Below are 144,179 nucleotides of genomic sequence, written 5' to 3'. Positions count from 1 at the left end.
GAATGATTTCATTTATTTTACTATACTTTTTATCATGGATTTGAGGATGATGTATCTTTATTTTTACATATGTATATTCTTTTAAGCCTTTCATACCCTATGACATGTATAGTGGATGATTAAGCATTCTGAATTAATTTTCCAAGAGGCATTCGGAACAAATGTATATTATGGACATTGGACTTTCTTAATATTCTTTCATGAGGATGTGGTAGTTGTTAGACTTAGAATTAGTTAAATTTAAATGTGACTCAACGTCTTGGGATCCTTAAGGGATGTAACTTGTTATGTATGTTTGTTGATGATTACATGTTATTGCTTCCGCTACTATGTGTTTGATGTGTATGATCTATCTTTCTTGTTTAAAAAAAAAATGTTTAGCAAACTTAGTAAAACTTTAGGTTAATTCTTTTGAATCCCTTAGCGAGGTGTTACATTTAATATAATTCCTCATCTTTTTCCCTTAGGGTTTTTTCTAGGGATGATTTGTCCAAAAATATTGTCTTCTTTGTGTTGCTTATTTATTTTCATATTTTATTGGTGAATTTGTAGTTGTGTTATTTTTTATATTAGCTGTGAATTAATTTTTGATAGTTAAATAATCATTTAAGATAGGAGATTAATAATAAGTGACTATAATAGTAATTTTAAAAGGTAACAACCTATTTAGAATTTCTTTGGGTATCACAAGAGGGATAAGTTTATTTCCTTGAAGAATGTAGAGATGCATCATCCATTGCGATGTCAAGCTAGAAAATATACTTTTAGATGTGGATTTTTCTGCAAACATTTTGGAAAAAATGAGAGGATCTAGTGGGTATTTGGCTCCACAATGGTTGTTTTCCTTTCTAATAACTATGAAGGAATATGTATATAGCTTCAATATGAGCATGCTAGAAATTATCTTAGGTTGGCGAAATAATGACATTTAGTGTGCAAGAATCTCAATACTACTTTTTGACATGGGAAATAACACAAATTAACATTGGAAACATTATTGGTATTTTTTATAAATGAGATGTAGAGATAGCGGTGTTAATTATGTGAGAAGAGAAACTGTGGTAAGCATTTTGTGCATTCAAAGGATGAGAATGAGAGGTTAAGCATATGCCAAGTTGTTCAAATATTATAAGGACAATCAGAGGATGACATGGAAGCAAAGTCCCTACAAGAACTCACTAATGATTATTGAGTATAATGAAATTCAACAAGGTGAGGATATTGAATTATTGAACTTACAACTATTTTAGTTATTGTTATTAGTAGCTAAAAATTGTTTAGCAAAATATTTCAAGTTGTTATTTGTAGATCTATGTTTGTAAGAGATGTGATATTTTTATAAGAAGTTGAATATTAATAGTAGTTTTAATTGTTAAATTATTAGTCCCTATCGTAAGGCAGAGACTATAGTTTTTTATGGCTTTTCCAGCATTAGTTGGCTCTTGGAAAATGTGTAGTATGCAAAAATCTTTCTCTAAATCTATAGTTTTATGGGAACTTGAAATTTTATTGACATCATTAAATTTTTTTAAAATTGTCAATTGGTTGAGGCTATTTTCCTAATGTTCTTTTCCTATTTTTAATTGGGAATTTCATAATAAAAATGTTTAAGTTGCAATTGGCATTTTTTACCACAACAACGTGGGTGGAATGCATGGTATTGGGAATTTCATTTTGTATATTCATAGACAAATGTCAATGTAATGACTAAAGAGGAAGATAACTGGTTTAGTAAGGTTTATATGCATGTATCTATGTGTAAGTAGATTGAAGAGTTTTTGCATCAATTCATGTGCCAATACTTTTTCAAATAGGGAAACATTTTCAATTATTCCCATTAAAGTATGTGTTGTTGTAGAAGCTTAGTAGTCTTTCTATTAAAAAATGGATATTTTTGTGTAAGTTTGAAATAAAAATAAATTTTTGTTTTTTCCTTTTTTCTTTTAATTTAATTTTGATTTTATCATTGGCTATTTTCTATTTTGCTAGTAGTTTTCTCCTTTTTCCTTCTGAAATTTTGATAAAAACTAACAGTGTACATGGATGTTATGGAAATTTTCCAAATGGCATACTCTTGACCAATAAAAATGTTATTTGCATAGCTACAATGGTTTTTGTTGGCATGCAACAAGACATGTAGATGTCTATCCTAATTAACATTTTTTTAACATGTAACAGATCTTTAAGAATACTTTTGCCCTTTTATTTTCATCTACAAAAACTTGAGGTAAGGAAATCCTCATTTTTATCTTATGCAACAGTGAATTCAAGAAATGCTCCAAAATTTGTCCAAACAAAGTCATGTCTAACATTTGGATGTAATGTTATGTAGAAGATCTCAAGCCAGGGTTTTTGTTGCAAGCTAATCCATCCAACTTTAAGAGCGTTAGTTGTGTACTTTGAAATCTTTTTAACAATTATGGCATGGGAACTTTGTTTAGAGGATGGTTGCACACATTGGTGTGATACCTATTTAGGGTGCGATTAAATTTGAATTGTGTAAATTATTCAAGATATTCTATGTTTACATAGTTGAATCAAAATATAATAGTTTGATATACATGGCAGGATTTGATATCCATAGAGTTTATCGCTGACATAAATTTGTACTCGTTGGAGAGTTTGAAATTTATCATAAATTGTTCATTTACATAACAAAAGTAGTATTAAGGTTTAGTATTGAGTAGGATGGATCCCTGGATATAGTATTGGGGTTTAAATTCTTTTATGATAGATCTTTGAATATTTGTTCGAAATTACAACTTAGCATTGTTTAGGCTGGACTTTTGAATATTTGTTTTCTGGCTCAAGAATTTAGTTGTAGTTGTATTGGTTGCCACTCTTTCTTTTGAACCAATGTGTCTTTTAAAATAGTCTATTTATTGTAAAGGTTTTATGATTCTTCAAAAATAAAATTTATATTAATCTATTTACAAAATGTTAAAATATATTGACAAAATTATTTAGATTGGTGCTTTTGATTTTATAGATACACTAGTGAAATTTGCTTTCTTTGAGAAAATATTTGATGATATTTACAAATATATACAATATCAAAGGAGAAGTTCTCCAAGGCAGTAAAGTTGGGTTTAAGCTTTGCAGTAGGTTGCATTACAGTCGTCTCTAGCATTGCTATTTCCCAACCACCAGAAAATTTGGTTTCATTCCTTAGTTCTAGTGGTGGTGCATGTATTCTTTGCTTCTCTTGACCTTTCCATTTAATTTATACAAAACATCATCCAATGCTCCATTTTACTTTCTTTGAGGCTTGCAATGTCGATGGGATAAGAAATTGTGTATTATTTTTTCAAGTACAACAACTGAAATTTAGATTTTAGACGACTTCTTAGGTGAATTTCGTAAACAGTTTCATCACTGCAAGTAAAACCAATTTTTTAGTTTATTATAAAGAATTTTTGAAATAATGTCGCTTTCTAGTTTGTGAATTGAAGTGTTGCATAAAATGGCCACGGATAAACAAAGTGGCAAAGAACCTGAACTGAGAGACAAAGAGGGCACTCAAGCTGTAGAATTATTATCGTTTCAAACAAATGAATATTAGTACACATGGTAAGTGCAATATCAAATCTGATGTCATGTGTTTGGTTTTGGGCAAAAGTATGTCACTTATAATTACTTTCTTGAATTACTAGGTGGTAGCTTTAGTAGTCCAGCAATTACGAGCTATGTAATTAGGATCTCAGACTTATTTTTCAATGTAGTCTTTAATAAGCCAATGGCCTATTAGGTAGCCTAAGTGCCAGCACAAATTACTATTAGTCTTTGTGTTTGGATCAATTCTATTTAGTGAGAGTTGTTCCTCTAGGATTTTATCCAATGCTTCACTTTCCAATATTTTTAAATTGTACTTTACCGTAGCCAATATATTGTAGCTTGAAACTGATTCGAACATGACTATCATGTCAAATTTTGAACACTATCCACCAATAGTCCTTTGTTAGTGGAATAACTTGTTTGGAGTATGTGTACATTATTTCTAAATTTGAATTAACGACCTAGTTCATTATTGAAATTACTTGATGCTTCTCCAAGAGAGATTATTTTATTTTCCAATATGTTGTGAACATTTCCTTCTATTTTCCTCAAATTTGAATGATCTTTTCATCTTCAATAATTTTGAAAGATAAAGTTTTTCTTTCCTCAAATTCCAATGAACCTTCGATCTTCCTCAAATTCTAACGATCCTTTCATCTTAGTTAAAAATTGTTCATTTCCATTCTAAGTGAGAAATAACTTGTCCTTCTATAGCAATTCCTTCTTTACTTTTGTTCTTGCTCCACTTTTATTTTTGGAGTATCTATTGAACTATCTATGAATCATTCATTCTATATCTATTTATTGGACTATTTATGAATCTCACATACTATATACATTATCCAAAGATTTCATCATTTGATTATCTTTAACTATGAAAATTTTCCATCCACTATTTTCATTTTGACTATAAGACTAATCATAAAGGCTTTGACTAAATCATATTCCAATACTGACTATCTATGAAACTCTCATATTACATATATTCTCCCTCTGGCTAAGCAGGGACTCCAGCTGCACCCCTGTGTAGCCCTTGTTATCTTATGATGTCTAAGAACTTGAATGGATTTTTTTCTCTATACTATATGTTAGTGTATTTAGAGAACTACTTGAATGGATTTTTTTTCTCTCTATATTATATGTTAGTGTATTTAGAGAACTACATCATTTTATAGCATGGGACAATTTTTTTAGTTTATCAAATTTAATTTAAATAGGGATAGAAAAAAAAATTAAATCATTTATATTTCTTATTATTATTTTCATCATAATGAATCATGTTCATAAATATTTTGTAATTCAATATTTTGTTTGGTGATAATATTCAATGAAAACTACGATAATATTAGTATTAGCGTTTTTCATCTAAAAATAGTCATTCCAAATGAAATGGTAGTGACAGTGCTCGTAGGATAATTATGATTACTTTGTTAATAATGTTTTTCTTCCTTCTATAATTTATTTCATTTTCAATAATCCCCCAAGAGCTTGTCTAATAGAAAACCCATCATTTTCCCTCACACATATTAGTTTAGAACACATCATGTCATTGTAAAGGTAAATAGGGTTATCTAAAGGATATGTTTTGTCGGCATAACTAATACATAAATTGTTGAGAGTGTTTGGGTACAAGTTTTTTGACAAGAAGATTAGTTATTTTGTTGTCATTGATGTCAACTTAGTGTTGTGCTAATCGATAGTGTTCCATACATGATTTGATAAGTGTTTAAGTAGTTGATTATAGTGTTGTGGAAGGAATTGGAGTGTGTGATTCTTATGGGATCCTCAAATATGTCTCTAGATATTATACTTTGGTTTGCAGAGGTTTTCAACATGCATGGAGAGAGATATGATTGATTGAAGGTTGATAGAAAAATTAGAAGAACAAACAATGGCAGAAGATAAATTATTTGATTAGTCCACCAAAGAAGTGTAGCTTCATGTGTTGCAGTTCAATCCAAATTATCTTGACTCAACCATGATATTTTTGTTGTAATAATTAGATGATTACATACTAGAATGAATAGTTAGAAAGAGCAAAACATCATTTTGTACAAGTTGGTGAAGTATATTGAATTCTTGGTGTTTGATCCTCAACCAGTAATGATGTGGTTGGTTAAGGTAAATATATTTATGTTCTAGGTGTCATGATGATGTAGAAGATTTATTGTGTAATGATTATTTGGCTTTACATCAATCAAGGTGATTACTATTGTAATACAATTGTGGCACACTTGGTTGAAGAGTGAATATTAAAAAAATGAAATTAGAATGTAATTTGTTTGTAAAAGTGTAAGTGGCCAACCTAGTTAGGAAAATGTATTTATATCCAATTTTCATAGATTGTGAAGAAGTAGTTCATGAATGCTAGGGTTCAATCAAGAGAATGGAGTGGAGATCCTACAAGAGAACCAAATATTGAGCCTAATTGGATATGTACTAGCAAAGGGGAAGTGTTGTTCACATATCTCTATTGTACACGTAGAATCCTAACAGGTTCGTCAAGAGAATTCCCTAAACTAGGTAGATACAAACATGTCTAAAGTTGAAATCCTCTAACTAGGTGGGTACTAGAGTCTAAAATCCCTTAACTAGGTTAATCCTAATAGGGCTAAAGATAAATCCCTTAATTGAGTGACTCCTAATAGGTTCTTTCTCCTAACAAAGCATTGTAAAGCTCGTAACAAGGCTAAGCCTTTATCAAGGTGTACTTTAAAAGAGTGTAAATTATTGTGGGTACTAGTTTCCAACATGGTTTTTTCCTTTGACCAAGAATTTTCATGATAAAAATAGGTGAGTTACATATTTGGATGACCTTTTATTTGTTTCATTTTTTATTGTTGCAAAAGTTATAAGTCAATGAATGTTGTTAAATGGTTGATGAAAACTTTGGATTTGGTAGATTACTGATTCATTCTCCCCCTCTTAGTAATATTGGACCTTATTGTACTAACAATTAATACCATAGCATTGGTCCTATTTCTGGTAATATTTAAAATGTGGGGAAAAGATCAAATGATCAAGAAAGAAGTACTAGGGTGAAAGCAAGAAGTTGGGTCTCAATTTCGCGGATTGAGATCGTGCTCTTTTAGAAATGGGCACCCATTTTTTTAAAAATGGGTTCTCGTATTAGGCTCAGCTGCTTGATCCAAAATTCAAAAAATGGGGACCCATTTTTTTAAAAATTTGGTGCCTGGTTTTCATTTTCAAAAAAAGGGTACCCATTTTTGAAAAAAATAAAAAAATTTGAATGTTTTAGAAATAGGTACCCGTTTCTAAAAGATTCAATTTTTTTTATTTTTTTGGGGGATTTTAAATGTGTTTTAAATGTCAATTTTACTTTTTCAAAATGGGCACCCATTTTTATAATTTTAAATAATAGGTACCTATTTCTTACAACATGGGGTGAGATTTTTTTCTCCTGCCTCAGATTTTGATTCGGGATAGGCTTGGTGTGACCAAGTATATGCCTTGACCTCTCAAGATTTGGCTAAGGCATTGAACTAAAAAATTCACACCTTGTCATAATTTTTAGAGGGTCTTCCCAATTAAATTTTTTTAATGAAACAAAAACCCATTAGAGTTCTCATTGTCCTAATTTCATAAATATAAAGTTTAAAGTGTGATGATGTTATTTACTATTTTTGCATTATTTTTAAATCAAAGGTGGTACCTAAATGTAAAATAGAGAGGTTCACTAAAACTTTAATGACTTTTTTATTTTATGATTTTTCATAAATTAATTTATATGTCATCAATCTACATACAATTCTTTTAAAGTTTTAAAATAAAATAAAAATTGAAAAAAGTGAAATTTTGATCAAATTATGGTGTTCCTACACGAGAGGCTTTTAAATTTATCTTTATAGCTAATTAATAATTAATGATAAATAAAATCACTCAATAAAAAATTAAGGAAAAATATTATCATCAATCTTAGGTGTATTAGATAACTCCCTTTAAAATGATTTACAAAATTATTTATTTGTGTCAAATTACGGTGTTCATACACAAGTGTAGTATGGTCTTGAAATAGACATTTTTAAAAAGTAGTTCTTAAGGATCCATACCAAAAAATATATATCATATGGGTACACAAATAAATTACATATTCGAAAAGTAGATTCTGAACAATACAATTTTTATTTCTGAAGTTTTTTTATATTTAATATCTAAATGCCTCAAATTTTGACATCAATTAACAAGAAATTTTTAAAATAGGAAAAACACTTCCACTTTTTGCCCAAAAGTGAGACCCAACTTCTTGCACTTACCCATGCCTATAATGAATTCCTTAAAATGAGACTTCTTTAATTATTTGGGTGGTTGGGACTTACCACCCATTTTGGATTTGAGCTAGATTTTTGCAATGCTATTAAGATAAAATTCCTTGTACATCTTGAAATAATTTTGACTAGCCTCCTTAAAAATCCTCTCCATCACACTAGCACTAGGAATGCCTAAAGTTTGAGCAATACTTTCAGTGATGATTTTTTGCTATTACCTTTTCATTGGTGGTTCAAACTTCCTACTCTCTAGGATCATAAAACTTCCCACATGCCACTATCAATTTAGGACATTGCATGGTAGAAGGAAATGCTCCCGCAGTATTAAATTGCTCTGGAGAAGTTGCTTCTCCCAAGGACTTAAGTTCTTTCCTTGATAATGCTCTAGGAAATTGTAAAAATCTTTGTACCCCATCTCAATATCCTTCACTGCCTATAAATGGCTTTTAATTATAGATTGCATGTTGGAAATGAAACTCACACAAGTAGCATATTGAATATATTAAAGAATAATGATTCACATCCACAACCCAAGTGATATATTGATTTTGACAACATGTGCATAATTTGACACACCATTATTCTCCTTGGGAAACATGTACATCTCATAGCAACCTACATATAGAAAGAATAAAGGACAAACGTAGTAAGAGAGGGCACCTATGTATGGAGTTACACTACACCTTGGGACCCCACCAATTGCTTAGTATCTCACATAAGTAAACTCAAAACTAGCATTTAGGGCTTGCAAACTTCCTAAAACTTCCAACCCAAGTGATTGTGAGCACTCACACATATTAGGAACTTTCAAAACAATGTAACTCCATCATGAACTTACAAAAAATGAAGCGAGCCTAACAGTCAAGGAAAGACAAGGAGACACAATATTTGACAAGGTTAAAGGAAATATTAAAAGAAGAAGAAGAAAGTGTAACTAACACTTCGTAAAATAGATAAAGTGGCCACAAGAAGGATATAATTATTTCTAACTAGTGCTCATTGAGAATGAGGAAAAATAGCCCCCTTTAAGTTTAATCCACGTAATAAAATAGTGTGGCATGAATTTACTTCTCCATTTTTATTTTTATTTATTAGAGGGGTAAACGCTTTGACCTGGAGCTATAACCAATAAGGCCACAAATGGGGGACCTCATCCCCATTAGATTTGAAACTTGATGGCAATGATAACAACTCAACAACTTAACCATCACAACATGCCACTATTGGCTTTGTTAAATACTTTTTACCTAGAGCTATGAACCAATGAGGCCACAAATGGGGGACCTCATCCCCATTAGATTTGAACCTTGATGGCAAGGATAACAACTCAACAACTTAACCATCACAAAATGCCACTATTGCATGAGTTTACTTCTCCATTAACGTCAAAGGAATCTCCAATTTTCCTATGAAGAAAACACTTGGACATATTAAGCGAACATTTTGTATCTATTCTACTATTGTGCAAGTAATCTTTAAGAATAAATTTACCTTCTACAAATTTCATATTTTCCTTTCGAAACCCATGCAAAATTCTTAGATATATATATATATATATATATATATATATATATATATATGAAGAAAACACTTGGACATATTAAGTGAACATTTTGTATCTATTCTACTATTGTGCAAGTAATCTTTAGGAATAAATTTACCTTCTACAAATTTCATATTTTTCTTTCGAAACCCATGCAAAATTCTTATATATATATATATATATATATATGCTTGAAAAGAAAAAATCATCAAAAAGCATAACAAAATAATGTCTTTTTCTAAGTAGATCATCATAACTAAGAATCATTATATCCTAGTATAAAATTACAAATAAATTATTCTATTTACATCCCACCATTTAGTTTGGGAATGTCTTGGATGAAATACCAAAGAACAAACTTAATCTATAAAAATACCAATTAAATCAATGTTGTTAAGCTTTGATAGAGAAAACACGATGGTATATAAAACTGATTTGAAAATAGAGGGCATAATTAATTATCATCCAACAATGAAAAGAAGTGTTTGCTTCAACTATCAACACTCCTATTTTATAGGCATGATGACAGTGAAGGATATTCCTTCCCACCATTGTATTAGAATGAACCCCCTTTCTGAAATATAACATAATGATAGAAAAAACAGTAATCAAGAAAGGGCATAAATCAAAATAATATTCTAGGATTGCCATATTTGAACCCAAATTAAAATCAAACAATTTCACCATATAATTAATTTAATTATTAAAGTATTGAGTTTAATGTTAATATTTAACATTAAGCTTAAAAATTTAATTGCCTAAAATCGAGAATTACAATTTATCAAACTCTATATCAAATCCATAGAAGTTGCAAATCTATATAATTAAAATAATAACTCTCGCAACATTATAGAATTATAGATTTCAAATAAAACATACTCCTTAATATATATATAGTTTCATTAACGATCTTAAAAGAAAGATCTTTTATGAGGTGTAGTGAGCATTGTTTCAGATGCAATCTTGGCCTTTTTCTATTTTTTCCATTATTATCATTTTAGAACTCTTTTATGCATGTTCATTCCTTCTTCTTTTCTGTTTATTTAACTTGCTTGGTTGAAAGAAGGAAAATCAACTATGAATATAATATTTTCTTAAATCTTGTACAACATTATATTATTTCCTAAAAACCATGCTTATACAAATTCAATTTATATTCCTCTGAGTAGTTCAACTATGCATCATATGGCAAAATGGATCTCTCAACTCTTTCTTGTCAAGAAAATCTATAGAAGAAGAAGAGGACAAGGTCTTAGACCGGAAAACCAGATTTGGAATCGCTTTGGGCATTACAAGAGGATTTCTTTATCTCCATGAAGAATGCAGAGATTGCATCGTCCATTGGGATATCAAGCCTGAAAATATTCTTCTCGATGTTGATTTCTCCCCCAAAGTGGCTGATTTTGGACTAGCAAAGCTTATTGGCAAAGATTTCAGCAAAGTGCATGACAACAAGAGGAATGATAGGATATTTGGCTCTTGAGTGGCTGACTGGTGTGCCAATAACAGTGAAGGTGGATGTCTGCATGACTCTACTTGAAATAATCTTAGGTCGACGAAACAATGATTTGAATGTGCAGAAATCTTGGCGCTACTTTCCAACGTGGGCAACAACTCAAATTGTCAATGAAAATACCATTGTTGTTGTGGATGAAAGGATTGTCGACACGGCAGATGTTGAAGAAGTGAGGAGAGCAATTGTGGTGAGCATTTTGTGCATTCAACAGGATGAGAATGTAAGGCCAAGCATGGCTCAAAGTTGTGAGGATATTGGAAGGAAAATTAGACGGTAAGATGAACAATATGAGAGGTGCTTGCAAGCGCTCATCAATGATCATTGTGCTGACTAGACATTTTGATATATACATCTACATATACTTGTGGGGAGTAGCTTCCTTTCATGTGGTTTCTTTTTTCAGATTCTTAAAGATTCTATTTTTGTTATATTGTAATTTGGTATCTAATATAGTCTAGCAGTTGTGATTCATATTGTATGATAATAATCTTTCTAAATTATATTTAAGATGTTATTATATGAAACCTAGTCTCTAGGTATTAAATTACCATTTACAAAATGATACATCATTTTGACTATTCTATTATAAATGTGTTTGTAGTGTTTACGAGACTTTTTCAACTACTATAATAAATTTTAATCATGTCCTAAGGCGTCCCCTATGGGGGACATTAGGGAAGGAAGGAATCCATATACATAATGATTAGTTAAAATTTTCAAAATACATGCAGATAGAAGACAAAGTACTTGAATAATCATGAATACATAGCAGTCAAGTATATAAACACACAACAGTGAAATCACAAATGACTCATTGAATTTCCATTAGTGAGATTGGTCTTTCTTTTTTTTCCAAAACATGCCACAATATTACGAGAGGACTTATCAAAGGTGTTGATGTATTATTATCCTCTAGCACTTACACTTCAATCTTAGGATTTGGAGATTCAAAATTTTAATTCAACACGTGGAAGCCACATTATAGCTCATTCTATGTTTAGCTATTACCCGTATTCTTCTTGAAATTTCAACCTACATAAATAGAGAAAATGAATAACATGAAAAAGGGGCAAAAAAAATGAATAAATTTTCTTGTTTCTATAGTACTTGGATTCTTATTTTACCTTGTAATATAACACACACCTCCCTCATCTCATCTTTGAAGAACTAAACTAGTATAATGGTGTAAAACTATAAAGAAATACAATCTGTGATGTGTCAAAATTTTGAAGGAAAAATAATAATCTTCTTTCTATATGTTGATGGTTCACCTTTTTGTATTCACCACATATGAATATTGTGTTGGAAGTTATTTCATTTAGAGAAATAGATGTAGTTGGTATCCATTCAATAATATCTTAAAAGGTTTGGGTTAAATGAAGCTATATGCCACTATTTAAGAAAAGCTTTCTACTAAACATGGAGAATAAGAGATGTCTTATAAAATTAAAATAAGACCCAAATTATAGCACATTATATTAATTCTTAGTATGAATTACCCTCCTTTTTGGTGCATTCAAGCATGGTCTACAACCTTGTGTAGGCCAAGGAAATCCCTAGTCTAGCCACCACTTTCTTTCCCTTTCCTAGAGCTAAAAAATAGAAATAGTCGAAGTATAAGTCTCTTCCTTCAAGTAATGTTTTTTATATTAATAAACAACCAAAATGGGGATTGGCCCAGACACAAAAATAATAAGGCTGAAAAATAGATGGAAGTCATTATTACCATCTAATTAACCAGTCCCCTTCGTTAATATCGAAAACCCCCAAGCCAAAATATTTTTATATCTAAAACTACTATAGCAACCAGTTAATTGATTATCATACTTACAAATAAAAATAGCCCAACTTAAGTTTCTGGGCATAAACAAAGTCCAGTGTTTTTTTCACAAAAAGAGCCTCATGAGCCAAATAGAAAGTTGTAAACATAAAACACCAACAAACAAAAGATAGAGGACCAGGAGCTAATTCTCTTTCTTTCACAAAAAGAGCCTCATGAACCAAATAGAAAGTTGTAAACATAAAACACCAACAAACAAAAGATAGAGGACCAAGAGCTAACTCTCTTTCTTTTGATTTTTTGAGTTCCCCAGCAATGTCTAGAGCTGATTATTTGCTAGGAAGTCATAGAATGAACAAGTAGTCTCTATATCTTTGGCATCATTGATCTCCTCCTTCCCAACATACAATAGATGAAGGGTGGTAGTTGATGAATGCATGACACAAACAAGAAATTAGCCACCTTATCAAAATTTTCCTCTAGGTACTTGTTTCTTCTAGATGAGATTGGTGATGGTTTCCTCCAGGTTGGATAAATCCTCCATAGTAGGAGGTTGTTTATCAACAGTTTCCTAGGGCCCAAGATTGTCCTCCTAATTATCACCTACCATAGGATTCTCAACCCAAGTCTTCATATTTTTCTCAGTCCCCTGGCTTTGAGTTTCCATGTTCATGTTCCTAATTCGGGAGGTGACCATCCCCTGATCACCAATTCCACCCCCTAGTTTAGACTCAAGGGTATTGGTCTCAGTTTTAAAGGTATCTAACACATGGGATGACATATGACTATCTTAAACCGACCATGGTCTCTTGATCTTTGTCTTTGCTCCTCGTATCCTCTTCTTCCTCTTCCCTATAGTTTCTCCTGGTAGCTTTCCTTTTAGGTCTAGGACACTATTTTTTCTTGTTATTGTAAGTAGGTTATAAACTAATAAGTTTCCTTTGGCCTCAAAGGGTAGCAGGCTTCTTGTCTATCAACCTCTTAATAGACCTTTGGGTTCCCTTCTTGGTCATAACCTCTTAATAGAAGTAATGCCCATAGATTGTCTAAGGGAGCTCTGGATGATAGTTCATAGCTCTTTCTTGAAAATTATTGTAAGGAAGGTGCCTGTGCAGGTTTTTATATTGTACTTCAAAATTCTAAAATTTCAACATTTGTAGTGATAATAAGAAGCCTTTATTTTGTTCTCATGAATTATCACTATTTTTGTATTTCTATTGTGTATGTATCATTATTCTATGTATACGTCCTCTTCAAGAATTCAATTTAGAAAAGTATACTTGTGACTTGCACTTGTTTTATTTGATACAATGTCTTTTGTGACTTGCACACCATATCCTTGTCTTTTGTCAATGCAAACACATCTGGTAATTCTATGTGTACCTCCTCTTCAAGAATTCAATTTAGAAAAGTAGACTTAATTTTCATTTGGAAAATCGTAAACCTTTTATAAGTTGCATAAGCAAGTAATATTTTTACTTCTTCATGTCTTTCTGTAGGAGAAATAATCTTTCCTTAATAAAATCTTTCCTCTTGTGCATAGTCCTATACACAAGTATTTCCTTGTTCTGAATCACTTTTCCATCTTTATTTGTCTTATTTTTTAAAACCCATTTTGTACCAATCACATTCTTTTTTTTTTAATCTAGGAAGAAGTGGTCATTTGTCTTTCTTTTTAATCAAAATAAGTTTCTCTTCCATGGATTTTATCTAATCATCATTCTTCAAATATTCATTTAAATTCTTAACTAAATTTTAGAAACCAGATACGACTTTCTCTTATTTTCCTTCTCGTTTTCACACCTACGTCTTCATCACCTATGATTTTATCAGTAAAATGATTTAAATTCATAGACCTTTGAATAACATATTCAAGTATAGGAGCTTCTTCCTTTGGTTGAAATACTTCTTCCATGTTGTTTTGTTCAATTGTATCTTGCAACTCTAGTTGCAAAAACTCAATCTCTTATACATTCTACATTTATTTCTTGTTGGATTCATCAGATTTCACAAGATATTAATCCACCATCACATTTCTAATTTCAATCATTGTGTTTGTCCTTTTGTTCAAACACATGTAGGCCTTTCTTTTAGCAGAGTATGCCAATAAAATGCCATCCTCACTCTTGTGATCAAATTTCCCTTTCATCACATCTCTCTTGAAATATCATTTTCTACCAAAGAATTTGAAATGCTTAAAACTAGGTGTATGACCATACTAATATTCATAAGGTTTACATGTTCCTTTCTACACTTGTACCCAATTTAATGTGTATAGTGTAGTTTTGAAGGATTCTCTCCAATACATCTAAAGTCATCTAGCAGATATATGTCCTATCTTATTGCATGCAAAACACTTTAAGGGTAACTTTCCTTTCTACTTACTAGTACCTCTAGATAGACTCTTTGCAAGTAACTCTTCAAGTTATGCTTTCTTTCTTTCTTCTTCCAAAATGGCTTCAAATTCCCTGAAATAATTTGGCATACTTATTGATTCAACTTAACTCTTGCCCTTCTTCACCAAAATTGTATGTAGTTGTTTCTTGAAAGTTGCATCAAATTTAGGAATACTATTGTCATAGTTATCCAATTCAAAGGTAATATGATTTTTAATAAACCCATTAATAGAGACATTATCTATTATTTTCAACTCATGAATACAAAAACCCCTAATGGTATAAACTAGTAGTTATGTTCCAAACATTTTACTTACCATGTTATCTTCTACAATGTTATCGCTAAATCTTTCAATAGCACTGACTACTTCCTTTATTGTTTTACTGGTCATATTGAGCAATGTTCTCACCTTCCACCTTTTTGATGTCATCATATCTACCCTTAAGATTGTCTACCTTGGCTTTCATACATATTTTTCTCCACCATATATTAGCTTCAGCTTTTTGAAAACCTCACAAATAGTCTCTAACTCATGTGCATCAATGTATTTAGAGTTAGATAGAGTACATATTGTAGATTCCAATTCTCTTTAATCCTCCAGCTGCTACTTTAGTTTATTTGTGGTAAGAGCCATAATAGAAACTACATATTTAGCTATAGTATGAATCCAATTTTATTTCCATGTACCTTTTAGATAAATCTTCATCTAGTCACTCCATATTGTGTAGTTGTATCTTGTTCAAACCTAACTCAGTTGAGTCTAGAACTAGAAATGTGACAATATGGGAATGACTTCAAGGCCAAAAAAAAGGAACAAAAACTAGTTCATGGGTTGGATCAAGACAAACTGCCTTGCCCCTAGATCGAGAGCTTGTACTTCCATTATAAGATCAAGATAAAACTTAGTAGCATAGAGAAAAATAACAAATCTAGGTAGAAGGGTAGGAGAACATAGCATAGAAAAAGGAGTTGTCAGTACTTCCTTGGACCATGAAACCTATGTATAATAAATCCACTCATTCTAATGTATAAATTTGGTATCATTTGGTGTTGTGGGTCTTTGTGACCTAGTTGTTGCTTACTCATTCTAATGCATATAAATGAGAGATCAAATTTTTAATTGAGTGTGTGGTGTGTGAGAGGAGTGTGCAAGTGTGATGAGAAAATAGTGCAGAAAGTTATTTTATATATTCTACATTTCAGGGAGAAATTATACTTCATTGAAACTATAATGGCATTGAAGATTCTCTGATTCAATTTAGTTGTAATAGACAATATGTCCACCTTGTAAATTGTAATCATAGATTTATTTTTATTTTATTTTTATGAATAGTCCTTTTCTATTAATAAAAATATACTAAGAATACAATTCACAAAAAAGGGCCAGGGGATACAAAATCACCCCACGAATCAGTTCACACGACTATAGCCGGAGCAAAACACACGGCCGCAGCTAGAATCACACACTATTCATAAGAAAAAAAACATATATAAGGCAGCCTTAGGCGGCCAAAGCAGTGCTAGTCAAGGGTGGTGGTTCATCTCTATCATAGAAGCCCCAATCATCTTTGGGATTGGGGGGCAGGCTAGGAACAATCCAACCATCTTTAGCAATAGCAGCAGGAGGATCAGTGGCAACCTCTGCATCTTTGAGCTCTGGTTGTAGAGGAGAAATCGCCAGATCCAGGCAAGGCCATTTCCCAAAAAATGCCTAATGAGCACTAGAAGGAGGAGCCAGGGACCAACTAGAACCACCATATGCCGAGGAAGCCGAGCGACACCTCCATCCACCATCGCCACTGCTAGGAGAGCAATAGCGAGAAGCTTGGGAGCGCGAGGTGTGCGAGTGGCCAACTAAGGAATGACGTTATGAGCAATGGCCACAAGGCGTCAAGGTTTCTACCGAGGCATCAAGAGGAATTTTGGCTATAGTGCAAGGGGCATTTCCCTAGTGGTTCAGCAACTCCTGCAAGTGAGCTACCTCAAGGTCAACTTTGTTAGCTTGCACCTAAATTTGCATAATTACATTGTTACAAATGCATGCCTTAGTGTACATTGCAATATTAATATCCAAAAAGTTGTGTGTGAAAAGAACAACATTCTTATCTTTCCACAGAGTAAACAAAATTTCCATCCTGAAATTATGCCAAATCTGGGTGAATTTCTGAGGGATTCTGGAAGAATCATCCAGTAAAATCATGTGCCAAGAAAAAGGTTCAGGCCTGAATAGCTTGAAAAAATCATGAATCCAGTGCCATTAATTTTGGGCATGTCTACAAAACTAGAAGATATGCAAGAAAGACTTTAGTTGTCCATAAAAAGGGCATCTGGGATCTGGAACTCCAATATGTTTGAGCTAAGACCCCAAGGGAAGACCTTGGAAGGCAAGGCACCAAGCAAAATTGGAAATCTTGGGTTTTGTTATAGTACTCCAAATGGTATCAAAGCATTTTCTCCAATGAGAAAGAGAAGATTACAAATGCCATCTTGGTTGAGCGTGTCCACCATCAGAAGATGGGGCAAAAGCCATCGATATCCCAAACTTGGCTTATAATTGGAAAGTGGAGTGGCAGGATACCAGTTCCAATCATGCCACCAAGGCCGAACAGACTAAATACCCACTTTATGAATTAAGTGGACTAGAATTGAAGAGAGCAATAGGTCAAAAGTTTGTTGATCTGAATGGATAAGGTGGTATTGTACTTGCATATCTTCCCAGGACCTGAAACTCATGGAAACCCTCGAGAAGAGGTCCTTCAAAGTTCTAATGCCCTGTTTGAAAAAACGTAGAGCACTAGCACCTTGAGTCTTGGCAAGGGGAGTGCCCTGAATGGCAAATAGGGGAGACCACCAAATGTTCTTTTGATTCAAGGAGAGGCCATTGTAGATTTCATTCCCAGCCCATCGAAGCCAAGGCTTAATAGCTTCCTAGGCTTTCCATATGTTCTTAATGACAAACGAGCCCTATATGGTCACTGGCTCATGCATGATGAGAAGGGTGTGAAAACCAATCCCCTTCCAAGCAGGCTTGTTGACAGGAAAGCCAAAAGATATGCAATGTTGAACCAAAATCTTCCAGGCTTCATCTCTAGTGATTGCATGAATAATCCATTTAGCACAAAGTGCAAGGCCTTGTCTATGAGTGGAAAGTAGGCCAACACCACCAGATTCTTTTGGGAGACAACAAAAACCCTAGGGAAGTCCAAAGAAAATCCCTAAGCAATCTTTCCAATTTCTAATAAGAAGCTTTGGAGGGAGCCTAACAAGAAGAATAATAAACATGAGTAGCCGCAAGAACCTTCGAGAAAAATTGGAATTTTCCAGCAAGGGAAAGTTGTTTCATAATCCAATAATCTAGCTTCTTGGTGATCTTGGCAAGCACAGCATTCCAAAGTTCAACAGGTGAAGCCTGGAAAGAAAAAGGAATGCCTAGAAAGTAGAAAATCTCCCCATGCGTAACCCATTTCCATTCAAACTGGCTGAGCCAAGGTGGAGCTGGCAAGAATGACTGGTGGAAGTAGAGCATTTTATGCCATTGAATGGCAAATCTAGAGGCTTGACAAAAGGTGTCCAGGCAACTTAAAGCATTCTGGATGTTTTCTTCATCTTTGAGAAGAGTGAGAAAGGAATCATCCACAAAGTGGCCATTGACTAACTGAGAAGATGATTTGGGCAAAGAAATGCCATGAACCAGTCTAGAAGACATAGAATGAGCTAGCAAATAGCCAAAACCTTCAGCACCAAGGATATAAAGCATTGGAGCAAAAGGGAAACCTTGCCTGATTGAGCGAAAAAGGCCAAAAGCCTTTGATTGTGAATTATTGATGGTAATGCAAGCACTAGCATCACTAAAGAGCATCTCCACGAACTGTAAAAAATTGAGATCAAAACCCAGATCCTGGAGCATAGCAAAAATAAAGGGCCATTGAATGCGATCATAAGCTTTGGCAAAATTAATCTTTAGAAAGATGGCCTTCTGGTAGGACCTACGAGCCCATTCCATGCCTTCCCAAACAGTAATAATGTTGTCAAGAATGTATCTAGACTTAATAAAGCCAGTTTGCTCAGGGTACACAATTGAAGGCAACATTTGTCAGATTTTGAGAGAGAGTGCCTTGGCAATAATCTTATAAGACACATTTAGAAGGGTAATGGGCCTCCAATTGCAAATGTCCTCTAGATTGCCAGCTTTAGGTATGAATTTGATATTTCCTTTATTTATAATGGCTCCTAAGCTTTTAGAATGATAGGCTTCGAGATAAACTTTGTGCAGATCAAGACCTATATGCTCCCATAGGTGTTTGTAAAATTCACAAAAAAACCCATCACACCTAGGGGATTTTTCATCAACCATGGAGTAGACATCCTCTTTTAGGTCTCAGAGGGAAAGAAGTTGCTCACTGAAAGCACATTGCTCAACTGTTAGGCGGTTTGGAGTAACAGAGATACATTTTCTTAGAGCTTCCTCCTGAGCAACCAAATTTCCCTACGAAGCAAAAACGTTCTCATAGTGATGAACAAATGCTTGCAGGATGTTAGGGAGATTGGAAAGAATAGTAGTTCCTTGTTTGATCTTTTTAATCCCAACATTTGTATGACGGGCATAAAGAGCCTGGAAGAAATCCTTCAAGGCTTTATCGCCAACCTCCAACCAGTGGAGATGGGATTTGATTTGGGCTCCTCGAGCGGCATAGTTATTAGCAACTTGTTTGTCATGGTGAAGTTTGCCCAACTGAATTTGCAAATCCACATCAAATGGATTAAGGGTGAGAGCTACAGAGGCTTTTTTGAGAGCAGAACTATTAGCTTCATATGATCATTTTTTGAAAACTACCAACTGGCGCCCATAAATGTGCAGAAAATGAGCAGTTCTAGAAATGGCATCATTCCACCATTGAATCCAACCCTTCTAAGAATGTAGACGTGACTCCATATTCCAGACACGTAGGATATGTGCGATGGTGGAAGCATGCATTAGCACAAACATGTTGTGGAAGAACTGAGACTTGGCAACTTTCAGGATAGTTGTTTGCCAAGAAATGACAAAATAAATGGGATAGTGGTCAAATAACATCACATATGACAGGGGAATGATAGGTAAATCTTAATCCTCAGAAAAAGAGAAAAAAGATTGAGCAATAATCATGGCACGATCGAGATGCTTTAATATGTGGTCAGAGCCAGCTCGAAAGTTGGACCAAGTGTGCCAAACCCCACTATCCTGGCAACGATTAATATTGCAATAAAAAAGGCCCAGTTTATTGTGCATGTAGTACCAAGCTTCCCTTTCCCTAGCTATCTAGCGAAAGGGTAGAATTTCATCTTTGTCAGAGGCCACTTCAACCATATTGAAGTCACTATATATAACCCAAGTTGTTGGAGGCAAGTTGTCAACCAGCCAACCCCACATCTGTGATCTTTCCACAGCACCATTGGAAGCATAAACATTAATGACTCCAAAAGAATAGTTGTTAATGGAAAGCAAAATCCAAATAATTCTATGTGTGGCGTCAGAATTGTGTGAAATAATAGTAGAATGAAGATGAGGTGACAAGAGAGTAACTACACCACCTTGGCCAGCTTCGTGCTAAGAGAAAAACATAACTTCGTCCTGCCAAATGATGCGGCATGCAAAAGAGAACATGAAACCAAAAATATTAGCTTCTTGCAGAAAGAAAAAATTTAAGTTACCAAGTCTATGGCAGGTATCCCAGACATAGTACTTTCTAGTGAGGTCTATGAGACGTCTAATATTCCATGATAAAAAATTCATGAAGAATCTTTCATATCATCCTCGTCCTCAAGAGAGGAGTAGCTATTCTACAAGAAGGTAGAAATTGGGTGGAAGTCAGAAGGAAAATCTTCTGTACTTATAGCCTGTCATTTCACCTCTAGTATCTCCACACGTCCAAGAGGACTGCGAGAATGTTGCATTGCTTGTGGCGCTATAGAAGAAGCAGCAAGAGGGGTACAAACCATAGCCGAGGCAAAAGCCCTAGCAGCCACCTTAATCCCCTATGTACCAGCAAGGTTTGAAACCTGCAACACCCCCAAAATAGGTGCTATGGAAATTGCTTGCATCCCTACGCTGGCAAGAATTGACGCTTCTGTGGGGAGAGAAGGATTCACGATGACTACCACATAGGACTATTTAGGAGGCAAGGGATTCAAAGTAGCCTTGCCCTTGTGCCCAACAATAACCCATTATTTGTTTTTCCCTTCTTTTTTCTTTTTGATTAGCTTGGTAGGTGCTTCTGTAGGCATGGGCTTAACCCTAGGCATAGCCAAAGGGCAATCCCTGATCTTGTGTTCTATGAACTGGCACCTATAACGGGTGTTGGGGAGGTTCAAATAGAGCACCTTTTGAAAGAAGGTTTGAGCCCCAATCTAGATTTCCATAGAATACTTAAAATACTTAGAAAGATCAACCTTGACGCAAACACGTCTCTGTGGGCGAGCATTAAAAAATTTCTCAGGCTCCTTTGTGACAACTTTGCCAAGGGTTTTGGCAATGGGCTCACTGAAAGACCAGCATGGCAAGGGTAAACTTGGGAACTCAACCCACATAGGAACCCTAAGCTTTTTATCATCAGAGATTGTGAAGTCTCATGACCATTTTTGAAAAACAAGCAAGGACAAACGCACAAACCAAGGTCCGTTGTTAAAGACCGCATTTGCCTATGACAGGTTAGTGAAGCGAAATAAAAAAACCTTTGGTAAGGTTTTGCATAGCATCAAGGCAGACTCCATGAGGAGTCTAGCACTTGTTAACCCATTCTCAAAGCATAGCTTCGAGAGGAGTCCTACCCACAAAATTTTGGTAAATTTTGAGTCTTTCAACAAATCAATTTTGTGTTTACACTACAACAATGGTATGTTAGAGCACATTTTATATATTCCATGAGGCATGTCCACACTCCACGTGTGTTTGACCTCTTATATCCTTTCCATTTTAGTCATGTGTGTAATGGAATTGAATATGGAACTAGAAATGTGACAGAATGAGAATGGCTTCAAGGCCAACAAAAGGAGCAAAAACTAGTTCGTGGGTTGCCCTAGATCAATAGCTTTTAGTTTCATTCTAAGATCAAGATCAAACCTAATTGCATAGAAGAAAAATAAAAAAAAGCACAAATCTAAGTGCAAGGATAACAAAACACAACATAGCGAAAGGAGTGGGTTGGTACTTCCTTGGACCATGCAACCTATGCATCATTAATTCATTGAACCCTACCTCCCCCCCACACACACTACATCAACCCTTATAATTTTAATTATCTTCATAATTTATTTTCACGCCCTCTCACGTCAAAGGATGTCAAAAAAAAAAATCTCCTATTGGTGTTAGTTCATCTTCTTAATCAGGATGAACTTTTATCCTATGGAGAGCCTAGTATGATATAGTCATACATTTTTATTGTCAAAAAAATAAAGATTAGAATATCTTGTCCATTTCCAATAAAAAAAAATTCAAAAAGAGAGTGTTAGATCCTAATGAGAATGTTCTTTAATGTTCTTTAAATTAAAACTTGCTTTCTTAAGAATATAATGAAATGAACAATGTTAAAAGAGTGGTTTACTATATTATTTGAATATAATAAGAAAGTGCTTATAAACATGTTACATCCTTGAATTTAAAGGATTTGCGATTGCAACAATGTAATTAAGTTAAATACAATATTTTTCATCAAATGACTCTCTATAATGAGCATAAATATTCCATAGCTAGTTGACATGCATTTTCATCTTTCTTATTAACATCATATTAATTATGTTCTTATTCTCTCTATTATTGTTTTAAAATAACAAATATTTACCTTACAAATGAGTTAATTAAGTGCTACAACAGATAGATTATTGTTACGCATAAACCAAACCAACACAAAATGTGAGCATGACAAGGAATTACCTTAGGCAGCCAAATGCTTTAATAAACTTCAAAAGAATAAAGCCTTGCAATTTTCAAACATCTTTGTTGGAAATTACAAGTTTTCCTTCTTTATTCCTCTAAAAGTGTCAATCATTATTACAATGGCATCCAAATTCTGAACACTTTTTTCTTTTACAATAAACTATTTATATACCAACCATTAAAAACTACATGTAGATGATTTGCGAACACAATTCAGGCTGAATTTATTCAATTACAAGATTTTGCTCAAGACAAGATGGAAAAAGGGCTAGTGTTAAAGGACAACATTTACAATCATTGCCTATATGTTTGCATCCTAACAAATCCATTTGTTTAAGATGTGGCAATTTTATATCTCCTGGCACTTGCACAATTGCAATCTAATATACCTAGTTGGCAGTTGTGTAACCATCATGACATGTACACAATATTATAGTTGCATAACTATGATTAAGTGCACAATTGCCACCTTCCCATAATTAGGGATTACAATGTAAAAGAATGGGTCTTATTTTCTGAAGAATATATCTTAGTCATATTTGAACTTGTGGTGTTTGAATTACCTTGCAACCATTTAGAATCATTTGTCAAACTATCTACAATTGTCATATTTTGTGTCATATTTGAACCTGTGGTGTGTGAATTACCTTACAACCATTTACAATCATTTGTCGAAATATCTACAATTGTCATATTTTGTTCTCAATCACTAGATGGGAGAAGTGATTTGATTTTTTTGTTAATTGTATAATTTTTTATTTTGTTCTTCAATAGAATTCATGGTTTTGAAGTGTTAAAAAGTATTTCCAAATTATATCCTAGTAATGCAGACAATAAAATGAGAAGAGACTTCAAATCTCCATTCAAAATAATTATGATTACAAAAATAACAAATTCATTGTGCAATTCATCTTTTACATGCACATGGTAAGTATAGCAGGTATCCAAAGTTATAAAGGTCAATTCCCCCTACTTAATATTTGGAGAAAAAATAAATATACATATTTCTAAAGAATAAAAATTAAATTAAAAATTATTCTTGGTAAATTATTGTATTCTAATATATTTTGAAATTTGACAATTAAGATGACCACTAAGCAAGCCTTAAAATATAAATATTATTCTATCAAATTTAAACATCTTTATTATAGATTGTTTATATATTTGAATATTTTAAATCAACATTGATAAAATATATCTACTACAATCAAAAAAAAAAAAATTTATAAAAATACACTATCTACAAAATCTTATGATTGAAGTCTTATAATTTTAATTTTATTTTATTTCCTGTTACTATGAAGATAACAATTTTACTCCATTTTACTATTGAAGTCTTATAATTTTATTTTCTGCTATTATGAAAATAACAATTTTACTCCACATTTAAAAAATTGTACTAACAGTTAGCTTGTTAAAAATGTACAACTTAGTTAAATGCAAGAATTGAATACTGTATATAAACTGGTGTAACTTGACAGCTAACATAGATTTAAAATTTTAATTAAGTGGAAACTCATTCTATTAATTTTAAATTTTAATTAAGTGGAAACTCATTCTATTAATTTTATTTCCTGCTGTTATGAAAATAACAATTTTACTCCACATTAAAAAAAACTGTACTAACAGTTAGCTTGATAAAAATGTGCAACTTTAGTTAAATGCAATGGTGGAATACGCTATATATAAACTGGTGTAATTTAACAGCTAACACTGATTTAAAATTTTAATTAAGTGGAGACTCGTTCTAGTTTCACGTGCAAGAGATTAAACAATGCCAGAGAACACTTTACATCCTGTAAATAGTTTATACTAACTTCTATCAAGCATAAGATCATTTATTAATAAAGCTAGATTTTACTAGGTTACTTTGAAGACGTGGTAACCTGGAGGACCCGAAACAGAAGATACACACAGATTTAGAATCCATCATATCTCAACAGAAAAGGTTGGAATCTTTGATTGAACGTGGTCAATGGAGATACAAATACTCCGAAGAGTCAAAACCAAAGAGCTAAGAGCAATAAGGTTCATTAGAAACGATATTACATAACAACAATAAGCTTTATTAGAATCGACATTACAAATGCATGCTCTCCATTTTTGCAACAGCCTCGCTAGTTTTTTGGCTTGTTTCTCTTTCCGCTCTCTTTTTCTTTTCTCTGCATATTGAAAACATCAGTATTAATTTGACAATCGTTGAAGCTTGTGAATATCCAATGGTAAAAATTATCGAGCGAAATTCCATAGTTTTATATGGGGAAAAAGACGAATTATTTTTGACGAGTACCGAGATTAAATTGAGATTAAATCAAATTACGCTGATTAAATAAAGCGAACAGGGGATGTAGAGCATACTACAATTAGTATTATAAAGCCTAATTGTTCGATGTTTTCTTTACTATAAAGGCAGATCCCACACGCACACATTGAACGCCCATAACTTCTCATACTGCTAGCCTCAATCGGGCGCTCTTTCTAAATAGTTAAATATCTTTGTTCTTTTGAAATAGCAACCAAGTTTCGGCTGGTCAATAGTGTTGAGCTATGTACTCCTGGTTTCATGACATCATTCTCCCTATAAAATTTAGTTGACCCGCTTTCATGCCATCAAAAAAGACCTGATATATCTTGGAGCACACTACCTGGGCACAAAATGCATCATAAACATACTTTAAGCAGAAGGGGATGAATCTGCTCTTTTTCCCAACATATACTTTTGGAACAAACTTCTCAATTTTTGACTGCAAACTTGCACAAAAAAGTTACTTTTTGAATCGAAATTCCCAAGGATAGTCCAATTGTGAAGAAACACTGGGACTTCGGTTTTACAGGTGGGGTTTCCTCTCCACTTTAACAGGTTTTTTTATGAACTTCGCCAAAGCCTTAGCTTCAAAATAATCTATTAAGATTACATTATTTGTAACCAACCTTCTTATTGAATAAGACTAGTTCATATAATTCATAAGGGAGAAAAATAAGGAAAATTATGGAGCCTATATCAGTCATGTACCACTCAGGTTTTCTCAACTCACACAGAAACCAATAAAAAGACTTCAACCCTTGGAACCTATATTTGAATGATGTCTAGTAGATCACTAATGAGTGGCTAAAAATACACCATTCTAAACTTAAGCACAACAGAAAAAGAAACCCAAATTTTATGCACTAATAAGGTATGAGAATTGAATAAATCGGAAACCATCAAATAAAAAAGATTTATTAAACTCCACTCTAAAGTGTGAATCACTTCAAGGAAGTGTAAGTATTATAAGAATTATGGACAGAAAGATAGAAGCTGAAAGAACTAAAACACAGTATATACTTCTTACTTTTCATTCAATACTATATATATATATATATTCCCATATCTTATTTTGTAGGTACATAAACAATTTTTTCAAATGTATTTTCAACATATTCGTATCACTGATACACTAGCTTATATAACAAACTATAACAACCTAACTAAATTATTAGTTATTGCCAAAGGCAGAAAACTATTGCTTTCATTCAATTCATCTGACCAATCAACTCATAGGATTTAAAAGATTAAAAGAAACTTCAAATGTTTGTATCTTTTTCTAATTTTTCATTATTTTATAAATCACATTTTTCATTCACTCTATTGGACCATTTTATTTTTAGCAATGAGAAAATTCAATTTTCTCCAACAAAAATACAAAAAAATTCTAACAATTCTATCATGTATTAATGAATCCATTAATTACAACTTTATCTTTTCCACACTTGTGAAAAGTTCATTAGATTTTCAAGAAAGTAATATTTTTATCGTCCACCTCCCATCACTTTGAACAAAAATGAATGTAATCAATATTAATTATCAAAAAAAAAATTCTTCCCAACTTCAATATAGAGCTAAATATTTTATATTTTCTTATTTTAAATATATTTATTAGTTTTACATTGATGTTTATTTTTGCCAATTGTAAAATGTTATTTCTTTAAGTTGACACTATGTTTTACTAGCTACTATTTTACAATCTTGCTCTGATTTTTTTTTATACCATTTTACAAATTGTCAAACTAATACTACCCCTCAAACTTACTAGATATTTTGGTAGTTTGAATTAAGCAATCAATGATTTATTTTTCAAAATTAAATATTTAACTTATAGTTGAATTGGTAGAAATGAGTAGTTGATTCATATATTATAATTTATATTGTTATTTATATATTTCTTAAAATAATATAATTATTAATATTTTTTTTTTTTTTCCCCTTATAATAACATATCATCCTCTCTTTTAGCTCTCTCTTTCTATCCTTCCTTTCTATCTATAAATCTCTATTATCCTACTTTTCCAATTATTGGCAGGGACTTTGACACATTGTCTCTCGTTATTTTATGCATCCTATGACGAAATGTTTCATAACACCCCATGTCCACTCCTCCACCCCCATATTATATCATTCTTCTAATGGGGATGGTGGACTAACAATACTTTATGACCACATTTTACTAGTTCATCATAAGGTATGGGTATGGACATACACATCTCATGACAAGCAATGATGAACTAGCCTTACCAGGCTTACTGTACTTTCATCTAAGCATGGAAACAAACACATCTACCCAGGCAACTGAGGATAGCAACTAACACATTTATCCAAAGTATTACATCAAAGTTTAGATATGGGAAAACACATTTATATAACATCAAGGTTGTCAATTATGATTGGGGACATGTTGATGGATGTTTTATGACTGCACGAACACAGAATAAAATGCCAAGGTATCTTATCCTCTCTTGATTAAATTTTATGTGTATGTTAACATTGTAAGAAAGATCACACAAGTATTTTCCAAGGTTCCTTCTATTGTGGATAAGCTCGATGGTTGATGTGATATGTTAGTATTTTTATTGATTCTCCTAATGTTGGATGCTTTTCATGTCAGATTTGGAACTGGCTACTTTCCTTCTTTTTGGCTCCTTCAAGTTCTTTTCATGCTTTTTCAGAGATGTTTCTAGATTTAATTAACTTTCGAGATTTGTAAGGCCTTTCCACTTTTGAATGCTTTTTCAAGCTGTTTTTGAGGAGTTCTATTTCAAATAATTTTTCAAGAGACGCTTTTTCAAACTACTTTTTCGAGAGATTTTTTTTCAATGCTTTTCTGAACTTCTTTTTCAAACTTAGGCATTTAAGACCAACTGCTAGCCTAATCACATTTTCGATTATAGATCTAGATACCCTTTTTCCTCCTCTTCAGCCAAAGCTTGTAACTTGTCAGAACAGACCTGCTAAACATAGACTTTCTATAAATAGTAAGTCTGTTCAAAAATAAAACTAGGGAAAAATAAATAGTAAGTTGATTGTTGAGAGATTGAAAAGGTGGCTTCCCATTATTATCTCAGAAGAACAAGGTGGTTTTGTTGCTAGCAGACAAATTTTGGATGGGGTGGTTATTGCTACTGAGGCTATTCACTCTATGGCTACTTCAAGGGAGAGAGCCATGTTTGTTAAGCTAGATATGGCTAAGGCCTATGATAGAGTTAAATGGAGCTTCCTAAGGAGTATTCTTCTTTCTTTTGGATTTAGCTCTGATTGGGTGAGTTGGATTATGAGTTGTGTTACTTCTGCCTCTTTTTCTGTTCTTATTAATGGTCAACCTTCTCAACTATTTGGTGCTTCTAGAGGCCTCTGCCAGGGTGACCCTCTCTCCCCATATCTATTCATCATCATGGTTGAAGGCTTGGGCAGATTCATTAAGCATCAGGTGTCCCAGAATTCTATTCAAGGCTAGCGGTGGGGTAATGGCTTACCTTCTCTTTCCCATCTTCAATTTGTTGATGATTCTGCTCTTGTTGGTCTTGCTAGGATCAAGGAAGCTGAAGCCTTTCGACATGCTTTGGACGTTTATTTGGCAACTTCAGGCCAGAAAGTTAATGAGCACAAATCTTCCATTTACTTTTTTAACACCCCTGATTCTATTCAGCACAGGATTGTTGGTATCCTACGGTTTCAGATAGGATCACTTCCTTTGACTTATCTTGGCATCCCTATTGCTGTTTCCAGGCAGCCACGTCTCTTCTGGAAAAATTTGATTACCAAGCTTCAGGATAAGGTAAATCATTGAACTCATAGATGGCTTTCTACTGCTGCCCGGGTTACTCTTCTTCAAGCTGTTATCCAAGCTCTTCCTACTTATCGAAGCATGGTTCACGCTGCACCTATTTACTTTCTCAAGGAGTTTGATGCTCTTTCTCAACAATTCCTTTGGAGTGGTAATTTGCGTAGTACTAAATGGAGCTTGGTTAATTGGGCAACTGTTTGTAGGCCTAAAAAGGAGGGTGGTCTTGGTCTTCGATCTGCTCTATTGAGTAGTCAAGCTTTGACTGCTAAACTTTATTGGCGATGGTGCTCTGGACAACATCAACTTTGGGCTCGTATTATCACTCATAAATATTTTCATGGTGCTGATCCTTGCTCTGTTTCTGCACTTCCTCTTGAAGGTCGTGGCTCAATGGTTTGGCATACTTTGAAGACAGGTGCGATGTTGGTAAAGAGGGGTCTGTTTTGGATATGTAAAAAAGGTTCCCAGGCTTTGTTTTGGTCTGATGCTTGGGATGGATTCCCTTCCATTTTATCCATATACCCTCATCTTCAGCCTCTTTGTGACTCTTTTCTTGCCGCTGGATGGGATAAAGTGGCTCATTACAAGACTCCTTAAGTAGATTCTTTTCTTCTCTTCCTCTTTTCAGTTCATAAGGTTCACGTATATTCCTCGTGAATGGAATAGAACTGCTGATTGTTTAGCCAAATGGGCATCTAGTCATGATCCAGGTTGGAATATTAGGGATAGGAGGCAACTGTCCTTTGAGATGGTGCAAGAATTTGATGATCTTGTTGCTCAGGATCGAGCTCCTTGTTGAGCTCTCCTTGTTGTATTCCTTTCTGTCTTAATAAATTTTTACCTCTCTTTTTGCAAAAATAGACATCCCTAAAAATAGAAAACCCTAAAAAATAGGATCCATTTCAAAACTCAAAATGAACCCAATAAAACTCACTAAGAATAGAAATCCCCTAGCAAATAGGAACCTCTCCAAAAGACTCAAAATTTGACAAGCTCATTCTTCAAAGGATTTTCAACTCAACACTTCATCCAAATTCACCATTTTTAACCAAGAAAACCTTGAAGGCTTGAACACTGAAACCCTAAAAAATGCGGGAACCAACTCCCCATTCTAGAATTGGTTAATTTTATCAATTGTCATTTGAAACTCAAGGAAGCTAGCAGACTAACCAACACCTTTCAGAGCCAGTGAAATATCCCAAATGGATTTGTTATGCTGCTACTATAATGTTTGATTATATAAATTATATTTTCCTGTAGATTTTTCTTTGATCTTATAGAGCTAGACAAAAGTTGCAAAAGAATGTTGTTTCTTTTTGTATTTTTCAGAAAAAAGGTATTACAACGAATAAATAACAGTAACTAATAAAATAGAAGTGATAGAAATCATATGTAGCAATACATACTATTCTGGAAATAATTCTAAAATCGTACCAGCAGAGTTTGATTTATTTCAGAATAGTACCAATAGAGATGTACCTCAAACAAGGTTGACGCCAACTGAAGATGGGAACCAGCTACAGCCAAACAAGTTCAAATGATAGAGCCCAAGCTGCTGCAATAAAACAACTCCAATCTGCTGCAAATAAACACTCCAGAATTCCTCCTACGAACTGCTATAAGGAAAAGTCAAGCTAAACCAAAGCGGCCGCCTTCCCTATAAATCCACTACCTACAAAGTGTGACTGCAGTACTAGAAATTGATCCTCTATCGTGATCAAACTCTATGCATAAGAACCTTCAAATCTGATCTTGTTGAGGGCTACGTCCCAACAAATCTGCTCTCAACACTAAGGTTTACGTCCTAGGTGAGGAATGCTCTTCCAGAGCAATGGTGTCCAAAATAGGTTGACAAAATGATAAAGATACTAACCTTTAGCTTACCATCTCCTTACATCCCCTCTCCAAGGCAAATCGAACCCTAAAAGAACCCTAAAGTGGATTTCATTTGAACTTTATAATATAACATTATTTCCCCAATAAAGGCATCCAAATAGAAGGAAATCATTACTTTATTAATGAAAAATAGCTCCAAGCATTAAATAAGTCCCGACAAGTAATAATCAAATAGTAAAGACTGAGCTCTTTCCAACAAGCTATCACACATAGGCAAATCGGTCCAAACGGAGCCAAAAAACTCCTTATTACTCCAAAATGGCTAAACACTTGGCCTTATTTAAATTATTAAAATGCTAACTTAAGAGAATATTTAAATATATTAAAATATTACCAAGTAGCCAAGCAACAACCCAAACACCATTAAAACATGAAACTGAGTTTGTCACCTACCTGTGACTAATGTCGGACAACCTAGGCCAACTGGCAATCTCACCCTCAAATCTAGGGATACTCTTAAAAAATAGAGAACACACCCAAATCTCCTGAAATTGAGACCAAGGGGTGATCTCATAGAACCTCAACTCTGGAAACATTACCACATCCTAAAAGGTAGGAATCTCCTCCTACAATCAAGGAACTACATCCTAAAATCAAAGAACTGCTCTCAACTGGTCTACTACTGCCTGTAATACCAAATCCAGACGTTGCAAACCCTAACTAAGTCCCTGACCACCACTGCCAGCCTACGAGACTCCATAACAAGCTAACTCTCATGTCCCTGCTAGACAGAGCTAAAGAGGGGACAAGACAGCCAGCACCATCATCGCCGTCACATACCCACATTTATCTAAGTAAACTCCATTTGGGATTGTAGTAATCTGGGTTGCACTTAAAATACTGATGGTGAACTATGGAATCATCAAAGGCACATCCAACAAGGGAATAATTGCCTACAACAGCCCATCAAGGCTCAGCTCCAAAATGAGGATGATGTAGCAACTTACCCCAATCATGAATGAGTCCAACCAAATGAATCGGATTCTCATAACTATATTTTTTGTGAATGGCCCTGCTCTTAGGAGGAGATGTTCAATGTGGGGCTCATCAATGTCAGCATTAGACTCGTCTATAAACTCATTCAATAATTCACAACACTCCCAAACAGTCATCACAGCTCTGCAAAGCTTACCATATTCATCACACTTGCGTAAAACAAAAACTTAAGTCTGGTCAATGTGTTGAGTCCTGCAAAATTCTTCCACAACTGCCCATCTTTCACTTTCATTTCCATAATCCCTTAAGGCATGAACAAATGCTTCGCTGACTGGTGCCATAAAGCTGCCATCCAAACATTGTTTTTTTGGTGTTCCTTCAGCATCAACACCATTACACTCCTCACTGCCAATGGCTGATAAGGGGGTGATTATCTCCACGTGATCAAGTTTCTAAGGAAGTGGGCTAACATCTTTGTGGCTTAACTATTTTGTGTTTGTAACATGCTGTATATGATAACAAATGAGAATATATATGAATGCATACTCTTCCCAATCCTGCCACATGACTTGCTAGGCCTTTGCAATGCCTCTTTTCACTTCTCAGATTATTCACAAACATAAAACAAAGAAATATGAAATATAGATGTATACAGCCTCATATACAAAAATTCAGAAGTAATTTTCTCATAGTTTGGTGAGAGAATAGTCTCACCAACCCACTTCATTGAACTTTCTGTGATACCATATTAGGACTATCAAATATGGGCACAGGCAACAACTAAAACACAAGATATGTGTACTTCTAATTTTTCATTCAAACCAAATTATATCTATATAGGATTCTCATATCCTATTTTGTAGGTAACTCCATAAACAACTTCCCCAAATTTATCGAGTTGTCCTAAGTTGACTAAAAACTCAACATATTCGTACCACTAATACACTAACCGATATAACAAACTATAACAACCCTACTAAATTATTATTTTATGCATCCTATGATGCAATATTTCCAACAACTATTGCATCTATGATGCATTTGAAAGTTGCTTTGAAGTCTAGGAGTTATGTGTTGGCCTTACATACCAACATGAACTTCCTTTAATATTTATTATTGTGTTTAAATGAGCTGAAAGAATTACTCTCATAGGCATCATGTTGAATGCTGTTGGCATATTTTCTTATATGCATCATTTTGAATACTTTGTCATATCCTTAGCATCCAGCCATTTGAACGCTGGTGAAAGATCCCGGCTGGGCATACGATGCAAACGGTGATGTTTGTTCAACAAAATCTTTTGACAGCGAACAAAAGTAATGTTTTTGGTTTTTGTATTTTTTGTTCTTTCGTGTTTTTCTGTTATTCTTTTGTCTTTTTCCTTTCAATAATGAATGCAAACAAATACTAGACCAACTGTGCTAACTAATGAATACTTGAATTACACTGATAAATAAAGAAATGCTCTTCTGCAAGTTAACACCAAAGTGGAAATAATAGCAGATTTAACTCCTTTCTCAAATCTGAACCAAATAGCAAATATAGTAGACTTCCTACCAGGCTAGATTTTGCACAGATCAAAGTAGTTCAAAATCTGGAGTTCAATTAATTCTGACCTACGGCTGAATTACAATTTGATGAATTACTGAAGCTGCCAGCACCCTCTGAAATCTGCCACGGGAAGTGCCTGGGAAAAGATTGAGCCCAATCTGCTCTACTCGATCCGTCCAAATTGACGCCAGCAATCAGTGTATGCAAGAATAAGTGCAGAACTTAATCGGGCAGCTTCTAATAGACCTGTAAGCTGATGCTTATAAATTCTGCACAAGGATTGATCTGCAAGTTCAACCTACAGAATTTGCCGTCAATGACCGGAGAGTGGGGTGCAATCTCCTGGCAAGCTGGAAGATGTCTGGAGGCCACCAATCTGCTAGGATTAATGAATACCTTGCTGTCTTAGGACTGCAGCCTGCACCATTATTCTGAAAACAAACAGTTACTCCTCAAATTTCCTGCCACTACTATGCCAGGATGATGTGCGATCAGTCCAAGGCTCTCGAGAAGTTTTATCCTTGTATCAAGTCTCCCGATTTGAGTTTCTAAACTCGAATTGGTTGTTCCAGCTGTTCACTTGAAACAGGATACATTGTCGCAGCTAAAAATAATGAATTCTCCTTCCCTGTGATAAGTCGAACACCTGCTGGAAGAAATGGTGCCTGCATCCCATCCAAAGACCCAAGAGTTTGACGTTCTCAGGCCTCCAGTTGCTTGCACATGCCATCTTCAGAGCCAGTATTTCACAATAATGAAAATTTCATTCTCTGTCCTCCCAAAGATGGCCGCCGAAACAATCTTTTTGTTCCGACAAGATAGTGTTTCCCTCCGTTCGCAAATCAACTTTTTTAAATAAAATCTGAAGCCTCCCCTCAAAAGTTCAATCTCCGTGTTTATTGAATTATTTTAATATTCTGGAGACTCTTATTTAATCCCCACAACTTATAAGTTGGGTACTAGAGGATGGGCCCATGGCCCTGTAATATAATTTTTTCATTAAAGTGAATATTTAATGATTTATTTAAAGTCACATAGGGAACATTTAATTAATTCCTTATTTAATTAAAAAATATGATCCAAAACTCCAAATAAGACGTCATTTGAAATGATGATCTCTACTGTTGACTGTGCTCCTATTGGCTGACTAGCAGTTCCTTTGAAATTTGAGGATGTCACCCTAAATTTTAGGAACGACCTTAGAAATGTCCAAAGTTGATTCCCAGAGTTTCTGCACACTCTGTGAACCCCGGATGAGTCCCCTAACCATACTGTTGGCCTACAAGAACTCAGATAATATGCCAACTTGCTTCTCATCTCCTGTCGCCTGGAAAGGGGACATGACAGCTGGCTTTCTGTTCGAGCTTTTTACTCACTGTGAACAAGGTTTAACTCCTTGCAATCATTCCTCAACAGACATAAAGAAGATCTAGTCTCTGAAGATGTACAACATTTTTGCCATTGTGTGACCTATGGCCTTTACTGTGAATCATTGTTATTGAGGGACCTACTCAATAGTGCATATTTAATCTTCTTCTGTCATTTTTGAAAGCGCAAAACAAAAAATGTGCCAGCAATAATATGTTCTTTGTGTCCTCTATTGCAGCTAAGTGATGGCACAATCATACTGAGAGGAATGAAATTGCTACTGCCATGTGTTGCTTCCACATAATCACAAGCACAGTCCTTTTGATCCTAGCGAGGATAAGAAATCTATACCATTTGAGCTGCCATAAATCTATAAGAAATCTAAATTCTTGCCATTTGAGCTGCTATAGGATTTAGAAATAATGTGCAGAGGAATTTTGTTCGATGTTTCAGTTGTCAGTGTTCTCATAGACATGCATGGAAATTGTTAGACTGTGTCAAAGGAATACCACTTCAAGGCACAATGATTATGGAGAATATACTGATGGAGAAAATGGAGTTTGCAGGGGTAACGCCAAGCCTCACTTATTTCCACTGCATGTTCTGCGAAAACACACGAGCTCTGGAACAGTTGTAGGCATTCATCAAAGCATAATGGCAGGCAATTCTATCAGATATCATGATTGGAGATGCAAGTGGAATCAGATGCATGGGCAATGCATATAAAATGCTTGCAGAAGCATCTCAGAGAGATGTCATTTCATGAAACACAACAGCCCCACTATATGCACAAAATAAATTTATTAAAAAGATTTTAAGAGAATCGCATAAATGCAATTGCCAAATATATTTCCAAATTCCATGATCTTTTCCGTTATCCTCCCTACTACACATGGTGTAGAAAACCTAAATCAATAAGGACATCTATTAAAGCACTAAGGCTAGAGAATTTTTTCCAGATGTTGCCACTGGAAGTCTACATAAGCATGCATGCGAAATCCGGACAAGTAGACAAAGCATGTAAAAATTCAGATAGAATATGTAATAATCACTGAAAATGCACAAATGCACTATTCTGGTCATAAATTGATATATGCTTCTGTGGTGTTCAACATTAACAGAGATGGTCGATCTTTATAATCATTATCTTTGGAATGTCTAAATCAGTGGTTTAGGGGGAGGTTGAAACATCCATGAAAGCATCATGCAAGTTTGAAGATAAAATAGTGTTAGTTATCCAATGAGTTGCCATAATTAAAAATCTTTCCTTAAATTTATGCCCATCCATCTGTCGAAGTCCTTCTGTCGCTCCATGTATTTGTCATCATTCAAAGTGTTATTCAAAGTTCCCGAACACTTCCTGTCATCGTCTCTTCATTCGAACCACTTTGAACTTCAGTTCAAAAGCAGTTCAAAGTAGTTCAATCAAAGTATTTTTGCTCTAACAATTATCTTGCAGGAAATGCGCATTAAGCAGCAAGACGTTCTTTTGAATTATTTTGAACTACTTTGAACCTCGGTTCAAAGTACTTCAAAGCCGTTCAACGATAAAGGCTTCTTGGTGAAAGTGGATCATGTGGTACAATTGAGCCGTCATCTCACAAGGAATTGATTGCGGTGTAAGAGATTAATAATTAAAAATGATGTTTTAATTTCCAATGCAAAGAATCATCATTATGATTAAAAGTGGAAAATCTTTCTCTACAAAGGGGATTGGATGTCATAACGAGGCCAATTATTATTAGTACAGCCACAAGGGGAATTATTAAATGAGATGGTTATGTTAAAAGGCCTTCGAACGTGTGAACATTAACGAGAAGTGATTTGTCATAAATGCCTCATAATGAGGCTGTACTTTGGCACGTAAGTACTCTTTCCTTCTTAAAATGAGCTCGGCTTTCCTTTTTTGTTTGTCGTGCAAAGAATTAAGAGTCTGAAGAAGAAGCTGTTAAGGAGGGAAGAAAGGAAAACCATTGTTTCTCGACAGATTATAGGTGAGGAACATACAAACTCTTGTTTTTGTTCTGCAATCTCTGTGTTTTCCAAGATAATCAGTTCGAAGCCTTGCTGTATTTGATTTAAAGATGAAATTTGTGTTGCATTTCTTTGGTAACATTTCAAGTTTGGAGTGTAAACAGCCTGTCATATGTGGTGCCAACCTAGAGGGTGTTAAGTTGGAGAAATTGCAAACAAATTTTCTTGAGCATGCTGATGAATCAAATGGGTGTATGGAAATTCTGACCAGTGGTCTAGTTGAAGCCGCAGCTTTTCCCCCAGCCCTTCTGAGCCCTGAATTGCTTCAAATTTGTATTGATCACTATGATGTAAGAAGTAAAAGTATTGTAAACAAGGATGGTGAACCAGTGTTGTCGATTTCAAGGTAAACCACTGCCTCTGTATTGCGTTTACCAGACAATACATTTGCTGCATTTTCTCCCGTTCAAGCCCTGGGTGAATATCGAGAAACTCCAAACCAATTCCGCAATACCCTAGCTAGGAAATGGACTGGAACTATGTATGGTGGAGGTTCTAGGTTACCTAAGATAGTCACCAAGGATCATCTTAAGCCTCATATTCATGACCTTATAGTGTTGTTACATCGAGTCAAGGGTTTAGCCTGTGTTTACCTCTTCGAGGACTGGATGTATCGATATATAGAAATAATATTGAAAGGAGAACAATGGATAGACTGGACTGAGATTATTGCTAATTCATTGAGGACCCAGCTAAGACATGCCAAAGAATCTAGGGAAAGTTTCTACATCCTCATATTTGACATACTACATTGCCTACATCAATGATCTTTCTCCTCTCCCCCATGAAGTCTATAATGAAGAAATAACAGCATATCAATATTGTCCCTTGCTGCAAAAAGATAGAGTGCTGGAGAATTTTAGAAAGGTTCATGATGTACTGATTCAACATGTGCATGTATCTTTAAAAAAAACACCCATGCCTACAATGTCTCCTGAAGCTCAGAGATTGATTCAACAATACAAAAGCTATTTCATACAATTTCCCAAGTTCACCTATTTGAGAATAGGTGGGTTCGAAGAGGAACCCATAAAGCTTCCATGATATGCATTGGATTGTTTTGTTTTGGCTGAAATTTGTAGACAGTTATTCTCTGTTATTAAAGATAACATACCACAGGAGAATTGGAAAACATTTTTTCCTTGGTTTGCAGTAGTATGATCAATGCCTCTATTATAGGAAGTAATCTGCTCAGATTTAGTTTTGGTTCTTTCCAAGGCAGAAGAAATTTTGACAGTAAGGGCTTTGCAATTCAAATTCTTGGTTTTAAAGGTCACTCTTCAACAACTTCACAATTAGAAGATCTATGGCAGGACTGTAGGGATGAAGAAGAGGTTTTGAGAAGAGATCAATCCAGATTGACATTGCAACAAATCAATTCCCTAAGACTAAAATTTCAAACCGAAGGGATAATTGAGGATGGCTCAAACATGATTGAACCAAGCTGGGAAGAATCAAATGAATTGAAATCACTGGAAGTAGACTGAAATCAAGACGAGGAAGAGGATATCAATCTAAGGGCTAGATCTATACTCACTTACACTGATGATTGGCTAAAGAAACAGAGCAAGAAAATTGTCAATGAACCATCTCCAAGGGTAGTTTCTTTTCCTGAACCATCGACATCTAACACCCAACTTTCGTCTCCTGTTGCAAGTAGTGTGTTGGCTCAAGGTAAGCAGAAGAGGACGCCAATCCACATACAAAATACGGCTCCTAGAACCAAATCTAAAGCTAAATCTGAGGCCCTTAAGCAACACAAGGTTCAAAAAGAAAGGATGTCAATTCAAGGACAAGATTCAACTGATGGTCTCAACCTCTCGGATGGCATCGATGGCAATGTGCAGTTCATTGAAGCTCCCAAGGTGGATCAGCCAAGGTTTATGACTCCCACCAGAGATGCTCAGGCAATCTCTATAAGCCCTACTATCCCATCCTGGTTATCCAATACAACCAGTAAGAAAAGAAATCTACAGCCAGTTTCAACACCTGTAGAAGATATTGTAACCAAGTATGCTGCTCGGGGTTTAAAAGCTAAGAAATTGAAAATGGATGCTCATTTAACTAAGGGCCCAATGACCAGAAAAATAACAGCTGAAATAGCCACTTATAAGCAGAAAACGGAGTCAAGGGATATTGATAATGAGGATTTCAAAGTCACTTCAGTTGAGATGGGAACCATAAAACAAAGCACAGGCAACCACTTCTTCAACTTTTCTGCTGACCACATGTTAACCCAACCTGAAAAGGACAGCAGGGAGAAAAAGGAGCTTAAGGGAATGTTGATGACTACGACCGCTTATATCGATTCTTTGATGTATCTTGGAGCTCTCCCAATAGTTCAAGCCCCTCAATCCTTCGACCCAAACTCTGCAGATAGCCAGCAACTAGTAAAGCAAATGCAAAGGGGGAAAATGCTATCAGATGTAGTGAAAGAGTGGGTGAATACTATTATCAAATAAGGTAATAAATTCATTCTAGAATTCACCAGTGTGTATGCCGAAGGAGAAACGTTGTTGGGAGAAATTCAAACTTTGACACCAGGGTGGGAAACTAAGCAGAGCCGATGCCAGGCGGTTGTGTTCTAGGTAACTGAAGTTGATAAATATGGAGTACTTAAGTTTCTAAATGAAAATCCAATGAAAAATGTAGAACCCTGTATTTTGTTCATCATGAAAAACAACATGAGTTGGAAAGAATCAGTTTATAAGGAGGCAATTAAAGACATGCAAGCCATTGAGAGCAAAATTGCTGAGATGCATGACGCACTCCTTAAGGACATGAATATAGTGAACCCTACAGGGATTCTGCAGTTTGAGGATGGGAATATGGATTTTGAAACATTGACTAAAAGCTTCATTGAAGCCATCAGGAGAAACAGGGATAATGAATCGCCTACTACTAATGATTTCACTACGCTAGCGAATATCGAATCCATACTATGCCTTAACAAAAACCTCATGCCACGTCAAAGCCTAAAGATCAGGGAGTTCAGATGGCAAAAGGATGCATGTAGGGCTAGGCTGCTAAGTTTAAAGAATCTGCATTCCCACGCAATGCAAGAGTTCATGAACGCTTTTAGAAGCTGGAAGTCGGTGCGACAGACCGTGGGAGAAGAAGAGAAAACCGGCGACGAGGCTTGAATAGATAGTTGTTTTCAGTTACTTTTTGACAGTTGTTTCCTATAACTGTTTTCTTGTTTAGAACTGTTGCTTGTTTAAACCGAAAAGGCTAGGTTTTGATGGAGGCCTTTCGGATCTGTAATGAAACTATAAATGCTAGGGCATTGAACTTATTAAGGGTTAGAAAATAGAGAGTTAGAAATTCTGATAGATAGATACTTTTAAAATAGTGATCGAAAGATAGCATATATATGTTTACTTTTTGAATGACTATGTGCATGAAGGAAGTTTAATATATATATCTATATCATCTTGGATTTGGCTTGGAAACTTTGCATTCGAAGTATTTAAATCATTGTTACTTTGTGAACTCTAATTCATCGGTTCAAGATATATGTTGTTGTTCCTACTGTAAGTTCATTTAAATTAAGATTCTTGAGTGGTTGATATCAAGTTGCGGTATTATTCATTTCTTTGAAATAGATGTTCTACGGAAGCATAGTTTGATAAATTTCCTTTTTGTTATTTGAATGAATTCTTACCTCACTACCTAAGAGTATGTGAGAGAACCGTATGTGCTTTCTAGTAAAAGTGCAAAGATAATCTTTGAATTCATTGAAAATTCTATAAGGAAGTTGTAGCTTTAAAATACAGACAGAAAACCAAATAATATGAAGTTTTCTCAACTGTTGTGAACATTTTGTGTTTTCCAATACCATTGGGCGTAGAGGGAATTTGTTAAATATTTGAAAAGACAATTTGTTCACCAACAAATAGCAAAATGGTTGATACATGAAAAAGGTGGAATCATACATATTGGACCTGAATTGTTTGACAGAAAGTCTCCAAACAGATGTCAACTCAAGGAATTAAATGAAATGATTGTAGACTGTACCCAAAATTTTGTGTGGAGCTCTAAAGATCTTTGAAATAATAAAGCTTAGTTTATGAGCTGAGATCATGTATCAATTATAAGAAAAGTATTTCCTTTGTGCTGTAAACTTTGTTCTTATAAACATCTATATAGAATAGAGAAACCAATTTGTCACTGATTTAGGTTGTGAAGTACCTCTTAACTGCCAATGGTGAAAGAAAGACTATATTGAAGGCACTCTCACGATGAACATGAAAAATGTTCGAAATGTCTCAAGAAGAATGCCTTGATGAAACACAACATCATGAAATGCAATGATTGCAGGAAATCTAAACAAAGTTGACGAAATTGGTATACAAAGGAAGGTATCTGTGTAGTTACAAAATCAAGACATTAATTTAATGTTGTAAAGAGAATTATTTGTTGGCAATCATAATGGAAAGCAAACAATTGCATTCAGTGCGTTAAACGAGCATGTGAGGAAGCTATAGTTGAGAATGATTTCTTTATTATTATGACTACAAATGGTGTTGTTGGAAAAGCACTTGAAGAGAAGGATAGGATGTATGAATGTTTTGATTACTTGATGTCATCAAAGGGTTTCGTTCTTCCACACATTCAGTCTCAAGACCAAAACTAAGCCAAATTATGTCCAAGTTATATCTATAAAAGCATAAATAAAGAATAATTCTTACTAATTGAAATCTTGCAATATGGATGATACTTGGGCTCTATGAAAAAGAAAGGATAATTTGCAAATGCAATTGCAACACATGTAACTAAAGGACAAGTTCTTGTTAAATGACTAGCTCATGGATTGGAAGACAAGTAGTTTTCGCTTCGACAAAACTGATAATATGTTGTCCTTCCAAGATGTAAATTTCCAATTTATCTTTTTGTAAAAGTGACTTGTGTCACTTATTGTAACTAAAGTTAGAACTTGGACTTAATTTATTGTAAATGTTAGGTAAACCCTAACTTGTTTGCATATAGGTAGTTACTCTAAGTGGTTATTTGAGTAGTTATAGGTCACATCCCCCTCTTTTGAAACCCTACGTACGTCATCCCCTTCTAAAAATAAGATTTAATAATAAACAAATAATAGAATTAGAATTTTATAAATAAAAACAATATAATATAATCTTAGTATAATAATATATTATTAGTATAATGTTATTGAAATAATAATATAGAAATAAATTAAATAATAAATAATAAATAATATAAAGCAATATGATATATTATTTGATAATATGTTGTCTACTACATCTCTTTATGAGATACACCTTTGCATTTGTATCCTCTCTTTGTTGCGCGTACATTCATGCACAATGGAGGATAATCCACTCTTCGTGGACATGTGCTTAGTTGTTATGCTTATCTCTTTGCTGGCTACTAGTCATATCAGTTGCCTTTATATAGAAGGCACTTCTATAATGTATTCATCCAATTATCTGATTAATCAAATCATCTGATATCCATTATCATTTGATCATCATTTGTCTCTCTTGTGTTATCTACTGAGCTTCTTGATCTTGGCGTTGACTTATTTCCTTAGGCAAATTCTTACATGGTATCAGAGTTATACCAAATTCTTACATGGTATCAAAGCCACGAGAGCTTCATTGCATAGCCATTGGAGAGATTTTTTTTGTAGGTCAAGATTGGAGCTTGCAGGTGCAAAACAGATATTGGTATCACACTCAGAAGGTCAAAAAAACCCCGAATCGACTTTTGTTTAATCAAAATCGGACATCTGAAGTGAAATCTAGAGTCATTTGATTTTTGGAGGTGCGACGGCGACGATTCAAGAGAAATAATTACAAAGGTGATTTTCAAACAGCAATATCTCCCTCATACAGACTCCTTTTTTTGAGCACTTTTTTTTTGTTTTGGGGTAGAATTTTGTGATCTACACATCGGTGCAAGTTGTTTGTGATCTCTATTCCTAAATTTTTCTAAATATTGTCAATCCTGATTTTTACAACTTCAGAGGCTTTGCTTGGGCTCATATGGACACATATTCAAGTGCTATTTTTTTTTAAAGTGCATAATTTTTATCTACTTTCCAGATCTAGTATCAATTTGGAGTAATTTTGAGTAGACATAGTACTTCCAGCATTGGGTCATTTTTGGCCTATTTTGGCACTTGTAATTAATTAGATCCTTGAAAGGTCTTGTGTTTTATCTTTATAAGTCATATATAGCCTCATATTTGTTGTTGTAACTATGAAAATCAAAAGTCCACTTTGGTTCATTTTGACAAGTGACAATTGTACATGCACTTAGTATAAAGTGTCAAAAATCTATTTAGGGGGGTTGCATTGATTACTATATCATGGATGGGGAAGATTTGACTACCTTGACAACACAAAACTATAAGCAATGCAGTGAATTAGTTCTCACTTATCTTAGTAAGCATAATGCATTGCCATATGTGAAAGGACTTTCATACAATGGTGACACTGTTACAATCATTTGCCGTGCACTTTTTCTACATATGGATATGGAGGTTATGGATTCACTTGATGACATGAAGTCAACTGATTTTTATGATATTTGGATCTATCTTTGGGAGATGTATGGAGATCATGTTCCTCCATTCCCAAAAGATCTTTTACCTCCAATTGTAGCTACATGCTCTCCAGCTGAGATCACTACAGCAACTGTTGCTCTTGATGATGTTTGTATTCACACATTCATGGATTCACATGATTCAATGCAGTAAGATATTCATTGTCTTCCAGACTCAATTCCTTGGGATGACTTCTTGACAGACATTGCAGGTTTGTTTGTGGAGTCCTACATTGAGGATATGGGACACACTATTGATGATATACATCTTCTCTTTATTGAGGATGATCCTTCTTCAGTTGTTGTGAGGGAACACTCTAACCCTCATGATTCTCTTCTTGATCTTTCTTTTGAGTTTGACATGATTGTGGATACTTTCTTACAACATTTGCAGGAGATCCCTTTCACTTCAGAGAAGACATTTGAGTCTTTGGACATTGCTTTACATGAATCTCAAACTTCACTTGAGATGTCAAATTGCATGGTTGATCATACTCATGTGTTGTAGATTCCTATGCAGTTTCCTAAGACAAATTACATTCTGAGAGTTCTTCCTATTGATTGGGGAGGATTCTTTTGTACACCTATGACACCATTTCTTCTTCAAGAGAGAAATATCATTCAGTTTTCATGGTGCAGCTTCTACATTGATCCAGGAGCATATTTCATGGGTATAGATTCTACATTGAGGGGGGGCTTCTTTGTTTCTCTTCCTACTTCTTTTGAGAAGGCATCTTGGTCTTTGGAGTTTGATCCACATTCCTATACAGAGCAGTTGCCATTGGTTCCTTGTCTATCACCATCTTCTATTGGACTTGATCTTGATTGGTTCGTGACATCTTCATTATTCAAGGACATGGTGACACATCTTCAAACTTTAGGGACAACATACTTCATATGGATTTCCCTTCCATCTTCCTATCCACAATGGGAAGCCTTCTTGCATTTGTATTTGGTGTATCTTCTTCCTAAAGGGAGAAATGTTGTTTGTAGACATTGGATTCTCTTTTGTCTTCAAGCACTCATCATTCTTGTAGGAGATCATTCACTATGGGGGGAATTTCATTTCTCCTTATTTCCTTCTTATGGAGGGATTCTCTATTGTATATGCATGATGTATGTCATAATAGGGGGGTCTTGATTACTCCATCCATACATGCATCTTACTTTATTTTTTTCTCTCTTTTTGGGGGAGGGTTTTTCCCATGAGGTTTTCTCTCTTTCTCTATTTTATGAGAGTTTGCATGCTTTTTGTATATTGTACATAGGTATCTAACACGGCCTAGTAGCCAGGACCCATCTTGAATTATTATTTAGCTTTTGTGAGCTTAAGTACATTTCCCTAAGTTGCACTTAAGGGGGGGTGTTGGTGTAATTAAGTATTTACAAATTACACTTTACTTAAGTTTACTTAGGTTAATGCATTAGCATATTAGTTGTTATGTAGACACCAGGAGTTTGCATATTCACATGAGTTATAACGTAGACAATATAGTAGTTTGCACTCCAATTGAGCACATGTTGTCTACTACATCTCTTTATGAGATACATCTTTGCATTCTTATCCTCTCTTTGTTGCACGTACATTCATGCACAATGGAGGATAATCCACTCTTCGTGGACATGTGCTTAGTTGTTATGCTTATCTCTTTGCTGACTCCTAGTCATATCAGTTGCCTTTATATAGAAGGCACTTCTATAATGTATTCATCCAATTATTTGATATCCAATTATTTGATTAATCCAATCATCTGATATCCATTCTCATTTGATCATCATTTGTCTCTCTTGTGCTATCTACTAAGCTTCTTGATCTTGGTGTTGAATTATTTCCTTAGGCAAATTCTTACATGGTATCAAAGTTATACCAAATTCTTACATAAATATTTACCAAACATTAATAACCTTAATCGTGAAATCTCATAATATAAACTGAAATACATAATAATAAAGATCAAAAATTTAATAAAAATATATATAATTCAAATATTAATGTCAAACATTAGTAACAAATATCAAAACATTAATTACCAAACATCATAATACACTCACTGTGCAGGGACACATCTTTAAGAAAAGACATTGTCTTTCTCTCAGCCCTCATGGGTGTAGATGGGGAATAGGGCAGCGAATCTCAGGGGAGTTAGTGGGACAAACAAAAAAGCATAGCCCCACAATTAGCATTCAAATGGCAAAATAATTGAACATTCACAATACAGGAGGGTTCACAAAAAAACACAATACATGAAACTAAAAATAAAGCCTAAATAACCACTAAGGTTCTAGAAGAACAAGCTAAATTTGGCAAAAACCTAGGATACTAGAAATAATCGAATACCCTCCCTAAATGGTCATTCTATGAACTGCCTTGTGGAAATGTCTTGTAGTTATAAACTTAAAAGTCCTTCAGAACATTTTGTTGTTGTTGAGACCCTCCCTAGATCTATAGAATGTCAATGACAAGGAGTAGCTAAAATAAAAAGAGAAGGATACCCTTCTTCAGAATGTTTTGCAACAAGAGAGTACAGCCTGTCACTAACCCTCCCAAAATCTGCAAAACCACTAACCAAAAAGCATCAACAAAACTTCCAACTTGATGTTGATTAATTGAATTGTCCTTCCCTGGAAACAAAGATACACACTGAGAACAACTAAACAATTTTAAGGAAATATCAGTAAATCTTCCAAACTATTGCAAGTGAGCAGAATGCTCCAAAATAGAGTACAAGATACCATGATTTGAAGATTAGAAAGCATCATTTTTACGGATAAATGACAAAAACCCTAAATAGAAATCCCTAAAATAACATCCCACACAAATGTCGTGTATTATAGAAACTAGAAACAATATTAGAGACAAAGATCGACCAAAACCAAACACGATCTTTGAGGTGAAAAATTGATCAAAACCAAAATAAACCTAGATCAAATAATACATAGCATCTAACCCATCCAAGTCAACTACATAAAAATCTGCCTCTAAGAGATAGTCATCAAAGTGAATCAAAAGCCTTGGCACCTTTCCTGTGCACCTTAATCTATCACCTCCTGCTACCCTAACTTCAAACTCAAGTATATCATCAACCTGTATCCTTCTCTTCGATTCCTAGTGTATAAATGATGAAAACCCAAAAAAAACATCCCACACAAATGTCGTGTAGTATAAAAACTAGAAACAATATTAGAAGACAAAGATCGACCAAAACCAAACACGATCTTTGAGGTGAAAAATCAATCAAAACCAAAATAAACCTGGATCAAAGCATAGATGGCGTCTAACCCATCCAAGTCAACTACATAAAAATTTGCCTCTAAGAGATAGTCATCAAAGTGAATCGAAAGCCCTAGCACCTTTCTTGTGCACCTTAATCTATCACCTCCTGCTACCCTAACTACGAACTCGGGTATATCATCAACCTATATCCTTCTCTTCGATTCCCAGCTTGTGCTCATGAAATTATGTGATGCACTTGTATCTAAAAGGCACACAATACACCACCCTCTAACTACACCCTTCAAGCGAAAGGGGTGACTGTGGGATCGCTAGAAAGGGAAGCTATGATAGGGGACTCTCCCAGAGTGGATTCCTTCTTCCTCTCTTTAGGAGGTTGCTCCTCACTTTCTTCATCCTCGTTGCCTCCTTGTTGCTCATCCTCCTCTGACAAAACCTCGAGATAATATATTTCACCCTTCCCGAGGCATATGTGATCCGGTGTCCATGGCTCCCTACAAGTGAAGCATAGCTTCTTCCTCCTTAGTTCATTCTGTGTCTCAAAGTCCAATCTGGGGGGTGAAGTCCTATTCTGATTTTTCTTCTTCTGGATCGAAGTAGACCCCTTATACGGTTTCTAAGAGGCTGTAGTATTAAAGAAGGTGAGTCCAAATCATGTGCAATCTTAATAGCATCATCCATAGTGTTTGGTTTAAGGACCTTGACCAAACCTCTAAATTTGTCTTGTAAACCCTCTGTGAACAGCACTACCTTATGTTGTTTTGTCATATCCGAAACCATAATCGAGATCCACTAAAACTCATCAATGAAATCATCTAAAGATCCACACTTTCATAACTGTACCAAATCCCTGTAGTAGACCTCAATGTCCTTCATGTCAAAACGAGTGATCAGCTTAGAGCTAAAAGTCTCGTAAGATGTAATGAGACCATGATCTTGGGTGACGAGTTCATGATGCCACCAATCATATGCTGCTCCCTCTAAATGCATTGTGGAAAATCTAATGGCTTATATTTCCGACATGGGTTTGAGTGTCAAGAACATGTCTAACTTGTGAATCCAAGCCCTAGCAGACGTCTTGCTGCTGCCATCAAAATTGGGGAGAAAACTTGTTCATGGCGTGCTTCAAGTCTCTATTATGTGCCTTAGGCCTCATGTCCTATTGTGTTCTCTCTAACTCCCTTTTTTTATTCATGTATTGAGTAATTGGATCAGGGAATAGATCCCATTCATCATACATGGCCATAACATTATCCGGAAGTAAGCCTGCTACTGCAGATTAGGCTACCTCTTCTTCGGCATTATTCTCAGCAAAAATGGGCATCAATGGCCTGTCAGTGTTTTGTGCAGGGGCCCTAGCCACTCGAGGTGATCCTACCACAATACTACCTCCATTGTAATGACTTGGTGCTCTCTTGTGTGTCGGAGCTAGCTACAGCATGGCACATGTAAGTTGCTGAAGTGCAGTGGCAATATTATTCTATCCATCTCTAATAGCTCGCAAGGTTTCCCTCACTTCTCGTTCCTGTTCATTCGCATCGTGACCCATTTGAGCGACTTGAAACCTGTTCAGTCTGTTCAACCTATGCAACCTGTTCAACCTATGTGCTTGTCTCAAAGGTTAGCTCCTCATCAACTGTGTAACTGTGCTCAATGTCAAATTGGTCTGAAGATCCTACCTATTCAGGTCGGATGTGACTAAAATTATATGGCTTCTTATTCATACCTATCTGTCACTTTTTCCTAATTTAACCAGCCTGATATTATAATAATTTACCCACAAGTTGGCAAGTCTTGTGCTCTGATACCACTGAAATAATCCAAACCCGTGGAATAATGGACACAACATATCAAATACAAAAACAGTGACGAGAGTGGTGCAATTAAACCAAACAAGTGTTCCCACATTATACCAGTGACAATATGCAATAATGCGAATATTTGGAAATTTCATACAACATATTAAAAACCTGATCAACAAATACAAATTCTTAATGCAAACAAGGTGCAAGATACAAATTGATAAGTAGAACATGTTTGTATGGACAGATTCCTTTGCTGTCCACTGTTGACTGTTAATTCTTTCAGTCCTTCTAATTGAACAGGTCTCAAATCTGATAACTACTACAGGCCCGAGTGAATTAGTTCATAGTCTCCTTGCTCCACGTTAGTTGCTTAGTATGTATTGGCAAACCTTGGAACTGAACTGCTAGTTGTAGAGGTGAAACGTTTGTTTACCGTACTGGGTAAAGAAATGAAGCATACAGATAATAGAACAGAATAGCAGAACTCCTTCGATTATATTCGTATACGCCAAGATATTACATTATGCTCATGATATTATGATTACAATGATCCCAAAGGGGGATATAAATACTATCCAAGGAACCTTCTCGAAGGTATCCGTCAACCACATACAACATGTCAACTACAATAATAGAACCTTTCGGATACATCTCGATACATGTCGGTCTGACGGCATACATCTTGATACCCCGTCGGGAACATCCTGATACCCCGTCAGGAACCTCCCAATACCCCGTCGGGAGCATCCCAATACACTGTCGGGAACATCCTAATACCCTGTCGGGAACCTCCTAATACCCCGTCGAGAGTATCCCGATACACTGTTTCCTAACGACATCATCCCCCCCAAAAAGAAAAGTCATCTCCCGACAACGATACAAAAACCCACAACTAACTACATTATTCATAAAACAAAAGAACATGAACTGATACATCATGAGCCCGAAGGCTGTCTCTGACTATGAAGATCGGCTGCGTCGAAGCTGATACACCTGATCTGTCCGGACCTACAAATCAGCTCTAATCTAAGAGTTCCCCTCCACCATGTCCTTCAACATCAACGCAACCTCCTAGCACTCAGCTTCCTTCTGATCATGAGCCTGCTGTGCCGAGTTCTTCTCCTGAAGTGCTGCTACCAACCGCTACTCAATTGTTGCTAGTTGTTGCTCCACCGCAGCTAACTGTTGTTCTGCCTGCTGCTTCCCTCGAGCATTCTCCTCAAACTGTGCTAACAGGGCTGTCCACTCTGCTTCCCATGCAAGCTTCTGGGTGGTAAGTTGATCGGCCATCTCCTCCCAAGCCTTCTCTGCCGTCTCCCGAGCTTTCTGCCTAGGCTCTGCCCTTCTTCGCTCTATCAGCACCAACTCCGCTATGGACTTGCTCTGTTCTACGATGACAGCTAGGCAAGAACGAATATCCATGTCCTCCTTAGTTGGCAGAGGGTCTGACACCTGCGTTCCTCCATCCACTTTTTCAGCTGCCGCTACACTCTGATCCTCCACCTCTGGTGATGCCGGTATCTCGACTATCTCATTGTTCGACCAATTGGCCTCGAAGTGCGTGTGCTCTCTTAGGGGAGACTGAATGGAGGGACTTCTGGTGATTGGCCTCAAGTACTCGCCCAACTTGCTACGCTTGTTGGTACTACTGATGGCTCCTGGGGTGCCGCTTCAGGAATGCTAGAATGCATACCCTGATCCTCATTCAACAGAGTGTCCGCTATGGTGACTACTACATCTGACCCAATCACTTCCAGCCGAACTTGCTCCTGCGTGCCTCCCTGACTAACTCCTTCCTCTGTTACTGGCTCCACCACTGGAAGTGGCTGAGGAAAACTCCCTACTACAGGTATGGGAGCCGGTTCCTGAACTATTGGCTACGTACTCGTGGCTACGGGTGATGCTATCCGTTGGCGCACTGATGGTTGCACAGGTGCTACTGCTGTTCATGATGTAGGATGTAGAGTAACCAGGGTCATTACCACTAGGCGCTGAAACTAACCGAACCCTAGAATGTGAACATCCGCCATGGTGTGTATGTGTGGTGCTAGAATTATAGGAGCTGAAGTAGTAGTCACCAGTGCAGCTGTCAACTGTCGCGGGAAGCGAAGTGGGACTGCTAAAAGTACTCTACCCTCCTCATCTTCTTCCTCCTCCTATTCCACCTCCATGCCCTCAGAGTCGTCATCCTCATCGCAAGATGTGTCCTGACAACCACTATTTGTGTTAGCCAATTCCTCCATTTCTTGCCGTGTCCTCTTCTGGCCCACGCTCTTCTGACCTGTAGGTGAATCCAAATGCTTCCATTGCATTACCAGAGGCTCGCCAAGTGCCGCCAAACTTGGCTTAACTTCCAGTTGCTCATGGGGTATCGTCCTGGCCGTAGCTTCCAGAAAGAGTCTGATGGCGTAGTGCGGCATATAGAATGTTTTGTGCTGCAAGGTCATGAACTCATCCATGTGCGTAGCTAACAATGAAGCCTAGTCATACACCTTCCCGTTCATGATTCCATTCATCATACTGACCAATGGGAAAGAAATGTCGGATGCCCTGCTGGATCCTGTAAACCTGCTTTTCACCACATCCATCAAACACTTCCAATGTCCCTCGCGAATATCAGACTTTTGCAGCCCTCTTTTCTTCGAAGTGTCCATGAGGGTATCGATGTGCTGTTGTACCTCGTCGTTACACACCATCTGTATCAGCTGCAACTTCGTCTCCTTGCTCATCTTTTTGGGTTTACCATCAATCTTGGCTACACCTTGCACCGCTCCTGGTATACCAAATACTCTCGTAAAATCGGCTGGCTGAAAAGATACCACGATGTCATACCTAGATACGGAATTGAGCATTTCCGAGAAAGCCTGTCATAAGCCTCAATTATCAGCCACAAGACGCCCAAAAATCCTGGATACAGAACAGTGGCATCCAAATAGCCCACTCCACCTGCGCCTTCCTAATGCTTGCTTTAACCAGGTGAGTATCCGAGTGTTCATCCCACCATTTTCGACAATCCCAACCATTCAATCCTTCAAAGAGTACCGTCCGTGGCATTGTCTGCACATCCGGCTGATTGTGCACTTTTACCCTATGTTTGCCTCTATCCTTTCCTCGCGGCCGTGCTTGAGAGGGTCCTACCTGCACATCTTGATTCATGGTCAGCTCCAGTTGCTTCCTCCAAGCCCTCTTACCAGCTGATTACATATCAGTTTGGGATGGCACTTTTCTTTTTTCATTTTTTCTTTTTGTTCCACTGTATGCTATACAGCCGTACAGTATTACTATGAGCACTCTTCTTTATCCAAAATTTGCACCTTCAAAGGTCTACAACAACAAATTTTGTGGCGCAAAGACAAACCATTAAGAGCCCCTGCGTTGCCTTCCCTGTTAAGCCTTGAGATTCTGTAAACTTAACTTTAATCAAGCAAGCAAAGTAAATACCATCCTTAATTCTTCCCAACAAAAAGTTTCGTCGGATAAACAACCACCCAACTGAAAATAACAAGCACCGATTCCTAACAACCTATCCTACACTTCACTTTGCCCTGTTCTGCTCATTTCGCCGCCAGCCTTTGTAATAGGGGACGATCACTGGGGGCCAGCGTTGAGAGCCTTTATTGGGTGTGGCAGAGGGTTCCACGTGATGCGATGGTTCCTTCTACACCCCTATCTTGTCCGGAAGAACAATGGTCCACAACTTCGATGTTTTGCTGCACCTCCACTTCCTCTGTCTGGCGGATTTGTTTAGCGGCGAAGGGCCAACGAACGGCTTCACAAAAAAAAATCTGCACAAGAATACCATCAATCTTGCCCTACGACGGTGTAATCCTGTGTCGTATTTGTACTATGCAAAATCTGTGCAAAGACACCAGCAATGTCGCCTTACGAACACTGTAACTCTTGCCGAATTTGTTCAGCACCAAAACTTCAAATTTTGAATACGATAGTTTTAGCATGTATGCAGGATAATGGATGCCCCCAATCTTAAAAGTTCAAACCCTAACAGCAATGATTTTAACATATATTTCGTGTAATGGATGGCCTTCAAATCTGACATATCCCATCCGCCTAGGCACCCAACCCTTTTTTCCCTACACACTATAACTGTAGTCGTTCTTGAACCACAAAAGAAATCTATGCCAAGACACCTTGCGCAAACCTATATAACGATATCATGACCTGTGGTGTATTTCGTATCAAAAAAATCTGTGCATAGACACCATCACTTCCTTCTTGCGAACGTTGTAACCTTGGCGATTCTGTAGAGCTGGGTCATTGCCTGTTCAAGACTTATATTCGTTGTCCTTCAATGGTTCTGCTTGCATCAGCTCCCTCCAACAAGAGAAAATGGTGAAAAAAACACGCCCTCCTTCAAGAACAATCAGCAAGCACCCAAATTTATTTTGAAAACCCTAATTTGGGTTCGCACCTAGCTCGAGAGTTTCTGTAAGAGATTCGTTGATCTCCTCTTGAGATAGGCCCGTAGGGCGAGTTTTATAACACCGTACAGTGGCATGAGCTAATCCTGCCGTATGGTGGATACCGTGCGGTCCGTACGGTGAGCTTTTTTTTTTCTTTTTTTTTTCTTTTTTTTTTCTTTTTTTTTTTTTAAAGAATAGCAGATATAATACTATTGCTCGTTCATAGTTCTGGATGGCGAAGGCTTACCCTGCGTGCAATAAATTTTTAACTTGCACCCGTTGACCATGTCCAGAACTTCCTATCCATCGAGCATCCACAACTTGATCACTCCATTGTTGCCTACCTCCCGGATCTGATACGGCCTGACCCACCTAAACTTGAACTTGGCTGGCTTGATCTCATTCCGGCTGTCATACTTCAACACCCACTAACTGGGTTGAAACCTGTTCAATTTCAAGTGCTTATCGTGCCATGCCTTCCACCTATTTTGTGTTACCTCAGTCGCCCAGTGTGCCAATAATCACTTCTCTTCCAGCTTGTTCAATTTGTATAGCCGCTCCCTTAAACTTTCTGTGTTGCCCAACTTGTTTTCCAGTGCTATCCTGAGGCTCAGAATCATAAATTCTGCTGGTACTATGGCCTCTTGTCCGAACATTAGTTAAAACGGCATGTGCCCCGTTGTGACTTTATATTGCATACGATAAGCCCAAAGGGCGGAGGGTAATTTTTCCTCCCAGTCCTCGCCTTCAACTGCGCAAAATTTGTATATAATCGACACCAGAACTTTATTGGTAGCCTCGGCCTGTCCGTTTTCTCTTGGGTAGTACGGGCTTGATAACGAATGATAGATTTTGAACTCTGTGGTGAGTAGGCAAATAACATGGTTTACAAAATGTGTTCCTCTATCACTTGTTAACTGCAATGGGATTCCGTACCTAGTAATAATTTGCTCATATATAAACTTTGTTGTGCTTACTGCTGAGTTGTCTGGTAGTGCGCGCATCTCCACCCATTTGGTCAAGTACTCCATCGCGACAACGATGTAACAGCACCTTCTGGTTCTACTCGTTTTCAGAGGTCCGATGAAGTCCAAACCCCACCGTTCAAAGAGCTCCTGAGCATGGGAGGGATTCAGAGGCATGAAGTCTCTCTTCAAAGGTTTCTCGACTCGCTGACATGTATCGCATGCGATGACCCATTCCCTGGCGTTGTTGTGTACTGTTGGCCACCATAGTCCTGCCAGAAGTATCTTCCGTGCAGTTGTGTCCAACCCCATGTGTCCTCCTGCTGGTCCTTCATGGGCTTCCTTCAATACCCGTGGGATTTCTTCCTCCAGGACACAACGCCTCAGGATCTGATCGGGTCCCATTTTATACAACAGTCCATTAATCAGCTGAAATATTTTGCTTTGTATCACCAACTTCCATCTTTCATTCGGTGCAATGTTATTTGGAAACTATCCCGTCAACAAGTACTCGTTGATGCTTGTGTACCACTTTGGTAGTGCAGCAATCTGAAACAATTGCGCATCAGGAAAGTTATCATTCACACCGTCTGTCGGTTCTCTTGTTCTGATACGTGATAGATGATCCGCGCTTACGTGTTTCTTCCCTGGTCGTATGATGGTCTTGAAGGTAAACTCCTGCAACAGGAGTAACCATCGGCTGATCCTTCCTTGAATGGCAAGTTTGTTGATCATATACAGTAGAGCTTGATGGTCGACATAGAAGACGAACGATGTCGCCAACAAGTAATGACGAAATTTTTGTACTGCGTAGACCACCCCCAAAGCCTCCCGTTTGGTCGTACTATAATTCTATTCGGCTCTTGATAGTAGTCGACTGGCGAAGTAGATCGGGTGATCTAGCCTGTGGGTGCCTGTTTGCGCCAGGGTTGCTCCAATTGCATAGTTAGACGCGTTGACATGTACATGGAATTCTTTGCTCCAATCCGGATACGCCAGGATGGGTGCCGTAGCCAATCGTACTTTGAGCCCTTCAAATGCTTCATCTTGATCCTTTTCCCATCGGAATGATTCTCCCTTGCACGTTAACCTATCTAGCGGATATGCTAACTTGGCAAAAATTTTGATGAAGCATCTGTAATAGCCTATATGTTCGAGGAAAGATTTTACCTCCGTTACATTGGTAGACGGCTGCATCTCCAATATCACTCTCACCTTATCCGGATCTATCTTCAACCCCTCCTCACAGACTATGTCCGAGCAACCTTCCTTGGGGAACCATAAACCTACACTTCAAGTTCAGAGCCAGGCGCGCACATCGGCATCTCTCCATACACTCGCCCAAGGCTGTTAGATGTTTGTCTTCCGCGCTGAACACCGACCAATCATCGAGAAATGCTTTGAAGTTTCCGACGGACATCTTATCAAAGATGTGCAGTATGATCTATTGGAATGTCGCAGGGGCATTGCACAAACCGAACGACATCCGATTATAGGCGTACACCCCATCTTCTACGACAAATGTCATCTTCAGCTTATCTTCCTTTGCGATTGAAATTTGATTGTATGCAAAAAACCCATCCATAAATGAGTAGATCTTGTGTCCCGCTACCTCCTCCAGGATGCTGTCTATGAATGGGATTGGGAACGGATCCTTGATGGTGACTGCATTCAAGCATCTGAAATCGATGCATATCCGAATCTGGGTGTTATCCTTCTTCAGTGAAATTACTATCGGCGACACCCATTCGCTAGTTTGCACTTTGAAGATAATGCCAACTTCCAACATTCGGTTGATTTCCTCCGTAACCCGTGCCGCATAGTTTTTGTTCATCTTGTAGGGCCGCTTCCGTACAGGTACTGCGCCTTCGATCAACAGGATGCGGTGCACACACAATTTTGGGGCTACTCCTTTCAAGTCCTTGTATGTCCATGCAAACACATCATTGTACTCCAAAAATATCCTGAATGCTGTTGCCTTCAGTACTGGGTCCTAGTTATCTCCCACCAGTATGTTCCGTGGTTCGGCTTCATCTCCTAAATTCATGGTTTGCAGCGTGGCTTCATCATATTTGATGGGTTTCCCTTAAGTGAACTTATGTGTGGGTGTCACATCCAGTGGCGCACCTCCTTCCTTCATCTTGGTGAATTCCTTTGGAAATTCATCAGTATCGTGTCCCTCTATCGTCAGTACGTTGCAGCTCTGAAACAGTTCATAGTCTTCTATCTGCCAATGTTAAAGACCATTTACTGAATCCAGATCGTCATCTCCTTCCAATCCTAGGACTCCCTCCTGATCGGGTTCCATACTCTACCTCTTTTCATCCTCTTCTTCGAAATCAAACGATAGAGCTTCTTCCCCGACCATTTGAGTGTGTAGATCGATGACATAGTTCCGGCCTTTGCTTTCAAGCGATAAAGTATTTTTCTTCCAATCGTGTTTTGCCTTGGCTTGTATCAGCCACCCCCGACCCAAAATAGCATCGTATCCTTTCTGCCTCAGGGGAATCACGACGAAGTCCAACAGGAATGGTTGTGTTCCAATCGTTACTGGTTGCGCTGTTAGTATTCCCAATGGCTTGATTCCATGTTGATCGGCTGTTAACAACTGAAAGGTAGGTGGCCACAATGTCAACTGTCCCAACTTTTTCCAGGTATCCTCTCACAGCACATTAACACCAGACCCTCCGTCCACGATCATATGTGTAAACATAGTTCCAAGAATGCCCATTTCGACAATCACTGGATAGCGTCCAGATGAAAGAGCTAACAGCATCGGGTCTTCTGCACTTGCACCCCCTGGGTTCTCCTTTTCTTGCTCTATTGGTTGTTTAGCAATCGGAGCTATATTCGTGAGTGTCGTACGAAGTTAAGGCATAGTAAGCAACAGATCATTTATCCTGACGGGTACCTCGGCCTGCAATATTTGCCGTACAATGTTTTGTTCTGCGCGGTTCCGTACGGAGGTACCAAGTGTGCCGTTTCTGCCTAGGTCGCTATTTGGATCTCTGCCCGTGCATCCTCCAATCTCTTCTTTTCCTCCATCGGATCAGGGTATAGCTTCGCCTGCTTCCGAGTGATTGCCAGAACTTCTTCCTCGTCCATCCCGACGGTAATCAAGTTTACTCCAGACTTCGGGCACTTAGCATCGTCATGATCGCCAGGTCCACACCATCGGCATAGCAACTTCGGTGTGTTCGCCGTTGTGCACTCTCGGGCGAAGTGACCCCACAGATTGCATGCGCAGCATTGGACTAGTGGTCGGCCATTAGCATCATACTAGATTTGACTCCCCCCATTATTGTTGTTGCCACTATTGTTGTTGTTGTGTTGACCGCGCCAATTATTTCTGTATCCTCCCAACGTGGCACCCTCCATACTATTGTTCCCACTCCCTCCGGACATGGACGCTTCCTGTGTCAAGAACATTTGCTGCGGTGTTCTTGTTTTCAGATTAAAAGGGCATTCCTTTACCGAGTGTCCCATAATCTGGCAGATCTCACAATATTGCTCTTTCGGGCAGGATCCCTTCGTATGGCCTTCCTTCTTGCACTCCGTGCACCATAGTTCATTGCCCTTAGTCTCCTTGTTCATGCTCTTGAATTCCTTCATCATCCAAATCATGTCTTTCTGAAGGGCACGAACCTTCTTGTTGCTACCCTTATCATTGCTGCTATCTTCTCTTGAGGAGGCATCGTCATCTGAATCGGATGAACTATTCTTCTTCTTCTTCTTGGTCATTTGCTCACTTTCCAAGTTCATTGCCCGGTTATACGCTTCAATGTATGTCGATGGTGGCGCAATCTTCATCTTCTTTCGCAGCTTTGGGTGAAGGCCTTCAATGAACCATCTTTTCTGTAACCCGTTAGCCGGCTTATTCTCCATCTTATTGATCAAGTCCTTCAACTTCCTCGCGAAGACTCAGAGTGTTTCATTCTTCCCCTGCTTAGTATTGAATATCTCTACTACAATTTCATTATCATCGCACAAGAGTTGAAATTCTATGATGAACTCCTTTTTAATGTTATCCCAATTGTTTAACTTTTGTGGATCGGTATCAGTAAACCAATCAATTGCAACACCCCATAGGGTTGTCGGAAATTGCCTCATCCATTCATTTGTATCCGTTATACCATTGGCTCTCCAAATCGTTTCACAGGTTTTACAATGTCGGATGGGATCAGCTGCTCCATCACCATCAAATTTAGGTAACTTCTCCTTTGGTCCTGCCATCCCGACGCTCACACTTGGTATCCCGACGCTCACACTTGGTATCCCGGCAGTTGTGCTGGTTGGTGAAGAAGGATCTTTGTTAAGAAAATTTGTTCCTTCTGGAAGTGTATCGTGGGCGAAGAGTTCACTCCACACTCTTGCTCCTTCGGCACTCCGAGTCGATTCTCTTCTATCAAGATTGTCTTCCCTCGGCGAACACCAATTCAAAAACTCCTCCCGTGCCTCTTCCACCAACTCTACCTACTGTCGAGTCTCCTTCAACAATGCTTCCGTGCTTATGCGTTCATCGGCAGCAATCTTCTGGAACCTCCTGCGTTCTGCTTGCTGCGCCAAAATTAGATCTCCGTGTGCTGTGCGTATTTCGTCCTTGTCCTTCAGGTTGTTTTTATTCTTGTTCAGCTGATTCAGCATTACTCTTCATTCTCCTACCTTTCCAGGTCCATCAGGCAACAGCGCCAAATGTTTACCGTACTGGGTAAAGAAATCAAGCATACAAATTATAGAATAGAATAGCAAGTAAGAATAGCAGAACTCCTTCGATTATATTTGTATACGCCAAGATATTACATTATGCTTATGATATTATGATTACAATGATCCCAAAGGGGGATATAAATACTATCCGAGGAACCTTCTCGAAGGTATCCCTCGGCCACATAACATGTCAACTACAATAATAGAACCTTCCGGATACATCCCAATACATGTCGGCCTGATGGCATACATCTCGATACCCCGTCGGGAACCTCCTGATACCCTGTTGGGAACATCCTGATACCCCGTTGGGAACCTCCCAATACCCCGTCAGGAGTATCCCAATACAATGTTTCCTGACGACAATGTTGTCCCTCAAAGACAAATCGCAGACCTTATTAGGATATCGTAGGTTCAAGATACCTGGACGTGAGCCTTACAAAATACACTTGCAGCTGTTTACTAGCCACCACGTTGAGGACGTTGACTCGCAAAACAAGACTATGGGGTTTGACACTCACGTCAACCAATCACAGTGAGGAGCCATGGACTGTTGCAATGAGTTTTCACGTCCTTCCCAGTTACACCCCGGATTATTCACACTGATCCTAGACTTCACAACCTGCCGCTAACTACTGCAACTTACTTCCCTTGGTTTCCAGATATACTGAAGATGGGTCACATGATTTCCTACTATTACCAAAGCTCACAAATGCTTATAATCGTTAAACAGAAGTACTTCTAAATATGGAGTCAACTGAAAACAATCTTTTCAATTTGCCAACTCTTTGCCTAAATCTAAGCGAAAACTTTCATAAGATGTTGGGGCTACGTCCAACTTCTCAAATCTGCCTCAAGGGGTTTCATCCTCAAGAGCAACCAGTCACATTTAAGCAATTTGTCATTTGAATCATATTATATTTCATGCTAATAATCCCAAGGAAGCTCGTTGCTTTTATAAGCTCAATATTAGGGGAAGTACAAACAACTAGGCAATGTGGGATAAAAGCCATTTTCGTCTTCTAGTCACTTAAGTTACTTTTGCTATAAAATGACTTTAAGTCATAAAGTAACTTTATAAATCCACTTTATAAAATAAAGTGACTTAACTATAGAAAAGCTCCTCCATTTAAATATTTCCCCAACGAAACCAAATAAACTCTTGTGACTAGCTGGCATCCTCAAGATTAATGCCGTTAGCTTATCTAGATGGAGAGATAGACCAACAAGGCGCCAGTAAGGCCTAGCACGGAGAAGGGGACGTTACAGCTATATTTTAAAAAGAAAAATTAAAATATAGAGGACATTTTCAAATATATTCATATGATCAGATTGAAATTTTTTAAATCATTCATCATATACATTATACATAGCAATTGAGTTGAAATGAGAGTTGAATTCCATAAATTCATATACATAATGTAACTCTAAAAAGTAAAATTAGAGTTTCTTTTTAAAATTTATGAAAGATATTTTTTCGGGAAAAAAACACTGGGATTTGGTGGGAGGCATTTTGATTTTTCTGACTTTGACCTAACATCAGTTACTGTTGGCACAATAATTTTATTCCTAGAAACCTGCCGGCAGAATTTAACTGTTACTCTGCATCATGTCCACTTTAAGAACCTCTGATTTTGGCAAGTGGGCTGTTGGGTAGTGGTCTCAGAGGAGGCCAATTTGAATAAGAATAAGGAAACCGGATAAGGGGAAGTGAAGGTCGGAGTGGGAAGACAAGGATCAAAGTACGAGAGTTGAATTCATTCTATACCTGAAGCACTGAATTGGCTGTACCAGCTCGACATGACTGAATCCAGAATGTTAATCTGATTTATACTGTTGTTGAGAGTAAAATGTCTCAGGCAACAGATTGTTAGAGGCTAGAATGCTTTTGTAATATTCTTTTGTACTGTTACATAATGTTTTCTGAATATTCCAATACATTTATGTTTTTTTTTTATTCAATTTTTGTAAAGACCTGCCTGGTTCACAAATAAAATAAGAGCTTACTTCTTTTTAAAGTTTGGGGGATTTTTTGCCCCCAAACCAGAAACATTCCATGTGCTTTAGGCAATTTCGCAAAATAAAAAAATTCAGAAACATTTCCTAACATCCCCCCCATTACCGAAATGCCTGCACTTATGTTGGAAATGCATTTCTAGGTTTCCCTGAAGAGGACAAGAAAAAGAATAGAGCCATCATTTATCTATTTCTTTTGCCTATGGATCCATTCTGTGATGTCTGAAAATTGTATGAAACAAGATAAATGGAGAGAGAAGAGCATCTGCAGATCTCTTGCTCTAATGGGTCCATTGACCATTCCTTTTGTCCAGAAGTCATCTGAAGTGGTAAAAGAAAGAGGTCGCCATCTCAAGCTCTCTCTCTTTCTTTTACCTGGAAATTAGGAGCGGGGAGCACAGAGAGTAGAATATCTGTAGCTTTCTTCCTTAATCATGGATGGATTTTATTTTGCCCGTAAATTATGCGAAAGATTAGATAGAGAACAATATTCATAGCTCCATTGCTTTTGCAGTGCAGGCCATGGTTGCTCTCTCTCTCTCTCTCTCTCTCTCTCTCTCTCTCTCTCTCTCTCACACACACACACACACACACACAAAACAACTGAAATTGACCAGTATTTCACAAAATAATGTAAGGAGTCATAAAATAAACAATAATCTGAATATTACCTTTCAACATACTCCTTCAAGAGCTCCTTTGACTGAACCAATTTTGAAAGAATGTTGCGGTATATATCAAGGTCTCTGTCCACGCTGGGCTTGCTTATATTCAAGGCTTGACATAGCTGCATATAAGGCAACTTGTAAGGGAAAGATTTCACCTATTTATAATTGGTAAATATCATGTTAATACAAATTAATAATTACTACTATGGATCAACCCCTCGTTGAATTAACATCTAATCCAATTACAGTGGTACTAATACCAAAGAAATTCATCTTAATTTGTAGAGTAAATTCTCTCAGAACATATATCTATGTACAAGGACGTAATTTTGAATTTTAAAATTGTACAATTGTATTCTAGAACAAAAATTTAACCAAACATAGGAACTATGTAGTATTTGATATGTGAACTAAGAGAGCATGTCATGCTATGGGAGATTAGTACTGAGCAGTGACAGAAGGCTGCTTAAGCAACAAGCAGCTAATTTTGGGACATGGAAAAATCTGGGACCACATTCATAATTGTATGAATATATAAACATACAAGGTTTGAGTTACTCAGAAAAAAGACAAATATCTGTTATTGTATACCTGAATTTTACACTTACATTAAAAAGCATGCTTGAGATATCATAGAAGAGAAGCTTAGTGTATGTTAAAACTTAATATGGATGACCTTCAACAATGTTACCTAGAAAATAACTAAATAAAATTACACACTGAAAAATTATCAATGTCCAGAGATAGAGAAATCAAAAAGACAAGAAAATTTCAATGTTGGGTTCAAAAAGCAAACCGAAATTCAGTGACTAAGAGAGTTTTCATTCAGAAGTAACAAGAATGTCAATGAAAAACTTATTTTCGACTGTTAGATTCATCACATAAAGAAAAAAAGAGGATTGGCTAGTTCTTGACTTGCCCATCTTGACTGAATATCTAACAATCACCATTCGCAAATATGCTGTGGCACAGAACAAAAGAGCTATAAAGAAAGGAAACTCATTAAAATCTAATATTCTCTAAAACAACCAATGACCATTCTGACAATCCCAGTTTGGAGATTAAAATGTTAAAAGGGAAATGAGTTCACTCAAAAGTTTCAGAATTTGAATCAGTGGGCATTAAATGAACTGTTCTCAATAAAATGTAAGCATACAACATAGCATGTGTGATCTCTAAGTATATATTCTAATGATTCTATCTCAAATTGATTCAAAAGCCATTACTCATCCATCCAGACTTAATTTGAAATCTGGTTTACTCAAAAATGAAACATTTCCAAAGGTGGTTGTCAACTATGGATGATTTCAAAGCAGGTTGGTGGACATGGACAAACGAAGTTATTGGTTATGCTTGATTTTAGATCAAAATTTTATTTTGCAATTTCTGCATCTTAAGGAGTAGATTTGTGGGTTGAAACCTTGCCAAATGGAATTATGCATCCTTCAAACCTGTTGTACACTGTCACACTTTAAGATTTCCAACTCTTAACAGTGCTGATTCAACCTATGATTGAGAAGTTAAGATCCCCATCAAGATAACGTAGTTTGATATGGTATTTTCTCGAAATTTTCATTAGTCTGCCTCTTGGATCACTCATTGCTTGAAAAGAAGCAATATGTCCATTACATAAAGTTCCAAGGCAAAATATCCAAATATCTGATTCCTAATGAATCATTTTCCTTGAAGACTGAGCTCACCTTCTTTCACAACCTGATAGAATGATATCACCTAGTTTTATGTGCCTTAGGTCTCTATATTTTACCTATCAACTGTCACGGATGAGCAAAATCAAGGTTTGACTATAGAAGTTGTTTAGATTCTGCTAGATTTGATGCAATTCAAAAGCGACTAGATAAGATGAATTTGTAAATGTCCAACAAGAAACCAACAAAAGGTCTAAGGGACTGCCAGAAACAAAAAAGCAACCCAGTACAGAGGAGGAGCACCAAATGGTGTCCGGAGGAAGACTAGCAAACAGTAAAGAAACAAAAAAACCAACCAAACAAGCAAAGAAAGTAGGAGCTGCCAGACAAGGCAACCCTGTCCACTAGCTTGTCTCATCCACTGGGAAGAAATCAAGAATCGACAGATATGCCATGGGAGAGCAGATCCCAAGCCGTCTCCATGAGTTCCTAATGATACTAGTACAAGGAAAGCGGGCGCTGAATGCAAGTAGATCTGCGTTGTCTCACAGTTCTCTGAGGACCAGACTGGAGGTCCAGCACACGCTTGGTAGTCCGGATGGGGGAGACCATCATGAAAAAGGAGGTGATGAGCTGGTCAGACTGAGACCTCCAGGGGAGGAGCCGCTGCAGGGTGTGGTCCTGGAGTCTCCATGTCTCTTTGAGGTAGAGAAAAAGGCATCTCTGGTATGCGTATGTGAAGAAGGCCACAAGAGACTGAGACTCCTGAAATAAGCAGTAGAATCTCTAAAAAGCCAAAGTTCTGTATTGAGAACAGGGTGCGACCCAAGATGAGATGAAAATTTGTGTTCGAAGGCATTCACTCCTACATGCTTGGAGAATGTGTATGAATTGTACCTAAGAGGTTTGAGTTAGTTATTTGATCCTAATATCATCGTCTACAAATGAGTTATTTGATCCTTTTAATATCATCATCGACAAATGTAAGTATACCTTGTTGCTAGCTTTTTGATGTTGATTTAGTATCTCATATTGGTTATGGTGCTCTTTGAAATTGGCACTAGTCGTAGAATATCATGTAGTTGTTGCTTTGTATAACTCCTGTGGAGCATGGGGATAGATTTGTACAAAGGCCAAAGACAGGTCATGACAATGATCTGATGATTAGAACTTAAGCCACATCTGAAATGTATTGCATCATCACATTATGTGGAGGACCCAGTTGTAGTTGCTCTTAATGAATGGAAATATATCATCTCTCAACAAAGGATGCTTTGAACAGTAGATCCTTTGGATGTGAACAATCACTTAGGAAAATATCTTATTTTCCCATTTAGTTGTGAAGGGAAGGAAATCAGTTGGTTGGGTTGGTATTCATCATGGACTAGAGTGGACAAAAGATACTCGAAAACCTGTCGCTGCTGTCTCACATTATGGTGTTTGGTAACTAGAAGTAAACTTATTGTAATCAGCACAATGTCTATGATTATATTTTAATAATATTGCTTTTCCAACCATGTATTAATTGTTGTTTTAAGTTGTTTGTAATTGTCATTCTTGGGTAGTTATAAGCATTGGTTGGTCAACGGTTGTGTTCCTCTTTGCAAACATCCAATCCTTTAAATATATTGTGTATCATCAAAGAAAATAGTACGATTTTAGTTGGATCAACTCTGATCCTTTTTTAATCTCAGCTCTTCTTTTATAATAATTCCTTGTGCAAATAAAGACATTTTACTCCTATATCTGGTATGCATTGTCATCTTCACTATTAATTCAAGTATACATTTATCAGATAGAGCAGTAAGCATTTGGCACCCTTGCTTTAAAAGAAATCATGTCAGATTTGAGAGATTTATGCTCTTCTATGCAAAAAAGGTTCAATTTCCTGAACATTTATGGAATGGGTATTTTGTCAAAATAATTTGAATGCAGTCTCTAGTGAAGGATTTTCTAACTAATGATTTTTTATTTAATGACTCCGAATGTATTTGCGATATTTAATTGTTTCTACCGTTCATAAAGCTTAATAGCTTACAAAAAGTATAGCTGTAATAACAGCAGAAACTTACAGTATGCGTTTATAATTACAGAGACAAAAGATTAGCTTTGTGACATTCACAGCAGAAATAAACATTTATCAATTGACCACACATCTATCACATGAGGATGAAAGGTTATAAATATGATGCCCAACAATAGTCACATCCCTTCATAATTTCCAATGAATAGCTGATGTGAAGGATGGCAAGCAGCAGATAAACCCCACACTCAAGAATATCCAAAACTCCTTCTAAATCACCATGACTCTATCCAAGGCTCAAGCCAACAACTGAAACAGTTTTATGACCTTCCGTATCCCTTACCCTGCTGTCACAGACTCCTTTTTGACCCATGATTTCTTCAAAATATCAGTGACTACCAAATGAAATCTTCACGATCAATGCCAACAAGAAGATTCATACCAACAAGGGGAAATATTCAAACAGCCAGCAATAATAAACTTTAACATCAATCACCACGAAGTCAAACTTCATCAAATCATGGATACACAAAAGACAAGAAATGTTTACACTATCCAAAAAGAACTCTAATCCATGTATTGAGTTTCCTTTGACTCCTCTGCTTGCCTTAAGTCCCCACCAAAATATTCCATTGGATTCTTTCAAAGGCTTCCAAACCTTCATGCAAAATTTGACACCCTTCCTTGAATGTGCCCAGCGCTAGGATGTTGTATGAAAATCCGAGATAAGAATTGAATTCTTTATATGCATACTGCATTGACTACTCTGATCCTTGTGGTGTTGCACGAGAGTGGAGGCCACATATGCACAAGATCAAACTTCCATAGCTTTTTTAATCCTTTTAGCCTTACTAGCTGAAACTCACAATTGTACAGCCTTCTAATGGAACAGAAGGATTTGATAACCAGAAAATAACTATAATATACTATTATTATTCAATCTAATGGAACAGAAGGATTTGATAACCAGAACAAATAACTATAATATACTATTATTATTCAATCGGTTTCCAAAGGCACGTGCTGCACAATATGTAATTAATTGCTTTCTCTCACCTTTAAAATTGGAGAAATTAATTTTTGTTTACCTGCAAATCTTTGAAAATTTATCAAACTACAACCTCCAATTGTTCTCTTTCTATAACTTCCAACATCCTATAACTTACCATGGAACACGCCAAAATTATAAATCACTTTTTAAAAAATCTGCTTAAAAAATGACCATATTATAATTTATCTTATTGTGGTGCTAGGTAAAGTTACTTGATTAAAATAAATTATTAAACTCATAAGCATAATTATTTTATTGCGGTGCTAGGTAAAGTTACTTGATTAAAATAAATATTTAAACTCATAAGCATAATTAATTAAATTCCAATTGCCATGACAAGTTAAATTAATTGATATTTCTTTGTCTTCTCAAACCGAGGCCGAAGGTGAGGATAGTATACAGAAAGAAATTACGGGTGAGGAAAGATGACACAAGTACTCTACACTTGGAGAATTAGTATTTTAGCAATTGTTATTGAAGCATAGGCTCCACAAAAAAGAAACCCCCTAAAAGGCCCCAAACAATAAATTTAGTCACTATAACTTTAAAATTTGGCATGTGTACAGTCTTTTATCAATAATATTTAAATAACAATAAAATCCAATTTTTAATTTATCTTTATAAAATAATAACTTATCGTTGTTTAATTTAGAACCATTAGACTATACAAAATATTGAGAAAATGATACCCATCATTCCCACCAACCATTTAAAAATAAAAATAGTAATAGTTATCTCTCTCGGTTCCCAAAATTGACTTATAAAAATGGTTAGGGAGAACTCAACCAAAATCACTTCAGAAAAGGGTTTTAAAAACACATCATAACCATCAAGGCTCAAATAAACATTTGAACTGACATCCTATGAGATAAATTGTTTCCAAGTTTCCTAACCCAAACTCACAGCAAATGGGAGCCCAACTAGACAAGCTAACAATCCATCATATTGAACTGAATAGGAATAGGATTTTATATTCTGTCCTTACCAAAGTCGCTTGTCCTCGAGCAATCTCAACTATGGATCTTGCAAAATGTGCTCATTTTCACACATTGGATCCTCTACTACAAATTTATTCCATTTAACCAAAAATTCCTTAATTTCCTAGTCCATAGAGTACAATCTCTAGTTTTTGTAATGGCGTCTAAAATCAACATCAAGTTCCCCACATCATCCAATGGTGGCAATTCATATGAGGGAGCTACATTGGCCAAGGGTGCCTTCTTAAGTCTAGATACGTGAAGCACGTTATGAACTCTATTGCTTGCTAGTATCTCAAGCTCGTAGGAAACCTCTCCAACCTGTCGAGAAACTTTGAAAGAACCGAAAAAAATTGGGCTTAAGCTTCCTCACTCCGCTCTTTTAAGAGTAGACTATCTATATGGTTGTAGTCTCAAAAGTACCATATCCACAACCTCAAAACTACACTTAAGTAAATGTTGATCAACATATAACTTCTATTGATTTTGTGTCTACTTCGAATTCTCCTTCAATGACTTCATGATGTCCTAATTCTCCTACGATAAATCCTTGGCCTTCGGCACTCTATTATCCAAAATAGTAAATAGACAAAGTTGTGCGCTTCATATCCAAACAAAGCCGTAAATCGTGTCATCCTAATAGACATGTATAGGTAGTATGATAGAACTACTCACCAAGATGTAGCTATTTGATCCAGGCTCCCTAATGTCCCAAAACATAATTGTTGAGATACCCTTTCACCCATATGTTCACTAGTTAAGTCTTCTTATCTTCCTATGAGTGCTAGCTTATACTAGAAGTGAGCTCAATTCTGTTCCGTCTAAAAATATCCTACCAAGAGATACCTAGAACATGTTGTCCCTATCACTCACAATGCTTTTGGGCATGCCATGGAATCTAAAATTCTCCCTAAAGAACAAATCAGCTGCATATGTTACCATATATGTCGCTGAAACAGAAAAGGAATGTACAAACTTGGTCAACTTGTTATAACACCACAATACATAAATACAATGTTTTCCATGAACCTTTGGTAGCCAATAATGGACTCCATGGAGATATGTTCCCATTTTTTATTAGAATGGGTAAGAGTTGAAGTAGAACAACTAGATAAGTGCATTCATTCTTAATTTGTGGCAAGTTAGACACTCTCTAACAAGACTTCTCTAGTACTTTTTTCGCAAATCCCTCCCATATCTACCTATAAGCCTTTAAGAAACCTGGGTGACCAGCCATAGATGTCAAAAAAATTCTATCACTGTAAATGATCAACTCATTAGTCACCGTGCACTTGTCATCATTAATTGAGCAATGTGTTACTCATGTTGCCTATAAATCCTTAAGATACTCTCTTGCAATTAACTCCATCCAATCAGTCGTAATCTCCACTAGAGAACGTGTGTGACGTCTCCTAGAAAGTGCATCAGCAACTACATTATTTTTTCCTTTGAGATATACAATGTCAAAATCATATACCTGCAGTCTACTAACCTACTTGTGTTGCCTATCATTAAGATCCTTCTAGTTCATTAAGCACTTGATGCTATCATGGTCTATTTTGATTTCTAAACTCACCCCCAACAAGGTATGGTCTCAATTTGGCCAAGGCATGCAAAATGGCCAACATCTCCTTATCACAAACAAAGTAACTTCTTTCCACGCCTCCTAATTTTGAACTCTCAAATGTGGTGGCTGTTTCTATTACATCAGAACTGCTCCAATTCCCTCTCATGAAGAATCACACTCCAACTCAAATGTTTTGGAGAAATCTGGTATTCCCAACACACAACATATAGAAATCACTTGCTTGCTCAAAGCACTTTTGTGTTTAATTGGACCAATCAAAAGCTACCTTCTTTGTCAAATCAGTAAGTAGAGTTGCAGTCTAAGAAATACCTTTAACAAACCTCTTGTAGAATCCACATAAACCAAAGTATCCCTCAAACTAAGGGAGATTCATAGGAGTAAACTACTCAACAATAGTCTTGCTCTTCTCAAGATCAACTCTCAGCTCCTGTACATTGATGATATGACCAAGATAGAGAAGCTTTGTCATACCAAAGTCATATTTGGATTCCTTGGTATACAAGGACTATCTCCAAAGTGCTCGGGAGCTCCACAAGTTATCTCATATGTTCCTCCCAAGTCCTACGTTAAATCAAGATATCATCAACATATATCAATACAAACTTCAACTATTTCCTAAACACTTGATTCATGCACTCTAGAAATTGGTTGAAGCATTCATCAAACTAAAAAGCATCACCAAAACTCAACATGTTTGAAGTGGCGCCAGAACTCAATCTTCTCTATGTCCTATTTCCTTATTCGCATCTGATTGTACCTTGACCTCAAAACCAATCTTCAAAAAGAATTGGGCACCATGCAATTCATTAAATTATTCATCCATCTAAGGAATAGGATGCTTGATTTTAATTGCCTTCTTATTCAATACCCATAATCAATACGCATGTTGGGTCTAATGTGCTCCATCTCGAACAACTCCCTACCTACCTCCATTTCATCCTTATGTCTCTTAGGATGTTTGTATAATGTAATAATCACTAGTTTAGCACTCTCCTCCAACTCTATGACATACTCTATGCCCTCTCAAGTGGGACCCTGTGAGGGATACTCCCAAATACCTTTCTTATGCTTGGATAGAACCAGGATAGTAATTGTTCTTTTTCAGATTTGATATTATAGGCATGATAAGACAATCTTCTGCCCACTTTACCTGATCATGTGTAATCAACTACTCCATCCTTTTGAGTAACAACACTTTTGTTAGAATATATAGACCACTAATATAACTGAGAGGGGGGGTGAATCAGCTATCCAACTAATATCACAATTATCAACCTTAAACAAACTTAACGATATGAGCAATATAAACTGAAACCACAACAAGATACTTGTACACAATTATCACCAAATATGCTAACTAGGGAAACCCTTGATCAGAGGGAAAACCCTGATGGGGATGGTACCCACAAGATCATATACTAACACAAATATTCCTTGTTAGAGGATGGACCTTGTTAGGAGTCTATGAATACATTCAGTACATATGAGTCCCTGTTAGGAGACTTTGAATCCCTGTTAGGAGTTGTGGAAGACAGCTAGACCCACTACCCAAACAGCTTCAAGGTTAAGACCAATGAACACACTGTCCAAATTATCTCTATATTATTCCTTATAGAGTCATAGAAATGAAATGTACTTCCTCTATCTTTGTCCTGTCAACCAGACTTCTGCTCCTTCAGATCTTGTAAGCAGATCACACAATTCGCATCCAATAATCCCTTGGATTGCTTACTCGCATTCAATAAGCACTCTGCTCCTTTTCGCACTTCGCAATTCATACAACGGATACTCTTTACAAACAAGGAAAACATCTTTCCTTTATACCATATCTTCATAATAATTCCTTGAGTCGGCCTTGAGGCTTTCCTAATTAATTATAGTAAGATAATTAATTAATTACAATTACAATAGCACTGTCAACTCACAGTCTATACAAAACTTCACACGTGCAATACTAGGGCTTGCACACTCGCTAACATCGTCGTACAACTGTCCTCTGTCACTGTGTGACTGTGCACTTCTTTAGTGCATCTCAAATGTAAGATAGCAAACAAACATCAAAACACTGTTCTCTAGTACTTTGTTTCTATACTGCTCTCAATAAATCAGGTACAACTGTCATACGCCTTCGACTTAGACTCTGCACACTTAACCATGTCATCAAGAGATAGTCTGGAACATGTCCTTAACTGCGCATCACCAGACAATCAAACTATTGTCCATACCAGTAAGATCTCTGGCTGTTGTTCTCCCTGTCTTTACAGAAACAATACTATGTTGACATCCATGACAAACACAGTCATGAATGCAAAATGTCAATACTCTCTAATGCTTAGGATACTCCCCCAATGTAGTATCATCAGCATTCATGCTAACAACTTTGGCCCTCCATTTGAAATCCCTTTAAATACTACTTCCCTCCCTTTATGTTCAAACCTCATCTCCAATCTTTGCAAGTTGAAAGAGAACTCCACAAGTTACAACATACATGCCATACCCAGGATAACATCACAGTCCCCCATATTGACCACAAAGAATTCATCTTTCAGCTCATAATCACCATGCTATATACTCATATTGGAGATCTTACGAGTACAAGAAATTTCATTAATGTTATTCCTCTATTTTCAAACTTCTTCTAGCTACAAAGCCTTGATCAATGAAATTGTGTGTGGCTCATGTATCAATCAATGCAACTACTTTCTACCCCTATATTACACATCACACCTTGAATGCGATTTTGTCTTTTTAGTGCTAGTGAGTTATACAATGGTCCTACCATCCTTTAACTCTTCTTGAAATGAATTTTCTTCTTCACTACTCTCTAAATCAAACTATTGTTCTAATTTGTTTGATGTTGATTCTTCAATAGGAAAATACACTAGTTGCTTGGCTTTGGCTTTCATTCTACAATTATGTGATAAGTCCCAAGTGTTCAGTTTTAAACTAGAATAGCAAAACTAGAGAACACATATCTTATACTAAGCACAATTAACATAGAGATTTACCCTAGGAAAACCCTCCTACTTGAGGGAAAAACCCAACCACCCTCAAAAAGAATCCTTTATTGAAAAACTCAAAACTAAGTACAATGATCCCAAGCTTTCTCAAATGATCCGAAACAAATCAGAGATTAATATCTCATAACAATTCAATAGTAGCATGCTTTTGACAGATCGAGGAAAACTTACTAAGCATCTACAATCCATACAAGACTTTATGTATCTCACTAGTACTAAAGACAATATCAATAATACAACCGAAGATGATGTCGCACAGAACATACAAAAATAATGTCTTTCAGATCCATCAAGATTTATTTTTGAACATCAAAAATAATGTTCAAAAATAAATCTTATCATAGATTTTCTCAATAAGACATTGTTATCACAGCATACCAATATTCACCATAGCTACTCCTATAGAATAAACCATAAAAGTATAAGATTAAAGTCATCGAGTTCACACACATGACTTCCACCATGCCAATCACAGAGGGTGGATCCACCATACCTACTCTTAGAGGGTGGAACAACTTCTTTCACCAAGACATCTCCTAGAGAAGAATGTATTTCCACCATGCCTACTCGCAAACAGTGGATCAAGGGATTTCACTTCAAACTTCTCCCATAGAGAACTCATGAACAAGGGATTGCACCTCGAACTTCTCTCAAAGAGGACTCATTAACAAGAGATTGAACCATGAACTTCTCTTGCAAAGAACTTGTCAACAAGGGATTGCACCTCGAAATTCTCTTGCAAAGAACTCATTAACAAGGGACAATACCTCAAACTTCTCTCATAGAGAAGAATTCATTAACAAGGGATTGCACCTTGAACTTCTCCCTCACAAACAAGAACTTATTAACAAATCCTCACAATGATGAGTTGTCTCTGAAACAAGTATCAACCTTATGACTTCCTTGTCCAAGTCAAACTCTTTCTGAATCTGATTAACCTTTTGACCTCCTTGTCAAGGTTGTCTGCGATGGATAGTCAAACTCCCTCTCAACAAGGGCAGCATACTCATTTCTTGGATTATCATAGAAAAAATAACGTTGATTTCAATAATGACCAAACAAGAAGCTTTAGCAATCACACTGCTACGTGAGAGGATTTGGCATTCTTCCTCTATTTGTCAAGCTTGTTGAATCTCCAAGCATTTGCATTAACATTCAAAACTTTTGGCATGCTAAAGTCCAAGACTGTCCTTAACCTCATTCTAGACCACACAAAACTGAAAGTTTGACTTCGCAATTTTGTTCTTTGCAGCTGAAGAGTTTTACCACGGATTTTAGTATCTAGCCTTACAACTTTGCAACCCTCTTAGCTGACATATACACTCCTTCACAAAGCTCCCTCTTGCTCCCTATTGCCTCAAAGATTATGAAGAGATTCTTTGGAAGTGAACTCGCCTTTATTAATCTTAGAAACTTAATGCTCTTTACTCATGCCTTAGGTTCTCAGAATTTATCTCCCTATGACTATCATATCCTCCTCTTAGAAGAAAGTAGACCCAAAGACAATCTGTATGGTAACTTCTTCTTCTATGAAGTTATGTACCAATAATTCAGACACATAATAGCGAGATGTCTTCATTCCTCAGTCTACTTAACTTTCATATAGGAAGATCAAGCTCCTCAATCCATCTTATCTCTTTGATGGTGACACACCAAATGAGCTAGACTTGTGGCTGGCTCATCCTTGTGGGCTACAAATTGAAGTTACCGTTTCTAGTTGCTGAAATAACTCAGAAAAAACAAATAGAGGTGTACCAAATTTCACTAAGACAATGTTCATGACATGAGAATACAAAGTGCCACCCAATATCCAGCAAAAGAAAATGTTCCCAAGCAAGCTAGCTCACAGCCCTTGAAAATATGCAATACATTCAACATCTTAATGCTCCATGAAATGATATGCAATCAATTAAAAGAAGTGAAACATGGGGACTCGCACCCACCCTTCCACCCCCCAAAAAAAACCTGGAAGTACATGTCCCCAAGACATCCCCACACTGAGTACTTGGAGTACCCCAATACCCCCACCTTTGTCATTTCGCAGCCATGTTGCACCAAGGGGTACTTGAATTTCTGTTTTATTTTTTATTTTTGAATGTTACTATTGGGTATGTACTATGTTACCATGTTAAATGTTCAATTGTTCTAGTTACTGTTGCAATTTTTCTAAGTTCAAGTTTTTCAACTTGGTATATCATACTGAAACATCATTTCATAATTAGCATTTCATGTTCTACATGTATAGGATATAACACACCCCCCCCCCCATCATCCCCCCACTATCTCCCTGCCGCCTCGAAATTTGAGGCCCTTTCTCCCGTTGTCCTGGAAACTCGTCTCAACATCCCACGTACCCCAGTACCAGTGTTATACTGATTAAAAGAGATTACTTAAGGTTCACAGGATCAATTTATTTGAAGAGATACAAATGGTAGAAGCATACACAATTTACCATAATAAATAATAATTGCATGAAGGGTTAATGAATATTATTCAAAAAGGTATGAAGTACTTATCTCTTTCTTGTTGATAGATTTATCATTTAGTAATGGATTTTCATATTTCAGTCTTCACATCAGCTTGGAATAGGAATAACTAAACAATTTGAGATTCCACATTAACACCCACTCAAGGAAATTGCGATGGCTCCTATGTTGTGAGTGAAGAATCCCCTTCAATAGTCCCCCATATTCTAACAGCTACATAACCAGCAGCAATATCTAGGACAAGCTTCCACCCAAAAGGCTCCTTTTTCATTTGGGCTTGCAACATGTGAGAGTTTAAGATAAAAATAGAACAACCTAACACCATCCATCTTCAAATATGCATCCCATCTGCCCCATCTCCTGATCACATTGCACTGATCAAATAATAAATTATATCTTGTTCTTTGACAAGATAGTTGAATCTCGCTTTCCATTAAAAGGAGCAACTTCAAACCCAATTGCTTCAAACCCAGATTTCTTCTTAGGAATATCTTTGTCCCATTCAGATAAAAAGCCAATAGGAAACCTGGACCACTTTATATTACATGCTCAGTGTATCACGAAATAAACAACTAAAAAAATCTCAGCTGACTGAATCAGATATATAATAATGATCAGATGATACTCTGAGTCTGATCATACACCCTACCAACAACCACAACATAAACAATGCCTCTACAAATAATGATTGGAAAACTCAGACTTCAACTGAATGAATGCAATAACATCAAATCCCAGCAATGTGACAGATTTTTCCAAAAAAAAAAATCCTCTAAGATTCTCCTATCGAAGGCTCTTTAGCTACACATACTCGTAATCCCTCATTTCTTTCATTGTGTCCATTACACATCATAATCACTTAAATTCCATCAATGTGTGATTAGCCATAATTCCTTGCAATCAGTTATTTCGAAAGTATGTCCCAAGAAATTTCGACAAAGCCCATCATGACTCATTCACAAAAAGCTTAGAAAGACTTCTTAGCTAATCATCTGACCTCAAATTCAGCAACACAATCCTTATGCCAATAATATTGACACTCATTATGTAACAAGTGGATTTTCATATGTAAATCAAAGACAGTTTAAACTAAAAACTCCCAGTATATATAAATAGAGAACTAAATCTTTTTCACATGACATTAACTGCTTTTATCAATTAACAAAAAATAACTGTAATCATATTCAATTGAAATAACTAGATCAATGATTAACTATTCACAACTGTATTCATGTACAGCTGAAATGAAATATCTCTTTTCAGATATTTTACTAAAAACCCATGATATAAACTTGCAGATTTAAATCCGAACAGTAAATCAATATTTGATACAGATTCTAGAACCTTAACATATTTGTAACCCACAGATTTGCATACAAGGAAACTCAGAAAACTTTGTTTTATTTCTCCAATATTCAGAAAGTACATATATAAACCAGGAATTAACACAAATAACCACCAAATGCATTACTGTACTATACAACAGTAATACAATAACATGCAACTGTCCAAATGATCCAATCTTATAAACAGTAAAAACAGTCAGATTGGCAATATAGATAAAACCTGTAAGAAGGCTAGGTTTGCGTCCAACCTCCAAAGCTTCTTCAAGGGTTTGCGTCCTCAAAGAGATAACCAGTAACTGTTTCCAACTCTCAGATTAATATTTGTTTTAAATATTATAATCTTCATATCTTCCCAAGAAGAGCCTGTTGTACCTTTATCACTTTTCCCAATGTGTGCACACTCTTTTAAGTAATGTGGGATAAAGCACTTTTTTTCCTTTAGTCACTTAAGTGAACATGGTACCTTTTTAAAATAAAGTGACAAGTTAAATGAACTTTAAAAGTCACTTAGCCAATAAACCATATATTTGTCAAGCATTAAAATAACTAACCAAACAAACTTGGATAAGCACGTGCAATAGCTCGTTGGAAAGCTCTCGGTGAGACTCTTCCAAACCAGCACTGGGATATCAAAGATACTGAGCTTTGTTTACTTACTAAAAATAGTAAGCATCCGGACAACCTGCCCAAAACTGCTCTGATGGGTCTGAAACTGGAAATGTCTACGTCAAATCTCGAATGGAACCCTGTAAAGAACCTCCTCGCCCCTGAAACCTAGGTGAAGTGAGCCAGCAACACTAAATTATAATGTCCCAGAAAAAGGGGACATTACAAAGCCTCCCTTCTGAAAGATTACTTGCCCTCAAGCAATCCGCTCATACCTACAGAAATCAAATACCAAGATCCCATACTCGCCTTGAGAATGAGGTTCTACTCCTCAGTCAATGTACCCCGGCATGCATCTTCCCAAACTCAGAATGGTGAAACATTACAATAGGAATCAATGTGCCAAATAATTGAATGCCAGGATCCCAAGTCTCACCATAAAGGGACACCAACTACCATGTGCTACTGCCCTATGTGCCAATACCCTCAGTCAGGATGGAAGTCTCACTCCATGAGTGACCCTATGAGTCTCTATTGTCAAGTGAAGATGGGAGCCCAACAATATACCCATATCCAACCCAAGAAGATAGCAACCAAACTCTCCATCTAGCTCCCCGATAGAAGGCAATACCTAGGGATGCTCCACCTGGATCCCAAGTGAGGACTTGTGCGCTGTCTAAGATACCACTGACCAATTCCTGTAAGATCTGCACCACTATCTCACTGTACCACTCTTGTAATATCTGTTTTGATGTCAATGATAGATCCAGCCAATCCAACTCCACCACCATATCACTCTGGTGAAAAAGGAGTAATCCTAATATCTAGAACTCGTATATGTCAGAACACTGAAACACAAATCATAATCATGCGACTGTGTAGCAACATAGCATAATCCGCCAGATGTAAGATACTATTAACACCTGGATCCCCGATTACCCAATCAACATGATCCTGGGTAAATGAAAGAGTGGTTGGTGAATCACCAACATCATGAGTGCTAACACTGTCTTCAATAGCCTGCTGAATAAAAAATGTAGACACCTCATGTGGAACGTAGGTTAATGTGTGATCTCCCCACTCACCTGCAAATAACTCGTTGACCCTAGAAGGCCAAATAGAATCAGCAAATATATTACCAACATACACAGGCAAATCACTGATAGTGGAAATATACCAACAAGAAAAATCACCAATCAACAAGTAGGCCGTGGCCGTGTCGTAAGAGCTAGGTGATAAATCTCTGGGTAAGCTGAAAAATTCCTCAACACATGCAAAGGATAGATCTGAACTTCCTACCCCACCATAAGTACTCTCACTTATGTCTTAAGTCTTCGTAAGAGGATGGTTCACCATTAATTGAAATCTCTAAATTATCCTCACTTGTTATATCACTAACCATCTGCTCATGTGAAGATGTACAGCTGCTGTCATAAAAATCAGAATTTTCAGACTCATCAACTTGCTGATCCATAGAATTTTTCTTACCATAGAAAGTCTCAAACGGGGAACACGTGATTGAATCACATTGTTTGCCTTCACATCTACCCACTTTATGAATTCCTGCAATAATTTGTGTGATTTCTTGTGCCCTTGAACCCCGGTTATCTTCTTCATAAGCGGTTGCCTCATTTGATTTTCAGCTTTGTGAATGGAATAATGTGTTAAGCTCAATTGAAGGCATAGCTCATCTACCTCACTCTCCTTGTCCCTTCCAAATTTTATTGCTAGATCTCTATCCATTAATAGTTGCAAGTACTCATATTTTATCATCTTCAAAGTTTCAAAAATAGTATGTAAAAGAGGACTTGTAACACCACATGCATTCCCATGCCTCTCTTCTATCACAATCTTCCATATGAGATCCTCAATCAAATTGGAAGAATTATCAATCCTCGTCAACACGTGGACAATCTTGTCCTCTTTGACCAAAAGCATGTCCAATAAGTCAAAGAGTGATAATGGTTTTTGACCATCTCCTTCAAACACAAGTGGGTTGTTCTCCATAGAATTTTCTGATTTTTCATCACTTAGGGGAACAACATTTTCAAATATATCCTCTAACTCAACGTGTGCTAGATCATCTATCCTGCCAACATTGTGGTCCATTTGCTCCTCCTCGAAACTTGACATAATTTCTAGCCTAGTATCATCATAAAATTCATCCAAGTTAATTTCCATGTCCCCAAATAAGATGCTGGTGTTTTCCCTGTCTCAATAAGATGGGGAGTTGCCAACGTTGGCGGTTTGGTCAACTCTTCTACCTGAGCCATCAATATGCTCATCAAAAGGACTAGTGTAAACAGCTCCATAAGATAATTTTGTCTCCCAGTTACCTAGTAATATACGTGTGCCATTATTAGTATTTTGCATATTATCATGCAAAAGTTGCTCTTCTTTTTTAGTACTACTATCAAGTTGATTAATGTCTTCCTTATGCAAATTTTTGTAACTGTCCTCTGCAAGGAGATCTCGAGCCAAATCATAGTATTTGTTTTTTATAATATTTGTCTTGTTTTGCAGCTCTAGCTGAAAGTTCACATATTCCATGAAGGGTAGTTCTTTTTGAACCTGTGGAGGGAATTTTTTGTACTCATCATGTATGCTTATTATTTTAGTCCTCATATCGAACTAGAAATTTTGGGCAAACTGCTCTTGAGGCTTCATAATATCTATCGAGATTTTTTCCTATATAGACTACTTGCCTCAGTAATAGGAATTTGATCGACAATTTGTTTGCAATTGACTAATGCAATTCACCTAAACACTGCAATGTTCTTAGCTAATACTGCACCCTTTCTCTTCATTTCCGTCACCATCATCTTTCAAATATTCTCGCATTTCCTTTCTTCGAGTAGCAAGAAAATCGAATAAATAAATCTATGGACAAACATCTTGAAAAGAATTATTTTGTTCCAAAAGGTTTCATCAGCAGTCAGTGGAGACTCAGTTTGCTAAATCATCCCCTTCAATGTTGAAGATAAAACTTGGAAATGCTGTAGTAATATTCCTTAAATATGGAAGAGTCATAATCTTTAATAGATAAGGGTATTGTAAAACAAACTCTTTCCATTCCTCTCTATCAATTTTATCATCATGACGAAAATTTGCATCTTATCCAATATAGCTTCAAGGACATCATTTGTCAATATCATGTCTGATTCATTCAAAAGAACTACTATCATCTGCTTTACCTCTTCACAATCAATGCAGCCTGTTTGCCTCAAATCATAAAGTCTAAAAGCAAAATCAATCTTGTCTTTTAGGGGTGCATCTAGATGGAAGATGCTAAGTCCACGAACAAATTCTCCAAACTCAATGACTCCATTGTGATTTTTTTATCGAATAGATCAAAGACTCTGTCTGCAAACAAGTTCTCTTTTGTGGCGCACCTAAACAATGCTAGCTAGAGCTCTTCCTTGTGTATCAAGCCATCATCAATTACAGAGGTACTCAATTTTTTAAATAGCACGTACAAGGCCTCAACCTCATTTATATTGACTTCAGGTTGGTACTATATCATGCCCAACAGCCCTTCAATCCCAAAACTCAGATGCCGATCAAGACGCTTGAAATCTAAGTATCAGACTTCTGACATCAAGACCAATCATACTTCCGACTGTCATATTCGTGTTGGAGGTGGGGTGTTGTAGGGAATATCTGTTCTCTTCAGTGGCCAGAATGAACTAAACGTGGTGCTTGCCTTAAGTATTCTACCAACCCCGACCTATCTTTACAACATTTGTTCCATGATTACGTGAACAAACTCGACTATATGCTCCGACGGCTAGCAATGTGCCAGGTCCCCACCCATGCTTGGACATGACCCTTCCTTTGCTCGGGCTGAGCTACCAATGACTTTCGTGGCACACCAGATGCCCACTGTCACCCCCGAAATCCACACTCTCCTAGATTGGCGGACTTCCAATTTACACTGGACCCATGAAGCTCCTTTTTCCTTGTGACTTTCTAACACAGTGAAGGTCTGACGTGCGTAGTAAATACTAGGAGGACGTCCACTATCAACTTAAAATGGCACCTTACTACAACATTCAGATTGCCCACCCAACGGTATTCTCCTAGCTCTTCGAATACACACCAGTGCTTGCATGCAACATCTCTACTACCTATTTCCTTAAGTAGTCGGTTTAGAGATTGCTGAGCTATGATGGTGAACCCGACGTTGATGCAAAGGCCTCCCCACGACTTCTTTCTGGGCTAATCCAGTTGTCACGTAACCCCACTATGGACGATTCCACCTCACGCCTTCACACCCAACCCATAACCAAGTGACTGACGTGTAACCTCAAAAAACCAACTGCCTGTTGCCAGTGATATACACAACCTCAAACTACTAACATTGACGGGTCTTTCCCTCTGACAAGACACAACCCTATGTCGTGGTGGACGAGAAGCCTAAATTTCTCAAACTGACTCAGCACATTGCACACTTCCTGTAACCCGTGGTTTATTCTTCTTGCGCCTGGGTAATGTTATGCTAATGCCTGGCCCATGGAATGCTAACCCATACTATTGCAGTATGTAACAGTCACCGAAAAGACTATCACTCTTGAGTTGAAGGCGTGTCTTCTACTAGTAACCACGTATTCCACCTACATAAACCTCCCTTGGTCTCTACGTCCTGGGCTAACTCTTGCAACAACAATTCTACCACTGATTCAAAATTCTGAGATTGCTAACTTATTCGAATGCTCATAACTTCATAGACTTCGATTTTTTGAATATCTTTCTTTTGTCGATTCTTCTGCCCAAACCTGTATATTGTTGAATAAAGGAGGGTTGGGGTGACGTCCAACTCCCTTAGAATCTCAAAACTTGAAGGGTTTCGTCCTCATAGTTTTACACCAGTCACATTAAAGCAACCAAAACTTCAAAATGTTTGATTTCATAAATTTCTTTGTGTGTTGCGTGATTCCATGGGATGGCAAGAGTCTTGGCTCTAATACCACTGAAATCCCTTTTCAGATATTTTACTAAAAACCCATGATATAAACTTGCAGATTTAAATTTGAACAATAAATCAATATTTGATAAAAATTCCAAAACTTTAACCGATTTGTAACCCGCAGATTTGCATACAAGGAAACTCAGAAAACTTTGTTTTATTTCTCCAATATTCAAAAAGTACATATATAAACTAGGAATTAACACAAATAACCACCAAATGTGTTACTGTACTATACAACAGCAATACAATAACATGCAACTGTCCAAATGATCCAATCTTATAAACAGTAAAAACAATCAAATTGGCAATATAGATAAAACCTGTAAGAAGGCTAGGTTTGCATCCAACCTCCAAAGCTTCTTTGTAATGTTCCTTTTTTAGCATTCATAGCATGTTGTTGTCGTTGACCTATTTCCCCACTGTCCCGTAGGCTAACCAGGACTTTAAAGGGACTTCGAGGCCATTTGGCCTAGATAGTTTTAGTTGCAGGTCTTTCTAATGGATTCTGAAGCAACTTTGGGCATACTTACTATTTATAGTAAGTCATCTTGGACATGGTCGGACATCCAGTGGTAGCAGTATGTCGATAGTAATTGTTTAAAATCGACAAGAAGACTTGTTTATCATTTAAAAAATTTGTTATGCATTGATAAAGCTATTTTATAAAGTTAAATTTAAATATTTAACTTTATTAATGCATAGACTTTAGTTTGTGGAAAATATTTAAATTAAAAGAGTCCCCTTTATTTTATAACACATTGGAGACATAAGTTACATAAAGGGAGTTATGTTTTATCCCACATTGAGAAAACGAAAGATGGAGCTCTTGTGAGAACACTATAAAAGAAATGAAAGAGCTTCTTTTATGCAGGCTTGGAAATATCAAAGAAATTGAGAAATTTTCTGGAGATTATGTCTAAATAGTTTGGAGGACGAAATCCCTTCAAGCTGGAAATCTTCACGCCATTGAAAGATATGGTCTTGAGATTCGACATAGTAGCAGTCCGAAAAAGCGGAACCGAAAAAGCAGGCTGAAAAAGCGGGTACGAAAAAAGTTGTCCAAAAAAAGCGAAACCGAAAAAGCAAGCTGAAAAAGCGAGTAAGAAAAAGAAGGCCGAAAAAACAGTTCGAAAAGAGCAAAGTAGAAGGGGCAGCATAGAAGGAAATTATTTCAGCTATCTACAACCAGGTTCTTTTGTTAGTATTGTTTTTTAGGGTGTTATAAGCTTTCAGCTGTAAGTGTGCATTATACCAACATTATCATTTTGTAATCCATGTAAATGCCAAAGTCTTGGCCATATTTCATGAGCATTGTAATTTTCATTGCAATTAAGAAGATAATAGTTGCTGGTGTCATTTAAGCAATTCAATATCATTATTTATCAGCTAGTTAGTTTGCATACCAACTGTTTGTAAAAATGTCAGTTGGCTGTAGGTGTTCATTTCTTATGCTTAGATCATATATATGCACTGAATATTGTCAAAATTAGTAGCACACTCATGTTAGGCCATTGTGTAGTCCATTTGGAGTTTTCTAGCATAAGAATCTCATTGATGCAAATTGAAAAAAAAGTAATTTAAAGCCAGCTGAAATACTATATCAGTCATACGTCCCTTGCATGTGAATTGTTTGATGAAATTCCTTGAGCTTTCATCAACATTTTTTGAGAGTAGATTTGAGAAGGGCCATTACAGTGGTATCAAAGCTTGCTTGCAAAGTGTTTGACGAAATGTCAAACAAGTAAAGTATAAAGATTTTTGGTGTTTGAAGAAGTTATAACCTGTTGGGGTTATTATATTCTTCAAGGGTTTGCGTCCTCGAAGAGATAACCAGTAACTGTTTCCAGCTCCCAGATTAATATTTGTTTTAAATATTATAATCTTCATATCTTCTCATGTGGAGCTTGTTGTACCTTTATCACTTTTTCCAATGTGATGAACGCTCTTTTAAGCAATATGGGATAAAGCACTTTTTTTTTCCTTTAGTCACTTAAGTGAAAATGGTACCTTTTTAAAATAAAGTGACAACTTAAATGAACTTTAAAAGTCACTTAGCCAGTAAACCATATAATCGTCAGGCATTAAAATAACTGACCAAACGAACTCGGATAAGCATGTGCAATAGCTCGTTGGAAAACTCTCAATGAGACACTTCCAAACCAACACTGGGATATCAAGGATACTGAGCTCTATTTACTTACTAAAAATAGTAAGCATCCAGACAACTTGCCCAAAACTGCTCTGATGGGTCTAAAACTGAAAATGTCTAGGTCAAATCTCGAATGGAACCCCGCAAAGAACCTCCTCGCCCCCGAAACCTAGGCGAAGTGAGCCGGCAACACTGAATTATAATGTCCCAGAAAAAGGGGACATTACATGAAATAAATAGATTAACAATTAACTAGCATAATTGTATTCACGATCAACTGTAATAACTAAATCAACAATTAACTATTCACAATTATATTCATGATCAGCTGAAATAAATAGATTAACTAGCATAACTGTATTCATGATCAATTGATTAACAAGTAAAATAAATACTTAACAAGAAAAGAAAGAAACGAACATACAAGTGTCATTGGAGGAACTTTAACTGGTTGTGCAAGCCTCAGCTTTGGTGAGAAGAGAAGCATTGACATAGGTTTAACCTCCCAACCTCGGACCATACTTATCTCCACACATTCTATTAAATTGGAAAGGCCCTCCCTACCTTGGGATCAAGCTTGGGATGTTCTTTAGTTCAGCCACCTGAGCATCCTGGTGTTTTGAATGTCCGCTCAGTTATGAAACGGACATGCTTACATAACTGGCGCTACCAACATCAAGTGATCATTAGATGGCAAACATGCCTATAAACTACCTTGGCCAAGGATTTCCAATGGGTTCAACGACCCGATCACCACCGCTCGACTTAACAACAGAATTCATTACAGGGATGAGCATGACCTATTAAGTATTTTTCATTTAAATTATTCATGTCTGATTTCTCCTTTATTTTCTTGCAGATTTATTCCACCTCTTCACCATACTTGGCTACACAATCGGTGATTCCTAGGTGTATTAAAGAATATGAGCTTTCTGCCCTTTTACACCTCTTCACCCCTTCATTGCTACAATGTCGATGAATCCCAGGTGTATTAAAAGATTATGAGCATCCCGCCCTTGATTTCTTCCATCAAGATTTGTGACATCTTATTTTTGAGATCAGCAATATTCATACAAGTTCTTATTGTATTTAGAAACTCTCTTTGGTATGGAGTACTATTCAACTAGTTAAAAGAAATTAAGAAGTTCTTTATAAATCTTCAAGGTTCATTCAACAAGTTAAAGTAATATGAATATAGACATAAGAGGAAGTTCTGATTCTAACTGGCTGCTAGAGAATTGCATTTAAAAACTTGGAAGGATAACTCATGACCTATTAAGTATTTGATATTGTACCGAAGAACTCAAACTCTGTCTGGTCCTCTCTAGATGCGTTGAGGTGTTACTTGCAAAACATATGATCACAGATCTTTAGCCAGATTATTGCACAACAAGGAGTAGAAATTAAACTGCTTGACAAGGCTTCAATGGGTGATATGGAAGATATAATGGGTGTGTGGTGGTAATGAAGTTTGAAAACTTTGCATCCGAATTGTAAGTCTGTTCTCCTTAAGATATTACAGACGTATCTACTGCAGAAGACTTAATCCTCAATGACTAGGTGTACTTGGCAAGACTGTTTACTTGTAATGGACGATTAGATTGGTAAAAGAAGGGATTTCTGGCTCTTGGAAATAGATGTAACCGGGTGCTAAAGGTGGTAGAGATAATAAGATATGTGGCCGAGTGAGGAATGAAAGATCCCAACCCCTCTCACGACTTTAAAATAAAGAACCAAGCCGTGACTTCTTGGCTTCCACTGGTTTTTTTAGGATTATGTGTCAATTTGAATTTTCAAGTGTTAAATCGATTATGAAAATAGAGAGCAAGTAAAATAAAAAGTTGGAAAGATCATAATTTTCTAATATTATAATATATACTTATATATGTTCATGTAAGTATATCAATGGGGTGACATCATTAAATTACGTTATTATAATTTATTGGTGTCATTTCATTTTTATATTTATACGTACGTAAGTATTTATTATAATAATATGATGAAGATCAATTAAAAAATCTCTTGAGGTATGTTTTATATTTTAAATTAGATTATTTTATGTTTTCTTAGATAATTTTCTTAATAGCTCATGTGGTCCCAAAAATGTATCTTGTAATCAAGTTGTTGCATCATTTCCAAAGAAGTTTAAAGTCATACCCACCGATCCTGATGACTGAAATAAGCGAACATCCCATTCCGATGATCCCATTTAGCAATGCTTCCCCCCTTCTTCATCTTCTCCTGTAGTTACCCATGAAAACACTTCTGCCATAAGAATAATTCTACAATAATTCATTAAAACATAATAATCGTTATTTTAAATCAAGCAACTGCTAATCATCTAATAACAGTTAATGGTTAACCATCTTCATTAACAGTTAATACAACATATATACATAACTACCTATTTCACATGATCATGAAAGGATAATCCGTTAAATCCAATGGTTATGAACAAATTTAAAATTAGGTCAAAATTTTGGGATGTAACATACCCTCCACTTTAAATTTTTCATCGTCCCCGATGAATATCACAACAAAACTTAAACGATATTTAATCAGTTTAATTTAAGTAAAGAAAAGAAATGTTTAGTTTCCATCCCAAGAGAAAAGAAGAGGGTATTTTTGGAGAATTTCATGATAATCCTCCCAAGTGGCATTATCCTCTGCGTAATGGTCCCACTAGACCTTGCATCATGTTATCTCCTAATTTCGTAAGCGTAGCTTATGCACCTCGAGTATTCTGAGTGGTTCTATTTCTACCACCCCTGGTTCTCACACCTATAATAGTTTCCAATCAATTATATGATCATGATGGGTGATGTATTTCTTATGGTATGACACATGGAAGACGTCATGCATCTTGGCAAGGGCTTGTGGTAATGCAATTCTCTAAGCTACTGGGTTCACAACTTCCAATATTTCAAAGGGTCTATTGGTCCCACATACCTTGGGGCTAACTTGGTTTTCTTACCAAACTTGATAGTACTCTTTTGAGATTTTACCCTTAATAGTACATTTTCTCCTATTGAGAATTCTCTAGGTGTTCTTTTTGCATCTGCATAGCTTTTCTGTCTATCATTAACTTCCTTCAATCTTTGACGAATCTGGATTATTTGTTCTCCCATTTCTTTAAGCATTTTAGGTCCAACAATTATTCTATCTTCTAAGCGATTCTAGCTCACAAGAGTTCTACATTTGCGGCCATATAGAGCCTCAAAGGGAGCCATTTTAATGGTGGATTGATAGGAATTGTTATATGCAAATTCCACCAAAGGTAAATATGTTTCCCACTAGTATTGCCGATCCATACAGTATACTCTCAAAAGCTCTTCTAATACCTGGTTTACTCTTTCAATTTGACCATCTGTCTCAGGATGATAAGCTGAATTGATGTTTAGTTTAGTACCCAATGCTGAAAATAATGTTTGCCAAAATCTAGAAATTATCCTAGCATCCCTATCTGAAATAATTTTCTCTGGAATTCCATGCAATCTGAAAATTTCTTTTATGAATTTATGAGCAATTTCTAGTGCTCCATCAGTTAGATTACCTAGTATAAAATGAACAACTTTTGTCATTCTATCAACTACTACCAGAATGGTATTGTGTCAATTTCGTGTCATAGGTAATCCCTATACAAAGTCCATGAAAATTATCTACCATTTCCACTCTGGTACCTCATTGGGGTGCAAAAGGCCTGCTGGGTATTGATGTTCTTCCTTTACTCTCTAGCGTTCTAAACAACCTGTGACAAATTCTGTTATCTCCCTTTTCATTCTTTTCCAAAAATATAGAAGTTTTATATCATACAACATTTTAATTACTCCAGGGTGTCCTGAATATGGAGCTGAATGAAATTCTTCCAGAATCATTCTTTGGAGTTCAGGGTTGTTGGGTACATAAATCCTATTATGATATCTTAACAATCCATCCTCTTCTAAACTAAATTCCAAGTACTTAGAATCCTGTGGGTCCCTGATAAGAGCTAAGCTGATTTCTACATAAAATTCATTATGTTCTAGATGTTGTAAAATCTGATCTTTTAATCTGAAGTTTATAGTAGCCATTGTAGAAATGTGTCTTCTCCTACTTAGGGCATCTGCCACTTTGTTTTCCTTGCCTTTAATATAACTTATGTCGAATTCATAGTCTGCTGAAAATTCCAGCCATCTTCTTTGTCTAGCATTTAGATTTGGTCGTGTGAAGATATATTTTAGACCGTGATGATCAGATCGAAGTTCAAAAGGTTTTTCAATCAAATAATGTCTCCACATCTGAAGAGCATGTACAATAGCTACTAATTTCAGATCACAGGGTGCATAATTCTGCTCATAATTCTTCAATTTCCTAGATTCATATGCAATTACCTTTTCATCCTGCATTAGCAAACCTCCTAAACCTTCTCCTGATGCATCTGTTATAACTACGAATTGCTTTTGTGAGTCAGGTACTTTTAGTATGGATGTTGTGGTTAGCTTTTCCTTCAAGTATTCAAAGGCTAACTGACATTTTTCTATCCAAACAAATTTCTTTCCTTTTCTCTGAAGTGATGTAATTGGATAAGCTATCTTAGAGAAGTTCCTAACAAATTTTCTATAAAATCTTGCTAATCCCATAAAACTTCTAACTTCTGACACATTTTTAGGTATAGGCCATTCCTTATTTGCTTTAATTTTTGACGGATCTATGGCTATGCCCTGAGCTGATATAATGTGTCCTAAATATTGAATTTTCTTTTGATAGAAAGCGCATTTAGACAATTTTTCATATAATTTATGTTCTCTTAACCTTTGCAAAACTGTTTCCAAATGTTTTTGATGTTCTTCCTTGTTCTTTGAATAGATTAGAATATCATCTATAAAGACCAGCACAAACTTATTCAGGCAATCTTGAAATATGCTATCATTAAGTTCATAAAAGTTGTTGGGGCACTGGTTAACCCAAATGGCAACACTGTAAATTCCTAATGTCCATACCTAGTTCTCAAAGCGGTTTTGTGAATATCTTCATCCTTGATACAAAGCTGGTGATATCCTAACCTCAAATCAATTTTTGAAAACATTGTCATGCCCTTCATTTGATCAAAAAGATCATCTATTCTAGGAAGTGGATATATGTTCTTCATGGTAACCTTATTGAGCATTCTGTAATCTATGCATAATCTCATGGTTCCATCCTTTTTCCTGCCAAACAATATTGGGGCTCCCCATGGTGAAACACTGGGCCAAATCAGTTTCTTGTCTAACATGTCTTGTAGTTGTATCTGCAACTCCATTAATTCTTTGGTAGTCATTCGATATGGTGCCCGAGAAATGGGTTCTGATCCTAGTATCAAATCTATGGTGAAATCAAAGGCTCGGAAAGATGGTAAACCGGGGAGTTCTTCTAGAAACACATCTTGATAATTCTTTAAATAGGGATATTTTTGTTTGAAAGATTCCTTTAATTTTTCTCAGATTTCTCCATCTTCAAAAATGTAGTGATCTCCATATGTGTTGTTTTTAGGTTCTCTCATGTCCTCAACCTTGACTGCAAAGATCTCACAACCTTTTCTTCCATATTTCTTAAGTTGCATGGCAGATATTTGTTTTGATTTAATTTCATGTTTAATTCGTATAATGCTTGTTAGCCTACCTCGATCATCCAAACAATTTACAGTTTTGGCAAGACAATCTACCTTGGCCTTATGCTCACTGAGTCAATTAATGCCTATGATAATGTTGTACGACCCAAGCGGTGCTACACATAAGTTCAATTCCGTTGAGAAATTTGGAAAGTCAACCTGAGCCTCAAACAAACACTGCTCTACCTTAGCCCTTGACTGGTTTGCATATTCGACTGTCCATGGTTTTTCCATAAAACTAGATCTCTTTGGAAATCTACTTAACAATTTAAATGATATAAAACATTCAGAAGCTCTAGTATCAATTAAAATGGAGACAGGGTTCCAGTAGATCTTACCCGAAGTTTCAATCGGGCCTATTTGTTGTTATGTTTGCCTATTGTCCAAGGTTGCATGGATCCTCTGCTAATACACTTGTTGTTGATGTGGAAGAGGTGGTTGTTGCAGATGATTGGTGTTGGGTTTGATGGGGCATTTGTTAGCATAATGGTCTCCTCCAAAAGTGAAACATCCTGAAGGTGGCCCCTTCCTCCCATTACCCTTATTGTTCTTACTTGTACTAAAATTACTTTTAACATCCTTAACTCCGTTTCCTTTTGATTCTGGCTTGCTGTACTTGAAATCCTTAAACTGTCTTTTCTAAGTTCCAGAATCAGCACCTTCCATATTCCAATTTGTTTTCCTTTTATTGTCCCGGATGGAGTCATCTTTCTGGATTTTGTATTCTTGCCGAACAGCCTTCTCTAGAGCTTCCTCCATAGTTCGATGAGTGAGAACATCAACTACTTCTCCTATTCTATTGTTCAGACCCATAATGAATTTCCTCATCTTCAGATTTTTATCCTACTGATATGGTGGTAAATTTCTCCCAATGCTTATGTACAATCATATCTCCTTGCTTCAAGTTTTGGAAGTCTATAAGTTTCTGGTCATAAAAGTCTAGAAGTTTCTGGTCATAAAAGGTTTAGGGAAATCAACGATTTCTAAAAATGATTACAAACTTTTCCCAAGTAATTTCAGTGGTTTTAATGTTTTGCTCGACTATGGTGTTCCCCCACTAGGTTGCAGCTTCTCCAATAAAGTGGTATATTCCCCGAACTGCCTTTGAGGTTTCAAAAAAGTTTCTAATTTCAAAATATTGTTCCATTTCAGTTATAGCCAAGCCTCTGCTTCCTCTCTGGACTCAAAACCGGCAAACTTGGGTGGTTTGATTTTTTTAATATCCACTAACAGATCAGCCACTATTTCTTGTTTCTTTTGTTTTTCAGTTTGTATGGGTGAAGAGGTTCTCTTGTTATTTTCGAAGACTTCTGTCTTTGTTCTAGGAGGAGGTGATGAATGTGTTTCCTCATGGTTATGCCCCATCTAGGCTGCCATCTCATTCATTCTCATTTCCATGTTATTCAACTTCAATTGCGTTTCTTGCAAAATCTGAAGTAACAAGTCATTAGATGATTGAGTGTTTTCACGGAGTATGCCATGATCTACAATGTTCTCGTTGCTGTTCATTTTATTTTGTTTATTGGTTTGACCTATTAATTTACAAAATTTGTGTCATTTTATTGAATTCATTCATATTTAAGTATTCCACAACAGAAAGAGTTTTGCGAATGCATGAAACACATGAATTAAATAAATTTATTTGATTAACTTAATACTTTACAGCTAAACTTATAGTAGCCTTATTTGCAAAAAGTTTCTTCTATTGAGGATGTTTACATCAGAATATTTAATCTTGCTTTTTAGCATTTAGTTTTGGCTCAGATTGGTACATATCCCACACCATCCAGGATCTGTGGAAATGCAAAAGAGAGTTGCCCTGTCGAGCGTTCCAATTTTGAATTAACTTGTTCCTATATGTTGCTTTACTAGCAGGAGCCCACCTGACTCTTTCTTTCTTCATTTGTTGCGATGCCTAGTTCAGAGTTTTGTTATCTTGGGGCATGGAGCAGCAAGTATAATCGTATTTAGGCTTTTTTTTTATTAAATAGGGGAAGATGGGATGTCGAGTTTTCTTGCACAATGTTTTACCTACTTGCATCCTGTACAATCATTCTAAGAATTTTTCAAGTTTACATGGAAAGTAGTGTGCCCTAGGTTCAATGTTGAACCCAACACTCTGATACCATATGTAACAAACAGATTTTCATATCTAAATCAAAGACGGTTTAAATTAAAAACTCCCAATATTTATAAATAGATAACTAAATCCTTTTCACATGACATTAACTGCTTTTATCAATTAATAGGAAAATAATTGTAATCATATTCAATTGAAATAACTAGATCAACGATTAACTATTCACAACTATATTCATGTTCAGCTGAAATAAATAGATTAACGATTAACTAGCATAACTATATTCACGATCAACTATAATAACTAGATCAACGATTAACTATTCACAATGTATTCATGATTAGCTGAAATAGATAGATTAACGATTAACTAGCATAACTGTATTCATGATCAACTGATTAATAAGTAAATACTTAACAAGAAAAGAAAGAAAGGAACATACAAGTATCATTGGAGGCACTTTAACTAATTGTGCAAGCCTCGGCTACGAAGAGAAGAACCATTAACATAGGCTTAACCTCCCAACCTCGGACCATACTTACCTCCACACATTCTATTAAATTAGAAAGGCCCTCCCTACCTCGGGATCAGGCTTGGGATGTTCTTTAATCCAGCCACTTGAGCATCCTGGTGTTTTGAATGTCCGCTCAGTTATGAAACGGACATACTTACAAAACTGGCGCTACTAACATCAAGTGATCATTAGATGGAAAACATGCCTATAAACTACCTTGGCCAAGGATTTTCCGATGGGTTCAACGCCCTGATCACCACCGCTCAACTTGACAACAGGATTCATTACAGGGATGAGCATGAGCTATTAATTATTTTTCATTTAAGTTATTCATGTCTGATTTCTCTTTTATTTTCTTGCAGATTTATTCCACCTCTTCACCATACTTGGCTACACAGCCAGTGATTCCCAAGTGTATTAAAGAATATGAGCTTTCCACCCTTTTACACCTCTTCACCCCTTCATGGCTACAATGTCGGTCAATCCCAAGTGTATTCAAAGATTATGAGCATCCCACCCTTGATTTCCTCCATCAAGATTTGTGACATCTTATTTCTGAGATCAGCAATATTCATACAAGTTCTTATTGTATTTAGGAACTCTCTTTGGTATGGAATACTATTCAACTAGTTAAAAGAAATTAAGAAGTTCTTTATAAATCTTCAAGGTTCATTCAACAAGTTAAAGTAACATGAATATAGACATAAGAGGAAGTTCTGATCCTAACCGGCTGCTATAGAATTGCATTGAAAAACTTGGAAGAATAACTCATGACCTGTTAAGTATTTATTGTACTGAAGAACTCAAAGTCTCTCTGGTCCTCTCTAGATGCGTTGAGGCGTTACTCGCAAAACATATGATCACAAATCTTTAGCCAGATTATTGCACGGCAAGGAGCAAAAATTAAACTGCTTGACAAGTCTTCAAAGGGTGATATGGAAGATATAATAGGTGTGTGGTGGTAATGAAGTTTGAAAACATGGCATTCAATTTGGAAGTCTATTCTCCTTAAGATATTGCAGACGTATCCACTACAAAAGACTTAATCCTCAATGACTGGGTGTACTCAACAGGACTGTTTACTTGTAATGGACGATTAGATTGATAAAAGAAGGGATTTCCAGCTCTTGGAAATGGGTGTAATCGGGTGCTAAAGGTGGCAGAGATAATAAGATATGTGGCCGAATGAGGAATGAAAGATCTTAACCCCTCTCACGGCTTTCAAATAGAGAACCAAGCCATGACTTCTTGGCTTCTACCGGTTTTTAAAGGATTATGTGTCAATTCGAATTTCCAAGTGTTAAATCGATTATGAAAAGAGAGGGAAAGAAAAATAAAATAAAAAGTTGGAAAGATTATAATTTTCAATTGTTATTATAATATATACTTATATACGTTCATGTAAGTATATCAATGGGGTGACATCATTAAATTACGTTATTATAATTTATTGGTGTCATTTCATTTTTATATTTATATGTACGTATGTAAGTATTTATTATAATAATATGATGAAGATCAATTAAAAAATCTCTTGAGGTATGTTTTATATTTTAAATAAGATTATTTTATGTTTTCTTAGATTATTTTCTTAATAGCTCATGCGGTCCCAAAAATGTATCCTGTGATCAAGTAGTTGTGTCCTTTCCAAAAAAGTTTAAGGTCATACCCACTGATTCTGATGACTGAACCAAGCAAACATCCCATTTCAATGATCCCGTTTAGCAACGCTTCCCCCCTTCTTCATCTTCTCCTGCAATCACCCATGAAAACACTTATGCCATAATAATAATTCTATAATAATTCATTAAAACATAATAATCATTATTTTAAATCAAGCAATTGCTAATCATCTAATAACAGTTAATGGTTAACGACCATCTTCATTAATAGTTAATACAACGTATATAAATAACTACCTATTTCACATGATCATGAAAGGATAATTTGTTGAATCCAACGGTTATGAACAAATTTAAAATTAGGTCAAAATTTTGGGATGTAACACATTAGACATCACAATTCTTCTTAAATCTGATTGACTTATTCTGGTTCGAATCTTTGTTTCAAACCTGGCTCTAATACCAGGTTAAGTTTTTAACCAAAATAGCAAAACTAGAGAGCAGATATCTTTTACAATGCATAAGAATAAAAAAACACAGAGATTTACCCTGGGAAAACCCTCCTACTCGAGGGAATAATCTAGCCACACTCCAATAAAGAATCCTTTATTGAAAAACTCAAAACTTGGTAGAATGATCTCAAGCTTTTTCAAATGATCCAAAACAACTCAAAGATTGTTAGCTCGTAACAATTCAAGAGTAGCATGCTTTTAACAGAACAAGGAAATCTTACTAAGCATCAACAATCCATACAAGGCTTTATGTATCTCACAAGTACTAAAGACAAATGAATAATACACCCAAAGATAATGCTGCACAGAAAATACACAAATAATGTCTTTAACAGATCTGTCAAAGTTGCACACTGATAATCAATTATCTCTAGCCCTGAAAAGGTGCATCATTCTTATACTGATTCCAGCCTTTGTTAACAAATTCCTTTTATATCATAATCAACATACACAGAATAGATCACACTGTAAACACAGAACAGATCACACAGTGAATAAAACTAACTGAGTCATATGAACAAAAAAGTCATATATGCACTTTTTACTTTTTATATTAGCAGAATATCAATCACTTGACACTTCTTGCTCGACCCTGATTACTAGAACAATTATCATGCACACAATACTTCAATCGAACGTCACCATAATATCATACCAAATCCCGTCAGGCATCACTGACACAGTCTGTCTTGCCTTCTATACACAACCTGATACAAAAACTGTCGACAGCAGTTGCAAACACCGATTATATTCTGCTAGACATAAGAACCACCCGATCTCAAGGAAAACAACGATTCTTGAACACTCATCCTGATTGGCATGGACATCAGGTATGAATGATTACTGATGGTGATCAATCTTGCTAAAGCGATCAATGCAAAAACTATTTTGGAAACAGCATTCCTCATAATGAATAGTCTTCACCAAAGACTATATGTCATAGTCTCATATCCCACAAACGGAACACTCAAGACATGACCAAATGATAGCCATATCAAGTAGGAATGTTCTCTACCAAAAGAAAACAAGAATGAACTGATTTCACTTGAACCAAGAAGACAAACAAGGAAATGAATCGTTGAGGAAAAGATAACTATCAAATACCAAATATCAATTAGTGAACGGGTAAAATTGCCAACATAACTGATTCCATGTCAGCAGAAATCTTCAAAAGGAAAGAGAACAAACAATAAAGTATGAACAACACAAAAAACTTGGAATGAACAACAGCATATCACGATCATGTTGATAATTAACTCAGGTAAAAGATTTGTCTCGCCGCTACATGATTTAACACCAAGGTTTTCTACAATGGAAGCACAGTTTCTTCCTCTAGAGGTTATTCAGATCCTCACCATCCAATATGATTGAATCATACTGTGGCTATTGTGATTCCCTACAAAACTGTTTCCTATCCTTGCCCTTATGAGGGAATCCTGTGGGTTAAAAATCACTTTTAGAAATGAAGGCTCCATATTTCTAGCCTTTTGAATGGCCTCCTATAAAATTGGTGGTTTGAGAGCATTATTCGAACCGCTCAATGGATTTTTCATATCATCCGTAAAAAGTGAAATGAGCCTCCTCTCTAAGATGTCTATACTGGTACTACAAGTCTTTAAAAATCAGTTACATATGTATCCACTAAACCCCATTACTTCAACTATGCCAATTCCTTAAAATTTGACCTTGGGTTTTTCAAATCAAACCTCTCAATTAATCTCTCCGTAAACTCAACATAGGGGTGATCTAATCATGTCCCATGGTGATCATGCTACAATGCCACCACTCATTTGCAATGCTATCATGATGTATCATTGCATAATTGATGGCCTCTTCCTCTAGCATAAGGTTGAGCTGAAAATAGGTTGAACCAAGCTCACGATTAAGTCTCTCCTGAGCCATCATAATATCGAAGATTTAACTTTCCTACCTTCTACAACAAATCATAATAATGTGTTCTACATCTAGTATAGCATTTCATCCTGACATCAATATAGTCTCTCAATAAAATAGCATCGTAGAACTTAGAATCTCAACTCTCCCAATCATGTGTGAACTAATCTTCCAATTTATTTTTTTGAGGCTCATTGTCAACCTAAAGTTGTACCTAAGGTGTAAAGGTGGGCAATAGAGGCCTCAAAGTTATAGTCCTTATTCACTGATTTGCATTCCCACAATGAACTGAAGTATCTCCTTGACCATTATTGGCCCTACTATTACCTCCATTGCTTGCATTATTAGCATTGCTTGCACCAATATTCACTCACATTTGTCAAGCCATTAATTCTGATAAAAGGTCCAAGCACTGATTTTGTTATTGTGCTCTTTGCTCCATAGTTTGTTTTCCTCTAATCAAAGCATCCAATAAAATCAAACATTGTTCTCCTAGATCTCTTAAATTAACTAAATTAATTCATTAAGCTCCATTAAATGCCAAATGTCAAACCAACAGCTGATCTTGTGAACTTTTCAGATATAACCATGGTGCCCTCTGATCATCCAGATGACTTACCATAAATCGTATGGACCCAAACGTCCAAGTGATTTACAAATAATATTAAGTGTCTATAAATGGAGCCTGAAAGACCTTTAGAAGGTCAACCACAAATTAATTGATAAACTGAGATGGAGAGTACTAAAATAGACACCCAAAGGGTCAACCAAATAATACCAAATCGCCTTGAAAGGGCCCCCTAATCACCACATTAACCTATGGGGACCACTGATAATAGCTAATCTTTGAAAATACTATTGCTTAGTAAGGTGCAAAAATGGGGACATTACATATATTAACAACATCTCATCAAAGATAGTATGCATTCATGGATCTGTAAATTTAATGGAGTTAACAAAACATAAAATCCATCAGTAAACATGTACTCTTACATAAAATCCAGCAATAAACACACTCTTTGAACATCATTTGTTTTCTGCAATCAGAAAAATTAACATCTGTAACTTCAAGTCCATTATCCCATTTTCATCCTTCATTACTACAATATTTCTTTCTTGTCACACAATTGGTTAAATGCATTCATGGATTTGGAAATTTAATGGAATTAATGGCACAGACAATTCAGAAGTACATACAGACTTTGAACATAATTTATTTTCCAGCCAGATAAAAAAACATTGCAAAACTAATAGGATTGAATTATTTCTCTCACTATCAAATTTCATTATGCAGAAAACAATCAACAACAAATCAAATTTCTCATTTAACAGCTCTAATGCAATACATAACAAGATACTCCTGTATACATTTCCTTACAGCCTAGAGTTCTAACAATGGCTAAGAAAACATAGAACAACATTGAAATCAGTAAAGCAAATTATCTAGCCGTAATTTTTCAATGAGATCTTACCTTATCTAAGACAGCAGGTTCAGTTGCATTTGCCTGTTCAAGTAGACGGAACAATCCAATTGCAAAGAAACGACTATAACTGAAATTTTTCTTTTCCTTTGCCCGTTTAGAAATATCTTTCAATATCCCCTCAACTTCGCCATCTCTAGACAGAAAGTCAACAATAGAATTTGCATTCTGTGAACTTGCCCATTCTTCCATCTTTTTAGCATCATTCCTGTAATGCTAATTCACTGAAATATGTCAAAAGTCAAGATAAGTTCTTCCAACAAAAGCTAATAAATGTGAGAATCAGAGAGATGCATTCAATATCCATCCTTTAAAAATAATTATCTAAAGGTGTTGGTTTCATATCAGATACTATCTCATAGAACAAAAAATGCATCAAAATGGTGCTACCAAAACCTACATAATACAATGAGGAACAAAATTGAGATTCACTAGAAAGAGTATCAAGCACCACAAAGGATAATAAAACAACAAAGACCCTCAAACCAACTCATTAGCCCACAAGGGTCGCAATGATGAGCTAGCAGCACCCGCAACAAGCACCTGCTAAAAAGGGGACATTACAAAGAAGAGGAACAAGTTAGCTCAAAAATACCTCAATGACCTTGTCTTTGGCCAATACAATATTCAATTGCACAAAAGGCAAGCACGGGAAATAGCAGTTGGTCCACTTGATTTGGATGACATAGATCCTTGTAGTAATAGGACATCAAAGGAGCAGCCTCCATCGTTTACAAAGGATGACGTCGATGATTTGGAGAGGCTAGCTACGGAGGACAGGGTGGATTTGGTTTCACACTGGATGACATTGAGGAGGATGAGACAGATGAGGAGTCATTTATCAGTGCTAGGAGAAGCTAGTGGCAGAGCTATATCCAGGATGGAGGATGATCGACATCTTGAGTCAAACATACTAAGCGAGGAGGCACACACACACCCAGTGCAAAGTTCTAGGACTAGACCCTCTAGTTCTACCTCTCCCTTAGTTTACACTAAAGCTAGGAAGAGGAAGATGTAATTATAATGATGTGTTTATTTTTAGTTTTACAAAAACTATTTATTATTCCTCTTCCAACCATCAGCATTCCTCATGAGGATGTTATTTTGTGCCCACTTTGCATTTAAATATATATAGACTCGGCTTGTTTCTTGTTTGTTCACAATTATGTTGTCCTACATTTTGTCACCACAAAATGTAGGTAACAGTACAAAACTTTTTCAACTTGGTTCCACATTTCTCTGAGATAATTTGCTATTTAATTGGCCAACATTAATCATTCGAACAACCCCAATTTGTATAGTAAATCATTTTACTGAAGGCTTTCGCCAAGTCTTTTTTTTTTCAGTTTGTCCTTCTATGCTTGATTTTTGAAACCTTCAGAGTCCTTTCTTGTGTTTTTGAGTGTGTGTTTAGTTGCTATTAGTCTTTTTGTTTCGTTCAATCTCTTGCTTTCAGTTTTCCCTTCTATTCGGTACATATTAGGGCTTAATCAAACTTAGTAGTCAAGATATGACCATTTAAGTGCCCAAAAAGTGGGTTTCCCATGCACAATCGCATATTTAAAATATCAATGTTATATTTTAATGTTGACATTCACTTTTTGAAAAATATAATATAAATCCACTTTATGCGATGTTTTTAAGTTAGTTTATCACTTAAGTGACTATAGTGTGCTTTATGTTATATCTAAATGTTGAGTTCTTTTTTAATTTTTCACTTAAGTGACTTTATCACTATATGGTTATAATTTAATGTTGAGCTTTACTTTTTGAATAATATTTGCACATGATATATAAACTATATAGTGTAAGTATTATATTTGAAACCTTTAAGTGATATTAACTCAAAAATCAATTAGACATGTGCTGAATTGGTCATTTAAGTTGTGCAAACTCAATAACAAGTTTTTTTACATGTTTACTGTAATGTCCCCTTTCTAGCATTCATAGCATGATGTTGTCGTTAGCCTATTTCCCCACGGTCCCGTAGGCTAACCAGGACATTAAAGGGACTTAGAGGCCATTTGATTTAGACAGTTTCAGTTGCAGGTCTTTCTGAGGGGTTTTGAGGCAACTTTGGGCATACTTACTATTTATAGTAAGTCATCTTGGATATGGTCGGACATCCAGTGGCAGCGGTATGTCGATGGTAATTGTTTAAAATCGACAAAAAGACTTGTTTATCATTGATAAGATTTGTTATGCATTGATAAAGCTATTTTATAAAGTTAAGTTTAAATATTTAACTTTATTAATGCATAGATTATAGTTTGTGGGAAATATTTAAATTAAAAGAGTCCCCTTTATTTTATAACACATTGGAGACATAAGTTACATAAAGGGCATTACGTTTTATCCCACATTGAGAAAACGAAAGATTGAGCTCTTGTGAGAACACTATAAAAGAAAGGGAAGAGCTTCTTTTTAGTATGCTTGGAAATATCAAAGAAATTGGAAAATTTGTTGGAGATTATGTCTCAATAGTTTGGAGGACGAAATCCCTTCAATCTGGAAATCTTGACGCCATTGAAAGATATGGTCTTGAGATTCAACATAGTAGCAGTCCGAAAAAGTGGAACCGAAAAAGTAAGCTGAAAAAAGCGAGTACAAAAAAGCTGTCCGAAAAAAGCGGAACCGAAAAAACAGGCTGAAAAAGCGGGTGCGAAAAAACAGTTTGAAAAAAGCGAAGTAGAAAGGGCAGCATTGGAGAAAATTATTACAGCCATCTACAACCAGGTTCTTTGTTATGTATTGTTTTTAGGGTGTTATAAACTTTCAGCTATAAGTGTGCATTATACCAGCATTATCATTTTGTAATCCATGTAAATGCCAAAGTCTTGGCCATATTTCATGAGCATTGTAATTTTCATTGCAATTAAGAAGATAATAGTTGCTGGTGCCATTTAAGCAATTTAATATCATTATTTATCAGCTAGTTAGTTTGCATACCAACTGTTTGTAAAAATGCCAATTGGTTGTAGGTGTTCATTTCTCATGCTTAAATCATATATATGCACTGAATATTGTCAAAATTAGTAGCACACTCATGTTAGGTCATTGTGTAGTCCATTGTAGTCTTCTAGCACAAGATTTTCATTGATGCAAATTGAAGAAAAAATCATTTAAAGCTAGCTGAAATACTATATCAGTCATACGTCCCTTGCATGTGAATTGTTTGATGAAATTCCTTGAGCTTTCATCAGCATTTTTTGAAGGCAGATTAGAGGTGGGTTATTACAATGGTATCAGAGCTTGCTTGCAAAGTGTTTGACGAAATGTCAAACAACTAAAGTATAAAGATTTTTGGTGTTGAAGAAGTTATAACCTATTGGGGTTATTACATTTACACGCAACTGCACTTGTAAAGTTCGATTTTGGCTTGAAAATATATGTGTTTGACATACTAAAGGATATTTAAAATATGTATTGGACTTCCAAGAGTCTGATTTACATGAAAACTCCCTTCTACATGAAAAAGATGCCACATGTAATAGTACTTGGAGAGTGTGATTCGCTCTAGGAAGCCAAGTTGTGGACTTGGGCAAATAAAAAACCGTATTTTTTAAAATATAATGGGCCTTCAAGACCACGAACTGGATTTTGGAGAAAGCTTGTTCATTTCAACTTCTCTTCCCTCCATTTTTGGCTCATTAAGCTTCAAGTAAGTAGAAGATTTCAACTTTGCTTCTATCTATTGCTTGCTTTGCTATATTATTGTATTCTTTGACTCGTTTTTGGCCATTTGTTCAAATGCAACCCATGCCTTTTGCATTTTGTCTTTAAATAAGTTTGAAACCCTCTCATTTGCAAATGTCAAAACTCTTCCAAACTCCAAAAACGAAATTGCACGTAAAGTATATCTTGAAGTTTGTTATGTTTGAGTCAAAAGCAAGAGGTAAGCTTTTATTTTGTTCTTAGTTTTTCTTCTTTTCTGTTGCTTGTTTTGGTTTCTTTTTTGAAAGAAAGTTGAAGAATCATATCCAAGAATGCAAGTGCATCTACATGCTTTCACGTTTCATGCCAATCAATACTTCATCCAACATGCAATTACATCCTCCAAACCCGATTACATGTTTACCTCAAGTAAAAATGATCCACTTTACCCACATGTAATTACCTCCAGAGAATCTGATTTTGATAAAAGGTCACACTTTTAAATACCAAAGTTGTCATGTTGCACACATTCCTATGCATCCAAATTGCATTCTTGGTCATATAAACAAAATTCCATCTTTGCCCACATGCAATCCACACTCTAGAGTCCGATTTTGGCCATGTTTGCCCAAACTACACACTGCCTCATTCATTTCCAGCCATCGAATGTGATCAATAAGTATCTAATCCATAATATGAACATTCACCTTTCCTAGACCCATCATCAACATTCAAAATCCCACAACTTTAATGGATTCAATCTCATTGAAACTTTCATGTTGCAGCAAGTCAAGATATGTCAAAATTTCTACAAAGAATGGAGACATCTAGTAAAGAAGGCGTGCTTCGAATCAAAAGAAGCAATAATTCATTTGGTCTCCGTTTTCCCAATGGTTGTTTGAAAACCTGATTTAGTGGTAATGCGCCGAGCACTTTGCTTCCAAAAAAAGAGAGTTAAAGGTTGATGGAACATTGTTCTAAGTTTACATCCGGAGACCATTGAGAAGGTTTTCAAAATTTCAGAGACTCCAGAATGTGTCAATCTACAAAGGAGAATTACGACAACTCGAACGAGAAAAATCTTGATTACATCAAGTTTTCAAACAACTGGCAATTCATCAAAGAGAATGTAGTGACGCAGAATACAAGAACTCCTGATTCAGCAATCATCCACGATTGCACCATCAAACACAAAGCCTTTGTTGATAATCTACAAGATTGATTCATTCAAAATCAACAGCTTCAACATTTCCTTCAAGTGTTTTTCAGTTCTATAGTTCCAGAAGATGAAATGCGTGTGATGCAATCACATGTCACTCAATTGCATGTCATCATGACATGTAATTGAATAATTCTTCTCATCTAGTTTTATAAGTCAAAGTGGTTGAGTTGCTCCCACTTATTCCTCCTTTCTCTCACTTCTTTTCCTATATAAGAAGTATTCCCCCTCATTGTAAAAATCATCTTTTATTGTATACAAGAAAGCTATGAAGAATTGTTCAGGCATAACTTTGATTGTGTGGTACTATTTTAAAGAAAAGTGAATACAAAGAAACAACTGGAGTTGAAACTTAGATTTAGTGCAATTGTGATAATGCAAATTGAAAGCTTTGACTATAGTTTGCATTTGTTATCTTTGATTCATGTTATTGTTGTATGTTATAAATAATTGAGCATAAACAAGTTAAGAAGGAATCAGAGCCGAAGCTTTGACTGGGAGTGATTGTGGTTATACATACACTAGAAGCTTTGACTGTAGCTTGTGTTACCTTCTCAATTCACAAAACTAGTTAGAATTCCCTACTTCTGGAAGTCTTTGCGCCCCAATGGTAGAGGTTATTCTTCTAGAATAGATTAAAATAGGACTTAGAGCCAAACTGGTACGCTTTCAACCAGCCTTTGAGTTGGTGTTTGTTTATCAATATCACCGTTTTCAACTATTAGATAGAAGTGTAGCTACAGATTTCATCTTGCCTATTACTTGCTTCGCGTGTAAGTGAATTCTTTCTTGAAAGAGGAAAAAATATTGATAACACCCTTTCAAAATCTCTGAACTTCTTGCTTACCTTGAGTTGATCCAAGGAATACTGAGAAAGGGGAGCATTCCCTTAAAAGTGTTAGGATTAAAAAGACAGAAATAACAATTACATACAAATATAACCACTATCAGAAAATAATAAACACACAACATTAATCCAATCCCTAGGCTATGTCCACCAACAGCAAGTCTAATATTCTTATTATCCAGTGATTACAACCTAATTACAATATGTAATCTCTTACAACTCAATACCCTCACAAGAAGCTACAATCTCATCATGCATTGTAAAATTTCTAACCTTATGCCATTTTATACAAGTTTTTCGATGCTTACAAAATTAGGGCTAGAATAAGTCGACTGATAGAAACAAGTATAACTCCCAACAACTTTTACAATAGTGTTTCTTAGGACCCTGCAAGGGGTGCTACCCCTTGAACCCGTCTTAGGGGCATTGCCCCCAAACCAACGTAGTAAAATCTGGGGGGAAACCACAACGAATAAATTGGGAAAAAATTATCCTCTAAGTCTGATTAGGCTTTACATAAAAAATATTTACCACTTGAAGACTGATCAGACTCCACAACAATAACCTCCCACTTGGAGACTAATCATAGCACTGCTAAACTTGTAGCTCCCATTGAAATGTAAAACCACCCCAAACTCTGTTGTTCTTTTATTTTGTTCAGTTTAGAAGACCAGCTGAAATTGAAGAGGAGTTTAGCTTTTCCCTTGTCACTACTTTTGTAAACGTATATGTTGGATTGTCATCTGTATATATCTTTTGCAACTTTAACTATTCGTCATCCAAAATTGACCAAATGAAATGGTATCGCAATTGCATGTGCTTTGTCTTTGAATGTAGAGCAAATTTTTTTGCAAGATGAATGACACTCTAGCTATCTGTAAACAAATAATTGTCCATCTGTGGGTGCCCCAACTCTTCCATGAAGAATTGAAGCCATATCATCTCCTTAGTTGCCTCTGTAGCAACAACATACTCTACCTCTATAATCGATAAAGCATTCACCTTTTGTAATTGAGAAATCCAATTCACTGTCGTCCCACCAACATTAAAAACATATCTTATAGTACTTTGCCTGGTATTTAGATCCCTTGCCAAATTTGAGTCAACATAACCTTGTAAATCAGCAGTAGAGCCCCCAAAATGTAAACATTTACTAGAAGTTTCTCTCAAATATCTAAGAATTCATTTGATTGCATTCCAATGCTCAATCCCAGGATGACTCATATACCTGCTAACAACTCCCACCATATGTGCAATATATGGCCTAGTACATACCATGGCATACATTAAGCTCCTTACAGCTAAAGCATAAGGTACCTTGGACATCTTATCCTCTTCTTCTTGTGTATTTGGACACATCTCCTTAGTCAACTTCAAATGACCAAGCAAAGGTGTGCTAACAACTTTGGCATTTTCCATAAAGAAATGTTGTAACACCTCAATATAATCAGTCTGAGATAAAGTCAATTTCATGTTTTTCCTATCTCTGCAAATTTTCATACCAAGGATTTGTTTGACTACCCTCAAATCCTTCATTGAAAATGAATGTGCTAAATGTTGTTTTAACCCCTTAATGTGATCCATGTTAGACCCAGTTACAAGCATATCATCAACATATAAACATAAAATAATGTAGTTGTCATCATATAACCTCTTAAAATAAACACAATAATCTGAATGACACCTAATGCATCCATGCTCATGCATAAAACTGGCAAATTTTAGGTACCATTACCAAGGTGTTTGCTTCAAGCCATGTAAACTTTTCTTCAATCTGCACACTAAATTCTCCTTACCTTTGACCTCAAATCCCTATGGCTATGCTATAAATATCTCTTTATACAAATCACCTGAAGAAAAGTTGTTTTAACATCAAGTTGCTCCAAATGCAAATCTTCAAATAGCAACAATACTTAAAAGAGTGCGAATAGAAGTCATTTTATCAATAGGAGAAAATACTCATCAAAATCAATGCATTTGTTCTATGGAAATCCTTTTACTACTAACCTAGCTTTAAATCTTTTCTTACCTCCATCCTCTTCTTTCAACTTGTAAACCCATTTATTCTGTAAAACCTTTTTACCTGCAGGTAACTTACATAAATCCCAGGTCTAATTTTTCAGCAAGAAGTCCATTTCTTCTGTCATTGCAAACTCCCACTGAATCTTTGTATCCACCTACACAGCTTGATCATAACATTCAAGTTCACCTGTATTTATTAATAATATAAAATACAAAAAGGGAGAAAATCTTTCTGGAGGTCTACTTAGCCTTGTTGACTCTCTAACATTCACTAGGATTTGTGGTATTTGTTGTTGCTATTGTTGTGAAGCATAAAGAACTACTGGAACATCATCTTTTTGGAGTATCATCCAGAACCATGGTTACAGGGAGACCCGTCTCCCCCCTAAAAGTCGTGTCTCGAAGACCAAGACGCATCTCGAAAACTTTTCACATCTCCGGAGACCTCAAAAAAGGTTGGAGACTTCATGACGAAGTCTCCCAGTCTCCTAAGCCAAAAAGTGAAGTCTCCCCAAAGTCTCCTGATAAAATATACACGTAAAATATAATATTAAATAATTTTATATATTTCAGCCCTCATTTTAATGTTTTTAATGTAAAAATTAAGACCAATGAAATACAATATTGTGATTATGTGAGTTTTGAAATATTTGACTCTATATTAATGTGACATTATTATTATTATGTATTTTAGTCTTTTAGTTTTATAGTATTACTATTTTCAAATTTTGTATTTAGTATTAGACACTAAACTATTATAAATAAAAAATTTGCCGTCTCCAAGTACCCTTGTCTCCTATTTTTGAAAAATTGTCATACTGGTACCAATACCAGTATCGGAGACCTCCAAGTCTCCCCGTCTCCCGATGACCTTATCCAAAACTAATTAATCATTTCTTTCTTCTCAAGTTGCTGCAACAAATCTTTGTACAACACTTTCTCATTAGATATGACAACTCTAGTACTTACAATTTTATGATTTTCAAAATCTCAAAGCCAATAACCAAATTCATCAATGTGATATCCAACAAATACACATTTCTTTAATTTAGCTTCCAACTTGATTCTATTTTCATAATCTATATGTGCAAATGTTTCAAAACCGAGAGTTTTGAGAAAAAAATAACACACCTTGCCAATTCATGCTTCCTCTAGAATACCACATCCCAAAGGAGTAGAGGGACCTCTATTGATCAAATATAAAGTATTATTTACAGCCTCCGCCCTCATGTTTAAGGACAGCCCAGCATGCAACCTCATACTCCTTGCACCCTCCACTATTGTGTTGTTCATGCGTCAGCCACTCCATTTTCTTTTGGAGTCCTTGAAAATAATTTCTACCTCCGAATACCATTAGTGGAACAATAATCTTCAAATTCATTGCTGCAATACTCACCATCATTATCAAATCTGAAGCATTTTAGCCTTTTACCAATCTTATTTTCAACCAAGCTTTTTCAATTCTTAAAAGTTACAAATACATCAAATTGTTATCCAAGGAAATAAACCCATATTTTTCTAGTTGCGTCATCAATAAATATAACATAATAATGAGAGCCATCAAGGGCAAATACCTTAGTTGATCCCCATGCATCTATATGCAAAAGCTCGAATTTCTCATTTTTCTTTTCCTTCCTACTCTTCCCAAAACTCACTCTCTTTTATTTCCATATATAACTTTCACATAAATTCATATTGACGCATTTCAGACCTGGTAAAACTTTTTTTGAATGAAGTAATTTCATACCTTTCTCACTCATGTGCCCAAGTCTGTTGTGCCATAGTATTGTTTTAGAATCTATTGCAACTATTGTTCTCCTAACTCAACTACAACAATTGTTCTAAAACATTCATTTTCCTCTAAAACAATTAAAGTAGGAACAATATGACCTGTACAAAGATATAAAATGTCTACTTTCACATATTTTGCTACTGCTAAGGAACCTTTTGAAACCTTCCAATTTTTATTACTAAAAGTAACTGTGCAACCCTAATCACCTAGTTGCCCTGCTGAAATTAAATTCCTACTCAATCTTAGAACATGTCTTACCTCTTGTAGTAGCCAATGATTCCCATTCTGCAATTTAATCTTAATTTTCCCCTTTCCAACAATCTAACAAGGTTCATTATCTCCCAAATAAACTAGCACAAAATCTCCTTCGACATAATCAAGAAAATAACCTCTATGGAGAGTAGCATGAAATGAAGCCCCTGACTCTAAAACCCATGAATCATCAATATTTTCTAAGGAAAGAAGCAAAGCATCCTTTTTGGATTTATTAATTACCACATTTGCCTCTAGTTCCCTTCATGTTTGTCTCCTTCATTGTTCTTTCAAGTCTAGCAATCTTTTCTCTTATGCCCTAGTTTCCCACAGCACTAGCAATCTCTCTGTCCTATAGAATGACAATCTTTCCCTTTGATTTTCCTCTTGATTTCCCACAATTTCCAAAATTGTTTCCTCTCTCATTCATTCTGCCTCTGCTTTGTGCATTCAAAACACTACCTAATGTAGATCCACCTGAGATTTTTCTACAAGTTTCCTCACTTAGAATAACACCAATTACATCATCAAATTTTAAGATATTAGATCTAGAAACATAATTGCTCACATCCATTACCAAGCCATTCCACCTTTCAGGGAAATAACACAAAGTCATGAGAGCCCTAATTTCTTCATTAAAATTAACATTTATAGAAGATAATCAATTGGTAACTGTATTAAACTCATTTAAATGATTAGCAATTGATCCACCTTTTGTCATCTTCATATCAAATAAATGCTTCATGAGAAATATCTTGTTTGAAGCAATGGACTTTTCATACAACTTTGCTAAGGTTTGCATCAACTCTTTAATCGTCTTTACTTTTGTAATATTAAATGTCACCGATTGTGCCAGGCATAATCAAATACTTCTATGTGCCTTTCCATCCAAAATATCTCAGTCCTCATTTGTCATAGTAGCCGATTTCTTGGATTTTCCTTGTAATGGCCACCTAAATCCTTCTGATAAAGATAGTCTGTAATAACCCCTAGCCGGTAATAGCTCCAATACACACCAATTTTTGTGCTAAGTAGAGATTTGATATTTTGTCAAACACTTGGCAAGCAAGCTCCGATACCACTGTAAAAAGCCTTGCTTGCTCCGATAACACTTGGCAAGCAAGCTCCGATACACTGATTAGCAATTGATCCACCTTTTGTCATCTTCATATCAAATAAATGCTTCATGAGAAATATCTTGTTTGAAGCAATGGACTTTTCATACAACTTTGCTAAGGTTTGCATCAACTCTTTAATCGTCTTTACTTTTGTAATATTAAATGTCACCGATTGTGCCAGGCATAATCAAATACTTCTATGTGCCTTTCCATCCAAAATATCTCAGTCCTCATTTGTCATAGTAGCCGATTTCTTGGATTTTCCTTGTAATGGCCACCTAAATCCTTCTGATAAAGATAGTCTGTAATAACCCCTAGCCGGTAATAGCTCCAATACACACCAATTTTTGTGCTAAGTAGAGATTTGACATTTTGTCAAACACTTGGCAAGCAAGCTCCGATACCACTGTAAAGAGCCTTGCTTGCTCTCAAATAGTCTGTGCTAAAGAATCAATTTTTTTTTTTGTTTTTGAGGTTTTGCAATTTTGTAAACAACAATATAGCAGCAAAATAGAGATATTGCAATAATAATTTCAACTCAAATATTTGGATATTACATAGGGAATATACAGCTGAAAATTTCAGATTTAATACCAATTTTGATACTGAGTATTTTCACAAAATACCAACAACCCAATTGACAAAATATACCCCATTATCTAAATCAACAATAACCAAAAAAATTAGAAGTTACAATCCATGAACTTACATGAAAGACATGCTTTGAAACCCTCTGAAATGAAGACTAGCAGCCACAAAAGAATTCTTCAACAAACAAATGCAACTGTGGATGTGGAAAATGCTACTCCCAAAGTGCAAAAGAAAATAACGCCTAGTAGAAAATATAAATGAGTGCTCAACCAACTCCAAAACCGCTTCTCAGCAATAGTAATAACAATATGACAAGACCAAAGTCCAAATTCCCAACACCAAAGTATCTCCCAACCATAGTGTATACAGCAATGGAGATAAAGAACAATTCTTATAAAACTAATTCACAATACCTCAACTGTGAGTTACAATGAACTTCTCAGGAACAAACTCTTATGCTTCAGCAAGGGCACAAATTTTAAGAACTTCAAAAGTGTCACGAAGACAACAAAAGAAAAATATTATTCAATCGGATGCATTTCCCATCAAATGGGCTCATATTTATAATCTCCAAATGGCACAAGTTTCTCAATTGAACTTCACTTAAGAAGCTTCCTCCACACAAACGATAAAATATAATAGTGTCATTATAATATAATTTATTAATTGCTTTTAGCTCCAAAAATGACCTTTTCCATTATAATATAATATCCTGACACACAAGGCCACTGTTTCTTGTGCCCATGATTTACAATTTTTCATTCTGGTTCCAACAAGCTATAATAATGAGGTGACCAACATGCAACACCAACAAAAATAGCAACCTCAGCATACTTAGATGAATAATAATAATAATACACCCGTCTTGCGAAAACAATTGAAGAAGCATCAAAATTGAAATCTAACAACACCAGAGTAATCCTAATGAAGAAAAACAATGAATGAATCCGACAGGGTGACTTACGATAAATAGACACTCCCTCCAAGATTTTTGAAGCCCAAACCAAAAGCCTGAAATAAAAATTAAGAGCATCACTCAACTTTTTTAACTCAACTGAGCCCATCAAAACCAACAGTTTGACTTGCTATAAATAGCAAGTCCCTCAAAAAAAGCCAAAACACACCATACACTGCTGGAAAGCCTATAAGCAGCAATAGGCACATCATTCCTACCACAAATACAAGCAACAAACAGTGATGGAGAAGAGGAGGAAATCACAAGGGAAGACCTGTATCAGCAACCCAAGCAAAGGAACCATTATTGATTCAAGAAAGAACAAGGTTTTGCAGGTGAAAAAAATGGCTACGAAGAACGATAAGGGAGAATGCAAAAAACATCATAGCTGCCAATATCTCATTTGAAAGTGTAGCAAGAAGCGAGTGCCAAACATGGTGGGAGAATGCGGACGAGAACAATGTACTCAAGGAGGCATTATGAAAAGCAAAGGTAGATAAAATAATTTTTATGCCCATTTTTTATTTATAGGAATTCAGCGCTATGTTGAGAACTATGGTTGTTGGATACAACAAAGAAAGGGCATAAATCTGTGATTCAATATTTGCAACAAACCCTCACTGTCTCATATTCTCCAAAATAGATAAATAAAGTATTTGGGGTTCCTTACAAAGGGCACAATCCAACAAAAACCCCAACAAAGATGACAATGGAAGAAAAGAAGAAATGGCTAGGACTTATGTGCAAGAATGATCTTACAAAGCAGGAATGGGACAGCAACAGAGTAAGAATAACAGTCGGGGCTACAGATAATATTCATAGCCAATGATAAATAAAGGTGCATTGTAGACCTACTTAAGACTACACTTACTGGAGGAAGCCACGCGTCGAATATTGTCATCTTGATGTTACCCATACTAAATGGACTCAATATGGGAAGGGTTTATAGTTGGGCACAAGTTCTATTAGAAAGGTTAAGGGAATTTTTGCAGTTAAAACATAAAGCATTCTACATGCCCCATCATTCCATAGCATTGTTCCTAGAAGCAGTTCGAGCATAGGTAGCCCTGTAGCATAGGACATTCATATTAGCAAGCAGATTGGAACCCCATAAACCAGCCATGGCATATTGGTTTCACCTAGATATCTTTGGAATGGGACCTAGAGGGGGAGAGCCAAGGAAAAAGAAACTAAAGCACATGGTAGTACCTGACATTTTTGTTCGCACACAAACTACAGATGGAGAAGAAGGGAGTTTGGATGAAGAAGAGACAAGTACAGGAGCATCTTTTATAGATGAATCAGACAAAGGAATTCCGGGTAAGTCATCTCAAGAGAAAACTTGGAGAAGTCACATTTTTACCAATAGACGGAGACCCATTACCACGAGTTGTTCCTAAGTATGTAGAAATCCATAAGGACCGAAGTGAAGGCAACTGTATGTTGCCTGGCTGTACGGAGGAAAGAGGGTAAGAAGAAGATCGTACGGTCCATACGAACAAGATAGGGATGGTCAATGTCAAGGATGGGCGTACGAAGCTGAGGGGAGAAGTAGAGGACTAGATGAGTGGTCGCATTGGAGGTCCGTATGGAAGATGTTGCTACAAAGAATAGTAGTACAGAGAATGCTGGTACAGTGGGTGCTAGTATGGAGGATGTTAGTACGGAGGGTACAATGGATGCTACAAAAGTAGTCCAAACAGAGAAGGTACAATTAAAGGTCAAAGAAGAGGGGATGCAAGGAGCAAGTACCGAAGAACCAAGTGGACAACTTCCTTAGTGCGATGCAAAACATCTTTCCATGCCTGCAGTAGTGAACTTTGTTGCGTCAGAGCACCAGCCTCATACTAAGGTGATAGATCTTCAATGTCACAAGAGGGTTACACATAGTATTAGACTTGAGACACCAAAAGGTATAGAAGTGGTTCAGCCAAATGCTTTAGTGGTCCAATCTACAAAGAAGGAAGTCCAGATGGGAAAGCACACAGAGGTAACAGGTACAAACAAGGAAGCCACACAAGCTGAGGTGATAATATTGGAGGAGGTGGATAGATTGCTTGGTAAGTTTGATAGTTAAGGAGTATTAAATCTACGATAGAGTTTCAACAAATGTTAATTTCTGCAATATCACTTACTGATGTTGATATATCTTAATTTGTTCTACAATAGTATAGTTTCTGCAATATGTATATGGTGAGACTTTCTTTATATTAATAAAATCGTGTTGATGATGTTTCTTAAATTGCATATGTATTGGACGATAGCTGTAGGTAATACAATGTTTGTTGTTATTGATTGTTTTCCAGCAATGATCGTCCTTGTATATAAATATATATCTAAATGGTCACCCTCCATGTAAAGTCATGACTCTACATGGCCTGGGCCATGTAGGATCATGACCCTATGTGAAAGTTGACCTCGATAACATAAGCGCCTTTCTTTAATGAACATGGGAAATACATTTTATAACATGACAACAATTAACTCACGAAAGATAATGTGCCATTACTAATACAACCTTTAATCGATTATGATAATAATGTTGACACAAGCTTTGACCAATGAGTATCATAACACATAATAATGGTGTCAATGCAAGGCATATGTTTGATCAATAGTTATAATGAATCATGATATTGTGTTTGACAGATAAGCAATATTAACATAATCATATTGACATATATGTGTGTGTGTACAGTCTTCATATATGGTTATGCCCATCAGAATCACATTCAACCAATGCTACATTTTCAACAGAAATGATACCTCCATCTTCATCACCTCCCTTGGAGGTGGAGATTGAAGACATAATGGAGACACAGAGCGGGCAAGTACAAAGTGAGCACTTGGAGTCACTAGCGACAGAAATGACAAGACTGTCACTGGAGGGCAAAACTAGGATGCTCCTCAGGGAGTTATAGGGGATGGAGCAAATTGCCAAGGCCATTCTCAAAGAAGCCAAGGCACAGAACTTGGATGCCATAGTGCGAGCAGCAAAGTTCCTAGTGGCATTCATGAAGAGAGACTGTAATACAGACTAGAGTTTACTCATGCAAAGTGGAGTCGGGCATAAGAAGGTAGTTGGCATATGGAAGGTTGGACATACCATTCCTATTATATCAGAGAAACCACCACTTATGCAGTCACTTGCTCAAATGGAGGAAGTGTTCAGACAAACGTTCATGGAGCTTCAGCAGGAGGAGCTGACAAGAAGGATGAACGCAAAATGAGAAGTAGAGAAAGCAGCTTGGCAAGCAGAGAAAGCAGCTCAAGGTGAGAAATTGGCATCACCCAAAAGAGATCGGATGGACGCTTTGCAACTGCTGCAAGGAGTTTAAGCTAAGAAGATGGCTGCAAAGCGCGAGATACGATGTCATCATGAGAGGGCATCTAGTCCAGGGACGCCCTAGCACCCTACTTCTTGAAGTATTATTTCCTTTTGATTTTTTGTTGGGTAGTCGTCTGAAAGACGACTTCTTTTTTGGGCAGAATAAATGTAGGGCATAACAATACTTTGATGTAATTAAAGATAGTTTTGGATTGGGTAGTTAGGTAGCGAGGAGATATGTCGATTGGTCTTTCTAACCAATCAGCTTCTATTTAAGAACATTGGAACATGAACAATGTACTTGTTGTTTTGGTAATCAATAAAATATACTAGTTTCCCTTGCCTACTTTGGTACATATGATATTGGTATTAAATGCTTTGTTGATTCTAGTACATTTGAATGTATGCTTTATTATTCTGGTTGGTGACCATTCTACAAAAACGTTACATTCAAGCAAAAAGAATCCTAACCATAGTTACAAGTTTTTGGGCAAGGAGGAAAGAGGGAACTCAATTTGAGGACGGTAGGGGGACGGTGGCGAGGGAGGAGAGGGCATGGTGTATATACTATATACTATGCATGCGTTACTTAAAATGCTAGTTATAAAAATATGTATAACAATATAACATAAAGACGTAAAATACTAATTTTCTAAAATTTAAATACTTGAACATTAAACAATAACTATTAAGTATTAAAATTTTAAATACTCGAATGAGCAAATGGAAGAGTTCTAACTTCTATTATATAAATATTAAATAATAGTAGTCATAGATATCAAAAGTATGAGTATCTCATCAAAAGATGATTACATTGAGCAAAATGATATGATATTCAATACGCCCGCCCAATAGAATATTCAAAAATGTTTTAGTTTTTAAAACAAACTTCTTCTTTTTTGGGTTGGATAGGGAATGCCCAGCCGTCCCCTAGAGAGGTCAAGGGATGCCAGGATATCCCCCTGCCTCCGACAGAACAACGGCTGACTAGTAGTGTCGTTGGAGATGTCGGATCCCCATCCCCAATGTGTCCCTGTCTCCAAGACATTGGGATTTTCTTTTCTTTTCTTTTCTTTTGGGAGATGGGGAGGGGGACTGATGGAGTACTGTTCTGATACCACTGACGAAGGTACGCTCTAATACCACTGACGAAGGGCCACACCACCCTTACCAACTCATAACCAAGAATACAACAATATGAAGACCAAGAGAAAATAAAATGCTTCCCAAAGAACACTTTTATTATACTTGAAAATCCAATACCAATTACATTAACATTTCTACAAGATCTCTCAAGATCCAATCCAAACCCAAGCTAGTCCAGATCCACGCTCGGGTAGAAACCTCTGAGATCTCAACTTGTGCTCTCAAGCCACCAAGAAACCTCCTTGTTTCTAAACCGCAGTCACTAGCTCTTCTCCAACCTTATCCAAGATCCAAGTGTAAACTGCCTCACATTCGGTGCTCTATCTACACTCACAACTCCACCATAATCCTGCTGTAAACTGCCTCACATTTGACGCTCTATCCACAGACGCAGGAAAACTCAATCTTCACTTCCTTCTTCTCTTTCACACCTTGAAGCCTTCCAAGCTTTCCAAGCTTCACCTTCCACAACTTTCACCTTTTCAAGCTTTCCTTCCAAAGCTTCCACTTCCCGAGCTTCTCCTTCTCGAGCTTTCGCTTCTCAAGCTTGATTAGAAATGCTCATATGCCTTGCTTAAATAGGCACTTACCACCCAATGCATGACTTATCCACAACCTTCTAGAATTCCACCTACACAATATCCACAACCTTCTACAACTTTCATAACCTTTTACAATATCTACAACTTTCTACAATATTCATAACTTTCTAGAATTCTTCCCACACCTTGATAAATGGAATGACAACCATTTATTTATTTTTTTCTATTATGCCACCTATGCACCTCGAAAATAGAAATCCCCTTTTCCTTTCTTTTCTCCTTTTTTCCCCTTTTTATTTTTTATTATTATTTCTCCTCTAATTTTCGTCACTTTCTCTCTCCTCTAGATTTTTTTTTTTTTTCAATAATTTTCCCATGCAAGATGCTCCTGCATCAGACTCCCTCGGTAGATAGAAAAGTGTGTCCCACACTTTGACACCAAAAAAGAAAGATCTACCACCATCTTCATCTTCACCAAAGGTTTCCACCTCAACGGGGACAAAAAAACCACCATGCAAATCTTCCACATTTGCATTACTCTATCAAACACCAGAATCTCAACCATCCAATTAGCATGCTCACTCCCAAGAACAAACTGAACATAATTCTTCGTCAACAAACCCTCATTCACATCAGCAACTAGTGAATCCACACCAGTAGCAACAAACCCCGCATCAGCAACAACAAACTCCATATCAGCACCAACATGTAGATCTCCATTAATACATGCCAAACTAGCAATATCATTGCTCACAACAAGATGCTCTGCAATACATAACTCACCTCCAACAACAATCAGATCATCTACGACCAAGTGCTCTGCAACATACAAGTCATCACCAACATCAACTAGATCATCCACGACCAAATGCTCTGCAGTCTCCATGTCAAACTCAACCAATTGATCATGAAAACCAACCTCTATCCCAACATCAACAAGGTTAGGAATATCTTCAGCAGCAACCTCTAGTTTCTCTGTAGGTTCTGCATCAGGCTCCATAAACTGATCACCAAAACCAACCTCTTCCACCTTGACCTTCTTAGCTTGATCAGCCAATCTAGCATCCAACCGAGCAAACATCTTAGAAAAATTCCTCTCCACTATATCATGGATTTTCGCAATCATCTTAGGGTCCAATCCTCTCAGATCCATCTTCCAAGATCTTCGTAAACCCTCTGCAACAAATCCTTCCCACGCTCCTTGTGACAACCTTGAATTGTTTGCAAGTCAAATCGCAACCTGCCACCTCGCACAAACAATCAGGAACCACGTCACAACTCTAGGACAACGGATATGCAATCCACAAGCTCTCTATGATCATGTCTCAACAAGTTCAGTCTTCCATCTTTGCATCCATCGATCAATCTGCATGTCCTCCCAAGATCTTGGTGCAAACTGCCTCAACTTCAGTGATCTGTTTACACGCTCAAGAACTCCCGCTCTAATAAACTTCACCCAACCAAGGTTCTAGTACAAACTGCCTCACACTTCGACGATTTGCTTGTACACTCAGGAACTCCTGCTCTGATACCACTGATGGAGTACTGCTCTGATACCACTAACGAAGGGCCACACCACCCTTACCAACTCATAACCAAGAATACAACAATATGAAGACCAAGAGAAAATAAAATGCTTCCCAAAGAACACTTTTATTATACTTGAAAATCCAATACCAATTACATTAACATTTCTACAAGATCTCTCAAGATCCAATCCAAACCCAAGCTAGTCCAGATCCACACTCTGGTAGAAACCTCTGAGATCTCAACTTGTGCTCGCAAGCCACCAAGCAACCTCCTTGTTTCTAAACCGCAGTCACTAGCTCTTCTCCAACCTTATCCAAGATCCAAGTGTAAACTGCCTCACATTCAGCGCTCTGTCTACACTCACAACTCCACCATAATCCTGCTGTAAACTGCCTCACATTTGGCGCTCTGTCCACAGACGCAGGAAAACTCACTCTTCACTTCCTTCTTCTCTTTCACACCTTGAAGCCTTCCAAGCTTTCTAAGCTTCACCTTCCACAACTTTCACCTTTCCAAGCTTTCCTTCCAAAGCTTCCACTTCCTGAGCTTCTCCTTCTCGAGCTTCCGCTTCTCAAGCTTGATTAGAAATGCTCATATGCCTTGCTTAAATAGGCACTTAACCACCCAATGCATGACTTATCCACAACCTTCTAGAATTCCACCTACACAATATCCACAACCTTCTACAACTTCCATAACCTTCTACATTATCTACAACTTTCTACAATATTCATAATTTTCTATAATTCTTCCCACACACCTTAATAAATGGAATGACAACCATTTATTTTTTATTTTTTTCTATTATACCACCTATGCACCTCAAAAATAGAAATCCCCTTTTCCTTTTTTTTCTCCTTTTTTCCCCTTTTTATTTTTTATTATTATTTCTCCTCTAATTTTCGTCACTTTCTCTCTCCTCTAGATTTTTTTTTTTTTTTTTTCTAATTTTTTTTTTTTTCAATAATTTTCCCATGCAAGATGCTCCTGCATCAGAGACATGCGTCCCTATGTTATACTAGTCCTAACATATTGTCATAATTATAATCATAAATTGCAAACTCTCAGAGTACTCTCTAAGTTGTTGAGTACTCTCTATTTGTTTGCTACCCAAGTTTTCAAAAGTTTAACTCTTGCATTTTTATAGGCACAAAAAAAAGTGAATAAAAATGTCAAAACTAGTTAAACACTGGTTAAAAAGGATTTTTCACATGTTACTTTTGCTATAAAACCATGTGTTTTCTCTTTCAAGATGTTAATTTTCAATTTATAATGCATTTTGTTATTGAACTTCACAAAAAAAAACTTTAGGAGATTTTAATTTTTTGTACTTTCTAAGTTGCCAAGTTGAATATTTTGGGCTTGCAGAGTACTCTGAGAATCTGAGTCTGCAAACTACGGTCATAATTATATTTTTTGTAATGTGCCCCTGGAGTATTATATATTAAAATTATTTGAAACCCAGGATAACACAATCTTCCTAAATCTAGCTCACTGATTATTCAAGCAGACTTGGGATTGGTTTCAAAATAAAATCTTCAATGCAAGCTCAATGTTCCTCTTCTTCAATTCTCAATATTACATCCACATAGTCTCTAAAGTTTAGATGATATTTAGCATTTAAATTGAGGAAGATGATCAACAGTTTAAAATTTGATCGAGTAAAACTTGGTTCTCTGCCCTAAATTCTCAGACTTGCCAAAAATGAAGTTAGCAAGGAAATAAATTCATTAAGTCTGCCCAAAAATATATATTTTAGAAGCTAATCAAGAAATTTCCTTTGAATCAACAAGTTCAATTATTTTTCCCTCTGAGAATGTATCAAAAGTTACCATACCAAGTATCTGCTAAGCCCAAGACTTGCAACTACAGTACAGGCAAAAAATAGATGGTTTGGACATTACTAATTGGAATTATTAGCTAGATCATAATTCTAAAGTACATACAAAAGTGTATTTGTCAAGATAAGCCCATGAAAAATGAGGTGAAATGGCCTATGCAACAAGATGGTAGTCATCAGTAACAGAGTTAGCAATAATAGTACCACACCATAGCAGGCAGAAATTAACACACCTGTACTGTTCAGGATCCTCCCTCAGTGCATTTATGTATGCTCTGAAGATTGCTTCACTATCCTCGTCACTTGGGTATCCATCCATGAGTTGGTCATAAACAGTTACAAAGCCAAGGGCAAATACTGGATCATATTGATATGTCGTCTTGTATCGCATCAAATGTTGTTGTACAATTAGTTCCTGTATAACATTACTGTATATGTTTGGAATAGGCCGCTTGTATGCTTTTATGAAAGCCAGCTTTGTATCTGCAACCGTAGGTATATCTGGAAATGCATTAAAACACCCAGGTTATTGGCATTAGAATTTAAAATCAGAGGAAAACTTTAAAGCTGGTTTTTCATTGAATGACAATTTTAACCATTTTCATTAAAACAGATGTTCTTAAACAATACGTTCCAAAATATTAATTACATTTTGCATAAAATATTCATGGACTTAATCTGGACATAGATGGATTTGGCAAGGTCCATTCCAGTCTACTACCAAGCCTGGTCATAAGGTCTAGACCCAGGAGTACAAAAATATGAACAATGTATATGGTAAATAAAAAGATATCCCCTTTTGGACTTCCACAAAAGGTATACCATACATCAAATCGGCATTTGACTTGGCCGTGACCTAAAAAGGGGGCTATGACTGGAATAATTAAAATTACTGCAGATTTGTAACAATTTCCATGCTCTAGAGTTTACATATCATAATTTCCTGCACTCAGATGTGAATTGCAGAAAACATTGACATAATAGAAAATATCAAAAGAAGAAATAAAATAAAATCTAAATGCGAACAATCACAAAGATGCTCAATGATTGAACCTTGAAAAAACTTTTTTAACAAGAAAAGTTTTCAGCATTCTAAGGACCGCCTCTTATTGCTTGCAATGCCCCAATCTTCTACTCAAGACATTTAAAATACATTGCTCCATAACAGTTGCTCAATTGTCCTGGATATTCGAATGAACAATCCTCTAGCATAGATCTTATGGAGAATGATTAAACTTATTGAATCTTGTGATGATTTTTGTAGAACTATTTCTGAATTTGATTGTGTAGGTTTTTTTAGCATCAATTTAGCACAGGTCCCTCCCATGAAGGGTATCAATCAACATTTCCATGCTTTCCATGCTTTATACATCATAGTTCCATGCATTCAAATGTAAATTGTGGCAAATAGAAACATAAAGGAAAATATAAAAGAAGAAATAAAAGAAAACTATATGAAAACAATCATTATGAGACATAATGGATGACCCAAAAGAAACTTGATAGATAGGAAAAGTTCAGAGGGGCACCTCTTACTACTCTGCAATAATTGCATACAAATGTAATGATTTCCATGCTTTATACATCATAGTTCCATGCATTCAAATGTAAATTGTGGCAAATAGAAACATAAAGGAAAATATAAAAGAAGAAATAAAAGGAAAACTATATGCAAACAATCATAATGAGACATAATGATCGACCCAAAAGAAACTTGATACAAAGGAGAAGTTTATGATTACAAAATTGGTTCCCTACTATCAGCTATAAGTTTAAGAAACAGACACGCACTCGCCTACTCATGAATCTCCAATCAGCTAAATATGTATGGTATACCTATTTTAACCTTCCATAAAGCCAAAACTGTAACTATATTCTGGTATCTCAAGAGGTACTTTTTTTCTTTTATATGAGTAACACAAAGTGAGGCTCACTACTCATCTGTAATGGGTCTCACCGACCACTATAGAATATTCATTTATGAAGAAAACCAGTGCATGGACCATGGATCATGAACCAGTCTCCATGAATTTATCCTCTCCCTTCATTGAAGCAGAAGCCACTACCATTTTCATTTATTCTTTCACAATTGATTACCTTCTATGTGATTACCTTCTTCAACTCACAGTGCACTTCCTTATCAGATCTTGCATGTCCAACAGCATGACAGCCCTACACCCTGCTGTTTGTGTCATATTAAAGTTTTATAAGTCCTCTTTTCCACCCCTGGGTGCACATACAATCCTTCCACCAAAGAACTCAACCTTCCAAAAGCATTAATTAACCTCTTTGAACTTGGGGTGCTAGCAATAGCAATTCTATTCCTACCAACATAAGAATGCATGCAAAAAACTCTTCACTTCAACCAGTGCTTGTATTGATTCTTACACATAAAATAAACAGTACCCCTCATATACAAGTACAGACTACCAAAAATCAAATCACTGATCTCCAATGGCACAACACCAAACAAAACATCATCCAAATACTCCAAATTTAAGACTAAATGCTAACTTCCACTGTTTATTAAACCTCATGCATGCACCATGTTGTAACCACCCCAAAGACTATTGATGTGGGTGTGGCGAAATCTAGGTTTTCATTCAATAGCCAACATAGAAGAAATGAGCTTATACTATGAACGCAAATTAAATACAGCATTCAAATTCCTTTTAGTTACACTCTAGTGCAAAATAAATGTGTAGGCTCCCTTTTATCACAAGAACTTCCGTGTTTCTTAAAACTACACTTCTTGAGTGTGGCATAAGCAATGCATCCTCCTCCATTTGAGGAGACTGCTCTATGAGGTTATTCCCCTTTAAATGTGATGAAAACATTGTTATCCTTTTCTTACTCCTCCAAGAGGGCATTACATTAAGATGCAAATGCCAATATTTCTCTTCCATTTGACCATCCTTGTCACAAGGAAAGTAATGGAAATTGCTCCTGTCGTTGTCCTTGGGCATAGAGCTTTATTCTTACCACCTTATTTTGGTAAGTAAACTTGTTGAAATTGAAGGAACCATATTTTTATCTAACTCCAAGTAGTGTGCTTATGAAGATGCCTCATCAATGCTCACATGTTTGGTGATGAGGACTACTGGGTGAGATTCACGCATAATAATTACATTAAGACACCACAGGAAATAGATCATACACCACACAAGAGATATTAGTAGGCCAAGATGCCCTAATATCCAATACGTGCAGAGATAAAATAAACCCTTGAAGAAGGGTAATGTCATGAGCCCTTATAATGATAGAGAATAAAATATAACCTATCCTTAGTCTAATGATATAGATATAATAATAATATATTATTAAGAATATATAAAAGTTGCCTAATAATACATATAATCATTTACTTGTAATTTATATTGTAAAACATTATATAATAATCATTATTAGATTAATAATAAATTTATTTATTATTACTTTATGTTTTAATTTCATTTATTCATTTATTCTTACATCAATGTCAATTAATAATTATGTTATTATTAATTCAACAACAAATCAATAATGTTTATTAAGCAATGGAAATCATTATTTAATTAATACAAATAAGAAAGATATTGAAGGAAGATATTAAATAACAAGTAAAACAAAGCGATTCAAGAATGAAATAACCAAACTTAATATATAACCACCAAACCCGAAAGGACATGTCCTTCCATGCAAACAACATATATTAAGCCATTGATGAGGATGGGAAAGGGCATCGAACTAGAAAAAAGGAAAATATATATTAAAAAGAAAAAACATATGCAAGGGACGATACTTTTGGAGTATTGAATTTTTATTATTATTATAATGATACCTTTCATATTTTAGCAGCAATGACATAAATTAATAAAATGGAGCCAAATATATGGAGAGTAAAATACATAGTAGAAATCCATTTCAAAAAGGATGGAGAATGAAATAAATAAATAAAGTCTAATCTATTATAATAAGAACCTCCATCTAAGACATGAAAATAGGAAAAGAGTGAAGCCACCATTCAAAGCATGAAAATAGGAAAAGGTGAAGCCAAAGTGAAAGAAATAAAGGAAATAAAGGTAATTAAATAACTTTGTTTTTATTTACTTTGTGTTTGCAGATATTTTTAAGATTTTTATGAATAGGAATAGAATAGCCTTATATGAAATAATTTGATTCTATTTATGAAAGATTTTTAATGTTAATAAATAATAAAATTTTATTATATAATGAATATAAAATAATTAAATAAATATATTTACTGTTTCCTTTTATCTTCAAAATATAATATGAATATTGAGAAGATATTATATATGTGTGACAATAAAAATATGATGAATATACGTATATATATATATATACATAATTAATAATTCTTATAAATAGAAATGGAAATTAGTTTATATAGTTGATAAATAAATCATGCGAAATATAGATTATTTATATTTGTAATTTAAAGATCAAAATATATTTGTAGTTTATTTCCTAATCTCTTGCTATAGCCATGGGAGGTGTATATCTAGAGAATATACTGGTGCCAAACGCCCTACAACAAGTAAATCCAAGCTCTCCTGGAGCTAGGTATAGGAGGAAAGTAAGGGATCGAGGTGTGAACATATTAATTACTAGATGTATTATACGATATATGTATTGTCTAGCTAGCAATAATTAAGTTGTTTATATGGTATAGTACTTCAAACCTCAACGATCGACAACCTTTGAGTAAGGATCATCACAAGTAACACCATGTGATGCTACTTGTGGAAGAAGCAACTCCATGCTATAATGCCCAAAGATTTCAAACACAACACCAAACACATCACATATCCTTACAATGATATACAACCTTTTATATATAGAACTCCTAGTAGCATAATGGAGGGGCAAAGCACTAAACCCAATGTAAGCCTACTCACTACCTAATATAAATTAATTACACAAATAATCCACATTTTTTACTACTAAGGGTAAAGGAAATTAATACATACTACTAATAGAAAGAAATGCAATAGAGACAATAAAGAACAATGTAATATTAGAAAATTGTCATGTCTTTCATCAATGCTAATCAAGTTAACATCCAGATATGACTCCATACCCAATGATAAGCATAACAATGATGCCATATATTTTTTCTGAGAGCGTACATATGAATTAATATCACCTGAAAATCAATGCAAGGGCAAAATAGCATAAATGAGAAGACAATGGATAGCGTTTTTCTCTTGTAAGACAATAATTTAAATAGCCTTGTTAGTACTTGAAAATGTAATATCCCCATTTTTGGCAAACTCTTGCAATAGGATTCAATCAGTTCATTATAGCGACCCTCCTGAGTTGACAGGGGGATTTGGGGGTCTCAGTTATGAATTTACTATTTTTAGTTAGTCAAATTCAGGCAGTTGTCGTATTTGGCAGTGCAAATGGTGGTGTTGGCAGTTGGTTGTCACCTACATTGGATGAAGATATTTATTGCATGGGTTCATATTTATTAATTATTTATTAAAGTTTCATTATTATAATAGCACTTTATTATAACAAGGGAAATCAAGAGCATCCTTAGAAACATTTGCATACTGTTGTGAAGTTTTCACACCATTGCCCCAAAATTTTGGGGACCCCCTTTTTTCTGGATCACCTTAGCAAAAAATTTCGGAGTTGTCCAAAAGTTTTCGATTTGAAAATTTTACACTTTGGACACCTTCAGGCCAGAAGGGACGTAGTTGGATTTCTTTCTCCACCCAGTCTTAACTTGATTTTCGAAGCATGTAAATTTTATCCTTAGGCCAAACAAATTTCAAAGACAACATTTTCAATGGTTAGAACAATATTCGGCAAGATAAATTTGCAAATTTTTGGACTTAGACGGATTTTGGAAATTTGATATAATTGTATAGACTTGAACATTTCCAAAATGAAATTTTTTAGATTTAATTGTTTCGGAAAATCTTGAATTTTTTGGTGAAAAGAGAAAATTTTGATAGTGAAATTGAAATTGGAAAATCAATTTTGAATGCTAGAAAAATCGTTTATTTTGGTTTTAAAAAAAAAATTTAAATTGCATTGCAAAATTGAAAGTGGATTAAATTGCAAAATCTCATTAAATTGGTTGAAATATTGCTTAGGAGGATTTTAAATGTTGAAAGAAGATGGTAAATTGAAATTGAAAATGAATTTTAGCTTGCTAAATTCAATTTTAATGATATTTTAATTGCTAAAACGTTTTTAAATGAAAATTTTGGCATCTCCTAGGCTTTCCTTGTTTTATTTTGCAATTTTTTATCACAACCGGCAATTAAATGGGCTAATTTCACTTTGGGCTATGTAATTTTAGCAAGTCATTTAAATCTGAGCCATTAATAAAGCACCAATTTAATTCTGCTTTCCTCCAAGGCAAGTCGCCCAGCTTGGAGAGATATGGAAAATTTGGTATAAGAGGGGCTCCCCCCTCTCTCATTCCCTCATTCCACCTTCCTCCTCCTCATGTGTTGGGCGATTTTTCTTGGAGAGGCAATTTCCAGCCAAGGTGATTTTCTTGTTGGAGCAGATTTTCCTTGCTTGGCACCATTCTCCTTCTTCCAATTTAGACAAATTTCTGCCCTAAGTGATTTGGGAGCAGATCTGGAATTTTTCTCTTGCTTGGGCGATTTCTTGAAGTCTGATTTTATTGCTAGAGGCTGCAAATTTCTGCCCTAGATTTGGGCGATCTTATGTGGTAAAGGAGATACATGATCCAAGCTCTGATTTTTCGGCAAATTTCAGCGATTTCAAGAGGTCAAAATTCTAATTTCTGCTAGGGCATCATTATTTGCAAGGAGGATTAAAATTTCGGAAATCTGATCTGAACTTGAAGAAGGCCCAATTATTGGTAAAGACAAAATTAAGGTAAAATTCTGTTCATTTTAGAGGTGAAGATTGGTTTAAAGGCGGATTCCACTTCTTGTTCTTGTTGGGTTTCATTTCCCTTATATTCTTCTTGCATTCATCATCCACCACTTCATCATCCCATTGATAAGTTGAAGTTTGGAGAGATAAGTGCAAATATCATGATAGGACACTTGGCGAGGCAGAAATACGCTAGACCGCCCTAGGTTGAAGTTAGGAAATATAAGTGTAGTCCATCCTAAGGTAACGAAGAGGCAGAAATAAGTGGTAGTCCCACCCCTAGGTTGAAGGTTGGAGATTGATAAGTGTAGATATAGGACTTGGCGAGGCAAAAATAAGCTAGATTCCATCGATAGAAAGAAGGTCGGAGATCAATAAGTGTAGTCTATATCATTTAGAACGAAGGGGTAGAAATAAGTGTTTAGGATGGTAGATGTTAGTGCAACCAAGAACCCAAAGGGAACGAATAGCAAAAAAGACAAGGAAGACATGATGCCTAAGACCACCTTCTTTCTTGAAAGTGAGGCAAATAAGTGATACCAATATCGGTACAGTGAACATGATATAGTTAAAGGACAGATTGAAGGAAGGGCAATCCCCCATGGCAAAGAAAATCTACAAAAGCAGAATTGTACACATGGCGGCCTTCCCTCCTACCTTGCCTTGTCTAGAATTGGTAATGGAGTGTGCATCCCGGTTTGATATTGTTACCAAGTCCATCATTTTTTATGAAGGGAAGAGAGTGTTGGCCAACATCAGCGGACAAATGGTCGAAAAAGGATTTAATATTCTCCAATATAAAAGCATGATAGTGGTAATGATGGATCAAGCGGCCAAGTTATTTCAGGATAATCAAGAGGCCTACTTCATTCACCTAAAGCAAAATTGGTTGCACGAAGGCAAGAAGGGAGTTAACAGATCATCAAGGCTCATCGTGTCAAATTTCAAATCAAAATATGGTGATCTCATTATGCTTCTCAGCCGGATCATGGGCTTAGCTTAAGGTATGCAATTCGAGAACTGGATGTATTATTTTATTGATGGAATTGAAAATGGAAAAAGAAGATTTGATTGGGCGCAAGAATTTAGAGTTGCAACTTAGGACCGTGCAAAATCAAAAGCAATTCTATATGGGGTTCTACCCCTTTTATTTGATTTAGAGGCAGTAAAAATTGAAGAGTGAATTTCAAGGAAAAGCAAATTTGGAGGAAGCGATTTGAAAATATTTGAGGCTAGAGATCAAAGGGATAATACAAGTGGACAAGAGGAGAACGCCAATGAGACAAAATTTGGATCAAGATTGGATGAGTTGGGGAAGGTTGCCATCAAGAAGAAACATTTGGGCACCCTTGCCTCCCTCAATGCCTTTGTCGCGTATGCGAAAGAATATGAGAAGGATCATGAGAAAACACTGCAAGCAGCGAGCAACATGATGAATTCAGCTGAGCTCAAGATGAAACATACACTTTGCCCTCCCATGAAAGAAGTCAACGACAAGCTAGCCAAGTTCATTGCTTTGACTAAAAAGATGAAAGAAAGGGGTAGAACTATATTAGAAGATCATTTGATGTAAGCCCAAGTGGCAAATTCTCCTTGTTCTTGGGTAGGATAGGTGTCTAATTTTGATTGGCTACCATTTTGGTGCCTTCTCATTGGTTGCCACTTTTCCTTTTTTTCATTGGTCCATTGATAAGGTGGCATCTTCTCATTGGCCGATAGGGTGGCAACCCTAATTAGGGTTTCTAGGATCCAATCTGGATCGTTGGTTTTGCCTCTTAATCTCTACCATTGGTTGTAATTTTGGCCTCTATATAAAGCCATTTGTTCTCATTTGTAAAGGGTTGGAGAAAATTGTTGCTAAGATAATACCAAAATTGCTTCTCTTTATCATTGTTGTGACTTGCATGGTGATTAAGAACATTTGGTGTTATTGCATGGTTTCTACTTCCAAATAGTTAAAGTTAGATTTCCTTTGAAGTTGTTATAGTAGATTTCATTTTGAGAAAGTTGCTAAGTAAGAGTAAGAGTAGATGGATAGTTGTATGGTGATATTAGTGGATGTTTGATAAGGATCTATAAACTATGCCACTAGCATCCTAGCGGCTTGTTGGGAAGCCTTGCGTGGTAATCTAGTCATTTTCCCTTGAATCATTGCATCTGTGGAGGTAAAGCCACTAGTTAGCTTTTATTAGATTTGATCCACGTCCATTTGCTAATCTTTCCATTCATAAGAATAGGAGTAAATAGCAAGTAGTTGAGTAGTCGGATTTCATTCTAAGACAGTTAGGAATGTAAAAGTCATTAGAGCATTATTGCCCCCATCGTCGCAACCCTCAAAATTATCTGGCGCTACACCCTCCACCATCACCGCCAACATCAACATCATCTGGCGTTCATACAATATCATCACCATCACACCACAAGTCCAAGCCATCCTTGAATGAACAATGTAAGGCCGCCTACGTGATTACTAGCAAATCACATTGATAACTGAGTTAGTATCCACAGGTGTAAGGAACATTGGAGTTATTCTTATGTCTTCATGGTTATTAACTTTTCAAGAGAGGAACTGAGTGTTTGATATCCCATATCAAGTGTTCAATTGCTATATGTTATGTAGTGGTACAAAACCGACATCAACATATACCTTTCACAATCACAAGGCAATAGTTCTGAAATTTCATCAGCATTTAGCAAGACTTTATCACAAGTCTATTCTCCTTGGCTATGATCATGATCCGGAAGATCTGAAATACTTATAACAGCAGTATCATCAATAGAGCAATCTGAAAAATCAGAATCCTTACCACAACATGTTTCCTCTTCTTTACAAAATACCTCAACACTTGGTACATCACCATACTCATTTTCATCACAAGAAGAGTTACTCCTACTGCTGCTAGAGTTTTCTTCACTCTCACACACACTATCACATGATTCATTTTCAGTTATATATCTGCCTTTGTCATGCTGACTACAATCATCTGATTCACTAAAACTTGAATCCTTTTCTTCACAATCAGACGACAAATTATCATTATCTATGGATTCATCACATTCACTATGACTTCAACACACTCACATTCACTATCAGAAGAGCCAACATAGCATTCATTTTCAATCAACTCTGAATTTTCTTCAAGGATTCTTCAATGTGAATAACCCTTTCTAACCTCAATCTTGCTGACCACTTAACTGAATTAGGAATGAAATCATCTAGGAAAATAATAGACCATGAAACCTCCTTAGGTCTTAAAGAAAAATGAAGATTCATGAGTGCTTATTTAAACTTTAGGTACTTTTGAACATCATTTAGACTTTGAAAATCTCCTATTTCGTTCGGTACCTTTGAACATCATTTCGTTATCTCGCTCAATCTCGAACAACCTATGTCAGTCAAGCGAAGCAACGCAGGCCGTAGATCTTTCCTTCTTTACTTTCTGTGTTGGTCTCGTCTTCGGATGACTTTTCAAGTAAGTTTTGATCCTTTTAGTCTTTGACCCGAAATAGATTTGAATGTGGACAAGTATCATTATTCCGACAAGTTTCTCCAAAACTTTTGTCCTTTTAACATTTTGGCCCAAAATAGGCTTTACACCGTTGATTTCTGATCTGATCAACGGCTGAAACAAATTCCTAAAAACTAGCTGATCTTGAAGAGGGACGAATCATCATTTAACAAACTGTCATCCCAAATGACCTCAACCCCTTGGAAAACTATGGATTTACCGGCACCACCTTGGACATGCGTCACACGGTCGCTATGTCACTTTGCTTAAATGACTTGCAGCTTTTCATCACAACATAGTGACAACCGTGGATCTTTAATCTGATCAACAACTGATATTGCACGTTATTATCACTGTGTTTGGTTAGTTGACATTCAGACTGGTCCCACCTTGGACACGTGATGTGTTGTCGTTATGTCACTATAACTAAAAACTTTGCAACTTCTATAATGACATAACGACGACCATTGATCTTGAGGTCAATCTACGGCTGAAGTTGACTTTAAGCGCCACTGCAGTTGCTCGGTCCCACTGGACACACGTCACAATGTCGCTATGTCACTTTGGCTAAAGGACTTGCAGCTTTTCATAACGACAACGAGAGTCGTTGATCAAGGATCCATCTGACGATGGAGGAACAACTCGTTTTCCAAGTTAACAGTTAGTATGAAAAATGAACACGAAACAGTCAAGACATAATTGCATCAAGCAACACGGGATAAAAAGGATAAAACCCTTACCAAAGAAAACGGAAAAGTCGCAACACAGTAAACTAGGGTTTTTCTAGGGAAAGCTCTGCAACATAAAACATAGACACCGTAAGTGCACAATTTTAAAATTGGATTTTCACAATAGGTTCTTAGCATTTTTATAATAGTGAAAATCCAAACCAACATACCTGATTACTACCTGCGTTTATTTATGTTGGTTGTGATCAACCTCTACAAGCCTGCAATCATTTATCAGGCTTCTACATTACCTTTTTAGGGATAGCATAATTGGGCCTACATTTTGACAATTTAAGACTGTGTTTGGAGTTTTAGTCGCCATTTCATTAATATAACAAAGACCTCCATTGCATTATCTAGGTTGGCAGTTGGGAGTGGAAGGTCTACCAACATACTATAGGCTAGTGTCTACAGTATCAAGCATTCCTACCTTGTATATTAGGTTCTTTAATTGTAAATGATTTTCTGATATTGTTGCAGCTAGGAAATATTAAATTAAATACATCAATATTATTCTGGTGGTGTGATATTTTAATTTCAGATTTTTGTGACTGTGCAAATACATCAATATTATTTTGGTGGTGTGATTTTAATTTCAGAATTTTGCAGTGTAACACGGGGACGCGTCCCCCCTCCCCAAAACTGGGCTATTTCAGAGACGGGGACGTCCCCGAGACGGGGGGACGGCGTCTCGGCATTTCAGGCGGCGCCACTTAGAGCGCCACCGCTGCCGAAGACAGCGAGACGTCTCCGAGACGGCTAGATATCTCCGAGTGTGGGGGTGCGGGGGGACGCCAAGGAGTCTCCTTCATTGAGGGGGGACGCCAAGAAGTCTCCTTCATTGTGGGGGGACACCAAGAAGTCTCCATTGATTTGAAATTTTGATTTGGACTCTTGGAGACTTGTAGTTTTTGTTTGCATTATATACTTATTTTGATATCATGATTCATGGCACATGATACTTATTGTAATCATCTTTATGTCATGACTCATATGATCATTGATTACTATTAGATAGTAGAATCTAGATACTCATACTATTGATTTGAAGGCTGTTATATAGAGTTTAGACTAATATTTATTATTTGTTGATGTTCAATGTTTAATGTTCATTGTTTGTTTGTCATTTGATCATGAATCATGATATTCCAGTTGATATGGTATATGCTATACCATATGTATAGTATATACACCCCTACTCCTTCCGCCACCCCCCCATCCCCCGCCGCCGTCCCCCCGCCGTCCCCCTGCCGTCCCCAAATCAAGGCCCCTCTGTCCCCCCGTCTCAAAAACTTGTCCCCCCGTCTCCCAGGGCGGTGTAACTATGGAATTTTGTGATTGTGCTTCTTATACATTTTTTTTAATAAAAGATCGAAGGTATTAAAACTCAAACAAAAGAATATATATATATAGATAGATATTGCAATTTATTCGCACAAACAATAAGTTTTTCTCCAAGCTCATATCAATAGTGACAAAGTTTCCTTGCCTAGTGTTTGACATAACCACGACAAGTGAAATGGGATAAAAAGGATAAAACCCTAAATAGAGAAAATAGAAAAGTCAAAACACACTAAAATAGGGTTTTTCTAGGGAAAACTCTGCAACATAAAACATAGAAACCGGCACAATTTTAAAACTGGATTCTCACAATAGGTTCTTAGCATTTTTATTACAGTGAAAATACAAGCCAACAGACCTGATTACTACTTGCGTTTATTTATGTTGGCTGCGATTAATCTCTACAGGCCTGCGATCAGTTTTCAAGCTTCTACATTACCTTTCTAAGGATAGCATAATTGGGCTTGTGTTTTGACAATTTAAGGCTGCCCTTGGAGTTTCAACCGCCATTGTATTTATATAACAAAGACCTACGTTGCATTATCTAGGTTGGCGGTTGGGAGTGGTAGGTCTACCAACATACTACAGGCTAGTATCTACAGTATCAAGAATTCCTACCTTGTATATCAAGTTCTCTAATTGTAAATGATTTTCTGATGTTGTTGCAACTAGAAAATATTAAATTAAATACATCAGTATTATTCTAGTGGTGTGATATTTTAATTTCAGAATTTTGTGATTGTGCTTCTTATACATTTTTACCAATGAAAGATCAAAGGTATTAAAACTCAAACAAGAGAATATATATATATATATATATATATATATATATATATATATATATATATATATATATATATATATATTGCAATTTATCCGCACAAACAGTAAAGTTTTCCCCTGGCTCGTATCAGTAGTGACAAAGTTTTCTTGCCTAGTGTTTGACATAACCGCGACAAGCAACACGGCATAAAAAGGATAAAACCCTAACCAGAGAAAACAGAAAAGTCACAACACAATAAACAAGGGTTTTTCTAGGAAAAACTTTGCAACATAAAACATAGAAACCGTAAGTGCACAATTTTAAAACCGGATTTTCACAATAGGTCCTTAGCATTTTTATTACGGTGAAAATACAAGCCAACAAACCTGATTACTACCTGTGTTTATTTATGTTGGTTGTGATCAATCTCTATAGGCCTGCGATCAATTATCAGGCTTCTACATTACCTTTCTAGGGATAGCATAATTGGGCCTGTGTTTTGACAATTTAAGGTTGCGCTTGAAGTTTCAGCCGCCATTGCATTAATATAACAAAGACCTGCGTTGCATTATCTAGGTTGGCGGTTGGGAGTGGAAGGTCTGCCAACATACTACAGGCTAGTGTCTACAGTATCAAGCATTCCTACCTTGCATATCAGGTTCTCTAATTGTAAATGATTTTCTAATGTTGTTGCAACTAGGAAATATTAAATCAAATACATGAGTACGGTTGTGTGATATTTTAATTTCAGAATTTTGTGATTGTGCTTCTTATACATTTTTACCAGTAAAAGATCAAAGGTATTAAAACTCAAACAAAAGAATATATAAATATGTATATTGCAATTTATCCGCACAAACAGTAAAGTTTTCTCCAAGCTCGTATCAGTAGTGACAAAGTTTGCTTGCCTAGTGTTTGACATAACTGCGACAAGCAACACGGGATAAAAAGGATAAAACCCTAACCAAAGAAAACGGAAAAGTCACAATACAATAAACAAGGGTTTTTCTAGGGAAAACTCTGCAACATAAAACATAGAAACCATAAGTGTACAATTTTAAAACTGGAATTTCACAATAGGTTCTTAGCATTTTTAAAATGGTCAAAATACAAGCCAGCAAACCTGATTACTACCTGCATTTATTTATGTTGGCTATGATCAATCTCTACAGGCCTGCGATCAATTATCAGGCTTCTACATTACCTTTCTGGGGATAGCATAATTGGGCCTACATATTGAGAATTTAAGTCTGTGTTTGGAGTTTCAGCCGCCAATGCATTGATATAACAAAGAACTGCGTTACATTATCTAGGTTGGAGGTTGGGAGTAGAAAGTTTGCCAACATACTACAGGCTAGTGTCTACAGTATCAAGCATTCCTACCTTGTATATCAGGTTCTCTAGTTGTAAATGATTTTCTGATGTTGTTACAGCTAGGAAATATTAAATTAAATACATCAGTATTATTTTGGTGGTGTAATATTTTAATTTCAGAATTTTGTGATTGTGCTTCTTATACATTTTATCAGTAAAAGATCAAAGGTATTAAAACTCAAACAAAAGAATATATATATATATATATATATCCGTACAAACAGTAAAGCTTTCTCTAGGCTCATATCAATAGTGACAAAGCTTGCTTGCCTAATGTTTGACGGAATGTCAAATAATTGATCAGTAATGTAAAGTTAAAAGTTGTCTAGCTAAAGCCAGTTCTTATAGTGGTATCAGAGTGGTTTCCTACCACTATGTGGGGTAGGAAAAATATTTATTATTTTGGATTTGCTATTTTAATTGGAATGAACAGCACTCTTGCATTTTCTAGCTATAGATAGAAATCGGAGGCCTGATAGTTCTGGGAGCTAGCGAAGTAGTGAGGAAGATAGCAGGAAAATAAATGCTTTGAGGGAGAGTATACTTAGGCTTCATCAAAAGAGACTAAAGCCAAGGCTATTGGATCCGGCAATCATGGATAGGGCAGCAAGATACATGGTTTATGCTTTTAGCCCAACATAGAGGATGCAGGGAAGGAGGCTTGAGTTTTCCCTGACAAGTTGTTCATGATGCAGATGTATCTGTGTTTAGTACAACATCCACTAGTCCTATTTGCAGTGTTGATGGACTTATTTCATAGGGACATGTGGATGTGTCAGTGGTAGCAAAGGATAGTAGTACCGAGCTTCAACAGATTGAGGATTCTAGAGTTGTTTTGGATAGTGTAGAGGCTACTAAGGCAGTTGTTACCATTCAAATTTCAAACTCTCTTGAGGTGGGGATTTTTCTTGTAGATTATGCAAAGAATGTGAGCATTGATGTCAATGATAGTGGTTACAACGTTGATTTAGTGCAGGAGGCAATGGTTTTCTTAGGTGGGACCAATGCATGTATTGTGTCACCCGATTGTGATATTGGTGATTTGGGTGTTACAACAGAGTCAATGGTTGTTAGAATATTATCTAGCCTTATTGATTCATAGCCTGACATAGAGTCATGTGTGCAGAGTCAGGTGTCAACAATTGAGGCTCTATTAAGTGATGTGGATACAGATAGTACGGACACCTCTAATTATTTGTTTGAGAATGTTAGGAGTTACAGCAGGTCTGGTGTTCCTTGTCAGTTGTCTGGTGATGTCCTCGAAGTAGTTTGGGATTGGTCCTAGGATCAAGGTTTACATGGAATTGTTGTTGAGGGGGAAGCAAAGTCATGTGAGTACGACACTGCGAGAGCTCCTACTTCTTCAAAGGAGGTGTTGGTAGAAGCACCGAGCAGATGCACCTCAATTTTTTATGTGCGCCAGGATTGAAGCGCATATGATATTAGCGATCTTGTGGTGGGCAGCTCTGATTCAGTTTTCTATCTCAGTGCACTTAGCAAAACAAAGAGCTTTTATAGGAGTCGGGGTTACAAAGGCATCATGTGGCCGGTCAGCTAAAGGTGAGTGATGGTGATATCTCTTCAGCTCTTGAGCATTACAATGCTATTCGTCAAATGTTAGCTGCATATGGTTAGGCTGCTCCTATGTCACATGAGCACAATGATAGTGGTCTTTCCCTAGCAGAGGTTCAAGTGCTTCAAGAGGCTGTCAGGATCTTGAAGCATCATTATTTACAGTTAGTTGTAGATAGGGATTACCATCTTGAGTAGGGTAGCACATGTTATGAGACATTGTTAGGGAAAGAGGAGGAGGTGGTTGAGCTCACCCACGAGCTTAAGGTGACTATGGACTCTCTTCATTGTACTCAGTTAGCTTCCCAAGAGTCACAGTCACATTAAGTTGAGGTTACCCTAGAGTTGGAGCAAGTGCAATTGACACCAACCCCAAATCCAGTTCAATTCCATATTGTGGTGGTTGGTGATGAGTTTGCTACCATGGTTGGGGATGAGGTACATAATGATGTGCTAGTCACATACATCCAAGATATGGGTGCAGTAAGTACAGAGGAGGTGAGAGCATCAATGGAGACGAGCTCTCATGGTGATTTGCTTCCTTTTGCTAGAAGAAAATCTATCTCTTCATCCCATACAGATGGGAGCATTGGACAGTTGGCAGTGCCACGTTTTCAGAGGGATCAATTGTAGGTCGTAGGGGAGTAGATTGACCCTTCCACATATAATTTCTACTGCACTGAGTTGTTCATGGAATATTTACTTGAGAGTTCGGATTTGCGGGAGGATTCATATAGAGTATCTAAGGGTACTCTGATTCAAGGCTCTCGTGCTATACAACGATTGGTGGGGAAGATTGTAGAGACCTTGGCTACAATGCTTCCCAATAGGGATTTTGTGGTTGGGTTTGCTGAGAGGGTTGCCCAGGATCCTATTCAGCCAGTAGTTTGAAATCAAAGAATGGAGCCATCTACGGATTTCCTATTTGATACTGATGAGCCCTTGACAAGGATTGGGAATTTTTATTGGCATTTGATGCAGGAGCATCCCGTAGTTGTATATCCTGCATGATTAAGGGATTTTGGTGGGGTTGAGTGGACCTATTTAGGTCTTGGGTAATTAATTTTGATGTATTTAATTAGTATTGTAAGCCTTTAAAGGCATTTGGTATTTAATTCCTGTTGGAGGCCGACTTATGGCTCTTCAAGTAGTTAATGTAAGGGATATTTAATTTGTAGCATATTGGGCCAACTTGTGGCTTAGATTGGTATAAGTAGGGGTTGTGGTGGAGTCTTTAGTTGTTATTCATCCATCTTGGAGAAAAGGAGGTGGTAGAGGAGCGAATTTTGAAGAGAGCTAGTAGCTGAGGCTTGGAAAACAAGGAGATTGTTTGGTGGACTTGCGAGCACAATTTGAGATCTTCCTTGGAGGTTTCTATCAAAGTGTGGATCTAGACTAGCTAGTGTTTGGATTGGATTTTGAGGGATCTTGCAAAGCTATTACTTGCTTTGTATTTGGCCGTAACCAGGAAGGTCTTACAGTCCAGCACATTGCATGTAATTAGTTATATCTAAGAATAAAATATTGTGATTTGGCTTCAAATCTTGTGTTGTTATTTATTTTCCATTGTGTGGATATTAGCTGGGGGCTAGCACATCTCCTTTAGGGATTCTCCTACCTTGCACTGCATCAGCATTACACTGTGCTCAGTGCTCCTCACTTCCCTTTGGACTCACAAGTAGAGAATTTGGTTTCACGTCGATGTGGGTTGGCTCTAGTTTCATACCATCCATTATGGGATTGGTTGCACCATCTTCTGCAAATGGGATCAACAGTTGCAAGTTAGACCACTTATATCGACACACCAGGATAGTTTATCAAAGGTGGGAGTTGGTGATAGTGATTCAAGTACCTATGGTTGTTATCATCTCCATAGTGCAGTTGGGTGTGAATGTCACTTTGGTGGAGACTCGAGTGTTGACATGGTTGGTATTTCAATTTGGTTGCGTTTCGATGAGTTGTTGTTGTCATTAGCACCTACAGTCAGTTTCCAGATGATTGTCATTGATATCCATTATTTGGGTTTTGGAGCTACAGGAGCCAGTTGTGTGTGTCACTGATATTGCACGATTTCACCCTTGGGATCCAGGTGGACTGTGGTGTGCATTTTTTGCTCTGGGATTGCTAGGCGACAAGCAATCTTAGGGAGGGAGGACTATAATGTCCCCATTTTTTGTGAGCTCCTGCAGTAGGATTGAGTCAGTTCATTATAGCGACCCTTATGAGCTGACAGGGTGACTTGGGGCTCTCAATTATGAATTTACTATTTTTAGTAGGTCAAATTCAGGCAGTTGCCATATTTGGCAGTGTAGGTAGTAGCGCTAGTAGTTGGTCATTGTTGATGTGTGTTTTATGACCCACCAAATAGTAGAACAAAATACCAAAATATCTTATCCTCTCTTGAATGAAGTCTTGTGTATGCTAAGATTGCTAGAAGATCATACGATGACTTCAAGGTTCCTTTAATGTCAGGTCTTGACTGTGATAAGATCGGCGGTTGATGTGATTTGCTAATGATCACAAGGGGCCTTACATGTTTATTCAGATTCATTTCAAGCCATATTGGATGTGGGAGCTATCTTAAGGTTTTGCAATGCAGTACTTTTTTGGAGTTTTCACAAAATATGTAGAAATTAAATAGGATAGGGATCAGGAATTCTATTCTAATCCTAAGGGTAGCAACGACAAAAAATAGTACTCTAGGGGACAAATTCCTCAAATTAACGAGCTTTGCTTCGCCAAGTTATACTACAACTACGCATGAACTAGTGCAATTTTCAAGGGTTATGCCAAAGATTTTCATACCACCGCATACGCCATCATAAAGAACAATGTATATGAATGATCGAAGTTAAGCATATGCATGGAAAAGGTTTAGGCTAACTTTGCACAACGAATTAGAATCACTAAAATGTCAAAAGTATGAACCAAAGGAATTCATCAATACTCCATCATATTCTTCATTGTAATCACCACACATTAACTAGGCTAAACTTAATCTAACTGAAGGAATTTAAGAGAACAAGCAAGCACTAAGACACATCAAGTATTCACCAAGCTCCAATGAAAACTTTATTATCTCAATAGCTTATAGCAACAATCTCATAGATATTCCCCCTTTATAAATCAGAGGTGAGGCCTTTATATAGGTTCTCAATTGCAACAGGTGGCCCGGATGATCACAATAACCGATGGCCAAGATCGTGCCACATCAGCCCTAATTAGGGTTAGGGAAAAGAAAAGGAATCTACATTAATGCAATAAGAAATCCACTACCATAGTGGGTAATGAATTCCCACTATGCATGCTTGCACAGAAAGAGAGTGGGGTGCAATAAATATCCACTATGCATGTCCATTACTCAATAAATGCTCAGTGTTCCTTAAATACATTATTCTTGATTCCATTCTCTGAATGCATAGAAGTTTGACTTGGAGACCTTAGTTCTTCAAAGATAATTGGATGTCATGAAATGATGATGGAGGCCATGTAAGCTCGAGTCTTTTCTAACTGCATAATTTTAACTAAGATCCAACTTTGACAGACTTTTCTGAAAATCTCTCCTTGAACATTCTCATCTTCCACGTACTTGCTTGGAAATTTATCTCCTTAAAATGGATTGGAATCCATTGCTGATGATTATGTTACTCTAGAATTTCTTCATATTGAACTTCCTTTGCCATGTTCTTGGATTCTTGGATTTGAACTTTGATATTTGAACCTTGAATATCTAGGACCGGATCACTTAGCACTTTGATCTTGGAACTAGAATTTTGAATTTGAGCGTCTTTCTTGAATTTCTAGAACTAAAGCCTTTCTCGTCCTTTCTCTTCAAATGCTTTAAATTCACCGTTACGTCTTTTCTTACATTTTTGAAGAATTCCCCCTTTTTGTTTATCATCATCAATCATTTTTCCAATCTTGGGTGCACACTTGAAGAGGGTGAATTTTGAGATCTAGAGGAGAAATTTCCAACACTTAATCCTTTTTCATTTTTCATGAACGAGAAATTTCAAACACTTAGCCATTTCTCTTCCACGAAGGCAAAATTTTTTGAAACTTGGCCATTTTTTCCTTCCATGGAGGAGAAAGATTCCAACACTTGGCCATTTTTTCTACCATGAAGGATAAACTTCCAACACTTGTCATTTTTCTTCCATGAAGGAGAAAGTTTCGAACACATAGAACTTTTTCTTCCATGAAGGAGGAATTTCCAATACTCGGTCATTTTTTCTTCCATGAAGGACAAATTTTCAACACTTAGCATTTTTTCTTCCATGAAGGAGGAATTTCCAACACTTAGCCATTTTTTCTTACATAAAGGATAAACTTCCAACACTTGTCATTTTTCTTCCATGAAGAAGAAAGTTTCCAACACTTAAAAATTTTTCTTCCATGAAGGAGGAATTTCCAACACTAGGCCATTTTTTCTTCCATGAAGAAGGAATTTCCAACACTTACACATTTTTTCCAAGATTACTAATTTTCTTGCAAGCAGAAATTTTGAGTGGTTATGGATTTTGTCCATGATGGAAGAATTCCGCAACAACCATTTTTCTCCAAGGCGGGATTTTATGAGAGATCTTGGATTTTGTCCATGACGGAAGAATTCCACAACAACCATTTTTCTCCAAGGCGGGATTTTTTGAGTGATCATGGATTTTTTCTATGATGGAAGAATTCTGCAACAACCATTTTTCTCCATGGCAGGATTTTTTGAGTGGTCATGGATTTTGTCCATGGTGGAAGAATTCCACAATAACCATTTTTCTCCATGGCAGGTGATCATGGATTTTGTCCATGATGGAAGAATTCCGCAACAACCATTTTTCTTGATGTTTTCATGCCTTTCCACTTTTGGATATTTCAAGGGTGATTCCAGACTTAACCATTTTTTTGATTGACTTTCGTGCTTGCTCATTCTTTTGGATATAGAAACAGTTACCCTTTTGGCTATTATCAACCAAAACTCAGTGGTTGCCGAAATAGACCTGCCAAAATTATACTTTTTAAAAATAGTAAGTTGTTCCAAAGTCAAAACAAGGTCAATCTGGGAGGCAATGAGACTTACTAAAAATAGACAAGCTAAAAATAGTATGTCAAGACATTCAATTCTCAGACAAGCAAACAATTTCCATTCTCAGAGCCACATGGACAACACTTTCCAGATTTGGCCAATTTTGCCAATTCTCATTTGAAAGAGGGGACCTTAAAAGATTGAGCCCAATACTACCAAGGACTAAAGCCAAAAGGACAAGACCAAGAGACAAAAAGGGGGGCCCAATTTGCAATGGGGGGATGGTGTGAAAACCCCACAACAATCGTCACCTGCATCGGATGGGGTTATTTATTGCACAAGTTCATATTTATATATTATTTATTAAATTTTCATTATTATAATAGCAATTTATTATAATAATGTTATAAAATGATGTTGTGTTGGTGAAAAATCTTAAGTGAAGTTGCATTTAGAAAACTTTGTGCCTATGGGAGTTATAGATATGAGCCCTTTTGATGAGAAAGGCATTTGATTATCTTATATGCCTTGTTGTCTTGGTGAAATTTCTGAGGTTACTGATTTTTATGGCCCTTGCTGAAGTATAAGGGTTTGGAATTCTGAGAATTGCATTTGCAATCATTTTGCAATTTAGCTGCTGAGGTATAGCTAAGATTGCCTAACTTCTCTGTTGTTCATCACTGTGGCTGAGAGGTGATAAATGCTGAAGGTTCGATATTGGAAGTCTGGAATTAAATTTGACGTGGGGCTCCTATTATTAACTGATGATCTTTTTGTCTGCAACTACACCTGCTAGAGTTGATTGAATTCTGCATTTGGGTGAGCAGCAATTGGTGTGCAATTGAGGCATTTGTGAAAGCCACATCTGGGTATTCAACCTCTGCTGCAATTTGGTGGCAATCTGCATTGGTTGAATTACTAAGCATGGTGAGTCTGCTGTAATCACTGGAAGGCGGAGATTTTTGACCTGATTACTACCTGCATATATTTCTGTTGGTTGCAATCAATCTCTACAGGCCTGCAATCAGTTATCAGGCTTCTACGTTACTTTTCTAGGGCTAGCAATCAATTTGCTAGGGCCTGCAATTTATCCTTGCACTTGTGGCTAGCATAATTGGGCCTGCGTTTTGACAATTTGAGGCTGTGTTTGAAGTTTCAGACACCATTGCATTAATAACAAAGACATGTGCGGCATTATCGAGGCTGGCGGTTGGGAGTGGAAGGTCTGCCAAGTGCCAACATACTACAGGCTGGTGCCTACAGTGTCAAGCATTCCTACCTTGTATATCAGGTTCTCTATTTGTATATGATTTTCTGATATTGCTGCAGCTAGGATATATTAAATTAAATACATCAATATTATTCCGGTGTTGTGATATTTTCATTTCAGAATTATGTGATTGTACTTCTTATGCATTTTTTTCGGTATATGATCAAAGGTATTAAAACTCATACAAAAGAATATATATATATAATCCACACAAACAGTAAAGTTTTCTTCAGGTTCATATCAGTAATGACGAGGTTTGCTTGATGGAATGTCAAATAATTGATTAGTAAAGGAAAATTAAGCATTGTCAAGCTAGAGTCGGTTGAGGGTTCTTACAGAAAGTTTCCAAGTGAGTACTCAGCTTGAAATTTTCCCGTGAGTTTGCAAATAAGTGACTCATCCAGCTTGCTTGGCACACAGACACTCACTAGTGCATGATTTGGTCACTGAGTTTTGGTACTATGTCCTGGGGTATCAAGGATGCAAAAGACAATCTATATTGCCTGATTATGATGAAAGACAAAATTCTTGTACTAGATATCAGTGATCTCCTAATGCCCTGCACTATTTAAAACAGATGTTGCATGATGGAAATGAGGAACCAAAAATTTAAAATTCAGCATAGAGTCTATATCAGACATTTTATTCCGAGTGGTTAAGAAGAAGGTGAGAGTATCAAGAACCTGGAGAAACATGAGACAAAATGGCACAAGAATAAACCTGAAAGGTGTGCATAAGTTAAGACACTTTACTCTCTTGCTCAACAAGATGATCCCATGCCTACATTGTCCAAAAAGGAAAAAATCTCCAAAGTATAATTAGAGGCGAGTTGGTTGGGAAAACTTTGAAGAAGAGGAGAAGAAGAGGAACACATACCAATTTGAATTTTGAAAACCTGAAAACGTAAGGACGAGGAATAGATTTTTCTACCCAATATTGCAAAAAGAAATCAGCACAAGGAAGGGATGGGATGCAGCATTGATACATACAGGTACAATGCAAGATGTGAATGGAAGAAGAACCTGATGGTCTTACCCACAAAACAACAGATTTGAGCAATCCTTCTACTCTTTTGGTTTATGACTGAAATAATACTAGCTGTGAGCTTTGGGCTGTTTGTCCAATTATACGAAGACAATCTTTTGAAAAAAAATTCATAATACTCTCATCTAGCCTCAATATGAAACATGATGAAGGCTCAGCTTCATGTATCTAATTAGGAATTCATAGGCAAGAGTGCCTTTTTATGTCTTTGTAACATTCCTTGGTGTGTGGGTTATTCGACCCCCATTACAAAACCAAGAGATGCACTTATATTCCCGGATACTTTGGAAAATACTGTGTAAGTTTTTTTATTCAATAATTCTGATCACACTATCCACTCCTCCTCAAAATAACTGCATAATTTATTTTCACATCAATATTTCATATCACATTTAGTGATCCAGCAATGAAGAAGAAAAACAATCAGATTGTGAGTGATGGATCATTCGGTGTAATCTAAAACTTTGATGCAGAAGAAGCACCACAAACTCATTTCCATGGAGTGTAAAAAATCAAGTCTCAAAATTTTGAACATATGAGTTGTTCGCGTTTCAAAAATTGTCTAAAAAACTAGCGAATTCAAAAAAACTAGAAGTCCATTAAAACACCAAGTTTCGTTCCCTGGTTCAATTCTTTTGGAATCCATTTAAAAGACAGACGAATCTTGGGGGGGCTGAAAACTGGCTTCAAGCTACCTAATACCGAGCAATTAAAATCAAAATCGAACTCACGACTTCGCAAGACTAAAATCTGCTTTGCAATGCACAGCACCCGCGACACGTTGACATTAAAAATTCGTGATAAATTGCGACTCAAATATTCATTACAATGATAATAAAAAGAAATAAACCTATGAAAAGCCGGCAAAGTTGTATACATTAAACAGTACCTGTCGTCATAGCCGTGGAACAACGAATTATAGAGACTGAAGGACGACCAAATGACCGTGAAACACCACCAATCTGATCGATTCCCGTGATCATTCGCCATCTAATGCTCCCGCTGCTGCTGAAAACAGCACTGCTATTAGATACTACTGCTCGAGAGGCCGACCTGTCTGTTAGTTTTGCGAATCCGCTAAAAGAAACAGATGCCAAGGCGGCTGCCATGTTTGGGGAAGATTCCAATTGAAGAAAATTAACTGCCCGTTCAATTGCTCTTCAACTGGCGGACTCGTCAAATTTTGTTCAAATTCTTTTAGCGATAAAAGCATAGAGAGGAAAAGAAAGGGGTGTGACGAGTACAATTGCTTGGAGGGACTGGAATTCTTGCCAACTAGGCTTATCCGATATACTGAACCTGTGATAAAGTTCCACGTGTTCGCTAATATCAATCTCGGTGTGAAAGCGAGGGTTTAAGCTCGGAGGATTCCTACGGCATTTTTGTGCCTGTGCGTGTCATCGGATGCATCACGACTCGCATCTATTTTATCTACTTATCGAGAGTGCCTAGCAGCTTTTTAACGTTTGCAATGACATAGATGTTTTTAGGGATAAGTGATTTATTTATTTTAACTTGATATAAATTATTCTCTATTTATTTTAGAGATATTTGTGTAGCAAAATATCTGCAAATTAAACAACACAAAAAGGAGATTCAAGAGAGGCAAGACAATTGTATAGCGGTTTATCATTAAGGTTGCATCTACTTGTAAGAAGGGTAATATATTTATTAATCAATTGGTCAAGTTATAATTCTTAGAGCCTTGTACACAACATCAATATCTCATTTTATAAGCAATTATATCAGCAATACACAGTATGTGAAAGGCGAGAGGATTTAGAGGGAAAACATAAGTGATCATTGGGTTTCACATACAACGATATTCCACTTGAAACCCAACCACTAAGGTTACAAACCATTAATCTTGCATAACATCAAACCAATCTTGGAGAAAAATAAATATACTTGACTTTAATTTTGCAAAGACTCTTTCATGAACACTTCAAACTAGTCTTTTCCAGACTAAATTACACTCGACAAAACATACTATAACAACTTCACAAATAGTGTGAGTTTCCTCTAATTGCACTGCTCTGGGGATTACACGGGACAAGGCCTTATAATTCTCATAGCAATAAAATGGAATAGGCCTCTCTTTTTTCATATATACAACCTTTAGAGTCAAAGTTAGAATTAAGACCATCGTGATTTAGCCTCTTGTCCTCTATGAATGGTTGCCTTCCTCTAGTAGTAATAGGGGATGCCTCCAATGCCATTTGGAATGAGGTCGCTATTTCAAATACAACAAAACCATAGCAGAATCCTCCTTAGTTACTCTTGCTTGAACTTTTGAATGCTTGATTGCTTTAGAAGGCATAGAGTCTTCCTAAGTCAAGATGCAAAAGTATTATAAGGTAAAAAAATTATATAAATAAAGCATTCATTTACTTTGAAATCAACTGAAGTATTGTTGTCAATTCTATTGGTAGGAAATGGACTAGAAAAATTAGTAGTACATGCCTTTGGTAAGGATAAATTTCTTGGTAGGTACTCACCACTACATTTTCACTATAATTCTCATTGTTTTGTAAACTGTGACCACATGTGTTATGTTTTCCAACATCACTTAAATGATTGATGCATACAATTTCTTCACAACATCATAGATTATAGTGGACACTTCACATTCAGGTTTAACTTCATTGTTAATAGATGGAGTATATTGTTTAATTACAATTTCATTTGCAACAACAGGTGCTTCCAGGATTTAGGACCTATTTTATGGAATGGAATTCTTCTTCAATTGGGGCAACCTACTCTATTACTAAGAATTCATCAATATGACCATTTGCAGTCATTGACTATGGCTCAACAACTAGCTTAGAGATTGAAACAATAAATTCCTTGTATGTGAGTCCCTTTGCCAAATCAAGGTCCTTCTTTGGTTATCTAGCTCTTCAATATTTTCCTATCTTTCTTTTTCTCTTTTAGTAAGCTTGCAAAATCTACCTCCTTAAGTCTTATAAATCATCCTTTATGTATAAGGTGAAATGTGAAGCAATCAAAATAG

General features: G+C 36.4%; 2 protein-coding genes and 1 pseudogene across 3 annotated transcripts; 1 reads left to right on the top strand and 2 right to left on the bottom strand.

Annotated features, from left to right (window-relative positions):
• The first annotated feature begins 10,844 nt into the window (after positions 1-10,844).
• On the top strand, positions 10,845-11,177 carry LOC149554214 (G-type lectin S-receptor-like serine/threonine-protein kinase At2g19130). The gene has a single exon (XM_089790483.1). The coding sequence runs from the start codon at positions 10,845-10,847 to the stop codon at positions 11,175-11,177; it is 333 nt and encodes a 110-aa protein (XP_089646609.1).
• Positions 11,178-24,923: 13,746 nt separating this feature from the next.
• PSB29 (photosystem II reaction center PSB29 protein) lies at positions 24,924-142,379 on the bottom strand. 2 transcript variants are annotated; one of them, XM_089789455.1, is made up of 5 exons: positions 142,056-142,379; positions 117,915-118,182; positions 96,837-97,053; positions 61,260-61,375; positions 24,924-25,151 (listed from the first exon to the last, which is right to left on the bottom strand). In XM_089789455.1, exons 1-5 carry the CDS (start codon positions 142,273-142,275, stop codon positions 25,070-25,072), a joined length of 903 nt encoding a protein of 300 aa, XP_089645581.1. In that variant the 5' UTR covers positions 142,276-142,379; the 3' UTR covers positions 24,924-25,069. The 2 variants fall into 2 exon arrangements, with proteins under 2 accessions (XP_089645581.1, XP_089645582.1); XM_089789456.1 differs by lacking the exons at positions 24,924-25,151; positions 61,260-61,375 and adding exons at positions 85,275-85,358; positions 93,007-93,090.
• LOC149554213 (inositol oxygenase 1 pseudogene) lies at positions 31,718-32,392 on the bottom strand (annotated as a pseudogene).
• Positions 142,380-144,179: the final 1,800 nt, after the last annotated feature.

This window comes from Cupressus sempervirens, chromosome 6 (genome assembly GCF_028749045.1).
Source record: "Cupressus sempervirens isolate cs-2001-9-10 chromosome 6, ASM2874904v1, whole genome shotgun sequence".
Lineage (NCBI taxonomy): Eukaryota > Viridiplantae > Streptophyta > Pinopsida > Cupressales > Cupressaceae > Cupressus > Cupressus sempervirens.
This window is presented reverse-complemented; position numbering and strand designations above follow the sequence as displayed.

Coding starts and splice junctions, on each gene's coding strand:
- LOC149554214 (XM_089790483.1), top strand. CDS start 10,845: ATGATAGGATATTTGGCTCTTGAGTGGCTGACTGGTGTGCCAATAACA.
- PSB29 (XM_089789455.1), bottom strand. CDS start 142,275: ATGGCAGCCGCCTTGGCATCTGTTTCTTTTAGCGGATTCGCAAAACTA. Junction 97,054..117,914: donor GAGGATCCTGAACAGTACAG/GTGTGTTAATTT, acceptor TTAGCATTACAG/GAATGATGCTAAAAAGATGG. Junction 61,376..96,836: donor AACCTGCTGTCTTAGATAAG/GTAAGATCTCAT, acceptor CCTTATATGCAG/CTATGTCAAGCCTTGAATAT.